Below are 106399 nucleotides of genomic sequence, written 5' to 3'. Positions count from 1 at the left end.
ACAGCCACAGTTTTACTCATGGCGTCATAGAGTAAGATGGCAACATTTCAAAGGGAGCTGGGAGCAGGGAGCAGGGAGCTGTAGCTGACCATCCTGAAGGCTTGGGAAGCCTCATGGCTCAATGTACTCATTTTTTTCTGGTATGGTAGCTCACTGTGGGGGACAAGTGCACAGTGAGGGGTACAAAGCAGTGAAACAGAACTCCAAGTCAGTGTGCTGGGGCAGGGGAACACCAGATCCTACCACCACAAGTCACAGGCTCAAGGTCATACACCAAAAATCAGCTCTTCCTGCCATAGGAAGACTGGAGGATGGAGTGTGGCTGAAGACATTGACCTTAGGGTTCTCAGGCCAGTCTCCAGCATGCAGCAAAGCTCCCTCTGGTGGCTGGAGTAAGTAAGCACAGCCCCAGCCCTCAAAGTCTCACACTAGCAGGCAGACACAGTGGCTTTTTTTCTTGTCTTTTTTTTTTTTTTCTTTTTTACAATTTTATTTATAACAATATCTGTGTTATTTAATTGTAAAGGAATTCAGCAAAAATTATTAAAACGTTCACGTCCCCAAAATGGGGCTGCCCACTTGCCCTTCCTTGGTATGCCCCAACTCTTCCTGGTCCTCAAGGGGAGGGGGAGCTGGGGGACAGTTACCAAAGAATGTATACAGCCCTAGGAGCCACAGTGGGGGCACTGGAGAGGGGAGAGCCTGTCTGGAAGGGATACTGAGCATGGCCATCTCAGAGGTGCCCCAAAAGTGGGAGCTGGGACTTGGGGTGACTTCCCTCAAGAACTAAAAAAAATTCTCTTTTCTTCCTACCTCACAAAGCCAAATCTTCCAGACAGGGTCAGCAGAGGACTCCACCTCCCCAGAAGGAACCCCCAGATAACTGAGGAGGTGGAAGCTGGGACAGGGAGCCCTGACGAGTGTCTCGCACAGGCAGAAGGCTGTGTCACCAGCTTCCGGGTGTGTAGTAGGGAACAGAGATGGGCTCCTTCATACCTTTGAGCCACAGAGCCCTCCCTGCCCGCTCAAGGCAGCATGGGGGGGGGGTTTGCTGAGGAGCAGGCAGGAAGGGTAATGGAAGAGATAATACTGTGCTCGCTGGCTCGTTCACATATAAAAAGTAATTCCTTCATTTTTACATTTGTACATCCGGCAGGGCCGGAGAAGGGCTGGCTGGGGAGGGGGCTCATTGAAGGACTCGTGTCTGGCAGGGGCTTTCTGGGGATGTCCGTTGGGGGCAGGGCCCTATGCCAAGGGATCCCCTATCTCGTCCTCAGGTCCCCGGCCCAGGAGTTCTCGCTTCTCGTCCGTGCTGGCCAGGGAGTGGCGGCTGCCATGGCCCCCCATGTAGAGTGTGGCATATACTGGGTTGGTGAAGTTGGTAGGCTGCAAAAATGAACGAGGGTTGAGAGGTTTAGAATATTCTAGCTCCCACTTCTGAGCCATCACTCAGTACAACACCTTTAGTCGTCCTGCCTTCCCCCCACCTCCACCCCCCCCCCGTCCTTGGATCCTGGAAGTCCCTTCGATGGCCTCCAGTCTACCTTGTCAGGGTCAAGGGCAAAATCAGCATCCAGGAGGCCCCCGACATCGTCGGGCTCTCCACCTTCATACATCTTGTAGGTGGGGTTCCCAATTTCCACATTCATGGCCCCATTGGTCATCCGCTGGTGCTGGAAGCCCTTGGCCCTGGGGAGAGGCAGGAGTCAGGCAACAGCAATGATGGTGAAGGGGGGGTTGTAAGATAACAGAATTTTCCAGACTTGAAGTGGCTCACCCTCGGACTCGGCGCTTGTACCAGAAGACCACTCCTGCCACCAGAAGCAGCAGCAGGAGCAGCAGTAGAGGGATCAGGATGGAAGCCATATCTAGAGAGAGAAGTCAGAAAACTGAGTCTGAAGCACAGAGAGGTGGGGGCCCAAAGCTCTCGCTCTAGGTCTTGGCAGACCCACTCATCCATCACTCACGTCCAGGCTGTTGTTGACTGACGACGTGGTCCTCACAACGGGGTCCTGTCATATGGGGCGGGCACCTGCAGGCAGGAAAGCAAAGCTGAGTGTGCAGGCGTGGCCTCTGCAAAGTCCACCCTGCAGTTGCGGGAACTAGGCGGAGCCCCAGGGGCCAGGTGGTTCTGCTCAGATTTGAGGGAGACGGACATCCTACTCCTGGTGAGGCTCAGGCCCAACTCACTGGCACTCGGGCATCATTTTGCTGTTCATGGTGCAGGAGCCACCATTGCTGCAGTGATCAACGCAGGTCAGACAACTGGGGGCTATCCGGCCATCAGTGCAGCTGTGGAAAGGAATCAACACCTGGAGATGGGGCTGGCAGGTGCCTGTGACGCTCTAACGGGGTGAGGGGTGGAAGGAGAGAGGCATGACAGTTGTGACAGGGAAGAATGTGGAGGCAGGGTCCCACTCACTTGCAAGTGACATCTCCGGTCTGCTTATTGACCACACAGGCTCCTTGGAGGCAGCGGCTGCACTTTTTCACCTCACACCTTGGTCCCTCGAAGTAGACAGTGCAGCGACATTGTCGGGAGCCATTGGCAGCCATCTGGCAGGTGCCAAAGTTCTCACAGTAGCCTGAGCACTGCCCTGTGGTTGGGAATGGAGAGAAAGTACCCCAAGCCCTACCTTCATAAGGGTTCATTATGCAGGGGTCAGGAATTTCCACAACCTGGAGATGACTCCCACTACCTCATAAGCCCCTACGGCCCTGTCACAGGCCCCAGGACACAAGGATGTCCTTTAAATATTCATCTTGTTGAATAATCCTGGTGCCTGGAGGCTCCCTACACCAACATGGTGGACAGCACCCACAGCCTGGGCATAGTCCATCTGTACATGGCTTCCCTCCTCCACTTGCTCCTGTGGGTTCCTGCTTCCCTCTTCCTTCCCTGGGGCTGGAATGATTCACTCACGGTACTGGCAACGATCACCCAGGAAGCCAGGTAGACATCGGCACTGGGGCTGGTTGCCCTGGTTGACGGTACAGGTGCTGTTGTTGGCACAGTAGCCTGCACACACCTGCTGCGTGCACTTGGGGCCCGTGAAGCCTGTGGGGCACCGGCACGTGGGCATGCCTGATGGGAGAGGACTTTTGAGTGGGACCGTGGCACTGGGAACCACCGGGGCCCATAACAGAGCTGCGAGGGACCCAGGGAAGCAACAGAGGGAGCGGGTGCTGGGGTAACAGGAGGATGATGAGGCAAGGAGAGGCATCTGCCCGAAGGTGGGGGCCAGGATGAGGGGGGAAAGCACCAGTCCTAGTTGGGGACATACCAGAGGGGGAAGCGGCACAGGTGCCCCCATTTCGACAGTACCCCCAGCACTGGTCCAGTTCACACTTGTCGCCTGTGTAACGGGGCTGGCAGCGGCACTTGGGCTGCCTCCGTGCATTGAGGAAACAGCTACCACCATTGAAGCATTGCAGGGTGCAGGTTCCAGGCCTAGGGGCTGTGAGAAGAACTCATCAGGGCAAAGAAGTGGGACCCAAGGTCAGGCAAGCCAGATCCTAGGGTACCCAAGAAGGAGCGTGCATACCATCCGGAGGGGGTGTTGGAGAGGGCACGGGCACACAGGTGCCATTATCCAGTCTCTTTCCATTGGGACAGGTACACACAGGCCCACTGGGGCTCAGGAGACACAGCCACTCACACTTCTTGCGGTCACAGGGGTTGGTCACTGCGGGTGTGTGGAAGGGGTAGATACTGAGCAGGGCTTGTCCTGAGCCCTGTAGCTCTAGAACACTCCCTCCTCACTGGCCTTCCCCTCCACACCCTGGGCTTTCCCGCTAGCACACCCTCAGGCTGCTTGTGCTGATGGTAGAGGACCACGTCTGAGGCGTGGCTCAGGCTCCCAGTCAGGTTGATCAGGGGGCTGTGTCCAAACTTGTGGATCTTGAAGACACGATTATTGATGTAAGTGACGCCATAGATGTAATCCTCAAACACGTCGATGCTGAAGGGGTGACTGAGGCCTGGGGGAGGGAGAAGGGTCAGGTTAAAACAAGATGACTGCCTGGGCCGCCAGACACACGGCTCCATCCAAACCAATGATCCCTGCCCCGCTACTGGCAAACGGTCTGGTCACCACGAGATTTCAGGGGTCACAGGAGACTTTGGCTTTCTCTCCCCCCATCTGCCAAGTTCTTCCACCCCTGCTGACTCCACAGAACTTAATGTTGGTAGGATGAATAAATTGGGGACCAGTCTAACTGAAGGATGGAAGCAGTAGGAAGGGTAGGAGGCCTAACGGCTGGGTTAGGGACCACACTGCCGCCATCCTCTGACCTCGTTTGCCGTCAGCAGCCACGACGGGATCAGTGCCATCGAGCCGGATGCTGCCGATAACTGAAAGCTTGGCATCTGCCCAGTATAGCCGTTCATTGTGATAATCCACAGCCAGGCCTGAGGTGAGAAAATGCTGTGAGGGCTCAGCCTCTGCCATGGATAATAGAACTGATTCTGTCTGGTGTCCAGGGCAGCAACCACATTGCTCGTGTAATCTCTCCCGATCACCCATCTGGAAAAATGCTCCCACGGCCCTTAGCCTGACCTGTTGGAAGCTGCCTGCCCCACTGCCCTCAATTTTGGGCGACTTTTGAAGCAGCTGGGATCAGAGCCCTGTACCTCCCACACTCTACCCCTGCCCCAGGGACCTGTGGGCCACTGGATGTTGTCCTGCACGAGAGTCTCTCGAAGGGTCCCATCCATCGCTGCTGTTTCAATCTTGGGGTGGTTGCCCCAGTCTGACCAGTACATGGTACTAAGGAGGAAGAAGTAAGAGCGGGTTGTCCTCCAGGGCCACAGAAAAGACCAAAGTGCAACACAGCACCTAGCCTGGGATGGATGCTGCTGGCCAACGGGAAGAAGATGCCTGTCCTCTCCACAATGAGACCCAGGAGACAATTTCTGAGCCAGGCTAGCATCATCTACTCTACAAGATGCTAAGCCAGTAGCATCTAAAGGGGCAGAGCTGCCCCCTGGAGGGGGACTCAGGTCTTGGCAACCAAGTCAAGCAGAGGTTAGCCATTTAACTGGGAGTCCCCAGCAGTGGCTCGAGGAGGGCCAGAAGCCTGTGGTCTCTGTCCCCTGTGGATGCTGGGCCTGTCCTAAGGGCTTCCCGACACCAGCCCAAACACCTCCCCCCAGGGCCCTTGCCCACCCCCTCAGCGGGTCCACCACGATGGCGTGGGGCTCATCAATCATGCCCGAGATGAGTGTCTTGCGGTTCTCTCCCTTCATTTGTGCCACCTCGATCACGTCTCGGCCAGAGTCGGTCCAGTACACGTTTCCGGCCACCCAATCAATGGCAATCCCTCTCGGCATCTTTAGCCCTGAAATCTAAGCAGCGTCACGTATTCAGGGATCACCATCTTCTGTCTTCCCGTCCATTATCCCCATCCTCCGGACTCTGTCACCCCCTGACCAACATGGCTACAAACAGTCTCCAGGATCTTTTTTTCTTTGGACTAGGTCTCTATCGCAGCTCAGGCAGATCTGGAACTCACTGTGTAGCCCAGGTTGACCTCTTATCTTTTGCTTTCCCTCCATTGAATTACAGGCATGAGCCACCACGCCTGGCATATCTTCATGTTTTTCTAGTTAATCCTCACTTAAAAAAAAAAAAAAAAAAAGCTATGGGGCCGGGTGGGGCAGTGAGATGGCTTAGTGGATAAAGGTGCTTGCTGCCAAGCCTAGTGACCAGAGTTCAAATCCCTGGGACTCATATGGTAGAGAAAGAACTCCAAGTTGTGCTCTGAGTTCTACGCATGCACCATGGCATCTACATGTGTTGCGCGCGTGCGCGCACACACACACACACACACACACTTTCTAAATAAATAAAACAGTCTATGAAGCTGGGAGTGTAGTTTTGCCAGTAAAGCACTTGTCTAGCACTAAAAAACCAAGCAGCCAGATACAGAAAGAAGCTTGTAAGATTAGGTATTATTATTATTACTATTATAATTATTGGTTTTTTGAGACAGGGTTTCTCTGTGTAGCTTTGGGGCCTATCCTGGCACTCGCTCTGGAGACCCGGCTGGCCTCAAACTCACAGAGATCCGCCCGCCTCTGCCTTCCGAGTCCTGGGATTAAAGGCATGCACCACCAACGCCCGGCTAATATTAGGTATTTATCATCATTGTTGTTTTATTTTCATTGCTGTTGCTGGGGATCAAACCTAGGGCTTTGCACATTCTATTGCTGAACTCTACATAAGCCTGGGGTTGGTATTATCTCCAAGTAGTTGAACAAGTTGGCCAATAATGACATGGAGGAGTGACAAGCATGTATCAGAGTGGGCTCTGATGCCGAATGTCAGTCTGTCCTGCCATATGGCAGGGCCAACTATTGCTTGGGCTACTAGCTGTGCCTTAACAGGCAATGCCTAATGTCCTTGCCTTCTAGCCTTAGGCTCTGCCAGCTCCCACAGTCCCTTTTCAAGTACTGTTCTGCTCTTCCACCAATTCTGTCAGGCTGGGCACTTACATTGAGGTGAGTGACACCCCGGTCGATCTGTCTCCGGTGACGGTTGGAAGTAGTAGGAGGTGCGGCGGGTGGCAGGCTCCGATAGGAGATTGTGCCTGTGTGCCAGTTAGTCCAGTAGACACGGCCAGCCTTGACGTGGACATCCATGGCATCTATTCGGACGCTCTCATCGCCCTGGAAGGTCTGCTCATAGGCTGAGTGAGGGTGCCCAGGGAACAAGCTGCGGATCTCATTGTCATCAGCGATGTAGAGGACCTGGTACTCGGAGCCTACCAGAGTCAGAGATCACCTCTTAGATGGGTTTGAGAGGTGCAGGCAACAGCCAGGGCCTGAGTTCAATCCCTTGGACTCATACGGCCAAGTAACGGACAAGGATGACCTCCAGCTAAGTCCCTGGCATTCTGTAGTAGCCTCTGATCTAATCAAAGCATTTGTTTCAGACAGAAAGGGACGCTTCTGGTACTGGTGTCTCCAACATCAGGCCTGAGGACTCAAACCTGTGCTCCAAACTGATAACGGAATAGCCAGATCCTCCAGAAATCTGTCCTTGCATCTCACTTTCCTGACAGCTTCAGGAATTCTGCCTTGTGGTCTCCGGAGGAATCACTTGCTGAGAGGGGACAGGCATGTAGGGTCCTCTTGCTGGTGTGTGTATATATATATATACACGCCCATGTGCGTGTGTGGTGTGTGAGCACGGGCACGTGGAAGGTGCAATGCCTTGTCAGAGCATGGGGGAGGATATGCAGGCAGGCCCATGTGACTGAGTCTAACTGTACTGTTAACCTAGGGCAGTGGGACCTGTGTGTGTGTGTGTGTATGTGTGTGTGTGCGCGCCCGCGCGCGCCATGTGGGAGTGTTGCTCCCACAGAACTTTCAGAAACCCACCCAGTGCCCTCTCTCTCTCCTATGCTTTGCTCAGGTTGGCATCGCAGTCTAGCTTGGGTCTGGAGGCCATGCCTGACCAAAGAAGTATACTTGGGAATGTTCCATTCTGGGGACATTCTGCCAGCTCCATTTCATAGCCTCCTGTGTGGTATGGCCCTACCCACCCACCCACCCACCCTTCCTGTCCTTCCCCGAATCTAGCACCTTCAGCCTTGCAGGTATTGTGTGTCTTCATGAAGTTGCGGGCACAGCTGCAGAGGTGGCTACCCTTCGTGTTGTTGCAGAGCTGTGAGCAGGTGCCGAAGCGCAGACACTCGTTGATGTCTGGGGGTTACATTGAGGGTCATGGGGAGTCTAGGAGCTGGGGTTTCAGCCCATTCACCTCCCGTCCAGCTTTCCTACCCTGGCATCCTGGCTGGCCCGGCACAGTGTGGAAGCCTGAGCGGCAGGCACAGTAGGCGGCCTTCTCGGTGCGCATGCAACGTGCTTCATCCCCACAGATGCTGGCATTGGTGGCGCAGCTGGTCAGCTTGGGGTCTGTGGGGGACAAACAGTGGATTCCCTCACCTAGGCCCCGCCCCGGCATCTAAGCCCTGTCCCTGGTACCCTCCCCCCTGCTCTCACACCCAGTCCTACCGATGCTGCAGTCCTCCTCATCGGAGCCATCTCCACAGTCGTCAAACATGTTACAGCGCAGTGAGGATGACAGACAGCGCTGGTTCCGGCAAAGGAACTCCTTCTTATCTTTGCAGTGGGGGTTCTGGGTCGTGGGGGGCTCTGGGGAGGGAAGAGGCTTCAGGCTCTGGGTACTGACCACACTATCCCTCCTTCCACAGAGATCTTGCTAACATAGGTGTGTCCTGTCTGCTCATCAAGCTGAGGGTGGGGGGTGGATGTGCTAAACCTGTAGCCCCAGGGCCCCAGGAGGCCTTCAATACCTCGCCCCAGAGTTAGGCCCCCATCTTCAGCCTGGCAGAACCATCCGCTCTCCAGATGCAGCTCCCCCAGGGCCCCCTCATTGCCCTCAGCTCACCACAGTCTTCCTCGTCAGTCCCATCACCACAGTTGTCAGTGCCATCACACTGGCGCCCGATCCACAGGCAGACTCGGTCATTCTTGCATCGGAAGGGCCGGTTGGGAGGACACACGAACCGGGCTGAGGAAGCCAGGGACAGCCAGATAAGTCTTGGGGGTGAGGGGTAGGGGATAGGTGGCCACCGGGGAGTATGGGAGTCATGGTCCCACCTGATGCTCTGTCCTTGCCTTGGGCAGCCCCCTGACCCCACCTTGCTCCATCCTAAATCTTACCGCATTCCTCAGGGTTCTCATCCGAGTTATCCCCACAGTCGTCCTCACCGTCACACTTCCAGGCCAGTGGCTTGCACAGAGTGTTGTTACATTGGAATTCATCCAAGGGGCAGGTCCTCACTGGGTACAGGGTGAACAAAGGCATGAGAATGAATACAGGCTGTGGCTATAGGATTGTATCTGTCACTTTCTCCATGGGTGGGGCCGAGGCCCAGGGTTCGCCAGGGAAGCTGGAGACTCAGCTGCCTTAATTGCCTGCCCAGCTGGCAGAGAGGCATTGGCTCCCTCTGGTATTTTGGGGAGAGGCTACTTAAGGGTGTGTCCACAGGGGTGCTCTTCCTGAGTAGATGAGATACGAACCTTGAGCCTGGTGTAGCCTGTGGCAAGTGCAGGCTTTAGGTCATGATGATCAGCCTATAGAGGAGAACCAGGAAGGCTGCCTTCCAGGTGGAAACCCTTACTCCAACCCTCAGCTTCTCTCCTGACATGTGTCACACTGCTCCCCCGGGGCTACTGAGCTCACTAACTTCCCTGGGGGGGAGGGTGAGCAGGATCTGGCCTCTTAACATGGCCAACTGGGTGGGAGGTGCGTAGGGCGGTGGGTAGACACAGCCTACAGGATTCTGCTGGATTTCCACCTAGCTAGCTCCCTTAGCAAGGTTAGGATACAACCTGCATGAAAAACATCCAGTGGCCTGAGCCTTGCCTATTGCTTCATCCCTAACACCTAGGACAGTGCTTGGCTCTCAGTATATGCTCAATAAAGGTTTGTTGCAGGAACCATGAATGAAAGAAATAAAAGGCTTAGTAAACTTGGCCCACATAATGGTCTGGGGGGGGGAGTGGGAGGGGCGGCGATGCCAGACTGGAGGGGCTCACCCCCGGTGCCACAGGCTTCCTCATCACTGCCATCCATGCAGTCAGCGTCTGCGTCGCAGCGCCAGCGCAGTGGGATGCAGTGTCCACTCTTGCACTGGAACTGGTCCATATCACAGCGGGGAGTACAGTCTTTCTGTGGGTATGGGAGTCAGCAGTCTGGTCAGGCCCCTGGGGCCCTGCCCTAATTCTGAGGTCAGCCCTTTCCTTGAGACCTGTGTGCTCACCTCGTCTGAGCCGTCGGCACAGTCATGGTCCCCGTCACACTTCCAGCGCCCGGCGATGCAGCGGCCGTTGGCACAGGAGAACTCGCTCTCAGAGCAGGGCCGAGGGGCTGGGGAAAGACAGGCCCCCAGCACAGTGGGCAAGACAGGCCCCCAGCACAGTGGGCACTGGGCATCTCCAGCCCTTGGATGTACTACTCCCAAGCCCAAGGCTCATTCCTACGCCCTTGGAGGCCACAGCTGACTGGCGTGATGATCAACTCAACCAAACCCAGGCAGTTAACTGGCTGTTCTCATGAGACTGGCTGGGAAAGAGGGTATTCACACTTATCGCACTAGGAATGGACACACGGGAGAGGGCATGGGTTCCTGGTCCTGTCCTTAGGACAGACCATGTAGGGGAGGGAGGGACAAGACCACTGAGACAAGCAGCAGGCCCGGGGAGAGGCCAGTTAAGGATGATGGGCGGAAGGACAGCACAGGGATGGGCAAGGCTCCGGGGCAGAGGCAGAGGTGGCAGGAACGGGAGCACAACGGAGACACCTACCTCTGCAACCCCAAGAGGACAGTGTAAAAATGGAGAGAAACATGAGATGAGGTGAAATGGCAGAGGCCCAAGTACACGACATAGAGTGGGGTGGAGTGCAGCGGAGGGGTTCCTGACCCCCTCGCCCTGGGAGGGCCACCCCCTGAACGGCGGTAGGAGGGGGAGATACCGAGGCCTGGGAAAGGGATGATGGGCAGGATGAGGCGTAGGACATACTGCAGCTCTCCTCGTCAGAGTTGTCCCCACAGTCGTTGTCATAGTCACACTGCCAGCGGCCGGGCACACAGCGGTTGTTCTTGCAGCGGAACTGGTAGGGCTCGCAGGTACGCTCGTCTAAGGGCGGCAAGATGTGGAGGGGTAGATCGGGGCTGTCAGGGATGGAGTGGGCGGCAGAGGACGGGGTCTAGGGTGGGCAGGTGAGGATGGCGATGTGGGGAGGTGGTCATCGCAGTCTGGGAAAACTTGGCTCCGGGGCGGTTAACACCCTTGCTGTAGGTACTGTGTGGCATCTACGGGAAGGTCTGGGCAGACGGGCAATGTGTGGGGAAGGTGGTTGACTTGGGGACAGATGAACAGGGCGGGCACAGAAGATTCTGTGTAAGCCTCTTCTGGGGGTGGCGAGAGAGAGGAACAAGGAATTGGGAGGTGGTGGGGACTACAGGGAAAGTGTCCCTGTGTCAGCTCTACGGTCTCCACAAGACGTGGCACCAGGGGCCATGCTGAGACCTGGTCAGCAGGCAGCCCAGAGGCCTGTCTGTCTCTGAACTTCACTGTACCCCGAACCCGAGGCTGCTTACCACACTCTTCCTTGGGTTCATCGGAGCCATCACCACAGTCGTCCTCGCCGTCACACTTCCAGCGTGCTGGGATGCAGCGGCCTGAGTCCTTGCAGCGGAACTCATCTACTCCACAGGTCATCTGGGCTGCAGGGCATGGGCAGGGGTGAGGAGTCCCCTTGGGGGACCACTGGGCAAAGGCAGAGCAGCTCAGGGGAGCGGGCGTGTGTGCGTGCTGCGGTAAGGCAGTCACGGGCGCTGCAGGGGAAGATGGGCAACTCACTGCAGTTGGCGGGCTCATCACTGCCATCCACACAGTCATTGTCCCTGTCACAGACCCAGACGCGGGGGATGCAGCGCTTGGTGATGGAGCACTGGAACTGGTTGGGGGCGCAGGTTACCTCAGCTGCAAGGTGGATGAGAGAATGAAGACCCTTATGTCTCCTCCCAGTTTTTGGTCACCATGTCTTCCCTCTTCCAAAAGCCCGGCCCTGGTCTTGGTGAGGAGGAAGGAATGGTTTAACCTCAGTCTGGTATTCTGTTTTGTCTTTTGGATCTGCCAACTATCCATACTGAACACAGCAGCTTTATAAGCAAAACCAGGAGACACCCATCGTGACTCATGTCATCCCTCAACGACGGCGTGTGACGGTGTCCCCTGCCCACTCCCCTGAACCTGGCACTTACGGCAGTCCCGTTCGTCTTCACCGTCCCCACAGTTGTCCTGTCCATTGCAACGGAAGATGCCGGGAATGCAGCGGTTGGTGTTGGTGCACTTGAACTGACTGGGCAGGCAGACGTGAATGTCTGGGAGCGGGAGAAGCGGAGGTAACTAATGATAGGTAGGGGTGGGGCTGAGCAGCACAAATGCAGCCTAGAGAAAAAGCTGCCGTTGCTTCCTTGCTCTCTAAACCCGCGAGTGGCTGCTGTCTGGGCAGCTCCTTACCACAGTTGGCCTCGTCACTGCTGTCTTGGCAGTCATTGTCCCCGTCACAGATGAAGGCAGGGTTGGTGCAGATGCCTGTTGAGCACTGGAACTGGCCTGGGCGGCACTTGAACTCGGCTGCCGAGAAGGAAGTCTCAGTGTCAGAAGAGTAGGAAGTGAGATGGCCCGGCGATGTTTGTCACCTAGGCCTGACGACCCCAGTAATCCTCAGGGCCCATGGTGGGAGGAGAGAACTGATTTCTGAAAGCTGCCCTCTGACCTCCACACATTCACCAGGGCACATACATGCACATGCCTGTACTCACAAATGCATATCACGCACACACACACCACTAAAAAAAAAAAGAGCAAGCAGGGAGCAAGTATATCACTGAAGTCTCTGCCCCTGGTGGCCAGTGAGGAGCTTTCTGCCTCCTCCCACACCCTGGACACTCACGACAGTCTGGGGGCTCATCCGAGTGGTCTCCGCAGTCATCCTCAGTGTCACACTTCCACCAGAAGGGGATGCATTTGTCGTTCTTGCACACAAACTGGAGGGCAGGTGGGGCGAGATGGGGTTGGTGGGGGCTTGGGGAACTCAAAAAATATTTTCTCTCAAGGGGCAGAAATGCTTCAGAGAAATAGTGGTGGGGTTAGCGCTTGTCGGGGGAGGGAGAGCTGGACAGACAGTTGGGATATGAGAAATGGAAGAAGGCCAGATGAGGGCTATTTGTACAGGAGAGCACAGGAAGATGAGGGCTAGTGACACTGGTGAGGTCGGCACTAGGGTACAGAGGTGTCTGTACGGTGACCAGTGTAAAAGTAGTGCTGTGAGGAGACAAGGGATAGGCAGGCAAGAAGTATGGAGGTGTCAGCATGGGAATGCCAGATGTGGGTGCTGGGACATAAGCGTGAGGGGCCAGGGGACTGAGGCACAGACAGGAGGAGTCGTGAGGGGAGCCTCACCTGGCTTGCTGTGCAGTTGGACACACAGGTACGGCCATCACCACCCAGATAGAAGTTGGTGGGGCAGGCACATTTGTGACCACCGCCAGGGGACAGCAGGCACAGGTTGCTGCAGCCACCATTGTTGACTTTGCAGGGGTGATTGGGCACTGCCAGAGAGAATGAGGTCAAAGGGTCATGACTGGTCCTGGGATATGACTCTTAAGTCACAGGTTTCTGACTGTGAGGGTAGGTCCTCCTGGGAATGGTCTCTGGCCTTCTAAAGAACATCCGGTCCACTCCATCCTGCTCAGAGGCATGGCAGATCTTTATCCCACCGCCTTCGTTAGGGGATTGAGAATGGACACAGGAAAGGACCTCTCAATGCCCAGGATCAGCTTGGGCTTGGTTTTCTTTGATGCTCTGGGCTCCCTAACTTCAGGGTGTGGCTGCCAGAAGACCTCAGTGTTGAACCCAGGATGGACTGCCGAGGGCCTGACCATAATGTCTACAGCCTCTGTAAGTCCGCTACCTGGCAGGGATGCTTAGTCAGTGCCAGGGAGGGAGGAGTAGGAACTCCGAGAACTGGGTCTTTCATGCATGGTCCACTCGTCGTGTGTGTGTGTGTGTGTGTGTGTGTGTGTGTGTGTGTGTGTGTGTGTGTGTGTGTGTGTGTGTGTGTGTGTGTGTGTGTGTGTGTGTGTGTGTGTGTGTGTGTGTGTGTGTGTGTGTGTGTGTGTGTGTGTGTGTGTGTGTGTGTGTGTGTGTGTGTGTGTGTGTGTGTGTGTGTGTGTGTGTGTGTGTGTGTGTGTGTGTGTGTGTGTGTGTGTGTGTGTGTGTGTGTGTGTGTGTGTGTGTGTGTGTGTGTGTGTGTGTGTGTGTGTGTGTGTGTGTGTGTGTGTGTGTGTGTGTGTGTGTGTGTGTGTGTGTGTGTGTGTGTGTGTGTGTGTGTGTGTGTGTGTGTGTGTGTGTGTGTGTGTGTGTGTGTGTGTGTGTGTGTGTGTGTGTGTGTGTGTGTGTGTGTGTGTGTGTGTGTGTGTGTGTGTGTGTGTGTGTGTGTGTGTGTGTGTGTGTGTGTGTGTGTGTGTGTGTGTGTGTGTGTGTGTGTGTGTGTGTGTGTGTGTGTGTGTGTGTGTGTGTGTGTGTGTGTGTGTGTGTGTGTGTGTGTGTGTGTGTGTGTGTGTGTGTGTGTGTGTGTGTGTGTGTGTGTGTGTGTGTGTGTGTGTGTGTGTGTGTGTGTGTGTGTGTGTGTGTGTGTGTGTGTGTGTGTGTGTGTGTGTGTGTGTGTGTGTGTGTGTGTGTGTGTGTGTGTGTGTGTGTGTGTGTGTGTGTGTGTGTGTGTGTGTGTGTGTGTGTGTGTGTGTGTGTGTGTGTGTGTGTGTGTGTGTGTGTGTGTGTGTGTGTGTGTGTGTGTGTGTGTGTGTGTGTGTGTGTGTGTTGTGTGTGTGTGTGTGTGTGTGTGTGTGGTGTGTGTGTGTGTGTGTGTGTGTGTGTGTGTGTGTGTGTGTGTGTGTGTGTGTGTGTGTGTGTGTGTGTGTGTGTGTGTGTGTGTGTGTGTGTGTGTGTGTGTGTGTGTGTGTGTGTGTGTGTGTGTGTGTGTGTGTGTGTGTGTGTGTGTGTGTGTGTGTGTGTGTGTGTGTGTGTGTGTGTGTGTGTGTGTGTGTGTGTGTGTGTGTGTGTGTGTGTGTGTGTGTGTGTGTGTGTGTGTGTGTGTGTGTGTGTGTGTGTGTGTGTGTGTGTGTGTGTGTGTGTGTGTGTGTGTGTGTGTGTGTGTGTGTGTGTGTGTGTGTGTGTGTGTGTGTGTGTGTGTGTGTGTGTGTGTGTGTGTGTGTGTGTGTGTGTGTGTGTGTGTGTGTGTGTGTGTGTGTGTGTGTGTGTGTGTGTGTGTGTGTGTGTGTGTGTGTGTGTGTGTGTGTGTGTGTGTGTGTGTGTGTGTGTGTGTGTGTGTGTGTGTGTGTGTGTGTGTGTGTGTGTGTGTGTGTGTGTGTGTGTGTGTGTGTGTGTGTGTGTGTGTGTGTGTGTGTGTGTGTGTGTGTGTGTGTGTGTGTGTGTGTGTGTGTGTGTGTGTGTGTGTGTGTGTGTGTGTGTGTGTGTGTGTGTGTGTGTGTGTGTGTGTGTGTGTGTGTGTGTGTGTGTGTGTGTGTGTGTGTGTGTGTGTGTGTGTGTGTGTGTGTGTGTGTGTGTGTGTGTGTGTGTGTGTGTGTGTGTGTGTGTGTGTGTGTGTGTGTGTGTGTGTGTGTGTGTGTGTGTGTGTGTGTGTGTGTGTGTGTGTGTGTGTGTGTGTGTGTGTGTGTGTGTGTGTGTGTGTGTGTGTGTGTGTGTGTGTGTGTGTGTGTGTGTGTGTGTGTGTGTGTGTGTGTGTGTGTGTGTGTGTGTGTGTGTGTGTGTGTGTGTGTGTGTGTGTGTGTGTGTGTGTGTGTGTGTGTGTGTGTGTGTGTGTGTGTGTGTGTGTGTGTGTGTGTGTGTGTGTGTGTGTGTGTGTGTGTGTGTGTGTGTGTGTGTGTGTGTGTGTGTGTGTGTGTGTGTGTGTGTGTGTGTGTGTGTGTGTGTGTGTGTGTGTGTGTGTTGTGTGTGTGTGTGTGTGTGTGTGTGTGTGTGTGTGTGTGTGTGTGTGTTGTGTGTGTGTGTGTGTGTGTGTGTGTGTGTGTGTGTGTGTGTGTGTGTGTGTGTGTGTGTGTGTGTGTGTGTGTGTGTGTGTGTGTGTGTGTGTGTGTGTGTGTGTGTGTGTGTGTGTGTGTGTGTGTGTGTGTGTGTGTGTGTGTGTGGTGTGTGTGTGTGTGTGTGTGTGTGTGTGTGTGTGTGTGTGTGTGTGTGTGTGTGTGTGTGTGTGTGTGTGTGTGTGTGTGTGTGTGTGTGTGTGTGTGTGTGTGTGTGTGTGTGTGTGTGTGTGTGTGTGTGTGTGTGTGTGTGTGTGTGTGTGTGTGTGTGTGTGTGTGTGTGTGTGTGTGTGTGTGTGTGTGTGTGTGTGTGTGTGTGTTGTGTGTGTGTGTGTGTGTGTGTGTTGTGTGTGTGTGTGTGTGTGTGTGTGTGTGTGTGTGTGTGTGTGTGTGTGTGTGTGTGTGTGTGTGTGTGTGTGTGTGTGTGTGTGTGTGTGTGTGTGTGTGTGTGTGTGTGTGTGTGTGTGTGTGTGTGTGTGTGTGTGTGTGTGTGTGTGTGTGTGTGTGTGTGTGTGTGTGTGTGTGTGTGTGTGTGTGTGTGTGTGTGTGTGTGTGTGTGTGGTGTGTGTGTGTGTGTGTGTGTGTGTGTGTGTGTGTGTGTGTGTGTGTGTGTGTGTGTGTGTGTGTGTGTGTGTGTGTGTGTGTGTGTGTGTGTGTGTGTGTGTGTGTGTGTGTGTGTGTGTGTGTGTGTGTGTGTGTGTGTGTGTGTGTGTGTGTGTGTGTGTGTGTGTGTGTGTGTGTGTGTGTGTGTGTGTGTGTGTGTGTGTGTGTGTGTGTGTGTGTGTGTGTGTGTGTGTTGTGTGTGTGTGTGTGTGTGTGTGTGTGTGTGTGTGTGTGTGTGTGTGTGTGTGTGTGTGTGTGTGTGTGTGTGTGTGTGTGTGTGTGTGTGTGTGTGTGTGTGTGTGTGTGTGTGTGTGTGTGTGTGTGTGTGTGTGTGTGTGTGTGTGTGTGTGTGTGTGTGTGTGTGTGTGTGTGTGTGTGTGTGTGTGTGTGTGTGTGTGTGTGTGTGTGTGTGTGTGTGTGTGTGTGTGTGTGTGTGTGTGTGTGTGTGTGTGTGTGTGTGTGTGTGTGTGTGGTTGTGTGTGTGTGTGTGGTGTGTGTGTGTGTGTGTGTGTGTGTGTGTGTGTGTGGTGTGTGTGTGTGTGTGTGTGTGTGTGTGTGTGTGTGTGTGTGTGTGTGTGTGTGTGTGTGTGTGTGTGTGTGTGTGTGTGTGTGGTGTGTGTGTGTGTGTGTGTGTGTGTGTGTGTGTGTGTGTGTGTGTGTGTGTGTGTGTGTGTGTGTGTGTGTGTGTGTGTGTGTGTTGTGTGTGTGTGTGTGTGTGTGTGTGTGTGTGTTGTGTGTGTGTTGTGTGTGTGTGTGTGTGTGTGTGTGTGTGTGTGTGTGTGTGTGTGTGTTGTGTGTGTGTGTGTGTGTGTGTGTGTGTGTGTGTGTGTGTGTGTGTGTGTGTGTGTGTGTGTGTGTGTGTGTGTGTGTGTGTGTGTGTGTGTGTGTGTGTGTGTGTGTGTGTGTGTGTGTGTGTGTGTGTGTGTGTGTGTGTGTGTGTGTGTGTGTGTGTGTGTGTGTGTGGTGTGTGTGTGTGTGTGTGTGTGTGTGTGTGTGTGTGTGTGTGTGTGTGTGTGTGTGTGTGTGTGTGTGTGTGTGTGTGTGTGTGTGTGTGTGTGTGTGTGTGTGTGTGTGTGTGTGTGTGTGTGTGTGTGTGTGTGTGTGTGTGTGTGTGTGTGTGTGTGTGTGTGTGTGTGTGTGTGTGTGTGTGTGTGTGTGTGTGTGTGTGTGTGTGTGTGTGTGTGTGTGTGTGTGTGTGTGTGTGTGTGTGTGTGTGTGTGTGTGTGTGTGTGTGTGTGTGTGTGTGTGTGTGTGTGTGTGTGTGTGTGTGTGTGTGTGTGTGTGTGTGTGTGTGTGTGTGTGTGTGTGTGTGTGTGTGTGTGTGTGTGTGTGTGTGTGTGTGTGTGTGTGTGTGTGTGTGTGTGTGTGTGTGTGTGTGTGTGTGTGTGTGTGTGTGTGTGTGTGTGTGTGTGTGTGTGTGTGTGTGTGTGTGTGTGTGTGTGTGTGTGTGTGTGTGTGTGTGTGTGTGTGTGTGTGTGTGTGTGTGTGTTGTGTGTGTGTGTGTGTGTGTGTGTGTGTGTGTGTGTGTGTGTGTGTGTGTGTGTGTGTGTGTGTGTGTGTGTGTGTGTGTGTGTGTGTGTGTGTGTGTGTGTGTGTGTGTGTGTGTGTGTGTGTGTGTGTGTGTGTGTGTGTGTGTGTGTGTGTGTGTGTGTGTGTGTGTGTGTGTGTGTGTGTGTGTGTGTGTGTGTGTGTGTGTGTGTGTGTGTGTGTGTGTGTGTGTGTGTGTGTGTGTGTGTGTGTGTGTGTGTGTGTGTGTGTGTGTGTGTGTGTGTGTGTGTGTGTGTGTGTGTGTGTGTGTGTGTGTGTGTGTGTGTGTGTGTGTGTGTGTGTGTGTGTGTGTGTGTGTGTGTGTGTGTGTGTGTGTGTGTGTGTGTGTGTGTGTGTGTGTGTGTGTGTGTGTGTGTGTGTGTGTGTGTGTGTGTGTGTGTGTGTGTGTGTGTGTGTGTGTGTGTGTGTGTGTGTGTGTGTGTGTGTGTGTGTGTGTGTGTGTGTGTGTGTGTGTGTGTGTGTGTGTGTGTGTGTGTGTGTGTGTGTGTGTGTGTGTGTGTGTGTGTGTGTGTGTGTGTGTGTGTGTGTGTGTGTGTGTGTGTGTGTGTGTGTGTGTGTGTGTGTGTGTGTGTGTGTGTGTGTGTGTGTGTGTGTGTGTGTGTGTGTGTGTGTGTGTGTGTGTGTGTGTGTGTGTGTGTGTGTGTGTGTGTGTGTGTGTGTGTGTGTGTGTGTGTGTGTGTGTGTGTGTGTGTGTGTGTGTGTGTGTGTGTGTGTGTGTGTGTGTGTGTGTGTGTGTGTGTGTGTGTGTGTGTGTGTGTGTGTGTGTGTGTGTGTGTGTGTGTGTGTGTGTGTGTGTGTGTGTGTGTGTGTGTGTGTGTGTGTGTGTGTGTGTGTGTGTGTGTGTGTGTGTGTGTGTGTGTGTGTGTGTGTGTGTGTGTGTGTGTGTGTGTGTGTGTGTGTGTGTGTGTGTGTGTGTGTGTGTGTGTGTGTGTGTGTGTGTGTGTGTGTGTGTGTGTGTGTGTGTGTGTGTGTGTGTGTGTGTGTGTGTGTGTGTGTGTGTGTGTGTGTGTGTGTGTGTGTGTGTATATGTCCCGCTCTCCCCCACCACGTCTGCTCACCATCTGGCTGGCGCAGGCCATGAAAGACGTGTAGGTCCATGGGCCGGTGCAGGGTGCTGATGAGTAGTGTTTTGTTGGCACCCGTGGTCTTGTGGGCTCGGTTGATGGACTTTGTTTCCCAGTCCGTCCAGTAGACGTAGTCTTCAAACAGGGTCAGTGCAAAGATGTGTGGGATGTCTTGGCTCAGCACTACAGAGGGTAGGGGGAAGGCAGGGGAAAGACACAGCAGCAGCTGGCACCAAGTAAGACTGGGTTCCATGCCTAGTTGACCTTCTTAACTCCCACCATGACCCTGAGTTGGGAATGAACCCCAGTTGCAGACGTTTCTATGGCTTCCTAAGGTTGTACCGCAGGCCTGTCCAACAGTCACACTGCTTCTCTACAGGAGCACACAACACAGTTCCTCCACAGAAGTACTGAGCACAGACGTTCCTCAGACAGTTCTAACATGCCCACCCCTCAGGCAGTCATCCCATTGCATGTGGAATGGGACCTTCCCCCATAAGGAGCTGATTGTGGCCTGGTACGTGGCCAGTCCAGGAGAAGCACCACGGTATTTGAAAACACAGACTGCTGGTTTGTGGTTTCTGTACACGATACCCTCTTGTGCCCCGCCTCCCAAGACTCTGTCCCATCACTTTAGACCTCAGGCAGGCTAGGCCTGCTGGCCTCGGGCAGCCTCACTAGCATACGGACCAACGTGGCGATTGGAGCCGTCCAGGCTGGCAAACTCAATGTAGTCCTCACGGGCATCAGCCCAGTAGATGCGTTCCGTGACGTAGTCCAGCGTCAGACCATTGGGCCATGTGATCTTAGTGTCCACAATGACACTGCGGCTAGACCCATCCATGCCGATGCGTCCAATCAGCGAGTGGTCACCCCAGTCTGTCCAGTAGAGGTACCTGGCAGGTGGGGAAGGGCAGTGAACTCCAAGAGTCTAGAGACGGATGATGCCGAAGCCTACAGAGAGCTGGGCGTGCTTCCCAGGGCTCCGCCCACTGCTCTTGGCCACTTACCCATTCTGCACGTCCACCACTAGAGCCCTGGGCTCTCGGAGGCCGGAGCTGACCAGCACTGTCCGATAGGCCCCATTGAGCTTGGACACCTCAATGGTGTCTCTGCCTTTGTCACACCAGTACAGGTTGCCACCCACCCAGTCCACAGCCAGCCCGTCTGGGTTGCTGAGGCCTGTCCGGTGCAGCACCTGCAGGGAACACAGGGAGGGAGAAACCCGAGTGGAACCTCAGTCTCTCCGGGGCTTGGCTGCTCCCCCCTGTGAAACAGAGCACAGCTCCCGCTCCTGGCCTCGTTAGGAAGATGATAGATCTAAAATGTCCTGTTCTGAGCCCAAGGCGGCCAAGTGATTATCAGCAGGGGACCCAGGAGCACCAACACACACTTCGAAGACAGGCTGGAGCTCTGCACGGAATGCGGCACAGAGAGGGCAGGAAAAAAAATGTCCTTGTGCTTGCACTGAGTTTAGGGAGGGAGATGCTAAAACAGGCAGGGTGTTTCTGTGGCTCAGAGGAAGGAGAAGCAGTGTTGGCAGAGGAGATGAGGGGTGTGGGGAGGGGAGTGGGGCTCGTCTGCAGGGGGGGGGCCCTCGGGTGCCAGTCAGCTGCCTAGGGGCAACCCTTCTCTTCACCTGCACGTTGCTACCATTAAGGTGCATCCTTCGGATCATGCTGCCCTGGGTGGTCACGTCGGTCCAGTAGATCATCTGCTCTCGATAGTCAAAGTCCAAAGCAACGGCATTGTTCAGGCCCTGGGTTTGGAATGGACACAGAGAAGTCAGCTGCTGCCGGGGCACATGTGTATCTGGGAAAGGATGTCTGACGTTGGATGTGGCTGAAGGGAGAGGCACTAGAAGACAACCATGGGCCCAAGTGGGAATAAGTGCGGAGGCGGCACTGGGCCCGGGCAGCGGGCGGGCGTGAGGAAGGCTTGGGTTTGGGCACCTGCTTAAGCAGTGTGTAGTTGGAGCCATCCAGGTTGAGCTTGCGCAGGTAGTACCGGTTGGCAAAGATGAGGAACGGCTCCTCGTCTGTAGGAAGAGGGTCCTGGCTCAGGAACATTCTAGTAGCTTTAGTCTTCATTCTAGTAGCTTTTATATCTCCAGCTATACTGTCCCATGCCCCCTCCCTACCTGCCACCCCTGCCCTAGCCCACAGCTGTCTGAACCATATCTCACCCTCCAAGTGCCCGTCTCACCAGTCACAGCTTTGCAGCTGTGGGGGTCGCCACCACGGGGTGCGTAGCCCTCCACACACAGACACTTGTAACTGCCGTGGGTGTTGACACAGAGCTGGCTGCAGGGGAAGGTGGTGCTGCATTCGTCCACGTCAGCACAGGTCCTGCCGTCGTCTTTGAGCCGGAAGCCAGGGCGACAGCGGCACTGAGGATACAGGGAACCGGGGCTGAGGACACAGCAGGGTCTGGGCTTCCCTTTTTGGGAACCAGGGACCAGGAGGACCTCTGGAGGGCATGGAAAGGCAAGTGGCACACAGACAGTGATCTGTGCACCCTGTGGCTGCCATCCTACTTGGTGGTGTCCATCACATCCCACCCCCTCAGTGTAGCTTAGCGAAGGCTAAGGCTCATTTATACCGTCTATGTTCACTTCCTTGGGGGGTTAAATAGCATCTGCAGGGTTACAATTCTTCCTCCAGGCTGGGCCTTTCCCTTGAACTCTACAGCCTGCTTGCTAACCCCACTTTTCACTTCTCTCTTCACCTTTATCTCACCCGTGAACAAACCCACACAGATGGAGACTCTAACAGGTACCGCTGTTTGCCCCTGCTACACCCCCAGAGCCTAGCACACTGCCTGGCAGATTGAGAGCTCAGTAACTGAATGATGAATGAACGAGGGGGCGGAGCAAATTGTCCAGGCCCAGGCTTACCTTAAAGCCTATCTTAAGGTCCTCACAGTCCTGACTGCAGCCGCTAAGCTTGCGGTTGAGACACTCATTGACGTGGCATCCGCGCTCATCGGAGCCGTCCCCGCAGTCATCCTGGCCATTGCAGAGCAGCGCCTCAGCCACGCAGCGCCCACTGCTACACAGGAACTGCGATGAGGCGTTGCATTTGTGCTCTGTGGCGGGGTGGTGGGGACAGGTTATTGTGGGCTCTTGAGAGAAGAGGAGAAAGGGGTGGGGAGTGGCTGCTAGGCTCACCTGGGCTGGTGCAGTGTGGGTTCTTGGGGGCCTCATCACTCTGGTCATGGCAGTCATTCTCACCATCACACTCCCACTGGCGGGAGCTCAGGCAACGCCCATTGGCGCAGCGGAACTCATTGGGGCCACAGGTTGGGTACTCTGTGTGGGGGAAGGGGGCGATGAGACGCCGTCCACCCTGTGCAAGCACAGCTAGGCAGGGCTCCTCTTCCAGTCGCAGGACTCACCGCACTCGGGGGATTCATCAGAGCCGTCTGCACAGTCCCGGTCATGGTCACACACAAAATGCTTGGGAATGCACAGGCGGTTCTGGCACATGAACTCACGGTCATCACAGGTGCTGTTGTACACTGGGGACAGAGGCAGAATCCCCTGCTCAGGCCTGCCCTGCTCCAGGCCTTCCCTATGAGCTGTTGGTGGTCACGTCCCCATCCTGGGGTTCCCTGGGATGTGAGAGGTAGGATGGGCAGTGTGTGTGTGTGTGCGCGTGCGTGCGTGTCTGGACACAGGAGCTAAAGTCATGGCTCCGCGCTAACAAAATGTGTGGCTCCCACTGAAGCTCTTCCGACCCTTGACCTCATTTGCCAGCATCTGCAAGGCATGGCTGTGGTGCCTGCTTCCCACCCGTTCCTCGAGGCCTCCCCCACTCACAGCAGCCAGCTGAGATGCTCTCATCTGCGCCATCAGCACAGTCCTTGTCACCATCACAGAGCCAGCGCTCGGGGACACACACGTGGGTGCCAGGACAGGAGAAGGAGGAGGGCCCACAAGTCTTGCCTTCTGTGTGAGGAGCAAGGAGACAGAGGGACTGAGGAGAGGCCAGGGCCAAGTGGGCAGCCACGACGACACGCCCCACTCACGTGTGGGCTCTTCTGTGGGGAGGTAGGATGAATGTGTCTTCTCGGGACCTTACCACAGTGAGCCGCCTCATCTGAGCCGTCCCCACAGTCATCGCTGCCGTCACACAGCCACTGCTTGGAGATGCATCGGTGGTTCTGGCATTCAAACTGAGCCTCTGAGCAGAACTTGTCTGGAACAGTTGGAGAACATAGTGAGACGGCAAGAGGAGAGGCAGGAGAGACGCCTATGGCATCCCTTCCCACGAGGCTCACTGAAAGCTAAAGCGACCCTATTCTTGAGTCTGAGAGAGTGAGGCATAAATGGAAAACCCAGGGTCTTCTCCATGAAGGGCACTTTGCATAAGGACTATCAGGTGGGGCCGGGTAGGGTCTTCATGCAGTGGCGGAAGCTGTGGGGGCCAGGGCCACTCACTGCAGTGGGTCTCATCTTCGCCGTGTTCACAGTCATCTTCTTTATCACACGTCCAGCTCATGGGGATGCAGCGCCCACTGGGGCAGGCAAAGTAATTGAGGGGGCACCTAGGCCGCTTCACACCTGGAGATAGGAGGGAGGCGTGAAGACGCTGGTAGCCCCAGGCCTACCGTTCACCCTGCAGCTACTGCTGGCTGACCTGGGCAGTCACGCTCATCACTGTAGTCCCCACAGTCATTGGCACCATCGCACACCCAGTTGGGTGCGTAGCAGAGGGATGTCCGCTCGCAAGGCTGGAAGAGCACGCCTTTCACGCCCAGGCGGAAATAGCTGCTGCAGTCAGTGGCACCTGGTGGAGGGAAGGTGAGGTGAGGGGCTGTGGTGGTTTGAATGTGACTGGCCCCCATAATCTCGCAGGGAATGGCGCTGTTGGGAGATGTGGCTTTGCTGGAGTGGATGTGGCCTTGTTGGAGGAAGTGAGGCACTGTGGGGGCGGGCTATGAGGTTTCCTATGCTCAGGATACCGTCCAGTGTCTCAGTTGACTTCCTGTTGCCTGTAAGATGTAGGAATCTCAGCTACTACTCCAGCACCATGTCTGTCTGCATGCTGCCCTGCTCCCTGATATGATAATGGACTGAACCTCTGAAACTGTAAGTAAGCCACCTCAAGTAAATGTTTCCTTTATAAGAGTTGTCATGGTCATGGTGTCTCTTCACAGCAATAGGAACCCAGGGGTCATAACCCAGTTCCCTCCAAAACACACTCTGGGAGCAGCTGATGGCCCCGTGGTGGCTTTGTTTTCAGAATACTTAAGATGCACTTCGTATTTGGTGCCTACTGCTCACTCGCTACTGCCATGGATCCTGGAAGCAGGAGGGGGACAGGCTACAGGCTGCTATGCAGGGCCAGCGAGGCTAAGAGTAAATGGACAAGGGACAGAGCTGGGCTGAGGATGGAACAGGCATGGGCAGGGGTGTTACTCACTGCAGTTCATCTCATCAGAGGCATCCTCACAATCCACGAACTGGTTGCAGCGACTGGAGTTCCCGATGCAGGACCCGTCTCGGCAGCGGAACTCGCCCACACCACAGGCTGTCTCTAGAACAGGACCCATGAGTGCCATCAGGACAGAGGGACCATCAGGACAGAGTCCCTCTGTGGGGCCACAAAGGCCCAGGACAGAGCTCCAGCCTGTCTTCCAAGTTCCCTGAACTAGCTATCCTGGGCCTGGGGACAAATGCTCAGCCAGAGTGAGGACAGGGTGGAGGCTGAGAACTACACAGGGTAAGATCGGAGGCTGGGGCTTGCAGCATCTCACTCACTGTTGCAGGGAATCTCATCAGAGCCGTCCCCGCAGTCATCCACCCCATTGCACCATAGCATGTTGGAAACACAGCGGCCGTTGTTGCACTGGCGGAAAGTCTTCTTGCAGCGGCGGGAGTCTGCAAGGGGATAGAGGTGTATGGTCACAGCAGGCACAGGACTGTTTAGTCCTCTCCTGGGGGTCAGGCTGTGGAGCTGGGGTCACACGGGGCGTGGCAGGTCACACACACACACACACACACCACACACACACACACACACACACACACACACACACACACGTTCCCAAGTGGCCATGTTCTTGAGGAGAGGAGGAGCTAGAGTGGGGTCCTTACTGCAGTAGGAGGGTTTCTCATCAGACTTGTCCTTGCAGTGGGAGACACCGTCACAGGTGAGGCTGAAGCTGATGCATTCACCGTTGGCACACTCAAACTCATCTTGTGCCCGGCAAGAAGAGTTCACAGCTGGGGATGGAGAGGGTTCTGTGAGTGGGGGCCCAGCCTGAGTACAGCTTTGTAGCCTGGGCTGGAGTCTGGAAGGAAGCTCTCCCAGCAGCCTCTGTCCCAGCTCTGACTAGCTTCCTCACCACGGCAGGTGAAGTCTTCCTGGAGGATCCGACCCCCTCGGCAGGAGCAGTTGACGTGGCCTTGGTGGGTGAGCAGACACAGATCCTGGCAGCCTCCGTTGTTGATACGACAGGGGGAAAGTTCACCTGGGCAGAGAAAAGGGAGACCGTGCAAGATGCACAGTCCCTACTGTGCACACTCCCCAGATGCCCACCTAATATTCCAGGGCTCTGCATGACCCCAGCAGCCATGGGGGTTCACAGCACAGGGGTGCTGAGATAGTGAGGCGTGTGGGCAATAAGGGCTTTGAGATGAATCTCGGGGAAGATTCTAGGTCCAGTTTTGTACCTAGTGTACGTAGTGTAAGGATTCAGGCATTGTGCCGGCCTGCCCCGTCACCTGGCAGAATGCACTCAGGCAGTAAGTACTCGGGTCAGCCCAGGTACAAAGGACCCCTTTAAAAGACAGACCTCCACTCCACATACTCTCTTTCCTGCTGTTCCCTGGGGCAGACAGGACTTTTCCCGTCTCCCTCTTCTGTCCTCTCTCTGTCTCTGCATCTCTTTACCTCTTTTCTCTCTCCTTCCCCCCCTTCCCTTTCTAAAAAAACTTCTTACTAAGCTCTGTCTGCCTGGCATGTTAGTCCCCCGCCTCGGTCACCCTTGCCTGCCATGGGATCTGCCAAGGTCCCTCACACAAGATTCACACTTTATCATAACACATAGTGGTGGCCAAGGGTGTTCATAAGGCTTGGGAAAGACTTGGATCTGATGCACGCACGCACGCACGCACGCGCACACACACACACAGACACACGCCATCTGGGTCAGGGGTAGACACGTGTGTCTATGTACAGGCTGAGAATGGGCATATGCTGCACCTGGCACGGAGGGACGAGGTCAGGTTTGGGGTGTGAGTAGCTTTAGGCTGTATGACAGGATCTCCAGGGATGGGACGAGGCCCTAGAGGCATGATCAATATGAATGTGTGTTTGTGTGCAGTTCTCAGGAGATGGACCCAAGTATGTCAAGTCCAAGCATGTATACAGATGTTTTGAGGGAGCTGGGGTTGAGGAATGTTGGGGCTTTTGGAGTTTCTGGGGGGGACTAAAGATATGTAAAAATATTTATCTGGCTGGGTGGTGGTGCCACACACCTTTAATCCCAGCACTTGGGGAGGCCAGGCAGGTGGATCTCTGTGGGTTTGAGACCAGCCTGATCTACAAAGTGAGCTCCTGGACAGCCTCCAAAGCCACAGAGAAACCCTGTCTCGGAAATCCAAAAGCTATTGATCTGTACAACAGAAGTCCTGAAAGAGACGAGACTGCACCGCACACGTGTGTGCGAGCACAGAGAACAGGAGAGCAAGGCTGGTGGCGGCCCCACTCACAGCTGTTGGTGTCGTTGGCCACAGCGATGATTCCCATAGGCTGCTGGGGAATGTCCACACGAAGCAGCTTCATGTCACTGCCCACATACTTGTTGGCCCGCTGCACAGCCCGCCGTACCCAGTCGGTCCAGAAAATGTGCTCTCCGTACACAGCCAACCCAAAGGGGTGGACGGGCTCTGACTTTAGGATCACCTGTTGAGGCAGAAGTGTCAGTGTCCCCAGGTGGTTCAAGCCTCTACCAATCCCATCACTACAGTGGGGCGGGGCAAAGGGAGCTTAGGAAGTTAGAGCGGGAAGGATTCCTGCATGCACCCTGCCTTCTCCCTTGTCTAAGCGATGTCAGAGCCCCACAGGGCAGAGGCAGGAACTCAGATGGGAATTTTTATTTTATCCCAGCTCTTCTCCCCATCTGGTGCTCTGTATCTGGGCAGTCTGGTTGCCCTGAATTGGTTTCTCCTCAGGTCCCTCCCCCACCCCCCCACCCCACAGACTCACGTAGCGGTGGGAGCCGTCGTACTCGCACCGCTCAATCTTGTCCAAGGTGGCATCTGAGAAGTACAGCTTCTCGGCACGGTGGTCGATGGCCAAGCCGTTGGGTGTGCGGATGTCCTTCTCAATGAGGGTCAGGACATTGGCTCCAGACAGGGCTGCCCGCATGATGCTCGGATGGAGCTCGTTCCAGTTGGTCCAGAACATCAGGCTGGTGGGCAAAGGTGTTAGGAATAATGCGTGAGCAACCTTGGCGGATTCCATGGTGGGCGAGGTTGACTGAGGCAGAGGCACAAACGTGCCGGGTAGAGCTTAAGTGAGAAGTTTTATCAGAATGGGGGTGCAATGGGGGAGAGGTAAAGAGACACAGAGAGGAGACAGAAGAGAAGCCGGAGACAGGAAAAAGTCCTGGCTGCCCCAGGGGAACAGCGCGAAAAAGAGAGGGAAAGAGAGGAGCAGTAAGAGATAAAGAGAGATCATAAGCGGGCAGAGGTCTTTCTTTTAACGGGGTCCTTTGCACCTGGGCTGACCAGGGTACTGCCTGCATGCATTCTGCCAGGTGATGGGGGGCGGGTAGACAGGCATAATGCCCGAATCATTACAAAAAGGATCAGAACCTAAGGGTCTGCCTTGGAGGACACGGGTAACCTCGGAGACAACTACAACCCAGGCTGTGCTCCATTATTGACAAAGGCCACCACGGCCTTGGCAGCTGAGAACAGCCCAGCCATTGACCATGAAGTTACCGCGTGTGGCCACAGGAATGCTCTGTCGTCTATGAAATGACCGCCTGTACTTGCTGAGACAGGAGGTGGCTGTGTTGCCAAGCGAGTCAGGCTCCCAGCCTCCTGTCCTGGCCCTACTACTCCCCACCTTTAGTCAACTTACCTGACCACTGTGTACCTTAGTTTTCTCTTGTTTAGTGGGGGGATAATACAATACTGCTGCACAGAGGGTTGTAAAAATTAAATAGTGTATACTCATCTCAATGACAGAGTTATCTGGAGTTTATTGCTAACCGTTCTCTCTGTACTGACCAACCCTGACTCCTTTACCAGACTACCCAGGAAACCCTTGTTAAGTGTTGACTGTGTCCTTGGTCTTTGGCACACGCATGTGGGTCAAACCTCAGAATTTGCTTTCTCCACAGTTTTAAGGTCTTTGTGAATTTGGAGACTGACCCCCAACCATGCCCTGCTTCTTATGGGGTTGTGGTGAGGACCTCAGGGGACACCAAGCACAACAGTGGCAGCATGGTCACCCTTAGATAGCGCGAGCTAGACGGTGAGTCCTGGGCCTTGATTCCTCAGAATGACTTACTTGACCTGGGGTGGGGAACCATTTATGTAAGCACACCTTTCTTTGAGATGCTCCAAAGAAACAGAACCCACCCTTGCCTCGGCCCCTCCCTGCTCTAACTGATGAACTTGCCTGTTTATTCTCTACACAGGCTCTCCAACCTGGGCTGGTCTTGAACTCTCTATGTAGCCAAGGATACCCTTTAACTTCTGATCCTCCTGCCTCCATCTTCCAAGTGCTGGGATTATAGGAATGTGCTATCATCCCAGGTCTGTGTGGTGCTGGGGACTGAACTCGGGACTGTATGTGTGCTGGGCGAGTGGTTTACCAACTACGCTACAGCTCTGTTCCTCTTCCATCTCCTTATTCTCCCGACTCAAATCTATCACAGCAAAACTTGTCTCCTTCTTGGAGGCCCTTGTGGGGTCTGTTTCTCAGGGACAAGACTCTTCTGAGACAGGTTCCTCTGTGTAGCCCTGGCTGTGTTGGAACTCACTCTGTAGACCAGCCTGGCCTTGAACTCAGGTCTGTCTGCCTCTTCCCCCCAAGGGCATCACTACACCTGGCTAGTGAGAGAACTCTATGGATGAAGGTGACAACCGATTCAGCAGCTATAACTCTCTTTCTCTCTTCTTTACTCTTCCTTCCCTTAGATAAGGCCTGATGTATCCCAGGCTAACCTTCAACTAGTTCTGCAGCTTAATGACCCTCAACTCCCATTGTTCCTACTGCCACGTCCCCAGTGATGAGACTACAGGCATGTACCTCCATGCCGGGCCCGAGTGTTCTTTCTTGACTTGTACAGTCTGGCTTCACAGTGGCTTCCACACCCTCGGGCCCAACCCAGACCACATCCACCGTAGAGCATCAAACTGGCTTACATGGGATGCACTGTGGGTTAAGGGTTTGGCAAAGCTGCTTTGTGGGATAGTGTGGTGGGAGAAAGGCGGCTCTCCTCGAGTAGGTGGCCAACAGCTAGAAACATGGTGGACTTTCCACCTGTCCAGCGATATGCTTCCCAAGGCCAGCAGTGCTCTGGCGGGATCAGGAGAAGTATGGCCGAGCCTCTATCCCTGACACACCAGGTCCCCAAGACAATCTCACGCCTCTCCTCAGTGTTGTGTGCCATGGGTGTTAGTGTCCTCCAGTCACCCCTCAGACTGCTCTGAGCTGCCTCCCAGAGGGTATGTTCCCAGACTTCCAGCCAGGGCAGGTTGCTGGCACAGTCACACTATCCTCTATCCTTAACATGAGTAGGCAGGACCTCAGTATGCTTGTCGCCTGGTCCATTTTCTGTATTTTGGTTTTCCAGAGACCACGGACTCTGGAGAGGACTGTTTCCTGGGCTCAGACCGAGAGGGACTTGGTGGGTAACAACGAGGATGCCTCTTCTAGAATGGCAGAAAACTTAGCTTGACAGTCCCTCTCTGGAGGCTCCAGCCACAGGAAGGACAGGCCCTGGGGCCAGCCCAGACAGGTGAGGTCATTGAAGTCAGGGCAGGGAATCTTGTGTCCCCATACGCAGACAGCTGTGGCAGAAGGGAACAGAGGGTCTTTGTGTTGGGCCTCTTGGGCTGAATCTGGCTAGAGTTATGCCAAGGTGAGGCATGAGGGTCACGTTCACTATTCTGTGTAGTTGCTTCTGGAGTTTGTTTGTCCCTTTGTTTCCTAGTGAAGTGTTAGGAAATTCCAGCTGATCTGGGCGGGGCGGGGGGCTGCTCGGACAGGAGCCAGGACTGCCATGGAGAGGGTGAGGCTCACTGTGGGCCCACCCAGTGAAATGAGGGAAGACAGACAGGGCAGGCTGGAGACCTGCCCTGCTCAGGCTGGCCACACCCAGAGCAGTAGACGGTCCCCTTGCTGTCCTCCTGTTCTACTCCCTTCTTGCTTTCCCACTCGGAGGCCCTGTGCCCACAACTGCCTTCACAATGCCTCTCGGTCACTACAGACAGACCTGTGTCACTGCCCCTGTTGTTCCCGGATAAGACCTCTCTGCTCAGCTAGGGGGCTTAAACAGACCCAGACCAGGGCTTCCATGTGGTCAGGTTCAGCTGAAGCTCTGAGTCCTAGACTCACAAGGACTTCAGTGTTTGAACGCGGCTGGGTGATGAATGCCAGTCACAAAGCCAGAAGTCTCCCCCACAGCCCTCAACTTGCCCTTCGGTTCTGGCACTTGAATTATTATCCTTGTTCTACATCACGGTGGAGGAAACTGAAGCCCAGAGACCTTATGCACCTCACTAGGGCCACACAGCAAGAAACAGTGGCACTCCTGCTCCCACACAGTTCCCTCTGCCACTGCTCCCCGCCCGCCTGGGCCCAGCAGCTTACTTCTGGCACTCATCCAGAACAAATGCCCTTGGATGGTCATCTCCCGACATGGTGATGACCGTCTCCCTCTCGAAGGCCCCTGGGCGAGTCTGGTCTACTGTGTGGCGGGTGATGGTGGATGTCGTGTAGCTCGTCCAGTACAGCGTGTCCCAGCCCCGGTGATAAGCCAGGCCTTCCACAGAGCCAACATCTGTGAAGAGACGGAAACAGCTGTGGGTTTAGAGGGGTCGAAGAGTAGGAGCTGAGGGGCAGCCTGGTAGGTACTAAGGGAATGACTAGGCCCCGTTCCACTGAGGAAATGTGGGATACAGGAGTGTAGCTCAGAGGCCTCCTTGGTCTGACTGGCTGCTACCCCTCCCATGTCACCTCATCACACCACCTGTGCCATGATCCACAGCCCACCTTCCTTCTCCTCCCCTGCCCTCTGACACTTGGTCTATGTACGGTCACACTCTTCAGGGGCTCAGGGTCCTGCTTATTCATGTGTGGAGATTTCAGGTAACTGAATCCCACTGGGGCCACACGGAAAAGATCCTACTTCTAGAGGCCTTGAACCCGAAGGCTTTGTAAAGCAGACACAAGGATGGGTTAAAGAGCATAAACAGAGACAGAGCTGAGCAGTGGTAAAAGCAACACCCCCGGGGGTGGGGTGGGGGCTCAGTGGCTCCTCCATGTACGTCTGTGTGGCTGCCAGGAGTCTGAGTACACTGTAGCACAAACAGCTTGAGGGGAGGGGCCGGCTCCCAGGCGCTCCTGATGCAGCTGAGATTAGGAGTATCCAGTTTAGCTGCCGGGGATGGACCCAAGGTCCCGTGCATGCTAAGCACGTACTCCACCACCAAGCTCCACCAGCCCTCGGACACTGCATTTTTAGACACAGACAGGACACTGTGCAGAAAATATCCCAGGACTCTGAAGGACAGGCCTGTTCTTTTTCTGCTGGATGTGCTGCACCTAGTTCAGTGCCTGGATGGTCTGTATGGACCTGCTGGATGAAGAGAGGGAACAAATGGAGATTGGGAATGAACCTCAGGTGACACAGCACTTGCCTAGCATGCACAAGGCCCTGGGTTCAAGTCCTGCTACAATATAAAAAGACATGGTAGTGCACACCTCTAACCCCAGATGACCCCTGCACTGGGCAAGATACAGGCAGGGGGATCAGAAGGCTATCAGTGGCTATAAAGAAAGTTAAAAGGGGTCTGTGTGTATGTGTGTGTGTGTGTGGGGGACAAATGAGTCCAAGATCCCAAGTAGACAGCCTGAAGCTGAGGATGAGAAAGCAGTGGGGGTAAAAAGACTGTAATGAAAGAGATGAGAGGCTGTCTTCTGGTGACAGCTCTGAGGATGTCACTGCTCCAGCAGAGCCATTGGCTACTGAGCTCAGGCTTCATGTGCACTTCTGAGGTCAGCGTAGGACGCTGGATGCAGTTACCGAATCCTACGTGACCAGGGTTGTACCCATGTCTGCAGCTGGTGGGGAATAAAACCAGGGCAAGGAAGGAACGGGCCTCCTCCTGACTCCAAAGAGGGAGAATGTGCAGGTTACTGCAAGGGCAGTATCTGGCCAATCCCTAGCGCAGTGGCTCTCAACCTTCCTAACGCCTCGACCCTTTCATGCAGTTCCTCATGTGGTGACCCCCAACCATGAGATTATTTTCATTGCTACTTCATAACTGTAATTTTGCTACGGTTACGAATCGAAATGTAAATATCTGATATGCAGGACATCAGACATGGGACCCTTGTGAAAGGGTCATTTGACATCCACCCCCCACCCCCACCTCGACCCACAGGCTGAGAACCACTGTCTTAGGCCCATACAGTGGGTGGGACTTAAAGCAGTGGTGAGCTGGTTGCTGCCTGTGAGTCCAGGCCAACGGCCCCTTAACACCACTGCTGGAGAGGACTCAGGCTCGGCTCACTTTCCACGATGGTGGTCCTCCCTGAGCCATCATCGTTGATCTGCTGGATGTTCCCAAAGTGGATGTCACTGAAGAAGATGCGATTAGGGGTGCCGGGGGAGGTGCCCGCTCGGTAGTCAAAAGCCAGGGCAATGACGTTCTTCATGTGCTCAGGGTCTTCGAAGGGCTGCACAGGCGCATTGAGATTGCGCTCATCCGACAGGTGGATACTCTTGAGGATGGTACGCTCCGAGTAGAGCAGGTAGCCGGCGTACTCTCGGCATGAGGCCCCATCTTCTGCCAGCATCCCGTGGGCGCAGGCACAGGCCCGCTGTCCACCACCCCGGTACAGGCATAGTTGCTGGCACCCGCCGTTGGCGACTGCACACACGTTGGTACCTGGGGGCAGAGAGCATCAGAAGGTATGGCGGAAGGCTCTGGGTGCCTCTGTCCTCTGGGCTCCCCATTGGAAGCTGCAGTTGAACCCTGCTCAGCGTGGCATCGTAGCCAATATCCAGATCTTTTCCTCCCTGCCTTCAGCTCTTGTGAGTCACGAGAAAGTGCACTGGAGGCTCTGGCTTCTCTCCCATTCACTCTTCTTCCAAGACCGGCTGTCTTGTTCATCTTTCTGCCCTGGCCCAGAGCCCAGCCTTACCTTTCTGCCTGTCCCTGTTGAAGACCTTGATGTCTTTAAGCTGCACACCGATGCCAGTTCTCAGAGGCACAGAGTCCGTGGCGTTGTCTTTGAATCCGCGCTTGATGGAGCCATTGGCGTGAGTCCTGGGTAAAGGAACGGCGTGAACAGGGTGCCAATTAGCCAGAAAGGAGAGACACAAGGGAGAAGCAGGACACGGCCCTCACCTGTCACTCCAGTAGATGAAATCCTCAAACACTGACACGGAGAACATGTCCATGTTGTTGCTGGACAGGACAACCTCACGGTTCTCACCCGTCTCCAGGTCAATACGTTCGATCTTGTCCATCCGGGCATCACACCAGTAGAGCTTCCCACCCTGCAGGCCAGAAGCACCCATACCTCACCTCAGGTCCCTAAACTTCTAGCCAGTGTCTGCATCCCAGGCAACAGTAAGTGTATGTGCAGTGCCAAACCCTCCACTCCCCCCCTGCTTTTTTTTTTGTTTTTGTTTGTTTTTTGAGACAGGGTTTCTCTGTGTAGCTTTGGAGCCTATCCTGGCACTCGCTCTGGAGACCAGGCTGGCCTCGAACTCACAGAGATCCGCCTGCCTCTGCCTCCCGAGTGCTGGGATTAAAGGCGTGCACCACCAACGCCCAGTGTACTTTTGCTTGTGAGCCTTAACTGCTGAGCCAACTCTCCAGCCCGGCCCCCACCAGTATACTTTTTAATTTTTATACTGCCACTGTTTGCTGTATTGGAGACTAAACCCAGCAACAGCTTCAGCCCCTTACTTCTCTATTTAAAGTTTTTGAGGCAAGGTTTTTGTTTGTTTTTTCTTGAGACAGGATTCTTCCTTGTAGCTCTGGCTGTCCTGAAACTCGCTCTGTAGACCAGGATTGGCCTCAAACTCACAAAGATCCACCTGCCTCTGTCTCCTGAGTGCTAGAATTAAAGGTGTGTGCACCACCATTGCCTGGCGAGTCAAGGTCTTAACTGGGTAGTCCAAGCCAGTCTTAAACTCACTATTGCAGCCTACACTGGCCTCAAACTTGCAGTGATCCTCCTGCCTCAGACTCTGGAGTACTAGGGTTATAGAGGGTTACATCACTCAGAATGACCATGCCCACACTGTCCTAGGGCAGACGACTACTCTAGGGTGAAGGATGGGTTAGAAGACTCTGTAACACTCCCTGGTCCAAGACTAACCCTGACTTTGGTTAACCACAGGAAACTAATAGAGAAAGGCACAGGACCACCCACTCCATCAGCTCCAGGGTACGTCCATACCTGATAGTCTACTGAGATTCCATTGGGCCAGCTGATACTGACATTGACTAGTACCACTCTCTCCGTACCATCTAGGCGAGACCGCTCAATACGAGGGTAATGACCCCATTCGGTCCAAAACAAGTACCTGTGGGGTAGGGATGGAAGTGGGGGGTAAGAGCCCAAACCATGCAGGCGTTGGGCCTTGTCAGTATATACTGTGGTCAGAGCGACAAGGCCAGATCCACGCCGGCCTGCCTAGCTCCTTACCCCTTCTCCGGGTGGACAGTGATGGCCCGAGGCTTGTCTAGACCCTGGGAAATGACCACATAACGGAAAGAGCCATTGAGTCGGGCAACCTCGATGACATCGAAACCCTGGTCTGTCCAGTAGATGTTGCCTGAGGACGGAGTTGGTTCGGGAGGATTGGTGGAGAGCCATGTACTTAGTCCCCGACCTCCATCCAAATTTTCCCTGTAGCTCCCACTGGCCCCTGCCCAGACCTTCTCAGACCTCAGGTCTGCTAGGCCTCTGCCTTCTCCCCTAGAGCCTATTATCCCCTTCCACTGTTCACCTGCAATCCAGTCCACTGCAATGCCTTCCACACGGCCAATGCCATTGGTCACTACGTCCTCTCGCCACGTCTGGTCACGCTTGGCCCGGCTGATGGTACTCAGGCCCATGTCCACCCAATAAATAGTGTCATTTTCTGGAAACAGAGGGGCAGTCATGAGAATGCCCATCCAAGGGGGTCAAGCCTTGTGGAGGGGCAAGAGACATAAGTGAAGGCTAGAGGTGCCAAGTGCTTGCTTGGGGCAGTGGGTGGGAGCAGGGTGATGACAGCAGGAAGGAAGAAGTAGACAGGGGCTATAGTCAGTATAGGTAACTCTTCTAGGACTTAAAGTGGGACACACCCATAAGCATGTGGGCCAGTCCCCAAAAGGCCAGTATAGCTCACCAGCATGGAAGTCTATTCCAACAGCCAGTGATGTTCCCGACACTGGGACCAGGGCATCTGACTTGTCATTGGGATCCAGCGGGATCCCCCGGATTCCCTCGTGCACGGAGTACAGGAGGAAAGAGCCCACACCTGAAACACAAGGACGCTTCAGACATAAGCCTCACTGACGAAGCTTGTCACCCCCAAACTGGTTTTCCTGTCTTCCCTTTGACAGTTTCTGCCACCCATCATCTCCTTGACCCGAACAACACACTCACACCACGGTCTGAGGCCTGGAGCCTGAATAGGGCCCCAGCTCTGAGGGACCACCTGCAGAACCCCTAGTCACCACTAGAGGGCAGAAAGAGACCTACGCTCCTCTCTCAGCACTCCGCCCTCCACTTAATTCAACCCTGTGCCTTCCAAGGCCCTCATGGGAGGCTGTGACCATCAGAGTAGACAACTGGAGTGGCAAGACTCCAAAATCTAGATTCCCAGTTTGACCCTGAGTTTGACCTTAGTTTTCTCCTCATCCTGTGTTTACTTTATTCCAAATCCTTTTCCAGCACAGCATCCCTAGCACCTTGCTTGCTCGTGGGCCAGCCTTGTTCCCAGTTTTCCCACGTCTTAGGGGGCACCACTACCCATGCACCCCAGAACCCTCCCTGACTTTAATTCCTTTGATACAATATGTGCCCAAGTGAATTCCCCCAACAGGTTTTGGTTGCCTGAGCTCTGTGAAAGAAAAAAAAAAAAAGTGGTCAGGTGCATTTGGGGAACCCCAGACACTAAAATTCTTGTTTCAAAAGATGTGCAGTGCACACTGGTACACTAGGCTCCGAGGAGCTGTGCAGCAAAAAACAAAAACAAAACCAAACCATGTTTCTTCCACTTTGCTCGACCTAGTGCTCCCTTCTGTAACCCCCACCCACATCAAAGCAGGGTTTCTGGCAGAGGACTTTGGGAAAAAGTGCTGTCCTGGGGCAAGCTTGTGAATGAGTAAATTCTTGTGAAATGTCTGAGAGTCTCATCCCTTCCCTGCAAGCCGGTTGCTACCCAGCCCAGAGCCTGTCTCCTTCTCAGTCTCCTAACTGGTTTAACTGCCTCGGTTTCTCCCTCCCCCACTCTGTAAGCTTTCTGCCGCCAGGTTAATCTCCTCCAAACACCACTTTCCAGGCACTCCTGGCTGGGAACCCAAGGAACCCCACCCTAGCTTACAACCTTATCACAGACTTCCCACACTCTGCCCACTGCAGGGCACAGGGGCCCTGGGACTTGATGGTTTAGTTCTATTTCTTGCCTCTTGTATGGTATGTGTGCGTGTGTGTACATGTGGTTGGGTTAGAACCTAGGGCTCAGGGCATGCTAAGCACACTCTACCAGTGTTACCACCAACCTGTTTCTCCATTGTGCCAAGCATTGAGTTCTACCCATTTTATAAACCCAGGGCAGAGCATGCCTCTTCAGCTAAGCTGGCCTGCTTCTGTCACCTGGTGTCTACCTCAACCAAAACCTACTGCACACACTGGACCATCATAGCCACTTTGTGGTCCAACTTCTCGCTATGCTGGCCCCATCTTCTGCCTCAAGCTTTCATCCATGGTACCCAGAACAGTGACGCTTGGTAAGGTCGACCCAGAAGACGCCTGGTAATGCGACGAGACCGTCTTTCCCAAATACAAGATGTAGCAGTATGGTAGGTGTGATCAAGGTTAGGCTGGGAGACATCGGGAACTGACCTTCGCAGGCCTGCTGTCCACTCCGGAGGCTATAGCCGGCTGTACACATACAGGAGCGAGTTGTTTCTGAAGTGGGCAGGCAGAGCTGGGAGCAATCCCCATTGTTGATGCTGCAGGGGTTGGTGCCCTCACGCTCTGGGGAAGGGCAGGAGACAGAGTGAAAGGGTTAGGGGGCCCTCATGGGAGATGCAGACATAGGCTTGGGATGCTGGGGGACAGGGCGGTCCCATCAGCTAGATTCATCTCGGACCCGTTAGGGTCCCACGCAACCCAGCTCTCCCGTCTTTTGTCTTCCTAGGCCCCTGGACCTTCTAGTCAGACTTCGAGCCTACATGTCACCTCAGTGGAGACAAGGAAAAGAAGTCCCTGTGGGTGACGAGTGGCATTTGACCCACCCTTTAGTCCCTTGGCCCACCGCTGTGGCAGGCTGCTTTGAAAGCCCTCTCCTACCAACCCCTAATGCCCACCGCCGCAAGCCCTCTAGACAGCACATCCCTCACCCATTGCCTCACCTAGCTGGACGGCCTCGTCATACACCTTCATGTGCATAACCAGTGTGGTGCTATTCCGCAGGACTACAGACTCAGAGCCGTCAGCCTTGTTGCAAGTGCCCATCTTCTCCGACAACTGATCTGCCCACCACAGCTTGTCCCCTGGGGCAAACAGGACGGAATAAGACCCTCGGGAAGGAAGGGCCCTTTACTCAACCCTCCCTTGGAAGTCATTAGGCTCATGGAGTGGGAGGTGGCACCCAGGAGCTCCCCCACTCACCCAGCCCATTGTGCCTGGCCTGCCCTCCCCGCCACCAAGCCTCACCCATGATGGCCAGCGCAGTGGCCTTGCCCAGCTGGCTGCGCATGGCGTCAATAATCTCCAGCCCACTCCCGTCTAGATTGCAGCGGTTGATCGTGTGGTTCCCAGAGCTGATCCAGTAGAGTTTGCTTTCGGGGAAGTCAATAGCCAACCCTGCAAGAAGAATTGGTGTCACAGAGCCTGGCACCAGGCCGCATCCAGGGCTGGGAACGGAGGAGGCTATACAGGTCTGTGTGGCGATATCTTTCTTGCACAAATAAAGCCTGTCTGTGGTGTCAGAGAATGGAGCTTGCCACTAGGTAACCATAGCGGTCTGCAGGTCTGTAAAGACAGACAGGAAGTGATGTGGCTGGGCAGAAACAGGACATGAGCAGGGACAAGCAGGAAATCGTTCGCTTCTCTGCTGAGATGCTTAGGAGGTAAGGCGTGCTGTGGTTTGCTCCTTCTCTCTGATCTCTCAGGCAGGCTTTATTTGTGCAAGAAAGATATCACCATAGGTCTGGACCAAGGTGGGGGTGAGAACAGGCATGGTGGGGGCTGGGAGAGACCTAGGGCATGACTGGGGAATGAGAGGCCTGCAGGAGCAAGCAGGGCAAGTGCATACCCACAGGGCCCTTCTGGCCACTGAAGAGCAGAGTGCGGTTGCTGCCATCCATGTTAGCCATGCTGATGTTGTCACCATCCGTCCAGTAGAGCTTGCTGGGAAAAGCACCAGGAGGAGAGGGTAAGAGTTCTCTCCTTCCCTCCTCACACGTGTGGCCCCCCAAGCCCGAGCCAAAGACTCACCCACGAAGCGGGTGGACGACCAGGCCGTGAGGCTGCTCCAGGCCCTGCACCACCGCATTTTTGAAGGAGCCGTCTAGCCGGGCCACGTTAATCTGCTTCTTGTTGGTGTCATAACTTGTCCAGAACAGATTCCGGGACACCCAGTCCACAGCCAGCCCGTGGGCATTTGGTAAGTCTGAAGGCATAAACGGGGAGATGGTGGTTGGTTTTTGAAGGGTATAGGCCAAGGAGAATATGGTTTTTGGGGAACGAAGGTCAAGAAACTGGGGCAAGAGCACCACACTGAGACGAGGTTTGGAGAAAGAACATCAGGACTATAGGGGACGTGACTGGTGCAGGTCCTGGGGTTGGGGACAGCGTCAGAACCTGCAGAGACGACTGTCTCCACGCCTGTGCCATTGATGAAGGCCCGCTTGATGGCTTGTGTCCGCACATCGGACCAGTAAACACGCTGCTCTCGGGCATCATAGTCCAGCACTGTGACGTTGTCGATGTCGGGAACCGTGAAGGAGATGATGTAATTGTAGTAGGGGGCATCCAGGTCCACACCCCGGATCTCCATCTGACGTGCGTACAGCAGGAACTTCTTAAACTCTGTGGGGCACAGGCTGGTCACTGAAGGCTGTCCCTTGCCTTCAGGCTTCCTGCCTGCCTAGGTTAGGTCCCTCCCCTGAGTTCCCTCTGATGCCATTGGTTTTCAACTGTCTTAATGTTGGGACCCTTTAATACAGTCCCTCGTGTTGTGGTGAGCTCAACCATAAAATTATTTTGTTGCTGCATCGTAACGACTGTAATTTTGCTGCTGTTATGAGTTATAATGTAAATATCTATATGTATAGCGTGTCTGATATGCGACCCCTGTGGAAGGGTCGGTTGATCCCCAGAGGGGTTGCGACCCAGAGGTTGAGAACCACCACAAAGAGGCGTGCCACCTATGTCGGGTCCTGTACTAGTTTTGGGAGCCTCTCCTTCAGTCTCAGTTTACCCATGGCTGTTTGGGAAGTCGCCTCCTACCGTAGCAGGTGGTATTGTCTTTCAGCTTCATGAGATGGGGGCAAGCACAGGAAACAGTCCGGTTGTAGTTGATGAGGCACAGGTGGGAACAGGGGCCCCGGCCCCCGTTGGCCTCACATGGATTCGGAGCTGACCCAGAGAGAAGACAGCAAGAACACCTTGTGACTTCTTGGTCCCTATCTGGCCCTTCTCATCTGGATCCCACCCCAGCTCGCATTCTCCCTGTGTCAGCCCACCCTCACTATGCCAACGCAGGCCCCTCCTATTCTCCCAGCACCCTCCCTGTCCAATGGCTGCCTGCAAGGTACGGCCCCTTACCCATGGGCTGCCGGGAGGGGTGATACACCTGCAGGTCGAAGGGCTGTGTGTTGGTCCTCTGTACCACGGTGACATTGTGGCCAGTCCACTTGTTGGCCTTAGCCAGTGTGTTTGTTCGCCAGTCGGTCCAGTACACCTCCCCCCCATACAGTGTCACTGCAAATGGGTGTGACAGGAATTCGTGTCCCCGAAGCACCTCCATGTGACCGGAGCCGTCATACCGGGCTGAGTAGATGGCATCCGACCTGAGAGTGTGATCAAGGGAACAGTGAAGGTCTCAGTGAGATACCCTGAACAGGCACCCATCTTCCCTCACCCCAGCAGCAGCTCTCCTAGTATAATACGCCACGGAACTCCTTCCCTGAGCCCCGCCAGGTGACCAAAGAAAAGAACGAAAGACTGAGGTGGGGCAGGGTCGGGAGGGGTTGGGCTCCTAGCCTTGTGACCCCCAAGGGAGTCTTCTAGATTTCCTTCCCAGGCGTGCAGATGGTGTCCAGAGCTTTGGCATGAGTTCCGGGCAGGCAGAGCCCTCAGCAGAGGACACAGGGTGTGAGCAGAGTGGAAGGTGGGTAACCACAGTCACACCCTTGGTTTTCTTCTCTTCAGTCCTCCCCTTCCCCTTGCCCCAAATCCTCCTCTCACAGTGTTGGCTTCGCCTCTACCCTGGTTGATAGAGTGCTGACCTGGCGTCAATCCAGAGGATACGCTTCTCCAGGTAGTCCACGGTGAGCCCGTTGGGCCAGCCCCCGGAGCCTGTCTCTCGGTGGATGGTACGGCGTCCAGCCCCGCTCATGGATGCTGCCTCAATTCGAGGCAGGCTGGCATCCCAGTCTGTCCAAAACAGAATCCTAGGTAGAGAGTGAGGAAGGCCAAAGTTGGTGGTGGTAGCCCCATAGGAAAACATGAGGTGGGGCAGGCCGGGATCAACAGCACCAAGACGACAAGTGTCCCTGGCGAGGCTGAATATTAGAACATCAGAAGGACCACAGGGCTAGGAGGGGAGAGGAAGGGACTGTCACGGTCCTCACCCATCTCGAGGGTCCAGTGCAATTGCCCTGGGGTGCTCAATGTCACCCGCCAGCAGAGTGGTTCGGAGGGTTCCATCCAGCTTGGCCACTTCAATCTGGTCCAGGTTGCTCTCCACCCAGTAGATGTTGCCTGCAATCCAGTCTACAGCCAGGCCCTCCGGTGTGGCCAAGCCATACTGAATCACTACCTCAAAGCTGGTCAGGGCTGGAAGAGAAGGTTGTTAAGTGGTGAGATACCCCTGGGGTAGGGAACGGTAGAGGTGTAGATCCTAGGTCCCTTGATGAGCCACCCTCACCCTGATGGGCCGAGTCCTCTGACGGGACTGGCTGCCACGGGCGGTATTCCCAATGCCCCCCTCTCCTCACCCAGGTCTCTTCCCACCAGGAGGTGGGTGGGAAGGGGGGCTTCGGGAGGAGGGGTGAGGGCAGCCACTTTCTGCTCTGATGGGGTTAGTTGGGAAAGCAGATCGGGGAGGGTGGAAGCTTCTGGAAACATGTCTGTACGTAGTAAAAAGATGATGAAACTTGCAAGAAATCACCCCACAGAATATCCTGAAGATATTCAATGCTAATATGTCCCTTCATCTTACTATTTTAGAAACTGTCATGTGATGAATGGATCAGTTTCCTTAGCTATTCTCCAGGACATGGGCATTTGAGATGTTTTCAAGTTTCCTTGACAATCAACAATACAAACTCCTCTAGTAAAACTTTCCCCTTTCTTGCCTGTGTTCAGATGCCACCTCCCTCAGGGATACACCCTGACACGTAACTTAAAACTGTCTGACTTGATCAGCACTGTGTCCAGTGCCTGTTGAACAGCTGCTCAATACTGAGCCTGTGATAGCTCAGGCTACCGTGAGACAGAGGCTCAGGTATCCCATTCCTGCATGGTATTTTCCTTCTAAGCCTGAAATTCCAAGACTGGGGAGCCAGTCTTCGGGCCATTCCAAAGAAAGGGTGATCATTTCATTAATTAGTGGGCTAGCAGCAATGGTAATTACGGGCATCAGGCTCTGAGATCCACAGCAAAATCTAACCCAATTAACAGGGGACTGGGGGGTGGGGAGCCAGAGTCTCAGCCTTGGGGCCACCTGGATCTGGGTCTGCGACCCTGAGTGCCCAGGTGCCATCTGTGTGTAATCCTGGCACCACTCCCAGACCCAGCGAGTCACCTCCGTTGTCCAGCAGCTTCCCACGGTAGATCTTGTCTTCTACCACGTCGGTCCAGTAGAGGGCGCTCTGGCTCAGGTGGAAGTCCAGGGCAATGGTATTGCGCAGGCCGGGCACCAAGACACTGTAGTCCCCTTTGTGAAGGTCAATGCGGCGGATCTCGTGGCGGTTGGAGAAGATGATGAAAGGTTTGAACGGATCTGGCGGGGAGGGAAGTGATCGGGTCATGAAGGGGTGTACTGTGGTGCGGGGACACCCAGTCCAGGTATACAAGGGTCTCTGTTGGCCCTGGACTTGGCCCACATGGAAAACTCAGACTTCCATGTTTGGTCACTTAAGCGCCCAGCCCTCTGTAGCTTAGGGACAGGACACCACCAGGACTGCTTGGCTGGTTCACCACGCTCCACTGTGTCTTACCCAGACTGCGGCAGCTCTCCCCATCAGGCTCCAAGACCCAGCCCTCATAGCAGGAACACTTCACACTGAACTTGTTCTGGTCGCACTTCTGGCTGCATTTGAGGTGCTTGGCACAGTAGCTCTGGATCTGGCAGGTATGGTTGTCAGGGCCAAGCTCCATGCCCAGGGGACAAGAGCACACAATGCCTTCACCGGGAGCCACTGAGCAGTTGTGACTACAGCCACCATTATTCAGAGAACATTGGTCTGCAGGGACAGGCAGGGGACAGGTCCAGGGTCAAGATCTGGGAGGAGGCAGGGCAGGGCTCTGTGGAGCCATCAAGTTTTTTGTATCCCATACCAAGCCCTGTATTCCTACCCACAGCCCCCGTGAAGCCTCTGCCTTGCTCCCCAGCTTCCTCAGGACTGGAATGGATCACCAGAACCTGCCATCTAGGCCATCATCCCTTCTCCCCACACCACTCTCCACTCTCTATGTCCCTGTACCCTCTTGGGTCTATAGCTGGGGCCTGGGCACTTTGCCTCCTCTCTGGGAGAGGCCTTTGGTCAAGGCCCTCTCTTTGATCTCTCCCTACTGAGGTGTAATTTGGGGGAGGGTGCAGAGGGGAATGCCCTAACCCTTCTGACATGCCCTGGAACTTGTTGCCTTGCTGTTGCCACCATGTCAGCAGTTTCTGGGCCTGTCTCCGACAGCTTTATCCTTCACTGTTCTCTTTCCCAGAAGTCAGGTGTCCTGTTTACTCTGCTCAGACCGTCAAATCACCCCGCGTGGCCCTCCCTAAACCTGACCCTGTACACTTTGCTCATTTCTGGGAGCCCAGTTAAATTCCCCTCCCCCAGAAGCTTGCTCAGATCACACCTCCAGCCTGGCCTCCCTATTCAGTGATCAGACTAAGGGGGTCTATTCCAGTTCAGGAGTCCTAAACACCCACTCCCTGCCATGCCTGCAAAGTGGTATGACTCTTGGCTACTTTATTCAAGGGCTCTGTGCCTCCTCTTTCTCATCTGGAGACAGACATACTGTCACTGCCTCACTGGGCCACCTGGTAGAGGAAATGCTGCCGTCATAGGATGTCTTGTGCAGTGCCACGGCAAGCCCTAGATCAACATACAGTGTTGGAGACACCCCAAGTACTGCCTGCTTTTGCCCCAGACCCCTTCCTACAGACCTGCCCTGCCCTAGATGCTTCTCCACACTGCTGACCCCAAGACCTGCCAGGACCTCACCGCAGAGCTCGCCCTCATCTGAGCCATCTCCGCAGTCATCTTTGCCATCACACAGCTTGTCAGGGGGCAGGCAGACTGAGGTGTTGTTGGCACAGGTATGTGAGGGTGGCCTGCAGGCCAGGGCCTCACAGTTCTCCTCATCTGAGTTATCTTCACAGTCACTGTCACCGTCACACACCCACGCTTTGCTGATGCACCGAGCTGAGGGATGAGATGGGCACAGAATGAGGAACCAGGCCTGGAAACTGGGACTCTCCGTGCCCTGCCCAGACCCAGTGGGCTTTTCTCAGAGGGTCCCTGCTGAAGTGCTTTGGAGCCCACTACAAACCATGAAGCCTTTTCTGTCAAACCCACACAGGTAACTAAGAAGGCAGGAACCTGCAGAAGGTGCTGACGCTCAATTCTGGCCAGGGTTTGGGTTCCCAGGGTCCTTCATGCAGACTCTGGCCTTTTCTTTCCCGTCCCCCCAGCCAACACTATGCCGCTGTTAAGGTTTCAAGATGGCCTCCTCCTACCCACACTGCCACATCGGGACCCTCTAGTCCTCTTTTCACCTGAGTCCCTGCAGCCAAACTTGACGTTTGGGTCACAAACATGGGTGACACCCTCGCAGCTTTTCTCATCACTGGAATCCATGCAGTCAGTATCTCCATCACAGCGCCACCTCAGGGGGATGCACAGGCCATCTAGCCGGCACTGGAACTCATCGGTATGGCAGCCACCAGGAGGTCTTGTGGCTGGAGGGCACAGGGGTGAGGGTCGTGCATCAGGAGGGAGAGGCACTCTGGGTCCCACCTTTCCGCCACCTTTGCCTAGCCTGAATGCTAAGATGAGGCGGCCCGGGGCACGCTGTGAACCTGCTGATAGCCTGGAAGCCCTGACCCATCAGATGTCACACCCTCAAGGACCCCAGTGATCGTCTTATCTAATGTCTCGCCTTTGGACACTTGGGATGTGGGCTGGCTAAGCATTTTGTCAGGACAGAGCTCAAACACATGTAACCTAATTATTTCTCTCATTCACTCCACACTCAATGAGGGCCAGCTGTGTTCCAGGCACCATCCCAGGTGCTGTCAGGGACTAAGATCAAGTTCTTGCCCCTACATAACTTAGGGTCTAGTGGAGGGAGCTAGATCAAGGCTTTGAGTGTGAGCAATGACACATGCTGTGGAGACAAAGCCAATAAGGGTGCCGGCCTCGTGGGGTGACACTTCAGATTGTCAACAGGCCTCTGATCAGCAACCATTTGATCAGGGACGAGACATTAAGATACCTGGAAGTACACACCCAGCCAAGGGAAACCCAGTGTGAAGCCGCCGAGATGGGCAACAGAGTTAGAGTGGGGGTGGGGTGGGAGGCAGAGCACGGGTCAAAGGTGGACGAGAGGTACAGAGGTCTCAGCAATTTTCTCCACGTGTGCAGAGAACAGGTGTAGCCTGGCAGCAGGGTTGGGGCACAAGCTCACTGGTCCATCAGGGTCTTGCTGTGCCCCATCCGACCCTGTCAGGCCAGCAACATAGCAGAAATGCCATTGGTGGGAACACTGGTCAGGTACTGGGCTAGGTCTCACGCTGTCGTAGTGTGTCCACGGTTCCCGCCTCCCTGCCATGACAGGGTTTGTACTCACTTCTCACCTCTCAACTCTCGGCAGCTGCCTATGAGCTGACACTCCTTCCTTCCCTAGGTGCCTGAAGTTCAATCTAATTTCCTTCCAAGTTGTCTTCCAAAATTGTCACCAACATGGTACCATTTCCCAAAGCTCCCCACTGCCTTCCAGGTCAAGCCTTTGCCTGACTCTTATAAGCTTTTGGAAACCGCTGCTTCCAGAGTAGCCTCATTCCCTCGTCAATGCAAGAGGCTTCGCTCATCGGCCTGCCAGGCCTAGCCCGCACCTCTGGAAGTGTTCAGTTTCTCCTTCAGAGTCTAAGCTGCCCTCCACCCCCAGGAGAAGTCTCAGACTCTCCTATAGTCTAGTGGCCAGTCAGACGCACCTCCTCCTGAAGGGTCCTAGGCCATGGCAGCTCAAACCACAGGCAAACTGTCACTGCCAATCCCATCTCTGATCCATCCCACACGCCAAGCCCCACCCAACCCAGCTCCTCCTATTGCCTGCAGGAGGAAGTCCATGCAGAGGAAGCCACTGGTCCAGCCCACCTGGCTTGTAGGGTAACATGTGGACTGCTTCACACAGCCTGTCCTAGACACACACACCCCCCACGTCCTTTTTAGAAATGATGCTGAAGACTCAGTTACTGTTTGCTCAGCCTCCTGTGACCCTCTTGGTCCTGCCTCTCAGCTGGATGCATAGTGGGTGGTCCATGGCACCCAGTATTCACAGTTCTAACTCTGAGGCAGACACTGACTGTAGCTGGCAGGCCGTAAGGCTTGAAGAAATGTCAGTTGTCAGGAGTTGAACTAAAATCCCTAAAAGGGTACTGAATCACCACACCTGTCAAGGTTGCCTTGTTTGGCAATATTGTGTTTGCTGATTAAAATCCCTGGGGTAGTAAAGCCTTATTAACAGTATTAACGTCCCGATAAAAAGAAAAATGTGGACCCAGGAACAGACCCACTCAGGGAAGACGCTACATGAAGATGAAGGTGGAGACAGGAACACAAGGGCTGTGCTTTCTTTCCTTCATGGGCTGGGGAGGAGCCAGCCCTGAGGACACATTACTCTTCAGGACTGTATAGCAGTGAACTTCTCTTGTTTAAGTCACTCAGTCTGTGGCACTGTGCTACAGAAACTAATATGCCTCAGGAAACTAATATGCCAATGTGTTACAACATAATAAATCCCACAGAGGAAAAAAAAAAAAAAAAAAAAAAAAAAAGGTCCGAACTGGCTTTTCTAAAACCCAGGACAATCCTAGGTCTGCAGCCTTTCATGTCAGCAATGGGCCAAAGCTAAGCTAAGAAACCAACACTCCCAGAGAGGGCCTCCACCAAGAAGCCTCCTGTGGGCACTGGGCACCTTCCTCATGCCTTCCAATCCTTTGTACTCTCCCTTCTTTCTTTCCAATACAGGGCCTCACTCCGGAGCCCAGACTGACCTTGTCCCTCAGTGATGGATCTCCCGCTCAGCCTCTCGTGTGGTGGGATTATAAGTGTGAGCCACCGTGCTCCGTTAGACTCCCTGTCAATCTGATGTTTTACCAGACTCGCCACTGTACTGTGCTTCTGTGCCTACTTCGCAGAGCTCCCTATCAGCGCTGCCCTTTCAGTGACGCTGCCCTTTCAGTGACGTTCTTATCCCAGAGGCCCGCAGAGATTAAGTGACTTGCCCAAGGCCACCCAGATAACAAACTGCAGAGCTACAGCTGAAACCTAAGGCCACCCAACGCCAGGCCCTCAATCTTAACAGTATGCAGCAATGAGCTGCCAGCAATCTCTTTTTCCCCTGCGTGGGACTGGGGCCTCCTCAAGGATAAGAGGCAAACCTCAGACATCTTGGAGTTCTTGGTGGTGACACGGTGGGGCAGGTGGATGGACGGACTGAGTGCCAGTCCAGAGGGCTCACCCTGGTTGGTACAGTTAGCATGTGTCTCATCGCTGTAGTCCCCACAGTCGTTGTCCCCATCACAGGTCCAGTGTTCGGGGATGCATCGCCCGCTATTGCACTTGAACTGGGTGCTAGAACAGGAGTGGCTGCAGCCGGCTTCATCACTGTTGTCCCCACAGTCATTGTCTGGAGGTGGTGGGGGAGAAGGGGAGAGCCGAAGATTGGGTCAGCAGAACAACCTCTTGTGTGACCCCAGCTTGGCCCACTCTACCCCTTGTTCCCACCCACAACCCTCCCCACCCCCACTGAGAAAACAACAAACAGAAAAGTCACAGAAACTGCATAGACCACAACATGCACCATGGCCCACAGGGCGGGGGAGGGCAGGGGGACGGCTCTAGGAGGCCCCTCCCTTGCGTCTCAGAAAGCTAGGGGGTGGGGATGTCCTTTACAGCACAGTGTGGGACAGGGACCGTTTACTTCTAAGGGGACAGGTAGAGGTTCCTCTGGTTCGGGAGAGAAAGGAAGGCGGAATATATGTTAAGAGCTTGCTGCCTGGGGTAGCCTTTATCCAATCACACCCTGAGCCTGGACATGGCCAGACACTGGCACTGGGTGCTGACTCCCGGGAGTTTTCCTGCAGCTGAGGTTAGGGAATTCTGAAGTAGGCGTCCGGGTGAACACCCTGCCTCCTGAGCCATAGAGTGACGTCCCCTCGCACTAATAGGACTCAGAGACAAGTTGGCCAGTCCTCTCAGAGTATACTCCTGCCCCCTGTGACTGGATTTGCTCTTCCTCCCCCAGGTCTCAGCTCCTCAGTGCTTCCTCTCCTCTGAACTGTGCTCTCCCTGCATTGTGTCTTCTACTTCATCCCTGTGATTGCTACTCCTGTCTCTGCTGCTTTTGTCTCCGTGTGTCCTGACAGCTCTGGGCCGGGGAGCCTAGGGGCTTGGGGAAACTGAAGCCGGTTGGGGTCCTGGGGTGATGGTGCATGTGTTTCTATGCACTGACCGGCAGGCTCAGGACAGGTCTTTTCGTCAGAGCCGTCCCCACAATCCTTCTCTGAAACACAGAAACCGCCAGGGCGACCATTGGCACTTGAGACACAGCAAGGATGAGGGTTACATGGCAATGACCCAACCCATCCATCCTCACGTGTGAGCCAGGGCTGGAGCCACTGGGGCTGCAAGTACATTACAACACAACACCACACCACATCAGACAGGACAGAGCCCGAAACAGCACACACAACAATCGCTTGCACGTATGTTTACGCACACTGTGGTCCCCTGTGGCTCAGGGCTGACATTGCCTGGTCCACGGATGACCTCCAGTTATGTTTCATGCCTGCAACCCAGGGACTGGGGGCATGCAGTCAGGACCCCAGGAGAAAGGGGACGCAGGGAAAACGGAATGGCCCTCTAATCCTCACTCAACTTTCCTCAGTCCTTGCATCCTGCCAGAGGATGGGCAGCTCTGCCCTGCTGAGGCAGGAATGACACAAGGCAGGGCCTCCCTTCTGCCCACTCTGGTGCCCCTGCAGAACTTCTGTGCCCTCTGGTCCTGAGGTGTGGCTGTGACCTCTGGCCCTTTCCTAGGAACTACAGTAAGAGGGAGGAGGTAAACTCTTCTTACCATTGTCACACCGCCAGTTGATGTTAATACATCTGCCGTTGTTGCAGGTAAACTGAGTCAGAGGGAAGCAGGTGGGATAGGCTGTCAGGGAGAAGGAACAGCTGAGTAGGACCCTCAAAGCCACACCTTCTCAACTCTGAGCAGGTGGTGAAGGGGACCTGTACATAAGGAGGAGCCCCTAGCCAGATGGGGGTGAGAGGCTTCACCAGGAAAATGCCTATTCACCCCTGCTAGGCACCAACACAGGCACTGAGCACCCCACCCCCTGCCTGCCCCCCAAATCAATGCTTTGATGGCGGCGCTATTGTTAGATCCCTGCTGTAGACAAAACTCATCGAGGCCACAGAGATAACTCCCTCAAGGCTACGAGGTACACAAGGTTCTCCAGCCCCCACCTCGGAGCTGCCCCTCCCCTTGGCCAGCCTGGCTTCCCTGCTGTCCCTCTTACCACATGAGGCTGACTCATCAGAACGGTCCCCACAGTCATCATCCAGATCGCAGGTCCAAGAGATAGGGATACAACGGCCACTGGCACAGGAGAACTGGTTGGGTGGGCAGGTGCGAGCTGGAGGGAAGGTGGGAGGAGCAGGTGTAAGTACTACCCAGTCCCTCGTGTCATGTCCTCCCCTCCCCCACCATCTTCTGCTCCTGTGCTTGCCCTGTTTGAGATGCTATTCTCTAGTGTCCCAAATCACACTGGTGCCTGACTCCATCTCCCAGGGGATCTCTGGGTTTAAAAGGCTCCGCCCACATTTCTCCTCTTCTCCATCTCCAGAGTTGCACCCTGTAAACCCAACTCTGTTGGGCTGTCCATCCTGGCAGGGAACAAAAGACCCCACCCCCTGCCCAGGGCCCCTTCCCTCTGCCCTGGGCACACAGGCTCTTTTCCTTCCTTCTCTGTCTTTCTCTGTCTCCTCGGACTCGGCTTGTCACCCACCGTGCCCCAATCCCGCACCTGAACAGGTAGCATTGGACTCGTCCTCACTGTTCCCGCAATCGTTATCCCCATCGCAGAGCCAGCGGTTGGGGATGCACCGGTTGTTCTCACACTTGAATCGGTCCGAGGGACAGGTATGTTGATCTGGGGAGGGGCAGCAGGTCAGGGGTCAGTGAAAGGAAAGAGTCTCAGTTGTGGGTTCACTCAGGTAGTGGCAGAGCCTCACGGCCTGGCCGCCAGGGGTGGGTGGGGTGACTCACGGCACAGCGCTGGGGCCTCGTCGCTGTTGTCCAGACAGTCATTGTCTCCATCACACTTCCAGCGCTCTTGGATGCAGCGGCTGTTGGCACAGGCAAACTCGCCTGGCTGGCACTGGGGTGGGGGCACGTAGGATGGGTTCGCTGTGGGCACCACAGGAGTGTGAGGGGGAAGGTTAGACCCAGGCCATGGGACAGGCACTAAGATTCCCATGCTTTTCTTGTGATTTATTGTTTTTTATAATACACGGAGTAAATTATCCCCCTAGAACGTAATTCTCCATGAGCAAATTATTTGGTTAAAAGTGGTAACTCTGGTTGAGGCTGTAATCTCAGTGTAGAGTGATTATCTAGTGTATAAGAGGCACTGGATTGATCCCTGGCATAGTGATCCCTCTCACTGACTCCTGACCTGCTGCCCCTCCCCAGAATAAATCAATAAGGGTAACACAGAGAATGATGTGACAGATAAGAGCCCAAACAGGCAGATGTACGGACACACACCAACCTGTGTGACTTACAACAATATAGCAGTGGTCACCGTTCTCCTAATTTCCTTTTTTTTTTTTTTTTTTCCGAGACAGGGTTTCTCTGTGTAGCTTTGGAGCCTATCCTGGCACTCGCTCTGGAGACCAGGCTGGCCTCGAACTCACAGAGATCCGCCTGCCTCTGCCTCCCGAGTGCTGGGATTAAAGGTGTGCACCACCAACGCCCGGCCTAATTTCCTTTTTAAAACTGGTTTTTGAGATAGGGTCTCCATGCAATCCTCCTGCCTCAGCTCCCCACTGCTGGGATTACAGGTATGGATGCTTTTGCTCTTTTTTTTTTTTTTTTTTTTTAAAGACAGGGTTTCACTATGCAGCCCTGGAAAACTCTGTAGGCCAGGCTGGCCTGGACCTCACAGAGATCCTCCTGCCTCTGCCTTCCCAGTGCTGGGATTAGATTCCTGTACTACCGTACCCAGACTACAGTATTTTGAACTACTGTTATTTTACTCTGGTAATAGTGAATAAAGCTAAAAGGAGTTCAGAACAGCTTCCTTCTTACAAGGCTGCCTCGTTCCTCATTCATTTGCCTTGGTCTTCATGCTCTTTCAAGTCTCCACTCCCAATCTGCCTTTACCCCCAGAGCCTTCCCTGAAGCCCACCCCTTGCTTCCTGTCAGCCCCACAGGGCCCCCTCTTTGCCTCCTTAATCTCAGACTGAGACCAGAGCACTTTCTGCTGGAGCTACCTTCCATCCTTGCCCAGCCAGGCCTCTCATACCCAAGCAAGTGACGCCGTCCGTATCCAACACCTGGTCCTCAGCACAGGCACACTGGCGGCTCCCCGGGGTGGCCAGGCACAGGCTGCTGCAGCCTCCATTATTTACCCGGCATTTGTTTGTACCCACTGCAGGAGACAGAGAACAGGGATGGGGCAGCAGAGTTAGGGAAGGATACACAAAAACTGAGGGGTGTAAGAGGAAGTCAAGAGAGGAACAGCATGCTGAAAGAGAGAGCACACAGCCGTGGGACAAGAAGTGAATGGGGACAGAGTCGGAGGACTTCTTAGAAGGTTTAGGTATCAGAGCCTAGGGTCCCATCCTACGACCCACTGTCCCCAGCCTTATACCAAGGGAATACCTTGCTGCTGCTGTGCGTCATACATTCGGATCTCAAAGATAGGCGGCCGTTCGCTGCGCAGAAGGGTCACAGTGGGGGGCGCCCCTGCCGCACCCCGTTCCAAGCGGTAGACACTACCACTCCGATACTCGGTCCAAAAGAGGTAGTTGCCATGGTGACACAGGCCAAAGGCATGATTCAGTTCAGGACCCTCGTATACAATCTAGGAATGGAGGGGATGCTTCTGAGGAGATGCCCAAGCGATGCCTAGGGGCCCTAGTAATGTTGACTCCTCCAAGTGACCCAGAAAGAACTGTGCATACTGTCCTCTCTTGGGACCATTCATACTCCATTATGGCTCCCAAACACACACACACACACACACACACACACACACACACACACACACACACACACATGCGCACAACACATATACACACAAAACACACACATACAAACACATACACACAGCACATACACACATACAACACGTATATACACACCATACACACACACACACACACACACACACACACCACACAAACACACACACAACGTACACTAATACACACATACAACACACATACACACACACCAGCTAATATTCGGCCATTCATTTCTCCACCTAATAAACACTTATTGGGATCTGTTAAGGACCATGCTGTGATGGGTGCTAAGAGCAGATTTGCTCCTGAGTGCACATTGTCTCGTGGGGGGGGCGTACGTGGGTAATCCTGGAAGAAGAGGGACCAGGAGGAGCTGGGTAGATTCCCAGGAAGCAAAGGCTTATGGTGTGTGCTAGGAATCGCCAACTGTCTCTAGTGTTGCTCGTTCAGTGTTGGGATGAGGCGAGTAGGAGGAGACATGACACCACAGAGGTAGCCAGGTATTGTGAAGACCTGATATACCAGAGTTTGTTCCACACACCTAAACACAAACACAACTCCTGAAGTACAAAACCACCCAAGTAAACAAACATGCATATATCCTGCCCCAGGCGCCTCACACTCTGGTGCACAACTACACCAAAGCGTGCTGTGCATGTATGTGCAAGAACAGAGGCGTGGGCAGTGGTGGCACACGCCTTTGATCCCAGCACTTGGGAGGCAGAGACAGGAGGATCTCTGTGAGTATGAGGCAGCCTAGTCTACAAGAGCGAGTTCCAGGACAGACTCCAAAGCCACAGAGAAATCCTGTCTCAAAAACCAAAACCAAAACAAAACAACAACAACAACAAAAAAAAAAAGAACAGAGGCGCATAGGTATGTGTGAAAGTGAGAGGTCAAATGCAGAAAGACGCCCTCAGATAAACAAGACAACATACAGGATACACAAACACACAGGTGCATACGTTTATAGAGCCGTAAATAAACACGGCACATAGGCCTCGACACACATAGGCCTGGACACACAGACATCCACACTCTCATGGAGTTTCCTGCATAGAAACAAGGTTTAGCAATGCACACATGCCTGCCCACCTTCCGGTCTGTGCCATTGAGCAGTATGGTCTCGATTCGGTCATAGAAGGCATCAACCCAGTAGAGGCGCCCAGCTGGAATATCCAGGCTTAGCCCATTGGGCCAAAGCACTGTCTTGGAGGTGACAAAGATATCTCGGTGTGAGCCGTCCATCCAAGCCCTCTCCAGCCGCCCTCGCCGGCTGTCCTTGGGGTCCTCCTCCCAGTCTGTCCAGTACATCCACCTGTAGGCAGTGACTGGTCAGCACCACACGGGCCACCCTTGTGAGTCCAATCATTAGGTGGCATCCAGAACTCCTCCCGGGGTCTCTCTGAGCTGTTCATCCCGGAACCACAGGTTGCACTTACTCCAGCCTCCATCCAACCAACACCTGGTAAGTGTCTACAGTAGCTGGGCAAGCGTCTGGCAGAGACCAAGGTTCCCCACCCCTCAAAAAACAAGTCGCTCAAGAAGGTTGTATCAGAGAGTGATAAAATCAGAAGGAAAATTAAGTGATGGGGATGGAGAGTAGCTGGGCAGGGGACAGGGGTGAAGAAATGGCGAGGACAGCTTCTCTGAGACTCAGACTTGATGCCGGTGAGAAGCTAAATCTGCTGGTACCTGGCACTCCAGACAGCACGTAACGGGGAGAGAAAGGCTGGGTATGGGAAGCTGTGGGCAAACCAATACTGGGCAGGCCCAAAGGCCGGGGTGGCACAGAGCCAAGGGGAACCAGTAGAGGCAGAAGCAGACCTCTGGGTACATATCACGATTCCATTCTCTACCCTTGAGATGGACAGACACCTGTTTTCTTTTCCAGGCTCTCATTGCCACTTCAGTGGCCTGGTGGGGGATGTCCTTCTGTATATGTTTCTCTTATTGGTTGATGAATAAAACACTGTGGCCAATAGAGGCAGGGAACTAGGCAGGGCTACCAGAGGAGAATTCTGGGAAACGTAGGCAGACAGAGTCTCATCACGTAGAACCAGGGAAGAGAGGATGCACAAGGCGTTCTCTGGTAAGCCAAGACCACGTGGAAATACATAGATGAACAGAAATGGATTAATAATTAAGACAGAGCTAGCCAATAAGATGCCCTAGCTACCAGCCAACAGTTTAATAACTAAGATAGCGTCCGTGTTTTCATTTGGGGCAAGGAACCGGGCGGGAACTCCAGCAACAAGTGGCCCACCTGCCTCTGCCGCAGCCCCTGCACTCTGCCATTTCCTCCCCGGTTTTCTCTGAGAGGCACGTGTTCCCAGCCCCCACCCCCAACCCAAGGCCTGGGCAGACTCACCCATTGAGAGGATCCACTACAATGGCCCTGGGGTGTGCCATCTTGCCCTCAATTAGAGTCTTTCTAGTCTGGGCAGCTTTCTCCAGCCTGGCCACACTAATGGTCTTCTTGGGGCCGTCATCAGTCCAATAAAGGTTGTTCCCCATCCAGTCCACAGCTACACCCTCCACATTGTGAATGCCTGTGGGGGGGCAGGGGAGAGGGTGACAAGGGTGACCCTTAAAGGACAATGAAGCAGGGAGAGGTGGGGGGGGGGCAGGCAGGGAGAGAGGATGGGGATGAGAGGCTGGGCAGGGGCCGTCTGGGTTGCCACATCTATATTTACTCAGTTTGTGACGACAGGATGGGGCAGCCAGGTAAGATGCTAAGACCGATGCTGATGTGGGCTCCCAAATGAGGGCGTGTCTGGGCCTGTGCTTAGGCAATATGTACTGGCTACATGAACAAGTGTGACACCACGTCCTAGGCCTAAAATCCCTGAGCTCACAAAATGAATAAATTAGGAAGTGACTTTTCCCTTAGCCAAAGGCTGCATCTTAAGTATCTCCTAAATAGTAGTTCCCCTGGTAAAGGGAACCCCAACCTTTTGCTGACCAGGGGTTACTTCTGATTTCCACACAGTCTTATGATTGCTGACGCCTGAGGTTCTCTGGGTTGCATGGAGTGTGGGGAGCAAGGTGCGGGGCAGTGACTGGCATCAATCAGGCAGACCGACTGGTTAGGGAACCAAAACCCCGGGGGCCCCAAAGCACAGATCGCAGGCAAAACACACAGCTCAGAAGCCTCCATGGGGACAGCTCTGATGATACTCCATGGTGGCCCTGCCAAAGTAGGTCAGAGGGAGAGATGGGATGGAACTAACAAGACACGGTTTTCTCAGGTCACCTAAAGGTGCAGGTTCCCGTGGCCATGAGATCCAGCTGCACACAATATACTATGCTCATGTACACTTGTGGACTGGCAGGCCCAGCTCTGATTCAGGACCTCAGGCCTCTCCTGGCTGTGTGCTGCACACAGTTCCAGGGCTCTGAGCCAATGGCAGAGACCCTACGTTTTCCCGAGGGCTGGCAAAGGCAGCCCACACTTCGTAACCCACCCATCCTCCTGACTCTTTTTGGCTCAGCCAAGAAGGAGGTCATGCAAGGGTCAACCTGTCTATCCCCTCATCTCCATGCCAACCAGCCCAGCCAGCCAGTCAGCAGAGGACTCTTCACGCTGTGAGGGAGAAGTCTAAGCCTCTGATGTCTTTTCCAGGCGCCACAAGCCTCAGGAGTGCTACCCACACACCTCCCGCCTTACCGTCCTTCAGGATGGTCTCCCGCTCAGTGCCATCAATTTTCTGGCGGCCAATGAGGTAGCTGGTGGTGTCGGCAAAGTAGATGAAGCCAGTCTCAGCGTGAAAGTCCAGAGCCCGTGGATTCATGAGGTTCTCAATGGGGATCATGTGCTCGTCTGGCACCTTGGCCCCCATGTCCATGCCTCTGATGATGCCTGGCCGGCCCTTGCCATACACCAGGAACAGTTCATGCTCAGGCTCTAAGGCAGGCACAAAGGGCACAAAGTTACACGCATGCACACTCACACACACACATGCACACACAGAGTCACCGCCCAACTTGGAGTCTGGGTCTGAGGAGCTGCAATGTACTGGATGTGCTGGGTCAGGAGCCGTGGAGCAGACAGGGCTCTGAGGCAGTCAAAGGGAACACAGGATAACAGGCTGAACTCCAGTCCTAGGGCAAGTGTGCCTGGGGGTCTGACACGCAGGATGGGAAGTCGGAGAAGGGAGACGCGCTGTCACTTTAACACACACTATTCAGTAGTGAAATCTGGGACCTGAAAGGATTACTTTCAAAATGTGTTGGAATCTGGTCACTCTCCGCCACTTCCTCTACCACTGTCCTAGCCTAAACCACATCACTCTTACCCATGCCGTGGGTAATAGCAATAGCTATTAGCCGCCCAGATTCTTCCCTGCTGTCCGGCCTCTGCCCAGCACCAAATAAGCTTACACAGTATGAACCCAATCACGCTCTCTCCCCACAGCGGCCATAAGCCCCTCATCTCAGTGAGGAACATCTCTCTTCACTTACACCACCGGGCCCCACTAGTCTCAGCACACAACGCCCTACGCTGGCCTCAGGGCCTTTGCACTCTAAGTTCCCTCCTTTAGAAACTCTCTTCTCTCAGGTAAATCATATGGCTGGCTGCCTTACTTCATCCACGGAGAGCTGGGCTTAGATGTGACATCCTCAAAGAGGCTCTCACTGTCGTAACTCTGGTTTTATTGTCCTCACAAACCCTTCACTGCCAGACAGTGTCAAACACCCAGTGTGTGTTTGTCAAATACTCTGAATGAATGAATGAATGAATGAATGAATGAATGAATGAATGGGTGGTAGGAACAGCACTGCTCTTGGATGTGGGTATTTACCCCTCTGCCCTTTGCTTCTCTGCATCCCGACAGAGACAGTGGGCTATGGGGGACGTCTGAGGACACACCCCCACACCTAGCAGGCCCACCTGCCCAGCCCTCCCATCACTTGTCACTCACTCTTGCAGGACTTTCCGTCACTTCCCAGGCTGAAGCCAGACCGGCACCTGCAGGTCCTCGCCTTGTGGCTATTGGCCAGCAGGCAGATGTCAGAGCAGCCACCTGGCTTCCCATACTGGTCATTCTCACAGGCATGGCTCCGCACTGGGGGCAGAGTGGAGAGCTGTCAGTACCCTCACGGGCCTGCTCCGGCCATCAGAGTAAGTCTTTGTTCTGGTCCCATTTTAGAATTTGGAAGCCACAGGACTAAGGCTGGCCACTAAGGAAGGCACAGGCTAACCCACAACTTAGCCTCAGACACAAGGGAACTGGGAATATGAAAAGGCAAGGATATCCATGAGAGAGGAACTCAGGATTAGTAGCTTGGGGGCTGGTGCCTAGACCCACTCTTGATATGAAAGAATGACGGCTCCCACTGGGCAGTGGTGGCGCACACCTTTGATCCCAACACTTAGAAGGCAGAGGCAGGTGAATCTCTGAGTTTAAGGCCAGCCTGGTCTACAGAGAAAGTTCTAGGACAGCCAAGTTACACTGAGAAACCCTGTTTCAAAAAATCCAAAAAATAAAAAATAATGGCTCCCTGGAAGAACTGGGATCCCAAGCCTGGAATCCTGTCAGGGTGAAGCCACATTTGGAGGGGTCATGGGACCTGCTTACCTCGGGGCTGCCGTCTCTGGTGGTAGATGTGCAGGGCACCGCCCTTGTCCACTCGGGTAACAACCTGGTACTCAGTGCTGTTGAAGCGGTTCACTCGGATCACACTGGTCTTCTGCTGGGTGTTGGCGTTGTCTGAGTTGGTGGCGTACAGGTAGTTCTCAAACACAGTTAAGCCATACAGGTGCTCGATCTGGGACAGCAGGCAGGGTTGGTCACCGAGACGAAAGGGATGTTTCCTTCGCCTAACAGGCCTGCGGCTGCCGTCCAAACTCTACCATTTAATTTCCCAAGTTCACCTTCCCGTTTTACTTAACCTGATGCTAAATTCTTGACTCCTCTGTTCTGGAAGTGTGTTTGTCATCATTCACAAAGCACGTCTTTAAAGAATTTCTGGAACTTCCTAAGAGATATCATCACCCCTCTACATTCTGCCACTGTGGTGACATTGCTATCCAGCACCTGGCATGTTGGTTAGTGGACCGTTCCACCCACTGAGGGCAGGAAAAAATGTCTTTCACAAAGTTAAACTCCCTGTAGACACTGTGATGATTTTCAGCTGCATTAGACCTGGGTCCTAACCTCTGTCCGCAAAGGATTGTAGACTATGCAGCTTGACGAAGCTTTTGGGGGGACTGAGTATACACTTGTGTTCCAAGAAAGCCTACAAATGGCCACCTGCTTCAATTTGCCCAAGACCAGGGGTTTGCTGGTCTGTGAGACTTCCAAGGTTAAAACCAAAAGAGTTCCAGGCAAAGCCCCAGGGATGGTCGCTCACGCAAGTTACTCCAGAATGGATGCTCTACCGCTAAGCCAAGCAAGTGGCAAGACCTCCTTGCCCAGTTGTGTAAATTACCAAACATCTCTGAACCCCACTTTTGTCAACTGCCTGCTCATCTCCAGGGGCTATTTTAAGCATGAAGTAAGAACAAGGAAGTAAAAGGTGCCTTTGAGTGACTGTTGCCATCAGAATGGAGAGACACATTCCTGCTGGTTCCACTCCCACCAAAGACACGAGTTGACTATGCTCGTTTCCATATTGTCCACACTCACTGGGAGCCCTAGAGATCAATTTCCCAACAAAGGACTACACCCCCATACCCCCCCATCCCAGAAGACTCCCTCACCAGGATGCCTTGGATGATGGTCTGCCGGCCCTTGCCCTCATAGTCTACCACCTCAATGTAGTCTAGGTAGGCATCCGCCCAGTAGACGAGGCGGCTGACGAGGTCCAGGGTGATGCCATGTGGGAATACAATCTTGCTATCGACCAGCTTGGTGCGGTTCTGCCCATCCATGTCGCAGCGTTCCACCTTTGGGATCTGCCCATAGTCGGTGAAGAACACCTTCCTGTGGGTGCACAAATGTTAAGTAGGGCACGGGCACGGGGACCCCTCTCTTTCCAGGATCAGAACCCTGGCCTGCCACTCTCACCCCATGGCAGGGTCCAGGGCAATGCCTTTGGGATTGTAGAGTTCCAGGTCTAGCAGAGTGACACAGGTGTCCCCATTTCCGTTACAGACAAAGATCCTATCATCAATGTCATCCACAAAGTAGAAGTTTCCTGTCAACCAGTCAATAGCCATCTGCTCCACATCTGTAGAATGAATGAAAGAACAACGCTGTGGCCAGGCCCTCCCACAGGCACCCATCCCTCCTTTGAGCTCAGCCTCTTTGGGGCCTAATCCTCCCCCAGCCAGCTGCAGTCACCTTCCTGTGGGTGTCACTGGCGGTGTCACACTTTGATACTCTTGTGTTCCCAAGTATCTGGTCTCTCCAAATAGAAGTCTCCGAATGTATTCAACCCCAGCCCCCAACCCAGACTCAGTGTTGTCACAAGCAGGAAGGATTAGGTAAACACTGGCTGACTGACAGGCTATTCCAATTCTAATCCTGCCTCCAACAGGGAAGAGCTCTCTTGTTCTGCCAAAAGGCAGGATAGGCCTACCACCTTACCCCAATATTTTCTTTTTAATTTGCTTTTATTTGAGACGAGAGCACCCTAACTAACCTAAACAGCACAGCACATATCTTTGGTTTGGACCAGACTTATATTCGCTGTATATGGCAAGTCTAATTATTCCATACTAACAAGAAGTACTGGCTGGATGCTGTACACGTTGCATAAGTTAAAAAAAAAAAAAAAAAAAGGAAAGCAGAATGTTCATAAATGAACCCAGCTTAGAGAAAAGTATTTCAAAATATTAAGCCCATACAGCATGACACAAAATTGGTGGCAGAAGGTTGGGAATTAGCAATATGAGTCAAACTTCCCCTCACTTCCCTGTTTCTTTCATTTTTTTTTGTTTGTTTTTTGTTTTTCAAGACAGGGTTTCTCTGTGGCTTTGGAGGCTGTCCTGGAACTAGCTCTTGTAGACCAGGCTGGTCTCGAACTCACAGAGATCCGCCTGCCTCTGTCTCCCGGGTGCTGAGATTAAGGCGCGCACCACTAACGCCTAGCTCTTTCTTCCATGTCCTTATTGCTGAATTCCCTCATATCCCAGGGAAGCAGAGAAGAATAGGAAATGGACAGAGAGTCCAGAAGGAAGGTGAAGATAGGACCCTGGAGATAAACCAGGAGAACGAGAAAGAGGAGCTTCCAAATGGGGCAGAGCTACTGCCATGGCCACCCTAAACCCTGGAGGGCCACAGAAAGCGGGGGAGGGGTAAGGCAAGGACGACTGCTGGCCTCCTTCCCAATACAATCCTGGATTCCATGACCCCACTGATACCACCCTCAGAATAATGCCTCTCCAAACTTGTAAATTCCAAGGCAGATTTTTTTTTTGTTTTTTGAGACAGGGTTTCTCTGTGTAGCTTTGGAGCCTGTCCTGGCACTCGCTCTGGAGATCAGGCTGCCCTCGAACTCACAGAGATCCACCTGCCTCTGCCTCCCGAGTGCTGGGATTAAAGGCATGCACCACCAACATCCGGCCAAGGCAGATATTTTTATCTGCTCTATTTCAACAACAGGTAAAGACACCCTTCCGACACTTGCCTTTGGTTGAAGCTTATCCAACACTATCCACACTCAGCCCATAGGGATTCCTTGGCCTCACAGCTACAGGTACAACCATGGGCTTGGCTCAACTCCTCCCCAACCCCCCTTCCTCCCCACAGGAATCTAGGGGCTATTTCTTAATAGTGGGAGGGGGTAAAAGGAATAGAATCGTGGCATCCAGGGAAGTTGGCTGTCCAGGGTCACTGACTCATAGTCACAGGACTGAGGCCAGAGGGAGGGGGAAGGGAAAGTAGTCATTGGAGGCTCTCTCTCATAAATGGTTTCCTCTTCAGGCCCCCTCTGGTAAACCCCACCCTGAGACAACTAGAGAAAGAGGTCACAGGGATGAGGTTATTATCCTGACAAGTGCTGACACATTCCCAAGCCTAGCTACTCTGTCCTCTGGGCTCCCCAGACTGTCCCCTCTTAGGGGAGTGGGGCAACAGAGAATGAGGAGGACAAGGCCACAGAAGAAGAAAGTTCAGCATAAGAGTTAAAAGCAACCAAGCTGCCCCACGCATGCACGGTTACCACAGAGAAACCAGATTAAAATGAAACTGCTGGGCCACCTCCAAAAGAAACTAAAGTCCCAAAGTAGGGACCTTTCTGTAGCCCCACACAGCCAGCAGGGCAGCTAAAAATCAACAGGGCTCTGTGCCCTTTACTTGGTGGGCACTGCAGGGGTCTGGGGGCCGCTGGCATGTATGCAAAATTCATCAGTCAAATCTTGTTTTCCCAGCACCAGCTGGCACAGATGGCCTTCTCTCCAACTTCCTCAGGCCTCCTGAGTCACTGCCCAGCCCTAGGACTGGCAACACCCTGGCCCTGCTCCCCCATCCACCCTTGGCAAGAGGGGATGAGAAGAGCCCTACAGAGATCTGATGCCCTGCTCCCAGACGTAGCTCCATGCTCTGTCCAAGCCTCAAGATGAGGTGACCTGTCTGAGTGAGAGCCCCTCTCCTGGCTCACATTCCCTTCCACTTCTGGGAGAGAAGGGTAGTCGCAGTCCCTGCTCTCATAGATTTGCCTTTGGCTGGGCTCCCCTCACCTTCTAAAGGCCAAGCAGGGTCCCGTGCAGCAGGCTGATGAGGAGGTGAGGAGCTGGCAAGAAATGACATCCCTGGCCAGCCTGGCCTCTCCTTTGGTATTTTTGCAGCTGGAGATTATTAGTCGTAAGCAAACTCCTTTGTTATACAACCCCCACGGCTGCCACATTATTTTCCTCTCTCCTAAAGTTCAGATTCCTCAACCCCTGACAGCCACAGGCCACTACTCCAAAGCTATGCAGAGAAAGAAAGGAGGTCATATTGGGGTTATCATTCCTTACTGCCCATGAGCAGTCTCTGGGGTCCTGGCCTTGGCCCTACAGCTTGGGATTCAGGTGGAACCCTGGGCTTGTGTCTACAGAAGCTGAGGATTCCTACTCCATAAACCTAGATGGCGAAAGCTGAGCACAGTAACAAATACTTGTAACCCCAGAACTTAGGAGGAGGAGGAGAAAGGACAGTTGGGAGCTGAGGGCCAGCCTTGGCTACACAGCAAGTTCCAAGGCCGTTAGGGGTGACATGAGACTGTCTCAAAAAACCAACCAGGGGCTTGGAGAGACGGCTCGGTGCTTACACGATTGTCTCTCCTCCAACACCAGGGTGTGGCTCCAATCATCAGGTGGGTCACAACGGCCCACACCTCCAGCTCCAGGGCATCTGCACACACACTGAACTCATACATACCCATATACAGACACGTAAGTTAAAAATGAACAAATAAATCTAAACAAACAAACAACCAAAAGAAAGCCACACATCCACCCAACCAAACTAAACCAAACCAAAATGACAATATAGCAAAAGCCCCTGAAGGGTAGGGGTTGCCTTGTACTTTCAGGGGGCTGACCTGTCCTGCACAGGAGCTGCAAGCCCAAGGGTCTGAGAAACCCAAGGAGAAGGAGGTACTCATGCTAAGGGAGGGTCTGGTGGTGGTCTACTGAAGGGAGTTAGGACTTGAGAAGGGTGAATGAGTCAGAAAGGAAGACCACAGCCCGATTGTGTCATCAGAACGGACTTTCAGTTCCAGGCCCTAGAATAGACCGGGTGAGTGTTCAGAAGAGCTTAGCTCCCTTGCAGCCCCAGCCCTGAGGCTCAGCACACACAACTCCAGTTTTTCTCAACTTCTCCATCATCCACATTGCTCAAGAGCTACTATTTCTTAAGTAGTGGCTCCTTTCCCAGAAACACGCCCCCCGGCAGACCCTAAGAAGACCCTAGCTTCGATAACACCATTCCAGCCACTTTCTGTAAAACAAGAAGGAAAGCTGGGTACAGGATGGAGGTCTTTTTATCTTTCGAAAATAACTCCAGTGAATCCGTACACCCAAAGATTACAGAGCACGCACCAAGTCCCTCAACGACAAAACAACCCTATTACACTGGGTTCCGGTCCTTATTCTGATTTGTTCCACCCTACTTCCAACGCTCTGCTCTGCCCTGGGTTCTGCTGGGCTCTCAACACTGGTCTGAAATCCGGTTCTGATACCTCCCAACTAGAACTATAGGCAGGACAGTCAACACTTGTTTTCTCAACAGTGAGACAGGACCGGACAATCAGCACACGTGTACACATTCATGCATGAATTCCACCCATGACACCTTCTTCCCTAGCCCAATCTCTTCTGAGTCTCCATCACCTGTGGCCTCCTGGCTAAAGGTGGGTAACAGGATGAGGGGAGGGGTGTGTGTGTAACAACTACTGCTCTAAGGAGAGACTTTGCCCAGAGTGTAGCTACCTTGACTGGAAAGAGCTCTCCCAAATGGAGGAACTTCACCTACTTCACCAAATAGGAAGAATCTTCACCTACACAAAGGATTTCTCCATGATGGAAGGAATTTAACCCACAGGCTGTTAAATTCTGTTACAGACTCCAGTGGCCCCAGAAGCTTCCTTCATCTCGACTTTCATGTAACGACAAATGTCGGTAGAGCGGGCACTATCTTTACATTTCCTCCCTGGTGCCAGACACACATGTATCCATCAACTTAGCAAATATTTATTGAATACCGAGTCTTTCCCCCTGCTGTCCTAGAGCCAGGACATCATTTCCCTTCTCTTCTCTGGCCGTGGAATACCCCCGGACATTGGCAGAGGACAGTTTGCAATCCCACTCAGGGATCTGGCCAGTGAGGCAGGGCTGGCAGGTTTTACTAAATAACACAGACTCATGTTCCTGTTTGCTACCAAATCTTGACTTCAGCTCTTGCTTGTTCCACCAGAAAGTCCAGAACTTACGGGTAACTTATCCCCTGAGCACCCTTCCTAACCCTGCTTGGACGTCCAGCCAGGATCCTGTGGATGAATGCCTGAATTCTACTCTGCCTGACTGAGGGTCTCTGCATGATTGAGAAATTCTCACTGGGCTCTGAAATGCCTGTCTTGCTTAAGTTACTTCCTTTGGCTTGGAAACAGGGAGGACAGAGCTGGGGGTAGGCTGGCTTGGGAGGCAACTTCAAGGAGACAGCGGGGGAGGAGAGGGCAAGACTGGATCTAGGCCCGGAGACACAGGGCTGGTGCTGGCCAGGAGAGGAGGAGCCAGGAAAGAGCTGTTAGTGACTAGGAAACCGGGAAAGGGAATGAGAAGGTGGAGTGCCAGGATGGGTGGTGGCAGAGGACAGGGTGGCTAGACCTCCCCTGTATCTCAGTGCCCTGTGGGAGTCAGAAAGGCCATCGGGAGGAGGGAAAGCCTTCACGTGTAAACTCTGGAAATGCTCCATTTGGGAGTTTTGTGTAGTGTTTTTTTTTTTTTTAAATAGAGTCTCACTCTGTAGCTCACACTGGCCTGGGATGCACTAAAATCCTCCTACCTCTGCCTCTCAAGTGTTGGGACTGCAGGTATGAGCCATGATGCTCAGGTTCTTGTATTTTTGGTTGTGAGCCTAGCCTTTAACAGCTGAGCCATCTCTCCAGCCGGATGCTCAGGTTCTGAAGTATTCTGTAAACACAGTATGGGACCGAGAAAGGGTGGGGTGCTCAGACACAACTCCCAACTCCCTCCTTTCAGGTCCATCACAGACCTGGCCCAGGCTAGGGGTGCTGTTTGCATTTCCTCTTGTGATTTTTTAAAAACACACCCACCCATTCCACCCTACCCCCAAAAAAAGGCAGAGAGGAGGGAGGGAAAAGCGAAGTTGGCCAGCTGGGCTTGGGGATTTGTTTTGTGACCCTGGTGCTTACAGTATATGAGCCCTTTGCTGGGCCCTCCCATCTCAGGAAGCATGCCCTGGGAGGAAAACCCCAGGGACCCGCCAAACACTACAGACTACCATGTCACACACAGTTCAGCACCAAACAACTTCATTAGATGCTATCTCTTTCCTGGACTCTAATTGCTCTTCACCTGTCCCAGAGCCTCACCCTTCCTACAGTAGAGATGTCCTCAGGAGTGAAATGGGAACAGACCAGAATTTAAGCTGGAGACGGGCGTACGTTTCTAGGGGTTGGGGGAGCACTAGACTGGACTACTCCTTCTATTCAGGGCCCTAGAAGACATAGAACAAGAAGGCCCTTTCTGGGCTCAGGAAACACCACACCTGTTGACTCTCTTGGGTCTCGGTTTCAGAATTTTAGTCTTTCGTGTATCACTTTCAAAATATGTGTGTGTGTGTGTGTGTGTGTGTGTGTGTGTGAATATGTAGCTTACAGTATTATTTACTCACTATTTTATACATCACAGATTTGAAGCATGGACATAGTAGTTCACACCTGTAAAGCCCAGCAGCTGGCAGGCCGATGGGAGAGGATTATCATGGGTTTGAGCCAGTCTGGGCTACAGTGTATTCCCATCTCAAAAATTAATTAATTAGGGATGGAGGGATGGTTCAGTCAACAAAGGGCTTGCCACCTGTGCATTAGGGCCTGAGTTCTGTTCCCAGCATTCACTTTAAAAAGCTATTTGTTGCTGGAAGTGGCGGCGGTGGCATATGCCTTCAATCCCAGCACTCAGGAGGCAGAGGCAGGTGGCTCTCTGTGAGTCCAAGGCCAACCTGATCTACATATCAAACCCCAGGCCAGCCAGGGATACACAGCAAGACTTGTCTCTAAAAACATTTAAGAATGTGGTCCCAGCAGTACACACCTGTAATCCCAGCCCCAGAGAGGCAGAAACAGGAGGACTCCTGGGCTGGCCAGCCAGTCTAGCTGAACCTGCAAACTCCTCTGAGACCTTACCTCAAAAAAACAAGGCAGAGAGCAGGGCTGGAGAGATGGCTCAGTGGTTAAGGGGACCTGTTACTCCTCCAGAGGTCCTGGTTTCAGTACCTAGGTGGTTACTCACAACTGTCTAGAACTCAGGTTCCAAGGGATCTGATGCCATTTTCTGGCTTCCTTGGGCATGCATATACAAAACACTCATATATGTATTATAATAATTTAAAAATAAGGTAGAAAGCCATGGAGGAAGACATCTAACATTGACTTCTAGTCTTTATATGCATGGTGCAGACACATGCATATACACGCATACATGCACCAAAAAATTAATAATAAAATCACAGTATAGGAATTTTCTAATGATAACATCGGATAAGAGCATAACTATAAAGCTGAACTTTACCCCTGGGGGCTAGAGGCAGGAAGGATCAGAAGTTTAAGGCCAGCCTTAGCTGTGTAACAAGTTGGAAATCAACCTGGGCTATACTGCCTTAAAAATACACAACAAAACCTGTTAATAGAGCTAGTGAGATGGTTCTGTGGATAAACTGCATAGCTAGATTACCTGAATTAAATCCCAAGACGCACACAGGGAAGGGCTCTCACATGTTGTCATCAGATTTCCACATGTACACACACACACACACACACACACTAATATGTAAAAACTCAAAACCTTAAACATTTTTTAAAAGCTTGTGCATGCTGAAATGAATAATATCTATCTAGAGGTATGACTTCATGCTCTTAAAATTCCCTTACTGTTTTTCGAAGTAAGGGTCTTGCTGTATTGAGTTGTGGGCTGGAGCGATTTCTCTGTCCCTAACTTTAACCCCACTAGTCTTTTTTTTCCTTCAGTACTGGGATGGGATGAGGGCCTGCCACGCGCTACACTTCCAGCTCTCATCCCTCCTTTCCTGGCCTCATCAAACTTCAGGTCTCCTGGTTCACTAGGCAGAAGAGAAGGTGGTTATGGGCTGTGGCTAAGGTGGGAGAAGAGAGGAGCCAACCCAACCTGGGCCAGTGTGACCGGGGGGCTAGGAAATATGGGTTTAGCAGCCTGCCCCATCTGAGAGGAGAAGTAACGGGCCTTGGAGAGGCCCTTAGAAGGCTCTCAGGATGCAGAGCAGACTGGGCCCGTGCTCCAGGACCCATGTGAACAGGCTCTCTTACTGGCTTCCTTCCTTCTTTATATTCTATTTCTGTTTGCAAAGGTCTCTCTGAGGCAGGCTTCGCCCATCTCCCCACACCAGTAGGCTGTCCTCACTGGCACCTCACCTCTTAATCATAAGACATATACCCCAACCTCCTGAATCCCTGCCCCCCACACTATCCCGCTTTAGGCATGTCCCCAGGGATCTCATGGAGGTCCCATTCACAGGGAAGGATGGGAAGATTGTAGGGAGAGCTACCGTGGAGGACTGGGAAGGCACAAGGTAAGAGACTTTTCCTTCATCCTCCAGGGAGCTAATTATAGGACAGCAGCCCCCTGCTCACAGGTGTGTCCCTGGGCCCCTGAAGTTCCCTGACCCCAGGGCAGGACTCCTCCTGAGGAAGGGGATGTACTAGGGGTGGGGGGAGGGTGTTACAGAGACACTTCCGACATCAACTCAGGGCCCATAATTAGTTTGTGGGATGAGAGCAAACTACCATCCTCATGGTGACAGCCAGACATTCTGGCGTCGGGAGTGGGGGTGGGGATGAGGTAGGGAGGGAAAGAAGCTGGGGCACATGGAGCCGCTCACTCGTTCGTTCATTCTCCCCCAGAGTATTTTCCCCTGGAACCTTGGTCTCTTCCAGGTCCCTGGACTCTGCCCCAGAGGCCCAGTAAAGTTTGGAAGCCCGGGGAGGCAAAGCAAATCTGTTTGCCAAAGGAGGGGTATCTACCCAAGGTTACTTCCTGCTTCTGTAGAGAGGAAGTCAGGAGGATGGACCAGGCCAGAGCAGAAGTGGAGAAGGTTCCCCGAGGGCAAATCACAGCCACCTACCCAGTGTACCACTGTCTGGCCTGGAGAAAACGCTGCCATGTCTCTCTGCCCAGGCAGGCCTGCTGAGTGGGACAGTGAACAAGGAATACAAACAGGGCAGTTGTCTCCAATCTCAGCACATAGGGTTCCTTCCTTGAGCAGCGCTCAACTCAGTCCTCTAGAAGGACACACATCCAATCACAGGGGACCCTCAAACAAGTGATAGCGATGGGAGCTAGAGCCACTGTTGCAGCAGTATCCCAAGGCCATAGACAAGTCTGGGCTCCTCTGTCCCCCACAAACCTCAAAAGGTCCCCTCTCACTCAGATGGAATTCTTCATAACCTCAGGGGACCTTTGCTTTCTGTGGGGAGCCTCATAGGCCCAGAAGAAAGGAACATATAGATCTACTACAGGAGCTGGGGCTACAGCCAGCCGCAGAACACATGCTTATCATTTGCCAGTGAGGCCCCTGGGCTCAAAACAAAACAAAAAACACTATGAGGATCTCAAGTTCACAACCCTAAGTTATGTACTTCATTTGCCACTGGCTCTCACTTCCATTTATCAGACCTGGACAGACTAGCACCAGCCCATTATGTAGTTTTAGGAACTAAAGTTGAGGTAGGGAGTTCTGGTTTATTCTGGGTCAGAGATCCAGCTATGTCTGAGGGCTGGGGCAGATCAACCACAGGCCAGCCAGATCCTTCCCCTCAACCCTATGTGGCTTTTAGGGGAATGTGACTCTGCAGGCTGTCGGACTCTAAAGTAGTTTTTGTTTGTTTGTGTAACAACACTGGAGTGGATCTGCAGCCGGCTATGTGTGAACCCACCCATAAGACCCTTCTTCACTGTAGGACAATAAAGCCGCGTAGGCAGATAGCCTGAATGGGAATGGCCAGCATATACTAAATGCTCAATGTTTCCTCCCTTATTCTCATTGACTGCCAAGGACCGGAAGTAGGCTCAGGGACTTGGCGCCTACCCAGCGGTGGGAAGTCCTTTCTGGCCATACCCCTGGGGGTAAGAGGACTACATGATTGCCCAGAGCAAGCCAGGCTCAGGCTCCTCTGCCCTCTGCTACTAAACACCTCCCTCCCCTGATCCTTCTCCAGATCCTTAGCTTTCTTCCCCCTAGTTCCGGCTATATGGGAAAGCCCCTCTGTAGTCAATCCACACTCCTCTTTCAAAGACGGGACAGTCCCGGTCTCCAGAGAGTGACCGTTCATTGCCCTCTCAGCCTTCACTTCTCCACCGAGGCCTCCCTTAGTCCTGAACCAGAAATGCAACAGTCTGCTAGAGACAGCTCAGGGTGTAACAGAATAATAGCCATGCTCCTGCCACAAAGAGGCATCAAGCCCCAGTCTCAACCTCTGTCGGAGGCATCTTCATTGGGCTCCTGACCCGAGCAGGGCTCATTCTGTCTAATTTTTCCAAGTAGGGACCCTCCTGCCCATCTCCCCTGCCCTCTGAATAGGCGACTCACGGTGCAGGCTGAGGGAAATGTTGATGGTATGCTCGTCCACAAAGCCCTTCAGGCCAGGCATCCGGGCACACTTGAGTTGTGTCTGGGAAGCACTGTCCCCGACGTGCACCCAGCATACGGTCTCATTGGCGTAACTGAAGTCCATGGCTGTGGTCTGTCGGGTGCTGGTGGGGGTGATGGTAGACACCTGGGCTCCACTCAGGTACGTAGCTAGGATGTTCTGGGAGTTGGCGATCAGTAGCACTGGGGGCCGATCTACTGGCTCTGAAGATGGGACAGAGAAAGGTCAGTTGGGACTGTGGAGGCCACTGTTCACTGGAGAAGTCCACTGCAGGTCCCCGGCTCTGTGGCTACAGAGCAGCTCCACCCACCGTTCTTGGCCTTGCATGAGCGGTTGTCTGGCTGCAGCAGGTAGCCTTCCACACAGCCACACGTGAAGGAGCCATCTGTGTTGGTGCAAAGCTGGCTGCAGGTGCCATACACTGAGCATTCATCAAAATCTGCGAGGAGAGAAAAGGACAAGGGTGCCCTGAGACACCACCAGCTAACGGACGGTTTGGCAGAATCGGGGACAGTTCAGAATGTGCAAACCCACTGCCCAGAAAACAGGGTTTTGGGATCTCCTCTGCTCCATCATGCCTGCCATCATCCGTTCACTCAGAAAACATTTCTTGGGAAACAGATGAGGCAGGCACAGGAGACACAACAATGAATTTGAAAACAGAACTTCATTACCCTCCGTTACTGTCTTCATGAAACCTACATTCTGGTAATAAATGGAGGGCCAATGTTATAATAAAGGAAATAAAAGGTAAAGCTTGGGTTAGAGGTGGTAGTATAGTGGGGAATGATTAGTGCTGTTGAAAAAAAAAAAAAAAAAAGGCAAAGAGGACTGTGGTGTACGTCCTTGACATGCACAAGGCCCTGGGCTTGATCCCTAGCACTGCATTCAAAACAAAAGGCAAGGAGTGTAGAGATGGCTCAGTGGGTAAGAACACCCACAGCTCTTCTAGGGAACCCAGGTTCTGTTCCCAGCACCCACATGGCGACTCACAACCATCAGTAATGTCAGTTTCAGGGATTGCTAAGGTCTCTTCTGACCTCTTCAGGCACCAAGTACACATGTGGTATACAAACGCATGTGTAGGTCAAGCACTCACACATATAAAAATAAATAAATCTTTAAAAAAAAAAACACGGGGGGGGGGCTGTCGAGGTGGCTCATCTGTTAAGAGAGCACTTGTTGCTCTTGCAGAGGACCTGGGTTCAGGTACTTTTCTGTCCTCCACAAACACCAGGCATGCATGTGGTCCCCATACATAAATGTAGGCAAAACAATCATACACTTTTTTTTTAAAGTAGAAGGAAGAGAAATCAGAGCGAGCTGGTTGTTGGGGTGTAATGTAGAGTGGTCAGGCTGCATGAAAAGGTGGCATTTGCGCAGACGTGAGGCAGTCAAATTTAAAACAGCAAAGTTTGCATTGTTTGTGACAGAGGAAAACTTGGGAACATCTTACTCATCAATAGGGAAACAGCCAAGTAAACTGTGGTAACAGCTACACGTCACAGTGGTTTTTCAGTGAATGAGGTAAATCGCTACAAACTACCATGGGGGGTAGGGGAAATCCCTAAAATGTACTGAGGAGTGAAAAACATTGTAAGTGATACCTACAGTGTGGCAAGACTTATGGAAAAAGAGCACACTCACAAGCAAGATTCACAGTTAGATTTTTGGTGAGTACAATTACACAGTAGAGGGCTTGCAGAGGGGCAGATACACTGCTCGGAGATTTTTGCCTCCAGACAGATGGGAACAGGATGGGAATTGAAGAGGATCTGTCTGTCTGTCTGTCTGTCTGTTTTTTTTTTTTTTTCCCCGAGACAGGGTTTCTCTGTGTAGCTGGTCTAGAACTCACAGAAATCTGCCTACCTCTGCCTCCCAAGTGCTGGGACTAAAGTTGTGTACCACCACCCAGCTAAAGACAATTTATTAAACTTCATTTTATCTGTAATGATTTTTGGGGGGGGTTTAGTTTTTTTGTTTTGTTTTGTTTTTCAAGACAGGGTTTCTCTGTGTAGCCTCAGTTGTCCTGGAATTCAATCTGTAAACCAGGCTGGCCTTGAACTCACAGAGATCTGTTTGCCTTGGCCTCCCGAGTAGTAGGATCAAAGACATGAGCCACCGCCTGACTTTGACCTATTTTTTTTTTTTTTTTTTTTAAGGAAGGTTTTTACTCTGTACCCCAGGTTGGCCTGGAACTCACAGTTATCCACCTACCTCAGCTTTTCAAGTATTGGAATTACAGGTGTGAGCCACACCGTCTGGCTAATGTTTTAATTTTTTACAACAAAATTCATGTGCAATCTACAATTTTTTGAAGAATTTTTACAGGTCTGCTGACAGCAGGTGCTCAGGGCTCATAGCCACCCTATGTCTGGACTGTCCCTTGAGCCCTCCATTTTGTCCTTTCCTCCCCCAGCCCAGCCCTGTTTCAACCCACCTGGCAGCCAGCCCCCTCACAGTCATGCTCACACACCTTTGCACGTCTTGCCGTCCGCCTGCAGCTGGAAGCTGCTGTTGCAGAAGCAGGTGGGCCCACTGGGTGTGGGGACACAATGGTGCTGACAGCCCATTCTGGAACAGTTGACTCGGAGCTCTGCACAAGGGCACGAGAGACATACTCAGGCCACCCCAAGACAACAACCTGCCCCCATCTCCAGTCACCCTTCAGAAACTGCTTTGAAGTAAAGGCCACAGTGCCCGAAAGGGAAAGCAAGTGCATTATTTTGCAAAGCCCAGAAACGGCTGATGTGGCAGGCACAAGGTCATACAGCCAGTTGTGGCCTGGCACCCCCCTCTTCTTACTCTGTCACCCTGGACCATCCATGTCCCCTTCCCTAGGACAGCTTCTGGTTTTCTGATGGGGTCAATGGGAAGAGACAGTGACCCCTGTCCATTTCGTGTGCCTTGTGTTTGCAGCTGAAGGGAGTTTACTAAGTCAGCTCCAGCTGAGGGTGAAGAAGGGGCAGGCAATGCAACTGCTTCTGCCCTCTGGCCTAGAAGCACTGTTCTAAGTCATCCTCGAGTTCCGGAGGCCTCAGAGGGAAGACCCAGGGTCCAGATGGGGGAAGAAGAGGAAGAGGAAGATGAGTTCTTCCTTCCACCATGACCCACTTCCACCGGGGAGACAGAGGGGGTAAGACGGGGGCAGGGAGAGTTGGGAGAACTGTGCCCCCCCCCTCTGACCAGCGACCCAATTAAGGGCTTGCTTGGGGCCAGGCGACTAAGCCACAAAGACCCCTTTGTCCAAGTGCCTCAAACCCCCACCTAGGAAAGAACCTAGGAGAAGTTAAGGTGTTTAAAGCACTAAGCCTGCCGGGAGGGGGTGGGTGGGTGGGTGGGTGTGTGTGTGTGTGTGTGTGTGTGTGTGTGAAGCTTCTGCTATTCTTTCTGCAGCCCTCTGATCAGAGAGCCCAAATGTAGTGCCTTTCTTTCCAGTCTTTCACAAATGGGTAAATGTTGCCTGCTGTGGGAAATCTGAAAAAGCAATCTGGGGGATGGGGGTGTCTCTAATATTAGGGGAAGTTCTAAGCCTAGTTTTTTGTTTGTTTCTGGAACTAAAAAGGTATTCGAGAAGGAAGCTAACCTGGGCACACAATGCTGGTTAAGACTGGCCATGGGGGCTGAAGTTAGCCCTAAATTTACTTTCTGTATCTCATCCCAATAGCTCCAGATGAAACCAGCCAAAAGAAAGAAGAGAAAAATCTCCCACAATCCCCCTTGCTCCTCAGCCCCTGCCCCAGTGAAAGGATCCAGATGTGTCCTCCTCCCACAAGCAGATGTTTTCTGACATGTGTGTGACATATGACACTGGCCCCAGCCCCAGCCCCATGACTCCTCAAGGCCTGTCAAAGGTTGCTTGCTCCAGTCTCAGAACAACCCAGGGCAGAAGAGAGGCAACTGACTCTTTCTCTAACAGCCAGGCCTGAAGGTTGGCACTTTCCACACCATGGAATCCTCTACCACAGCCAAGAAGTGTGACTTGTCACTAATGTCCCCTCCTCGGTCTGAATGGCTTTCCCATTCAACCAGATTTGAGAATGTATGGGAAAGAAGGGCCAGAGAGAGCAACTCTTGGATCCCTGCAAGACTTGCAGCTCTTGAGAGATGCCTCCTAGTATTCTGGCAGGGTCAATGAACCAAACCCAAGGTCCCTAACTCTAGCTCTGATGACAACATCTCTGCTCCTATCTGTTCACACCCAGGAATCATGTAGGAAAGCGTTTGGAGAAAGTACTCCACTATTAAAAACAGAGCATAAAAATGCTAAGAATGGGCTTGCAGGGAGGTGACTTGTTGAGCATACACAGCCAAAGGAAAAGTGCTCACAGCTGAAGCCCATAGGGCTACTTGATCAAGCTCCAAACCCAAGAGGCCCACTAATTTCAATGACAAGTCTGGGCATGGGAGCAGGACAAGGTCTCACACGCACGAAAGCACAAGGGCTGCCCTTTGCCACCAGATGTTTTGCCAAGAGATCACGACGCATGGCGCAGGAGTGTGTGATGCCCTTACCTCGGCAGTGAGCCCCCTCATCTGAGCCGTCCATACAGTCTTGGACCCCGTTGCAGAGACGAGACATGGGAACACATAGCTCGGTCCCCAGACAATTGTGTTCATTTGGTTGACATCTCTGGGCTTTACTTTGGGGACCTGGGAGCAAACAGACATGATGGCATGATCAAGCTGCCTGAGATAGCCGTATAGTCATCTCTGTACTAGGCTGGGGTAGGTGAGGGATAAACTAAGATCGGCATTTTAGAGAGCTACACACTTTGGATTTCAAGAGGTCCCTACAGCTTCACTGTTCACAATAGTAGCTACACATCTGACAGCCGTGTGAAGGGGAAAGCTAGGGCCCACCCTAAATGCTCCATGCTATGGATCCTGCAGCCTCAGTATTCTATAAATCAGGAGACAGGCAGAAGGCAATCGTGAAAGGTTTTGATGAGTTCAAGGAAACACAGTCCCTGGCAGAACGGGAGCTCAAATGATAAACAGAAACAACTATCTTTCTGTGGTTCTCAGAGCATGAAGCACAAGGCTAGAAATGAGCCAGTTCATTCACACAGCACCAGCCATGCGAAGTTCTCAAACACTTGAAGTGTGCTAAATTAAAAGTACATATAAAGCCAGGCATGGTGCACAAGCATTTAATCCCAGCACTCGGGAGGCAGAGGCAGGCAGATCTCTGTGAGTTCGAGGCCAGCCTGGTCTACAGAGTGAATTCCAAGAAGTCAGGGCCACACAGAGAAACCAGGTCTCAAAAAAATAAAAAACAAAACTCCAAAAAGTACATATAAAACATACACCAGAGAGCAAAAGATCTCTAGTAATTTCATACAGGTAATAAGATAATGAAATAATATTAATTTTTAACTGTTTCCTTTTTAAGGTGACTACTTGGAAATTTTAAAACTTCAAATGTGACTTATACTGTATTTCTCTTAAGCGGTATTATTCTAGACTTCCAACACAGAGCTAAGGCCTATGGGAGGAACTAGAAAGGTCAAAGGTTGTGGCCTACTGATAACATCCCTCTTAATTTCCATAGTTGCCAGGAGAAAGGATGAGATGACACCAACGGTCCCAATAGGCAAGATATGGGAGGATGTGTCCATGCTGGTGTCGGCCCTGCCTGTACAAGGAGGGTTTGTGTGAGGTATATAGTGATGATTACAGAGGTTCTGGGTAAGGGAGTTTCCATATTGGGGTGTGAAGTGAGTGAGAGTGTGTGTGTGTGTGTGTGTGTGTGTGTGTGTGTGTGTGTGCCCCTGCCACTACACGCACTTGGGCATCTGTCTGAATGCTTTCGGATCCACTCTTGAGTGCATCCACATGGGCTACACAAACTACCCGAGTCTTTGTCTGGTGGGTGTTTGTGCTGGGTGGGGCTATGTGTGCTGTTATGGCCCAGGAGAATGCATGTGTGGACACATGTGTAGAGATTCAGTAACAACAGGAGGCTTGGGCTGGGCAGTGGTGGCACATGCCTTTAATCCCAGCACTCGGGAGGCACAGGCAGGCGGATCTCTGTGAGTTCGAGGCCAGCCTGGTCTCCAGAGCAAATGCCAGGACAGGCTCCAAAGCTACACAGAGAAACCCTGTACGATAAAACAAAAATAAAACAAAACAAAAACCAAAGAGGAGGCTCCAGGCCTAAGACCTAGGCTCTTACTCCTCCAGGGCAGGATGCAGGGGTGAGGAAGAAAAACACTACCCTTGATAACCATGTTGGAGGTATTAGTAGGGACCCAAGATGGGACTGGAGCTGGATGAAGCCCAGGAGAAAAGAAAGCACGCTTAGACCTTTGGCCAGGATTGGTCATGCAGGGGAGACACTGAAGGTAGAGACCCCAGGACTCTGGGGTCCTGCCAGCAAGTCCTCCACCCTTTTCACCCTCCTCCTGGCCACCGGGAGGGTGAAGGCTGGGTGGGGACCTTTCTCCCAGTTTAAACAGCTGCCTCTGATTACACCACTTATTGGGGGCAGGGGAAGGCAGGGTGCCGGGAAGGGCACGGGGTGGGGCTTCTGTTACAGGGACTGAGCAAGAGCAGTGGCCTTTGGCCTGGGAAACTAAGGGCAGAAGGGTACCTGGCAGGACCTGAAGGCCACTCATCGAGTGCCAGAGAAGCTTCAAATCTGGAGAAAAGAAAATGAGCGAAGGAAAAGGGCAGCTTGGTCATCTCCTTGGGGCAAAGGTGCAGCCCAGAGGATACTGTTCCCAGCAGCCTTGGGGATGTATCAGCCAAGGGAGAAATCCAAGGTACCATAGTCACCCACACCATGCCCGGTACTTTGAAGAAGTGGTGAAGAGAACACTTTTAGCTGTGTCATAGACAGATACAACCACAGAGCAAGGTCCATGCCAGGCTAGAGAGGAAAGAGAGAAAAGCCCAGGGTTTAGAGAAAGGGACCCAGAAAAAGTACTTACAGATCTCAGGGGCCTCGTCAGAGCCATCTGGGCAGTCCCTCTCCCCATCACACCGCCAGCCCTTCGAGATACAGGTGATTTGGTCTCTGCAGGCAAACTGCTTAGGGCTGCAAGTTTTGGGGGCTAAAGGCAAGGAGAGAAAGGGGAATGTAAAGAAAGGATGGAGGTCAACTCTTGGACCCTGGAGCTTCCCAGGGTTCCTCCTTCTCCAGCATCAATCCTTTATACTGTGCACCTGTAACAAAGGGGCAGGTTTCCAAGAAGGTTTACTGCCCCTTTCCAATTTTTCTAGATTGTCTGTCCGGCATACCCCTCCACCCCAGGGCTTCAGGGTCAAAGGCTTTGCTGCTCTAGTTTCCTCATCACACACCAGCACCCCTGACCTTGCTAACTGTGACAGTGGGGAAGGGCAGGGGCCTCTACTGTGTTTTCTTCTAGTTCCCACAGGCACCCTGCAGATGGCCTTTCCTAACCACTCAGCGTCTCTGACCTCAGGGACACTACTGGCCTCTTGACTCTATCATTCCAGCTCCAACTCCTTACTACTGGACCCCCACATGAGAACTGTGGAGGACAGTGTGGCTCAGAGATGTTATCTGCAGAGGACAGCAGGGCAGGGCCACACAAGGCAGATTGGAAAAGGTAGAAGGCTCCATATGGCACAGCTTCGCTTGTAGGTCAGACCACAGAGCAGGGGACTTCTAGGGGAAGTTTTCCCGATAAGAGAGCCCTAATGATCACTCCCCAGCAGAGGCAGGGTGCTGGGGCACTGATCAACCAGCTGCCATCTTAGTCTTCCCCACAGGATGGCAAGCAGAGAGCTGTTAACCCACCTGGCAAGTTGCAAAACCAGGGCTCAATTCAGTTCAGCTGACTCTAGGCTCTCTCTTCTTTTAAAGTTTTATTTTATGTGTACGGGTGTTCTGTGTGCGTGCGTTCTTGCGTGCGTGCGTGTACCACATGTTTGCCTAGTGCCTGAGAAGGGTAGAAGAGGGCATGGGATCCCCTGGAAGTGGAAGATGGGTGTGAGCTGCCTTTGGGTGGTAGGAATCAAACTCAGGCCCTCTGAAAAAGCAGGCAGTGCTCTTAATCACTGAGCCATCTCTCCAGCCTCATGAGTCTAGGGGTTTTGATTTGTTTGTTTAGAAACAGGGTTTCTCTGTGTAGCTTTGTAGACCAGGCTGGCCTCAAACTCACTGAGATCCGCCTGCCTCTGCCTCCCGAGTGCTGGGATTAAAGGCGTGTGCCACCAACGCCCAGCTGACTCTAGGTTCTTAGAGTGTAGTCCCCACCCATCTGTTGCCCTGGTTACCATGTCCAGCACAGGGGTTTTCACCCACCCCAGGGCACAGATCCCACCTCCCAGTTTTTCATCTCCTTTTCTCCCACGTGGGTCAATCCCGTTTCTGTTCTGCTGGAGGCCAGCTCTGTGCCAGGCACTGAACCAGGCACCAAGATGGATACAGAGGCAACATTTTCTCTGGGGGACTGCACAGCGTTAACTCAAATGCAGGACTGACACAGGAGAGTAAGAAAAGTGTGTCAGAAGCTGGATAGTGCTGAGTGCTGGCACCATGCCTTTAATCCCAGCACTCGGGAGGCAGAGGCAGGCGGATCTCTGTGAGTTCGAGGCCAGCCTGGTCTACAAGAGCTAGTTCCAGGACAGCCTCCAAAGCCACAGAAAAACCCTGTCTCGAAAAACAAAGAAAGGAAGGAAGGAAGGAAGGAAGGAAGGAAGGAAGGAAGGAAGGAAGGAAGGTGTCAGAGCTCTCCTTCATCCCCATCTCTGGCATGGAGGACTGTACCCAGGTCTGTCTCCCTCATCCCCATCTCTGGCAGGGAGGACTGTACCCAGGCCCCTGTTTCCCTCATCCCCATCTCTGGCAGGGAGGACTGTACCCAGGACTGTCTCCCTCATCCCCATCTCTGGCAGGGAAGACCGTACCCAGGTCTGTCTCCCTCATCCCCATCTCTGGCAGGGAGGACCGTACCCAGGTCTGTCTCCCTCATCCCCATCTCTGGCAGGGAGGACTGTACCCAGGTCTGTCTCCCTCATCCCCATCTCTGGCAGGGAGGACTGTACCCAGGCCCCTGTTTCCCTCATCCCCATCTCTGGCAGAGTGGACTGTACCCAGGCCCCTGGCCAGAACCAGAGCTGAGTTCAGGAAACACATCAAGGATGGCCTGGCCAGGCCCCCTTGGAGTCCCCCTTCCTCCCTCCTCCCCTGATCCGGGAATAAAGGCCCCTTGAGGAGGTGGATAATGCTGAGTTCATTGCTCCACTGGGCCAGCTGTGAGGTCTTCCCGGGGAAACAGCCCGCCAACCTAGTTAGCATGCTGGAGACCATCACTTCCCCCGGCCAGCCAGGCCGCTTGGGGGGTTGGGGGTACTGCAGTGGGACTCAGAGGCAGATGGGACATTTGGAGCTCTGAAACGGACCCCTGAGACCCCAGGCAGATGACACTTCTTCCTATCCCACCTGGGGCTGAGCCCATGCCCCAACTTTCCCCAGGGCAGAACTCACAGCCAGGGTCTGAGGTCACTGGCTGGTCACTCTAACCTCCCCTGTCTTCCACGTCCCTGCCACAATCCCCTCCTTTGGCCCTCACATGGTTCCCCCACTGTCCCCCACCCCCATTTTTGGCCCGAATTCGACAGAGGAAACAGCAGCTGGCAAACTCCAAAAGCTGAAATGAGAGATTCACAAACCAGATGTGCTCTTGTGGAGGGAGGGCAGTGGGGGATGGGCTCCCCTCCCTCCCTGAAAGGAAGAGGAGGGCTCAGACCCTGTCCCCTCTGCACCATCTCCTCAGGCTCAGGGGCAGAGGCTGGATGGGGCGGGCAGGGTGAGTTGAGGTGGGTGGGGGTGCATGTCTCTCAGGAGAGCAGAAGGATTGGAGAGGGATAAGTGGAAGAACTTCCTGTCAGTCATGGTGGAGAAAGCCCTAGGAATTTTGAGTGAGAAGGCTAAAGCCTGTCTTTGATTTCCTTCAGGGAGAAGGAAAACACATAACCTACTTTGGAGCAGTCTCCACAGCCAAGTGAAGCCTCCTCCAAGCTGGGAGGGAGCTGGGACGGGGGTGAAGGAAGAAATGCATAATCTCCTTAAAGGCCAAGCCAACCTAGATGCCCTCAGCTGAATCCTCTGCACCCGAACCCTAACCCAAACCCCACCGACATTCAGAAAACCCATCCTTGGGCCTTCTGATGGGGAACAATATTGTCATAGGTTAGGAAGCAGGGACTAGCATCCAGTCCCTGCCTGCTCCTGCCCGGTGACCACTGAGTGCCACACACAGATCTGAAGCCCTGGGGTCCTACTGTCAAGCCGTGAGGTGTTTGCTAGTGCAATCCCATCTTACAGAGAACACTGAGAAGGAGGAGGCAAAAGCATGGTTCCATGGTTCCGCAGCAGCAGGAGGGGAACGGGAATTGTACAGACTGGGTAGTCTCTGAGGAAGAGGACATGGAGGAAGGGGGCAAGAATGGGACAGAAGAGGGCTAGGGCATGAGGGAGAAGCAGGAGAGAGGGAGGAGAGAGAGGGAGCTGCAGAAGGAGCACGGGGACACAGGGGCCGTCTGTTCTCAGCTTTGCCTGGAGATGTGACCGCCATGCTAACTTGACCAACACCCTGCCCCTCCCCAACCAGGCACCCAGCCCAGCCATGGCCCCCAGGGCCACCAAGCTGGAGCCAGGGCAGGAGGTGTGGGGTTGGGTGTGTGTCCAGACACAACACAGACCCCACTGCCTGGCTCAAGCCTTGGCTATCATCCTCCGTCCCACTCTGGGACCTTGGGTGGGGACAGGAGGCCAGTATGCCTGGCTAGGGAGGAGGAAGGAAGAAAGCCATGGGCAGAGACTACTCCAAAAGAACAGGGAACCTGTCCTTCAACAACCCCTGGGAACCTTAAACATTCTTCCTGAAGACAAGGAGAGGGAAGGCAGGAACAGGGAGAAAGTGGCCCTGGGGCCATTTGGAGGGTGACACAGCAGAGAGAGGGCTAGGCTCCCTCTGATAGGTATAGGGACATTCTGTAAGGGAAACCACATGGTTAACCCAGGGAACAAGAGGAGCTGGAGCAAGCTACAGGAATCTGAGCTTTCAAACATTTGGGAGCAGGGCAGCAAGGGCCTCCGGCCCAACAGAAAGCTTTTCCCCAAATTTTATGTATTTTGGGTGTTACCAGCAGCTCCTTCCCGCAGCTCAGTGAGGTTCAGACACATTTTTGTCATTCCTGAGTCTGGAACTCAGCTTTGCGGCCTGGGACAGACGGACAGACAGGGTGGCTTGGACCGCCGGGGGAAGAGAGGGGTCTCCTCTTCCATCCTGAGTCAATATTGACTCAGGACATCAGCCTCACCCACGACCCTGTCTTTTCCTTTCCCCACAAATAAAATCCAGATCCCCTCGACTGCCTGCGGAGGTCGACATATCTCTCCCAAGGCCGTGTCCATTATTAGCCTCCCGCAAGCCCACATGGCCTTCCATCACCAGCAGGAAAGCCCTAAGCTCCTGATCTGCTTCAGTTCTCAGACCCCCCGTTAGCAGGAAGTCCTACCAGAAGTCTCACCTCCTTCCTTTCCTTCTGAAATCCCTTCAACCCCCCCTTTTAGTGTGCATGCACATTAGAAGAGAGGAATTGGGGGACGTTGGAGGGGACAGTCTAGGTGCAGGAAGGAAAGAATGAGCAAGGGTGGGGGGCAGGAAGCGAAGCCTGGGAGAGATGCCACTACCAGGCAGCTTCCCAGATCTAGGGGATCTGCAGAGAGGTCAAGACAGATAAAAGAAAGTAAGACAGTGACTGAGAACAGTCAGGGCTGGGAAGACCGCAAAGCACAGGCAAATAAAAGATGAGCCAAGAGGGCCAGAGACAGGCTTCTGGAAGACCAGTAAGAAGATGAACAGACAGCAAAGCACATAGCCAAAAAAGACAGGATCGGGGCTCAAGGCAGAGGTTGCCCATATGGTGACACAGCTGTCCTGGGGTGAACCCAGACAATGACCCCCCCTCGCTCCCCCAGAGATGGAGGCAGGGCAGCAAATATCCTAGCATAGGGAGACACAGTCCCAGCACAACAACTTCTGACCTAAGGAAGTCCAGATTACAGTCTGCTGCCTCTCACAGAGTGGGAAGGTTGGGGGGGGGGACTGTCATCTCATGGGAGTGTGACAGACAATCTCCTCTCCCCTACCCCTCACCTCCTGGGAGGCTCTCTACACTGGTGCCATGAGGCCACAGCACGGGAAACACTCCAGAGCCAACTGCTTCCTTCTCCAAACAATGCAGGATCCTGCTAACCACGCTCAAATCTGGGGCAGAAACACAGGGGGCGGGACCAGGTTCCCTGGCATCAGTCATTACCAACTAGGGGACCCTTGCATAGTCCCACTCCACAGCCCTAGGTTCCCCAAGGACAAGCAAGCTCCCCCTACTCAGATGTGGGTCACAGAGTAAGGAATCCAAGAGATGGGAAGACTCCCAGAAGAGAATCCAGGATGTGTGTGCATGAATCAACTCCAGGGTTCGTATGTGCAGGGCCAAGACAGGAAAGAGTAAAACTGGAATAAGGAAGAGCTTTGCAAAGGTAAGCGATGCCTGGTTAATTTGGGTTTTGTTGGTGCTGGGGACCGAACTCAGGGCCTTAAGCACTGTTAAGTTTGCTTGGCCACCCACTTGAGCTGCGCCCAACCTCAGGAAGGGGTTGCAAGAGGCTGTGGGTTTGGGAAGGATCTGACTTAGGGCTGGGCTCTGGGTGGTATGGTTGGAAGGCCCAGTTAATGGGAGTGATACAGCGTAATAAAGCAAACAAAAACAAACAAACAAAAAGCACTGGGAACAAGACTGGAAGAAAAAGTCTTGTGAAGCTGCCCCTAACGTCAAAATAATGACACGGATGAATTTCCTACACGTGTCTGGCTTCAAAGGAGGAAGCTACAGACGGATGTTTAAGATTGAGAACAGAGACTGGAACCTTCTCTCAGGAAACCAGGAGGTTAACACATCAAGCCCATAACTCACTTCAACTGTCCACCTTCCCTAGCAACTAGTAACAACCTCAAACAGGAGAGAAGAGGGCCGGGGGAGAAGTCTTCCCTGAGCTGGCTGCCTGGCAGGCTCCCCCCACCAGGGACTGTCCCTTCCCCTCAGCAGAGCCTTCAGTGAGCCTTCTCGCCATTGCCTTTCCCACCCTCCTTGGCTGCAAGTGCCCGTCTGTCTACTAGGAGAAGCGAACCCTCTCACCCCACAATGCAGAGAACCCGAGGATGAGTTCCAGACACAGAGAGAAGAAAGAAGGGGGGGGGGTTTGCTAGAGCTATTCCTGAGAAGCAGGAAGGGCAATTAAACCACCAGGTAAGTAGAGGCAGGAGACCCCTTCCCTGGAAAGCCAAGAAGGACACTCAGAGTCTATAGGTTCTCTCTTCCCCCTGAGGGGGAGGAATATGGGTGTTTTCAGGTAGTCCCTTCCCTGGGGACTGTGTTTCTCCTCAAGGATGCAACACAGGGCATCCCGTGTGCTAGGACAAATAGTCTACCACTGACCTTTACCCCCCACCCTGACAGACCATGCGCAGAGTTGTTATGAACTAGGATTCAGAGGTGCATGCCTACAAGTTAAGGAGAATATGTCCTTCTCCCTCGTTCAGTCACCACCAACCAACCAAGCAACTTAGGACAACATTTAGGCTCCTTGGAGTGAACCACCCTAGGACAGCTTTTGCTCCTACCAGCTCCACCTGCCCCTTTCACAGGATCCTGATGGGTCTGTTTCTTGCTTAATATTGTCTTCTTCCCAAAGCTCTCTGCCTCAGTTTCCCCTCTACCCTCACAAGGCTGAGCCCAAGAAGAAGGCACAGGATGACGACAGTAGACGTGAAGGGCAGAGAGCGGCTGGCTGTACAGGCTTGTCTGAGGATTTTCAGGGCAGAGCCCTGAAATTTTCTCATCATAGGCAGAAAATTAGGGGTGAAAGCCAGACAAGGCAGTCCCCAACTTGACATGACTGAGGGCCACCGAGTAAACTGTTTTTCTGGGCACAGCTGCTTCCTGACGCCTCTTGCTCCCTCCTTTCCCAGTTGAAACAAGTTGGAAAAGGGGAGAACACATAATCTGGGTTCAGGGAAAAACTTTCCCAATCCCAGTCTGGCAAGATCTGGAGGACAGAGGAGGGGTGCTGTGATGCTATGAGGCTGTTGTCCCCAGTGGGAGGGCAAACCTGACAGGAAGTAATGAAATCTCACCCCTTCTCAAGTTAGGGGCCCAGCCCAATTCAACCCCATGACCCCAGCTTAAAGCTTGGGCAAGTCTCGAACTGGTGACTCATACATAGCAGGAGGAAAAACAGCTGGTAGTAGAGGAAGAGGGGGCCATGCAATTTCCCCCAAAGAACATGGTAGCCCAAGCCTAACTACTATATAAAGTGTATATATGGGGTGAGCTTAAACACATTTACTACATGAGCGGGAATTGGGGTGTGGGGCATAGCCGAAACCCCTCATCCAACCTCCAACTCTCCTTCCAACCCACACTGATCAAGGCAGAAATCCTCTGTTCCAGACCATTCTTCAGTCTCTTCCAGAATGATGACATCTGATTTTTTTTCCTCATCTCAAAGCTCCCAGATTTTAAGAAGGGAAATTCAGTCAAGAGCATCACCAGACCCCTCTAACCCTGCAAGCCGCTACTGACAGAGGCCATCAGAGGAGAGTGCTCACTTCCGAGCTCAGGCAGGCAGCCCAGGATTCTGGACCCCGGCCTCTATGCCTGGGATGCAGGGCTCATTCCACACCCAAACAGGGGGCCCTCCCTATCCCCACCCACAGCTTTCTCGGCCTGCCTGCCCTCTGGCCAGCAGGGCACCCCTAGCCAGCTTTGCCTTCCAGCCTTCAGAGTCCACTGCAAAAGGCCCTCCGCCCCCTTTTGCAGCGGTACACAGCAAATCCGGATTCCTCCACAATTCAGAAGGGGGGGTGGGGGTGGAGGATGTAGGGGAGGCAGAGGCCCTCCCCTACCAGAAATAGGAAGAGAAGGCCTCTCAATCCCAGGATCAGAAAAAGGGGGAGCCCTCCTTCCCTAGCCAGGCCTCTGGTCTTTGTCTGAGCTGGGGGGCCCTGGAAGCATCATTTGTCCCAGGCTCCCATCCCCCAAATCAGACCCCATCCCCGCCCCCAGTCAGGCCGCTGCTGTGTCAGCTGGACTGGGATAACAAAAGGCACCCCCTCCCGCGTCTCCCTTCCCCATCCAGACGCAGGAGTGGGGGTTGGGAAGGGGGAGCCCCCAGGGTTCCAAGGGGGCCGCGGAATCTCACTCACCATCGATAGTGGCCCCGGCGACCACAGCAGAAAGCAGGGGCAGCAGCAGCAGCAACGGCGGGGTCAGCATGGTGTGGGCCGATGCAAGCAGCAGCCCCCACCCTCTGGTCCTCTTACTTCTCGTCCTCGCCCCCCCAATTGGGGGGTCCCCCTTTATCTTCCTCTCCCCGGCTCTTCTATTCTTATCCTTTCCTTAAGCAAGGGGAACCAGGGGCGTAGGTGAAAAGGTACAGTTCCGAGCCCCTTAGGAAGGGCCTGCTGACGCGGGTGCGCCCCCTGCCCCCAAATTCGAACCCTTCACCCTTGCTTTACTCCTCGCTCCTTTCCCCCTCCCGGGGCGAAGCTCACAGCCCCATCTCGGAGCCGCCTCCGGCTGCAAAAATGCACAATTGGGAGGAGGCGGGGTGGGGGGTGGGGGGCGTGGACCCGATGGGGGTGCCTTTGGTCGGGGCCTGATGGAGCACTGGGGGCTCCCCGTTTCCGCCTCCTCAGTGCACTGGCCTGGAGCTCGCACCGCTGTTCCCCGGACTGAAGTGCCGCGGGGGGGGGGGGAGGGAGGGAGGGGGTGTTGAAAGGGGAGAGGGAGGGGACAGGGAGAGGAGGGAAGGAGGGAAGGGGCGGGGAAAGAAAAAAAAAGGGAGGGGGGAGAAGAGCTACGCGGCAATCCTGGGAATGCGCATGCGCTGATGTGGCGCGCTGCCCTGGGGAGGGGGAGTCGCAGGCGCGCGCGGCGAGCTTTGGAGTTGTGGGAAGCGGTCCGGGAGTGGGAGTCCCCGGGGCGCCCCGTCCCGTGACTGCGGCTGCCCTCCCAGCGCTCCCGAGAGCCGGAGGAGCCAGCCGAGGGTGGGATGGGGTCAGGGTCGAGGCGAGCTGAGCTCTAGCGCATGTCACACCCCGGGATTTCAGATCCCCTCCGTGGGGTCCTTGGTGAGCCCAGACCGAGCCTCCCCGGCCTGGGGTGGGGGTGGGGGCGGGGGTGGCTAGCGCGCGGGGAAGGTGCGGGAGAGGAGGCTGAGCTTTGATTTGGAGACTCGGTAAGAACCGGGCGGGGATTGGGGCCTGCGGCCTCGGGGGCGGGGTGGAGGAGGAGGAGGAGGGGCCGCGCGCGCGCCCGCCCCCACCTCGCTTCGGGGCGCAGAGTAAACAGGGACACCCGCGGGGACACGCCGGAGCTTGTCGGCTCGCCCGCCCGGGGCTCAGGGATGGAGCCCACCTTAGGACCCGCCCCGCCCTGCTCGCCTGGCACGGGGCGCCGGAGAGGCAGGCTCTGGTTTGGAGGGAGGTGACTCACCAGCGGGTGGGGTTGGGGAAGGGCCACCTCCGCCACCCCCTTTCGCCCTCAGAGGTCGAGCTCGGTTTTTTTTATTTGTTTGTTTTGTTTTTGATACCTTCTGACTGGCCTCCCACCAAGTCAGGGTTTCAGATGCCGAGCCGCGGGGAGTTGGAACGAGGCACTGTTGAGCTCTCCAGACATTTATTCCATCCCATTGCAGGGGCTTGTCTACTGAGTGCCGGACCTTTGTCCCCAGGCTCGGCCGGTTCGGGAGTGACACTTTGCAGTCCAGAAAGCATCGGGCGGTCCCTAGGGCCGGCTAACGTGCTTCCGGCCACTGCCCTCTTCTGGACGACGTTTGAAGGCTGTAACCGTTAGTCTGACTTTCCGTGTACCTGAAAAGAAAGTTCGAGGAAGCTCAGCGGGGCTCATCCTCTGCTATAGACGTACCTGAAGGGCTAGGGGCCAGTGCTCCAACTCCATCTCCCTATTAAGCTCTAGTCAGGGAGGACCCTCCACTCCAGCCTGTCACTGGCAGAGAAGAATAAGACCGACTGGTCCTTTAATGACAGCCTTTCCCCAGATGAAAGCTTCAGCTTTGCCCTGAGAGACTTTGCCCAGGGCCATGGGCTACCCATATTTATAGTCTCCCAGCTGGAGACCTCAAGGCCAATCCACAGGGTCTGTCTTCCCTCCATCCACCTTTGACAGCCTGTGCTCAGGTCAAGGCCTGTTGTCCTCCTTCCTTTTGAAACATACCGCAGATTTCCTTCGTTTTCACTATTTTCTCTAGCGGAAGGTTTCTTCCCCCAGCAGGGGTGGTGTGTCATTCTTCCTTTCATCCAGCTTCCGTGGCCTAATACAGCGCCAGGCAAAGCGAAGGCAGGGAGTCAGTGGATGCCTACAGCGCATCCTGCTAGGCATCCACCCAGTATTGTGGCCCTAAGGAAATCTGGTTGAAACAGACCTCAGGCAACGTTGACAGGAAAAAAGATATCAGAAGCTACTGTGTGTAGCCTGAGATGGCTGAGAGACTGCCACTTGTCTTACAGGTGACTTCCTGAAGCCTTTCTTGCCTTGTGTGTCTTTCATGGACCCCTACTGGGTACCTGTATTTCCGGTGCACCAATCATTTAATGTCTTTGCCTCAGTGTCTTCTCTTTCTAGCTGCCCTTTAAAACAACACACACACACGCACACACCAGACTGGAGAGATGGCTCAGTGGTTAAGAGTTCTTGCTGTTCTTCCAGAGGACCTAAATTGAGTTCCCAGCTCCCACATTGGGTGGCTCACAGCTTCCTGTAACTCCAGCCCCTGGGGGGTAGGGAATGGTGGTATCTGATGCCCTCGTGTGGCCTCCGTGGGTACCTTCACACATGTGCACAAACACAGACACATGAGTAAAAAATTTAAAAGAATTGAAGAATTTGTTTTATTTTTTTTAACTGATGTGTCTGTGTGTGTGAGTGCCGGTGCCTGTAGAGGCCAAAGTGTAGGATCCCAGCTTGAGCTGAAGCTACCGTCAAACTTGGGCACACTCTGAAGGCAACGCAAGTCCTCTCGAAGAAGAGGTTGTTCTTGAGCCAGGCCTCCAGCTACCTTGCCACCCTCTTAGGAAGCCTCTTCCGAGGACTGGGATGTAGGATGTAGTCCAGTTTTCTGAGTTCTTGCCTCGCATGCATGAAGCCCTGAACTCAAAGCCTAGCACTGTATAATAAACCAGGCTCACACCTGTAAACCCTGTACCAAGGAGGAGGAGTAGAGAGTGAGAGAGTCAAAGTCATCCTTAGCAATATGGAGAGAAGGCTTTAGGTCAGCCTGTGCTCATGAGACCCTGTCTCAGAAGAAGGTGGGGAAGGAAGGAGCAGCAGCTGATACTGGGTTTACGACGAAAATAACGGAAAATCACATGTGAACTCTCTGTCAGCCACAGCCTTCCAGAATCTACCCTCAACCACAATGTTGACATTTGCTACCTTCTAGTCTTTGCTGTCTCCTGAATATGAATGTGGTTTTACTTCTATTAACTTTGCATTGCAAAATTATAACAATTATTAAAAGCTAAGGATATAAGAAGGTAAAAAGTAGGGCTGGAGAGATGGCTCAGTGGTTAAAGAGAATTGCCTGCTCTTCCAAAGGTCCTGAGTTCGATTCCCAGCAACCACATGGTGGCTCACAACCATCTGTAATGAGATCTGGTGCCTTCTTGTGGCCTGCAGGCATACATACAGTCAGAACACTGTATACATAATAAATAAATCTTAAAAAAAAGGTGAAAAGTAGACTTATCACTTTTTAAACTCTCTATCCCCCACGTTTTGCCCCACCCTTGGGAAAAACCACTATGAGCATTCCTTGGAAGTGTCTTCAAGGAAGTCTGTTTTAGTGGTGTACAGTGGTATACAATTATAAGTGATGTCCTTTAAAAATCACAGAAGAGCTAGCATATGTATTGTTCCAGAGCTCATTTTCTTCAGCTTAGCTTGTCCTGGTCTTCCACACTGTCTATACATATCCAGGCCATGTTTCCTATGAGGATCTTGAATCCCCTTGATGGCTGGGTGCTCCGTCACTTTGCCCCGGTGTATGAACTACAGAGACTGTTTCCTTGACATGAAAGAATGCTTATTTCTATCCGAATCTATAATTACTCTGTTTCCCCAGTTCCTCGGAAAGCTTTGCTGTTATTCCTGGGCTGAACATCTTGGGCTATTCAAAAAGCACAGTGTGATGGCACCAGTCTGTTGTCCAAGAACTCAGGAAACAGGCAGGAGGATCACAAGTTTGAGGATGGTCTGGAACTCACTGGGGTTTTTCCCTCCAGCCTGAGCCAATAGGTAAAACCCTGCCTTAAACAGAGCAAATCTCAGCTGGGCTGTGGTGGCGCGCACTTTTAATCCCAGTACTCAGCAGGCAGAGGCAGGCGGGTCTCTGAGTTCAAGGCCAACCTGGTCTTCTACAAAGCTACACAGAGAAACTCTGTCTCAAAAAGAAAAAGAAAAAAAGAAAAGAAACAGAACAAATCTCAATTGCATTTACCACGGCCTCAGAATCTAGAGTTCAGCACTTAGTTTTACCGATTCCACCAGACCATAACCTCCTAGAGAGCAGAGACTCTGTCCTGACCTCTAGCGTCCTCCTCATCACCCCCTCACCCCTGCATACCAGTGTTGGCCCGGCCAGCAGCCCCAGCTCTTGACTGTGAGGAAACAATGCAACAACGAGATGTCTGCGGTAAGGAAGTAGGGAGTGCCTGTGAGCATTTTCTCCCTGTGGTTTTCCTACGATGCTCATTAATCATTTTCTCCCTGTCTTGGTGTCTTCTCTTTCTCTCCCTCCACTTAACTTTTTAAGACAGACCACCCTCAAATGCTGGCTGAGTTATAACATAAACAGGGGAACTAAGCAAGAATTTTCTCAAGTTCATGACACGGATGCCAAGAATGCTGATAGGCTGACAAGAAGTTGTTTCGGGAGAGGATATCCTCCTTCAGCAAGTTGTTAACCATCTTGCTTTTTTGTCTGAGTGTAACAGGGCCTGGGATAGGGCATTTAAGGAGGTGGTGCTCGGACAATCAGGACATGGGCTACCACCACCTAGTGGTCAGTTAAGGAAGTGTAAGTAGAAAATATCTCAAAGGGCTAGAAGGTTGGGAAAAAGAAACGACAAACATTTATTGAGCAATCGCCATGGAACACACCACCGAAATAGAATATGGGAGCCCGGTGGTGGTGGCGCACGCTTTTAGTCCCAGCATTTGGGAGGCAGAGGCAGGCGGATCCCTGTGAGTTTGAGGCTGGCCTGGTCTACAGGGCTAGTTCTAGGACATCCAGGACTGTTACACAGAGAAATTCTGTCCCCAACAACAAAAAAGGAAAACAAAACAGAATGTGGATATCCCACTTAAGTCCCACAGATACTTTGTGGCACAGGTGTTCTATACAGTTGACAGACCAGGAATACAGAGACTCAAGAGATCAAGGCATCTTTTCCAAGCGTCAACACAGATTGGAGAGCAGATTCCATTCCTCTACCAAACATTTCTTATGTATCCTAGCATGATGGTAGACCCCCTAGAATCAAGAGTTGAAAAAATGTAGATCACCTTTCCAGAAGTTTCCAGGTCGGTGGAGATGCTCAATAAGGTAGCTGATGGGCTGGAGAGGTAGCTCAGAGGTTAATAGCACAACCACATGGTGGCTCACAACCATCTGTATTGAGATCTGGTGCCCTCTTCTGGCCGGCAGGCACACATGCAAGCAGAACACTGTAGTAAATAAATCGTAGTTTGTTTTTTTAATCTTTTTGTTTGTTTGTTTTTGTTTTTCAAGACAGGGTTTCTCTGTGTAGCTTTGCAGCCTATCCTGGCACTCGCTCTGGAGACCGGGCTGGCCTCAAACTCACAGGATCTGCCTGCCTCTGCCTCCGGAGTGCTGGGATTAAAGGCATGCACCACCAACGCCCAGCAAAACCTTAGTTTTAAAGACCAAGTTTTGTTTAAAACTTAAGGGAACCAGGTGAGAGACACTAAGGAGCTAGGGATCAAAGATACTAATGGCCGGCCAGGCAGTGGTATGGTGTATGCCCTTTAGTCCCAGCTCTCAGGAGGAAATTCAAAGCTAGCCTGGTCTACAGAGCTAGGTCCAGGACAGGCAGGAGTACACAGAGACAGTCTCTCCTGAAAATCAAAAAAACAGACTAAACAAAGATCCTAATGGGTTTACCATGCCGCCTTACATGAAACTGAACATGTAACTGAAAAAGCCAGGTCTAGAAATAGTTCACATTAGAATGTTCTTAGATTTCAAGGGGCCAGCATATGGCTCAGTAGGCTGACTCCCATTGCCATGCCTGATGACCTGAGCTTGATTTCTGGGACCCTTGTAGTGGATGGAGAGAAGCGGCTCCTGCAAGCAGTTCTCTGCCCTCCACACATGTACCTTGGCATGCATGCATTCACAGCAATACAGGCAAATAAGTAAATGTAACATAGTTTTTAAAAGAATGTTCCCAACATTTGGTTGCACATTGCATCTCAGTACTAAAAACTGCTGGACCTCAAGACTTGTAAGCTAAAGAAATCAAGCCACAGGGATTCACAGATTCATGGGACAGAAATAGACTTTATGGGGCCACCTTATTTTTAAAATGAAACTTCTATATCTATTACTTGTTAATTATAGTTTAGTTTTGTACATTTTCATCTCAGGATTGTTTTTCATTTTATTTTATTATGCAGATGTCACCTCACTCTAAATTTTTCAGTATAATAAATTCAGATAATTATTCAATTTCTTCCTCACTTCCTTAGTGTTAACTCTGTCTTGAGTTCCTTGCTTCCCTTCCAGTGTCCCTCTGCAGGCTACCCCAGCGCCTGCCAGACAGAACATTCACTCTTTAATTCCTCTTCCTCATTGATCCGGGACATCACTTTGCTCTGGAATCTGTCTTCGACCAGAGTACCGTACACTTCTCTGCTGAAGATGGTGTTACTGAAACTCCAAGACAGGACTGGTTAATGTGGCCTCTCTCCAGTCTATCCTATGGGTACCACCTGGATTCTAGGTTTCTTTCTTTCTTTTTGTTTATTTGATTGTGGTTTTTCTTTTTTTGGTTTTTCAAGACAGGGTTTCTCTGTAGCTTTGGAGGCTGCCCTGGCACTCGCTCTGTAGACCAGGCTGGCCTCAAACTCACAGAGTTCCACCTGCCTCTGCCTCCTGAGTGTTGGGATTAAAGGTGTGTGACACCACCACATGGCCAGCCTTAGCAATTTTTATACAGTTAAACATACATCCACCTTATCTATGGTCCGACCGTTCTACTTCCAGCTTTATTAGAGAGAAATAAAAACACAGAATAATCATAGTTTTCTGCCTAATAATCCTAAACTGGTTGTTTTACTGCCGTCCTTCATTTCATCATTTAAAAAAAAAAAAAAGATAAACTGTGGCAGCTGGATATGGTGGTCTGTGGTGGTAATTTCAGAATTTGGAAGGCTGAGGCAGGGAGATTATGAGTTAGAGAAGGCCTGAGCTATACAGCAAGACCGAGTCTCAATAAAACAGCACACACACACCCTGCCATCAAAGGTGGGTATAATGATTCACCCCTGTAATCCCAGCACTCAGGAGGCTGAAACAGAGGACTGCCTGTAGACCCCAGGCCAAAACGGGCTACAGAGTGAGATCTTGCCTAAAAATTAAAAACAAAATAAAACAAAGGAAGCTGAAGAGATGGCTCAGTTGGTTAAATGTTTGCCACACAAGCATAAAGACTTGTGTTTGACTTTCCTAGAACCCTCATAAAAGTTAGGCACATGCCTGTAGCCCCAGCACTGGAGGGAGACAGAGAGAGATCACAGGAACTAGCTAGCCAGACAGTCAGTCCAGGATCCATGAAAGACCCTGTCTCAAAACACAAGACAGAAGGGGATTCAGAGCCACTCCTAATGTTGACTTCCAGCCTCCGTGTACCCGTGCCCTTAGATACATACATGCACACACAGGCAAACAAACTAAAGACACTTCTGTTTTGTTTGTTTTTATAATGGAACACTGCTTGACAATAAAAATGAACTAACTGTGAATGCATGCCATAGCATGCATGAATCTCAAAAGACACCAAGTAAAGGATATTGGGCACATCCTCTGTTAGTTCATGTTCCTGAAGTCTAATGAATCGAAATGTTGGAGCCTTGGATGGGGTGAGAGCTACGATTTACAAAGGCCTCCTGTATGTTAGGTAAGGACTCTGCCACTAAACTGTACCCCATGATTTACACCTCATAGGACTTTGTGTCTCATATCTTTATTTTTTTTTTCTCAGACAGGGTTTCTCTGTGTAGCTTTGGAGCCTTTCCTGGCACTCACTCTGTAGACCAGGCTGGCCTCGAACTCACAGAGATCCACCTACCTCTGCCTCCCAATTGTTGGGATCAAAGGTGTGTGCCACCACTGCTGGCTCAAAACCTCATTTAAGCACAGAAATTTGAATCCATTTGCCTTGCCTCCAAAAGCCACTGTGAACCAGTCAACAGATCACATCAGGACAACCTCATGTGTGAATAAAAAAATCTCTTAAGAAGGGTAGAACATGCAAAGAGATAGAAGAACAAGAACCAGGGAGAGCCAGATGGCTCACTGTGTAAAGGTGCCTGATGCCAAATTTCAGGATCTGGCTTCTACTCCTGGGACCCACATCATGGAAGGAAAGAACAGATTCCCAAAAGTTGTCTTCTGATCTAACATATGGTCACATGTGTTTTTCACCAACGTACATACACACACTAAACAGATAAATAAAATTAAAATTGGCTGGGTGTGGTGGCGCACACCTTTGATCCTCAGGAGGCAGAGGCAGACGAATCTCTTTGAGTTTGAGGCCATCTTGGTCTACATAGTGAGACCCTGTTTCAAAAAACCAAAACACACCAGGCAGTGGTGGCGGGTGGTGTAAACCTTTAGTCTCAGCACTCAGGAGACAAAGGCAGGCAGATTTCTGTGAGTTTGAGGCCAACCTGGTCTACAAAGCTACACAGAAAAACCCTGTCTTGGAAAACAAACAAAAAATTTAAAAAATTATAATTGAAGATATTATCAGAGATTTCAAAAAACAAAAAACAAAAAACAAAACAGGGATAGTGAGAACCAGCTTGGGATCTCACCTTACAGTGACTTGGCTGGGCTGTTGCTCAGAGGTGGAGCACTTGTCTTCAATGCTCAAAGTCCTGGATTTCGTTCTCAGCCCTAGGCAGTAGGGATGGTGTGGGGGTTTGAATGAGAATGGCCCCATAGACTCACATCTTTGAATGTTTGATTGATGGACCTGTCTGGGAAGAAATAGGTTTGACCTTGTTAGAGGAGGTGTATGGCTGGGGGAGGGGCACTGAGGTTTCAAAAGCCCTTGCTGTTCCCTTTAGCTCTCAAGATGTGAGCTCTCAGATACTGCTCCAGTGCCAAGCTTGCTTGTACACAGCCATGCTCCCACCGTGATGGTTATAGACTCAGCCTCCAAAACTAGAAGCCCCCATATATTCTTTTTCTCTAAGTTGCCGTGGTCATGATGTCTCTTCACAGAACTAGAAAGGTAACAAAGACAGGAGCTGGAGTCAGGAGTGGGTCGTTGCTGTAACAGACCTGACCAGGCTGGTTTGGGGAGGAGTTTGGAAGACAGTACTGCTGAGAGCCATGTGGACTCTGGAGGCCCAGCCCAAGAGGTTTCACAGGGGAAAAATAGTAGCACCTGGGCTAGAGGCCATTCTTGTGAGGCATTGGCAAAGCATGTGGCTATCTCTGCTCCTCTCCTAAGCATCTGCCTGAGGCCAAATTGTAATGTTTTTGACTAATTACCTTGGCAGAGGGGATATAAAGACAGCCTAGCATTGAGTCTGTTGCTTAGTTATTAGTGATCACTCTAATAAAGCCTACAATGGAAAACATTAAGTGGGCCAAGAAGAAATAGAATATGTACAGTTTAAGGAGAAAAGGAACGCCAGAAAATTTAGTGTTACACTGATGATTTGTGATGAAGGAGATAAGAAGAAATGGGATAACAGGAGCGGTGTCCATGTCGTTAGTGTAAGACCCCACCCAGCTAATCTTGCAATCTGTGAATGGGAAAGGCCTAAGGAATATTCTGTTCCTAAAGAGAAACAACAAACCAAAGTTTATGCAAATATAACTCAAGGAGGGACCAGGTGCCATCCCAAGCAGGCGGCCCTGTGGTTCTGGGTTTAGTGGCATGAAGGATACAGGAGTAAAGGTGTCGTGGAATCTTCCTCCACAGTTAAGAAAAGCTGCTGTGCCCAGGCGTGCAGTAGGGGAGTCCCTGTGCATCCAGGGCTGGAGAGGCCATTTTATTTTATGAAACTGTGAAAGAAAAGCCAGGATTGCACTGGAGACTCCAAGTTGTCGGAGATGCCAGAGCCTTGGGATACCTGCCAAGGACAGCTGCAGACGGGTGGAACCATCCCCCGGGAAAGAAGTGTGTTGCAGTCAGCAAAGATGGAAGGGCAGGGCCATCTATGCTCCTTGACATCAGACATGGAGCTACAGGATTTGGAGCTTGCGCTGCTGGTTTTCAGTCTTGCTTGGGTCCAGTATTTCCTTACTATGCTCCCTTCCCTCTCTTTTGGAATGTCGATGTGCACCCTGTGCCATTGTATGTCGGAAGTTTGTGATCTGCTTTTTTATTTTGATTTTACAGGGGATTACAGTTAAAAGATTACATGAATCCCAGAAGAGACTTTGGACTTTTAAACAGTGTTGAGATTGTGAAAGACAATGGGGACTGTTGAAGTTGGACTAAATGCATTTTGCATTATGACGTGGCCATAAGCCTGTGGGGGCCAGGGAATGAAATATGGACAGGTAGCTGTAAGTGGAACAGTTAAACATGTCCTTAAAACTAAGACAGGTCCTGACTAACTGTTGATACTCCAGAACTCTTATTGAGACAAAGATAGGGGCTCGTGGTCATTTTTGACACCCAGAATGGCATATGTGACATGGGCCAGAACACTTCCATCGGATCGGTGGGTATAGTAGGCAGCTGGCAGTGTAATGAGGTGCATAAGGGAAGATGTCAAATGTGAAAAACTTTCCCAGGAAGCTTGGCTGCACAGGGAAATCAAGAAAGGCAAGACGCTAATTAGAGGGCTGGAATTTCCTTTCAGAGGTTCAGTCTTTACCACAGCTGGCTCTGTCCAGAGCTGCTCGGCTTTGCCCACCCACCAGGACTGACAGCTACTTGCAAAGGTCTGCTGGCCACAATAAGTCACAGCTCGAGGGTTCTTTTTGGAGCTCTGCACTCAGCTGACCTCACCATTGCTCACATCCTGTCTTCCTTGGCAGGACTTGATGGGTGTCCACCCTTCTACCCTGAGCCCAGTGCTTCCTCTTCCTAACCACAGGGCACCCCTTCCCATCCCCTGGCCACATGCTGCTTGGCTCCTTTGAAACTGGGTGCTTCCCTGAGGGCATGCTTCCTTTAGTGAGGTCTCAAGACCGGTGGCTGTGGGAGCATGGAAAGGTAGTTACTGTGGGCTCTGTGTTCCCTACATCTTCTGTAGCTCCATCGGGGTTTCAGTTAGGGATATATTTAGGAACAAGTAACAGAATGCCCAATAAAGCAGACTGAACCCAGAGCATCTGTGAGTAAGGTAATGAGGCACTCAGCCTGAGACTTGAGTTCTAGACTCAGGACCCACGAGGTGGAAGAGGAGAACTGACTCCCACAGTTGTCCCCTGACCTCTGTGTCTGCCTGTACACACACGAACACACACAAACACAGTCACATATACACTCCCCCCCCACACACAAATATACACTGACACACACACATATACTCCCATATACACACACACACAAACACATATACACTGAGGTACACACACACACACACACACACACACACACACACGCACGCACGCACGCACGCACGCACGCACGCACACACGCACGCACTACATTGATATAAAAAGCGAAGAGTTCTATGGCAGGTCCAGACTGGTTAATTCATCAAGGGCTGTTTACCTTTTCACACTGACACATTATCCTCAGTGACTGGTGAGATGTCCTGTCACTATATGGTTGCAGCTATCCTAGTGGCAGTGAAGAGAAGATGGACAACGTCTTTCCCAGGGAGTTTTCAAATTGGCGAGGCTCGGGTCACTGAGTAGGGGAATGTAAATACCTTAATTGGCTACACCGATTAAAGGTATCCTGGGAGCACCTGGGAGGTGCTCTAGTAAAAATCTAGACTTTGTTAGCAACAAAGAAGGGCTTGGCTCCTGAGTAGGCAGGATCAGTGATTGCCTGAGAAATTTAAGACTATGTGTCCCTGCTGGGAGCTCCCATAACACCTTGTCCTCTTCAGAACTATATTACTCTCTGCTAACTAGTCTGAGTCCTTTTGGGTGAAGCATAAACACTCAACAAATGTTTGAACTCACTGGATATAGGTGCTGGAGGGCTGGATTTGACTCATAACAATTTGGCTTTTTTTTTTCTCTCTAAAGGTGAGGACTTTGAACCTGACTGTCTGCTGAGAGTACAGAACTACAATAATGAAAGAGCTAAAAGTTGGAGACTAAGGGGGCTGAGGGATCTTGAAGGGAACAAGTGGCTGATATGGTGATGGTACACAAGCAATCACAGCTAAAGTGGGGAGGGCTGGAGGCTAGCCTGGGCTACACGGTGAGGCCATCTCAGAAGCAAACCTTAACACGAATAAAACAGGGTCCTTGAGCCCGTACCTTGGGCGGGAGAGGAGCAGGCAGGACACTGGGGAAGCTCCTAATAGATAACATGGCTTAACCTAAGTAATGATGACTTGCTGTCAAAGTGAATAGAAATTTGGGGGCACTTGTGAAGTCTTGAGAGTCAGAGGTGTCAAAGGGCACCCGATAACTTCCTTCTTTTCTGTGACTTCATCTCATCTATTAACACCCCCCACAAATTCAGCTGTTTTGTCTGTGAAATTAATTCAGGTTACTAGTTCCCTGGATCAATCCATTGATAAGGTTATTGTCTTTTATTGTTTTGGAAGCAAAACCCTTTGCAAAGTTTACAGAAAACTGACCAGGAAGATGAATCAGAGAATGTTTTTTCTTTCTCTTTTAAAGATTTTATTTATTTATTATGTATACAATATTCTGCTTCCGTGTATATCTGCACACCAGAAGAGGGCACCAGATCTCATTACGGATGGCTGTGAGCAACAATGTGGTGGCTGGGAATTGAACCCAGGACTTCTGGAAGAACAGCCAGAGCTCTTAATCTTTGAGCCACCTCTCCAGCCCCAGAATCTGCGGAGAATTTAAAAAGAAAGGACTCAAGTGGGGTGTTGTAGGGAGCCGGTTCCTGCATTATCCATTACAATAATGGTGCCTGAAGACACCAAGATGTAAATTACTTCACAGGCGCTGGGTAATCTCCATTCCTTTGATCTCTGCCTATCCCGTGGCTCATTTGGCCTGAGGAGCTGAAGCCATTCATAGGGTAACACGTCCCAGGCGGCTGGCCAGCCTTTATAAGGGATGGTTTTCTTGGTTCAGTGTCTCCGCTCTGGTAAGCTTATGCATTAAAGCTTGTCTGCAGAAGGATCCGAGTGTCCTGCATGTATTTCTTGCTGGCGAGAAAATACAGTGCGCGGGACAGGGTGTGTTTTGTGGTCTAGGTTGTAAAAAACCAAAACCAAAAACAAAAACAAATAAACAAACATAACATTGTGTCTTTAAGTGTTTTCTCGGAATGTGCCCTCCCTTCAAGCTAAGGCATCTCAAGAAAGGTAGGAAAAATGTTGACTGCAATAGACGAGGTGTTCGCCTTCTCCATCTGGCCAATATGGAATCTACTGGCCATGTGCATACCGAAATATAGCTAATGCCACTGAGAGTATGAGACTTTAATAACTGACTGAAATGGTCACCTGACTAGTCATTACAGGTTTCTTGTGGGTTTCTTGAGGGGGGCCCTTTCTAACCACTGCTAAGATGTTACGGGTTGGGTAAACTGATAGGGAAGCTCTAGATACGTCTGGAGTCTAAGCTGGTTCTGGAGCTGGGGCTGGCACAACCCACTGAGGGAAGGACTCCCAGCGACAATTCAGCATGATTTCCCATCTCCTGGCTAATTACATGTGAGTAAAGGCCTGAGGCTCTGGTCACTGAGGAGGGTCCCTTCAGTCACAAAGTTGGGGCCACCCCAGGGCCATCTGTGTGTTGACACCACCCCTGTGGGATAATTAAATGCCTATTTTCAGACAGGGTTTCTAGAGCCAGAGAAGGGATTAGCAATGTAGGGGAGTTGTCTTTGGGTTTGCTATTGCTGTGATGAAACACCATGAACAATAAAGCAAGTTGGGGAAGAAAGGGTTTATTTAACTTATACTTCCATATCACTATTCATCAGTGAAGGAAATAAGGACAGGAACTCAAACAGGACAGGAACCATCAGGCAGGAGCTAATGCAGAGGCCATGGAGGGGTGCTGCTTACTGGCTTGCTCCTCATGGCTTGCTCAGCCTGCTTTCTTATAAAACCCAGGACCACCAGCCCAGGGATGGCACCACCCACAATGGGTTGGGCCCTCCCCCATCAATCACTAATTTAAAAACAAAAAAGTTCCCTATAGGCTTGTCCACAGCATTTCCTTTTAAAAATTTATTAATTAATTTATTATTTTATTTTACATGCATTGGTATGTCTGTGTGTGTGAAAGTGTTGGATCTTCTAGAACTGGAGTTACAGACAGACTTGAGGTACCATGTGGGTGCTGGGAATTGAACCTGGATCCTCTGGAAGAGCAAGCAGCCAGTGCTCTCAACTGCTAAGCCATCTCACTAGCCCTAGAGGCATTTTCTTAATTAAGGTTCCCTCCTCTCAGATGACTTAGCTTGTTCCAAGTGGACATAAATTATCTAACACCTGGAGCTCAGGGCCCAGGCCTTTTTGGTCACCTGCAGGGTACATGGGCCCTTTCTTTTTTGAGATTCAAATCTTGGTCTTGGGCTGGAGAGATGGCTCAGAGGTTAAGAGCACTGACTGATCTTCCAGAGGTCCTGAGTTCAATTCCCAGCAACCACATGGTGGCTCACAACCATCTGTAAGGAGATCTGGTGCCCTCTACTGGTGTGCAGATATATATGGAAGCAGAATGTTGAATACATAATAAATAAATAAAATCTTAAAAAAAAAAAAAAAGATCTTGGTCTTAAACCCTTTGCTGGGATCCAGCCAGTTCACAAAAGAGTCCATTTCTTCTGCCAGCAGGCTTGTGTTATAAGTGAAGGGTTTATACATATTAAACCATGGTTTGGCCTGTGGACTAATCCATAGCTGGTGAAAGCATATTGCCACTGTGTCAGACCCGGGCGGTGGTGGGGGCGGGGGGGGGGACTGATGAACTGGCAGTAATAGATTATAAAGGTATCTGTGAGAAAATGCCAATATAATGTTCTGTGCAGGAACCAAATCTCGGTGTCATGAGCTAATTTGGGTTTCCCATAGTTGCAAATGAGGCAAACCTTCCCATCTCCATTGAAACTTAAATATTACATGGTGGGGGGATCAGAGGGAGGCGTCTGTTCCTGGTCTTCATTGGCTTCATGAGTATCAGCCCCCAGGTCTGCCAGAGTTGGTGCACAGAAGACTTGGATGAGCTGAGTTGGTTTGGCGATCTCATTATTCCCTATGCCTTCCAACAGGCCAATATGCTCATCTATTGTCACACTCAGTGCCAAGTGAAAGTCGTCAGTCATCTGCTGAATGAGTTCTCTGACCTGGTAGGAGTTTCACCCCCCCTAGAGCCCCAAATAAATACACAGATGCTATATTAAATATGAAACTTTTGAGCCGGGCGGTGGTGGCGCACGCCTTTAATCCCAGCACTCCGGAGGCAGAGGCAGGTGGATCTCTGTGAGTTCGAGACCAGCCTGGTTTACAAGAGCTAGTTCCAGGACAGCCTCCAAAGCCACAGAGAAACCCTGTCTCGAAAAAACAACAAAACAAACAAACAAAAATATGAAACTTTCAGCTGATGACGAGGGCATCTTATTTGGCTAGCTGTGTCTTAATTATTAACCCATTTCTATTAATCTAAGTATTTCCATGTGGTCTTATCTTACTGGAGAAGGGTCTGGACCTCTAACTCCTTTGGCGGCTCACATGGTGACCACTAAGCATCTCCACAGAGAAGAGGAGCGATTTCCTGTTTGTCTCTGATTATATCCTGCTTCTGCCCAGCTACATCACTTCCTGTTGTCTGTACAGACCTACAGACCTCTATGGTTAACTAGTGGCAAGTTTCTGCCCAGCTATGTCACTTCCTGTCTAGCCAATCAGCCAATAAGTGTTTTATTCATTAACCAATAAGAGAAACATATACAGAAGAACATTTCCGTCAGTCATCAGGTAAAAGTCCCTCACACCGACACAGATTCCAGCATTGGTCTCAAGGCAGCCAGTTCGCCCACCTGTCTGTCCTCGGAGTCATGGAGAAAGCCAGTCTGATCCAGAAGGCCAAGTTGGCGGAGCAGGCCGAGCGCTATGAGGACATGGCAGCCTTCATGAAGGGGGCCGTGGAAAAGGGCGAGGAACTCTCCTGCGAGGAGCGGAATCTGCTCTCCGTGGCCTATAAGAATGTGGTGGGCGGCCAGAGAGCGGCCTGGAGGGTCCTGTCCAGCATCGAGCAGAAGAGCAACGAGGAGGGGTCGGAAGAGAAGGGCCCCGAGGTCAAAGAGTACCGGGAGAAGGTAGAGACGGAGCTCCGGGGCGTGTGCGACACTGTGCTGGGCCTGCTGGACTCCCACCTCATCAAGGAGGCTGGAGAGGCCGGGAGCCGTGTCTTCTACCTGAAGATGAAGGGCGACTACTACCGCTATCTGGCCGAGGTGGCCACGGGGGACGACAAGAAGCGCATCGTCGACTCTGCCGGGTCAGCCTACCAAGAGGCCATGGACATCAGCAAGAAGGAGATGACGCCCACCAACCCCATCTGCCTGGGCCTGGCCCTGAACTTCTCTGTCTTCCACTACGAGATAGCCAACAGCCCCGAGGAGGCCATCTCTCTGGCCAAGACCACCTTCGATGAGGCCATGGCCAATCTGCACTCTCTGAATGAGGACTCCTACAAGGACAGCACTCTCTTTATGCAGCTGCTGAGAGACAACTGACGCTGCTGTGGACTGCCGACAGTGCTGGGGAAGAGGGTGGAGAAGCTCCAGAGGAGCCCCAGAGCTGAAGCAGCTCCCTCCCTGCCCTGCCCTGCCCTGGCCCTCCGGTCCCCAGTCTGCAGAGAGGACTAATACAGAGTGGGACCCAGCCCTTCCCAAACCCTGGGTGCTCTGCCACGCCCTGAAAGGCTCCTTGGAAGGTGCAACCAGGCTGAGGCCATGGGGGGGCTGGGGATCCCACTCTCATGCAGCTGTCTGGTGGCTGTTCCTAACTCTGCCCACCCCTGCTCTCTGTACCCCAACTTCCCTACACCACTCCAGAACCTGCCCCTCTCCCCCTGTGCCTCCCTCTTGTACCTGTTCCTTCTGGATCCTAGGAATCCAGGAGGCTCCCACCCCTGTGGCTGAGAACTGGACTGTGGCAAGGGCTGTGTGTGTGTGTGTGTGTGTGTGTGTGTGTGTGTGTGTGTGTGTGAGAGAGAGAGAGAGAGAGAGAGAGAGAGAGAGAGAGAGAGAGAATGAGAAGGAACACATGTTTGCTGGTGTGACCATGTTTCCTCTCAATAAAGTTGCCCTGTGGAGGGGGGGAGTCCCTCACACCTTCGGGCATCACACAACTGTTGTCTAGTTTCCATGAAGAGATCATACGATATTCAGCTGGCAGCTTTTCTATTACGGTCACCTCTGTCACACCTGGGATCTCTCCAGACTGCAGGAATCAGCTTCCTATGGTGGAGGGCTTGCCTCCACCTTTCAGTGGGAGCAGTGTCCCCTCCATGGCTCACATCTCTGCTCCTTGATTGCAGGACTCTGATGGGGAATGTACTGTGTATGTTTATCTTATTGATTGTTTAATAAAGTTCTGTTTGGCCAATGAAACAACAAGTTAGACAGGACTAGGCGTCAAAGAGGATTCTGGGAAATGTAGTAGAGAAGTGGTGATCCAGACTGGAAGTGACATAGCAAGGAGACTCATATTTGAGCAAGGAGAAACAGGAAGTGTCCTTTTTCCCTTTGCCTCCTCCAGCAGCAGGATGTGAGCCACCAGCAAGAGAGGGCACCATTGAAAGGCATCCTCTATAAGATAAGTCTTATAAAATATATAGATTTATGATGATTAAGACTGAGCTAACAGATGAGGAATCCTAGTCATTGGCCAAGCAGAATTGTACCTAATACAAGTCTCTCTGCGCATTAATTGGGGCCCTAACTCGGGCGAGAGGCTGGCATAAAGCGCACACGTGGCGGTGGGGCTCTGCGGCTTTTCGAGGAAAGATTCATAGTAACAGGACACAACACCAGCGCCCATGCGATGAGTTCACCTCTTAGATAAGAGAATCCATGTGAACCATTTAGCCTGGTGCCAGGCACAGAAGAAATGCTGAATGAACGGTAGCTCTGGTATCACAAAGACTTGTGCCGTCTATCCCAGCTGCTGTACAATGTGATGATAATGAGTGCTATGATGAGTTATCATCCTCCTTGAGCCTAGACTCCACCTGAGGAAGAAAGACGTGTCCATAACGTAATTCTAAAAGCAGTACAGAGTCACATGTAACACCAACATCCAAAGGGTGTTTTAAATTCTAAAGTCTGAAGGTCTACTTATTTATTATTTGTGTGTGTGTGTGTGTGTGTGTGTGAGAGAGAGAGAGAGAGAGAGAGAGAGAGAGAGAGAGTTCACATGGGTGCATGCACTTGCATAGGTCAGAGGACAAGATTTGGAGCTGGTTCTTCTACCTTATAAAGCAGGGTCTCTTGTCTCTGCTGGACTAAGAGCTTTGAGTGAACTACCACCCTCTATCTTGCTATAGGAGTACAGGGATTACAGATGGGCATCATCAAATATGCACATCTGTTTGTGGGAGAGAGGCCAAGGTCTCACAATGCAGCCCTGGCTATCCTGGAACTCAGTATGTAGACCAGGCTGGTCTTGAACTCATAGAGAGCTACATGCCCTTTGCCTCCTGAGTGCTGGGATTGACAGCAACATGCATCACCACACCAGCGAAACATGACTTTTTTTTACTTTGGTTCCAGATACCGAACTCAAGTCAGTCATGCTTGTGCAACAAGCACTTTGCACCAAGCCACCTTACCATCCTTTTTTGCTGGTTTGTTTTAAATAAACACGACCTGTGCTAGGAAGTAGGTCTGGGGATCACATGCACACAGAAAATGGGAACAAGGGTTCACTGAACAATTTGTCTTACTTACTTTTCTATTGCCATAACAAAACACCATGACCAAGACAACTCTTAAAAGAAAACATTTCATTTGGGGCTCATTGTTCCAGAGAGTTAGAGACCATGACCTGCACAGTGGGGATTGTGGCAGAAGGCAGGCAAGCATGGGACTGGGGCAGTCACAGAGGGAACGCATCTGGTGACAACTGTGAGGCAGAGCACTGGCTTTTCTTTGTTTTTAATTTTTTTCTTTTTAATTTTTTTAAAGATTTTATTTATTTATTATGTATACAACATTCTGCTTCCATGTATATCTGCACACCAGAAGACTGCACCAGATCTCATTCAGGGTGGTTGTGAGCCACCATGTGGTTGCTGGGAATTGAACTCAGGACCTCTGGAAAAGCAGTCAGTTCTCTTAACCGCTGAGCCATCTCTCCAGCCCCTCTTTTTAATTTTTTTTAAGATTTATTTATTGGGGGCTGGAGAGATGGCTCAGCGGTTAAGAGCGCTGACTGCTTTTCCAGAGGTCCTGAGTTCAATTCCCAGCAACCACATGGTGGCTCACAATCACCCTGAATGAGATCTGGTGCCCTCTGCTGGCATGCAGGCAGAAGACTGTATACATAATAAATAAATAAATAAAATCTTTTAAAAAAAAGATTTATCTATTTATTATGCATACAACATTCTGTCTCCATTTATGCTTGCACGACCGAAGAGGGCACCATATCTCATTCAGGGTGGTTGTGAGCCACCATGTGGTTGCTGGGAATTGAACTCAGGACCTCTGGAAGAACAGTCAGTATTCTTAACCTCTGAGCCATCTCTCCAGCCCCTCTTTTTAATTTTTTAAAACTATTTTTTAGCAGGGCATGTTGACACACTCCTTTAATCCCAGCACTTGGGAGACAGAGGCAGGTGGATCTCTGTGAGTTCAACGCCAGTCTGGTCTACAGAGTGAGTTCCAGGACAGCTGTGGCTACACAGAGAAATCCTGTCTCAAAAACAAACACACACACCTCTTCCAAACATTTATTTTTTTATTATTTTATTATGTGTGTGTCTGCATGAGGATATGTGCACATGAATGCAGTGTCCTTGGAGGCGTTAGATTACCCTGGATATATATGTTCACTTTTGTTTGTTTGTTTGTTTTTGATAAGGAATCTCTTTATGTGCCCAGGCTGTCCTGAAACTCTCTATGTAGACCAGGCTGGTCTTGAACTCACAGAGACCCTTATGCTTCTGCCTCCAAAGTGCTCAGATTAAAGGCATGTGCCACTATGCCCAGGTACTTATTGATACTTTATTTATCAATTTTCTATCTTATTTTGTTTTATGTGTGTGTTGCTGGCTTTGCCTACATGTATGTCTGTGTACCGAATATGAGTCTGATGCCCTTGGAGGCCAGAAGAGGGCACCAAATCCCCTGGAATTGGAGTTATAGAGAGTTGTGAGCTGTCGCGTGGGTGCTGGGAATTGAACCTGGCTCCTCTGGAAGGGCAGCCGGTGCTGTTAACACTGAATCATGTCTCCAACCCCTTCTATTCCTTTTTTTTTTTTTTTTTGAGACAGGGTTTCTCTGTGTAGTCCTGGCTGTCCTGGAACTCATGCTGTAGACTAGGCTGACCTGGAACTCATAGAGATCCACTTGCCTCTGTCTCCTGGGTGCTGGGATTAAAGGTGTGTACCACCACCGCCCGACCCACTTTAAGCAATGTTCCTTGAAAAATTAATAGTTAATGCCCTTCATAGTCCTCAGAAAAAACAACCTGGCAACACCTTGATCTTGGGATTTTAGCTTTCATCACCATGAGTCAAATTTCTATTGTTTAAGCCACCCAGCTTGCCATATTATTATTATAGCAGCAAAACTAATACACCCATTAGATTGCTTTTGTGACTCACTATTGGGTTGTAACCTGAAGTTCTCACACCGTAAAGTTGTCCGTCCCCCCACACACACCCCAGTGCTTTCTCTCACACAATCTTTGCCGTCATGGGGTGGGATGCGGGGCCTGGAGGGAAGGTGAGGCAATGAAGTGTCACGCAGACAGGTGTCATTAATGAAAGCTGGCCTGACCCTACAATTACACAATCTAAAATGAGTTGTGCCCTAGTCACCTCACTGTATTCCCGTCTCCACTGCAGCCGCTTTTGTCTCTCTCTTTGCCTGTCCTTGGACTCGGACCTCCTGAGATCTTCAGATGGCAGAGCCTGGCTTCCACTACCATATGTGGACATTCGTATGTACAGTGGGCCCCTGGAAATACACAGAAGGGGTGTGTGCCATGAGTTCACTTGCGCTCATACCTCAGTGTAAACATTACTTGCTGGGCCAGTCTTTGGACAGACTCCTGCCTGCCCTCTCCACCCCTGCTTGCAGACCCAAGACATTCATAAAGGTACACATACCTCTTCTAGGCTCTGTCTTTGAGGCAACAG

General features: G+C 52.3%; 2 protein-coding genes across 2 annotated transcripts; one reads left to right on the top strand and one right to left on the bottom strand.

Moving 5' to 3' along the window:
* Positions 1 to 449: 449 nt before the first annotated feature.
* Lrp1 (LDL receptor related protein 1) lies at positions 450 to 84888 on the bottom strand. The gene is made up of 89 exons (XM_027392194.2): positions 84819 to 84888; positions 76506 to 76628; positions 74086 to 74223; positions 72047 to 72166; positions 69881 to 70009; positions 69510 to 69773; positions 59292 to 59454; positions 58985 to 59207; positions 57861 to 58050; positions 57204 to 57347; positions 55949 to 56185; positions 54650 to 54830; positions 53374 to 53596; positions 51914 to 52115; positions 51555 to 51680; positions 50294 to 50434; positions 50052 to 50177; positions 49545 to 49661; positions 49097 to 49177; positions 47480 to 47647; positions 44514 to 44696; positions 43960 to 44160; positions 42733 to 42978; positions 42318 to 42515; positions 41143 to 41347; positions 40798 to 40962; positions 40115 to 40359; positions 39797 to 39925; positions 39149 to 39376; positions 38783 to 38957; positions 38601 to 38695; positions 38000 to 38149; positions 37696 to 37836; positions 37184 to 37318; positions 35463 to 35594; positions 35079 to 35213; positions 34775 to 34904; positions 34526 to 34652; positions 33463 to 33614; positions 33257 to 33381; positions 32623 to 33000; positions 30698 to 30887; positions 27074 to 27278; positions 26578 to 26770; positions 25209 to 25334; positions 24958 to 25086; positions 24622 to 24741; positions 24284 to 24397; positions 23498 to 23647; positions 23299 to 23421; positions 22940 to 23056; positions 22678 to 22806; positions 22254 to 22376; positions 22027 to 22167; positions 21754 to 21944; positions 21063 to 21246; positions 20810 to 20895; positions 20497 to 20616; positions 19868 to 20055; positions 19548 to 19753; positions 18852 to 19040; positions 13007 to 13155; positions 12498 to 12591; positions 12062 to 12178; positions 11803 to 11922; positions 11399 to 11521; positions 11137 to 11262; positions 10556 to 10672; positions 9796 to 9902; positions 9572 to 9704; positions 8693 to 8812; positions 8418 to 8540; positions 8021 to 8161; positions 7787 to 7921; positions 7589 to 7708; positions 6497 to 6765; positions 5169 to 5347; positions 4663 to 4769; positions 4295 to 4411; positions 3805 to 3981; positions 3546 to 3686; positions 3285 to 3458; positions 2924 to 3085; positions 2423 to 2597; positions 2191 to 2292; positions 1968 to 2032; positions 1778 to 1868; positions 1545 to 1689; positions 450 to 1386 (listed from the first exon to the last, which is right to left on the bottom strand). The coding sequence occupies exons 1-89, from the start codon at positions 84886 to 84888 to the stop codon at positions 1246 to 1248; spliced, it is 13635 nt and encodes a 4544-aa protein (XP_027247995.1). The 3' UTR covers positions 450 to 1245.
* Positions 84889 to 101009: 16121 nt separating this feature from the next.
* Positions 101010 to 101765, top strand: LOC100754138 (14-3-3 protein sigma). The gene has a single exon (XM_027391870.2). It carries the CDS (start codon positions 101085 to 101087, stop codon positions 101763 to 101765), a length of 681 nt encoding a protein of 226 aa, XP_027247671.1. The 5' UTR covers positions 101010 to 101084.
* The last annotated feature ends 4634 nt before the right edge of the window (positions 101766 to 106399 follow it).

The sequence above is a fragment of the Cricetulus griseus genome (assembly GCF_003668045.3).
Source record: "Cricetulus griseus strain 17A/GY chromosome 1 unlocalized genomic scaffold, alternate assembly CriGri-PICRH-1.0 chr1_0, whole genome shotgun sequence".
Taxonomy (NCBI): Eukaryota; Metazoa; Chordata; class Mammalia; order Rodentia; family Cricetidae; genus Cricetulus; species Cricetulus griseus.
This window is presented reverse-complemented; position numbering and strand designations above follow the sequence as displayed.

Coding starts and splice junctions, on each gene's coding strand:
- Lrp1 (XM_027392194.2), bottom strand. CDS start 84,888: ATGCTGACCCCGCCGTTGCTGCTGCTGCTGCCCCTGCTTTCTGCTGTG. Junction 51,681..51,913: donor TGACGCACAGCAGCAGCAAG/GTATTCCCTTGG, acceptor TGTCTCCTGCAG/TGGGTACAAACAAATGCCGG. Junction 20,056..20,496: donor TTAATGGTAGCAACGTGCAG/GTGAAGAGAAGG, acceptor TGTTCCCTGCAG/GTGCTGCACCGGACAGGCCT.
- LOC100754138 (XM_027391870.2), top strand. CDS start 101,085: ATGGAGAAAGCCAGTCTGATCCAGAAGGCCAAGTTGGCGGAGCAGGCC.